The sequence below is a fragment of the Chrysemys picta genome, chromosome 12 (genome assembly GCF_011386835.1).
Source record: "Chrysemys picta bellii isolate R12L10 chromosome 12, ASM1138683v2, whole genome shotgun sequence".
In the NCBI taxonomy this organism is placed as follows: domain Eukaryota; kingdom Metazoa; phylum Chordata; order Testudines; family Emydidae; genus Chrysemys; species Chrysemys picta.
In genome coordinates this window covers 7,958,260-8,083,548 of record NC_088802.1, presented here as the reverse complement: position 1 = coordinate 8,083,548, position 125,289 = coordinate 7,958,260, and the positions used below count along the sequence as shown (strand labels likewise).

Here is a 125,289-nt window from a genome sequence, read left to right as displayed (position 1 = left end):
ATCCTAAGGAATAACTCGACTGCCAAACATGATGTGCTGGTGAGACATGTCACCATATTCCTCAGCAGTTCAGGCTCCATTCCCGCAGCCCGAAAGGGAAGACAGAGTGTGCAGTACGAAAAATGTTGAAAGATGGCGCCAAATGTGGACGGAAGCACAGGGATTGCTGGGATGCGAACCGATGCATCACAGGGCGTTTGGGACAGGACCAGAATGCCCCGCACCCCCCGTCCCCTTCCCACAAGCCACAGCGCCAGAATGGGCAGAGGTACTCTGTGAGATCACTGCTCATAATGGACCGCTCCCAATGCTGCTGCAAGTGCCACAAATGTGGCCACGCCAGTGCGCTTGCAGCTGTCAGTGTGAACACACTGCAGCGCTTTCCTTACTGTGCTCACCGAAGGCTGGTTTAACTCACAGCGCTCTACGTCTGCAAGTGTAGCCATGCCCCCAATGGCTGGAAGTTGAAGCTAGACTAGGGTTACCATATTTCCACAATCAAAAAAGAGGACCCTGGGGGGAGGGGGGAGCCCCGCTCTAGCCCTGCCCCCATCCACTCCCTCCGACTTCCCGCCCCCTGACTGCCCCCCTCAGAACCCTTCTGGGACCCCTGCCACTAACTGCCCCCTACCTGTCCCCTGACTGCCCTGACCCTTATCCACATCCCCTCCCCTAGACAGACCAGGGGATTCCAACACCCTATCCAACTGCTCCCCACCCCCTGACAGGACCCCCAGAACTCCCGACTCATCCAACCCCCTCTGCTCCCTGCCTGCCTCGACCCCTCTCCACACCCCCGCCCCATATCCACACCCCCTCCCCCAGACAGATCCCGGGGACTCCCACGCCCTATCCAACCACTCCCCGCCCCCTCTGCTCCCTGTCCCTGACTGTCCCAATCCCTCTCCACACCCCTGCCCCCCTGACAGGCCCCCCCAGAACCCCCGACTCATCCACACACCCCCTACTCTCTGTCCCTTGACTGCCCCCTCCAGAAACCCCCTACCCCTTCTCCAGCTCCCTGGCCCCCTTACCCTGCCACTCAGAACAGGATGTTGGGCTCCGCGTGGAGGTGCTCCCCAGCGCACCACACAACCCGGTCCCTGCCCCCACACAGTGCTGCCGGAGCGGGGCGCTGGGCTGCAGGGGAGGAGGAGAAGGGGAGGAGGAGGAGGAGCTGCCGAGGCCCCATGCGAATGGCCCGGCCCGGCGGCGATCTGAGAATGCAGGGGGGGGCGGGGAGGAGGAGCTCTACAGCAGCTGCCCGGACAATGATCTGAAGCTGCGGGGAATGGGCTCTGGCTGCCAGAGCCCCATGTGAGCAGATGAATTTCCTGCAGCCCTCCCAGCCGTGCCTCGCTCTGCGTGGGGGGGAAATCCCGGACATTTTTACCTATTTACAAATTCCCCCCGGACGCTATTTTTAACACAAAAAGCTGGACATGTCCGGAAAAATCCGGACGAATGGTAACCCTAAGCTAGACAAACTCACCCTGGAAATAAGGTGTAATTTTTCACAGTGAGAGTGATTAACCATTGTAACAATTTAGCAAGGGTCGTGGTGGATTCTCCATTGCTGGAAATTTATAAATCCAGATTGGATGTTTGTCTAAGAGATCTGCTCTAGGAATTACTTTGTGGAAGTTCTCTGGCCTCTGTTATCCAGGAGGTCAGACAAGACGGTCACAATGGTCCCTTCTGGCCTGGGAATCTGTGAATCTATGAATCTCAAATGGACTCAGAGGTCACCAAGAACAAGCTGAATGTGGGGCGAAAGGAATGGCTCCCTTCTTCCGAGAATTCAGTGAAGAGGAACCAAGATATAGCTCACTCCTTCCTTCCACAGAATTAGTCATGGCTACCATCTGTGAATGTGACCCGTACCCTTCCTGCATGGGGAAAGCAGAGAACATCTGGGACCTCTAATTTTAGAGCAGCCTGTGATCTTGAGCTGGTCTAAGCAGGCCCTGCGCTCCCAGCGTCCCCTGCGACACCAACCCCCTTATGCCCAGAAACCGCAATACCCAGGGCCCCCCACCCTAGATTCCCCCCACTGTCCAGTGCCCCTCTCACAGCCCCCCACCACCACAACTGCCCAGCACCCAATATTCCTGAGGGAATTTAGTCCCAAAAAATTAAAAATTCTGCACACAATATTTTAAAATTCTGCAAATTTTATTTGTCAATAAATAAATGTGGAAGCTCCAACATGGCAGTGAGGAGACAGGCCACTGGCTGCATGGAGGTGGAACATCACCCTGCAGCTTCCCCCGCCCCTCCCAGGACAAGGACCCAGCAGTGAGGCTGCACCTGACCCCGACACAGCGCAAGGGCCAGGCCTGTCCCAGAAACACCCCGGGGCCCTGCTCCTCTGCGCCAGGTGCACCGGCTGTAGGCAGTCAGGCTCAGCCCGGCAGAGGGTCCAAGTGTGGAGGGGCTCAGTGTGGGCGGATCCAGGTGGGGGTAAGAGGGTTCTGTGCAGGGTAGTCAGGGTGCGGGCGGCTCAGTGGGAGATCTGGATACACAGGGGCCCGGTGGTGGGTTCTGGGTGCAGGGGCAATGAGGCTCTGTGGGGAGGGTGTCCGGGGGGCTCAATGGGGTGGTCCAGGTGCAGGGGAGGTGGGGCTTGTCAGCGTGGGGGTTCGATGGGCCTGCTTAATGGGAGTCCCAGCTGCTGCCAATGGGATGCCGTATGTTGGGCTCCTGCTTCCCCCTTGCCCCCGCTTCCTCTATCCCCTTCTCTTCTCCATCCCATGTTCCTTCCCCACTGCCCCATCCCCCAGCCCGCCCCTGCCCTGCCCTGCCCTGCCCTGCCCCATCACATGCACTCACTGTTGTGCAGAACTGAGTGGCCCCCGCTTTCAGCCGGGCAGTTCTGTGGGGACTCCAGAAAGCCCTCCTGCAGCCAATCACTAATCAGCACTGAACAAATATTGCAAGACCTTACAGGGCAGATTTTAGCAGAGAGCCTCTAAGCCTCACTGTGGGAAGCTTCCCCCACCAGCCCTGAAAAGAATATCGCTGTCAGTCTCCAGCTCAGGGCTGATCCTTCGGCACCCTGAAGGGGAAAATCCACAAACAGAGCTTCACTTTGCTTCACACCGGTAGGGTCCCAGGCCAGCCAGGTGTCAATCCCAGCCCATGTAGGGTTAGACGTTCCTGCTGCTGCCTGTTGAGAAACATTGACCTTGTGCTGCACCGGGTCGGCTGTGGTATCGATCCCTGTCATAACTATAAAGGGAAGGGTAATAGCTGTCCTGTGTACAGTACTATAAATCCCTCCTGGCCAGAGACTCCAAAATCCTTTTCCCTGTAAAGGGTTAAGAAGCTCAGGTAACCTGGCTGGCATCTGACCTAAAGGACCAATAAGGGGACAAGATACTTTCAAATCTTGGGGGGGGGAAGGCTTTTGTTTGTGTTCTTTGTTTGGGAGAGTGTTCGTTCTCGGGGACTGAGAGGGACCAGACATCAATCCAGGTTCTCCACATCTTTCTAAGCAAGTCTCTCCTATTTCAAACTTGTAAGTAAATAGCCAGGCAAGGCGTGTTAGTTTTCCTTTGTTTTCTCAACTTGTAAATGTACCTTTTACTAGAGTGTTTCTCTTTGTTTGCTGTACTTTGAACCTGAGACTAGAGGGGAGTCCTCTGAGCTCTTTAAGTTTGATTACCCTGTAAGGTTGATTTCCATACTGATTTTACAGAGATGATTTTTACCTTTTTCTTTAATTAAAAACCTTCTTTTTAAGAACCTGATTGATTTTTTCCTTGTTTTAGATCCAAAGGGGTTTTGGATCTTGATTCACCAGGAGTTGGTGGGAGGAAGGAGGGGAATGGTTAATTTCCCCTTGTTTTAAATCCAAGGGGTTGGATTTGTTTTCACCAGGGATTTGGTGAAGGTTTTTCAAGGTTTCCCAGGGAGGGAATCCATTGAAAATGGTGGCAGCCGAACCAGAGCTAAGCTGGTAATTAAGCTTAGAAGTTTTTATGCAGGCCCCTACATTTGTACCCTAAAGTTCAAAGTGGGGATCTCAGTCCTGACATGGTGGCAGCGGTGGGATCATTTTAAACCCAAAAGCCAGTGAGATTTTTTTTTCCTTCTAGCTGCTTGGAAAGCCGAGCTGGAAGTAGATAGATGCATATCTTATCTCTCCTTGCCTGAAGGCAGAGGTGTTAAGTTTTTTTTTACAGGTCCTTTGTTAAGAGAAGGGTTCAATTAGCAAATGACTGGTAAAAGGTATTTACAAGCTGAATTGTTTTTTTTTCTTTTTACATCCTCGGGAGTAGCTAGTTAGAAAGTTACTGTTAACTCTGCAGCAGCCAGAGCTGAGAGCTTCCCAGTTTGTCAACTGCAAAGGGGGTGACCCAGCACAAGAAAACAGGAAAATGACTACCAAAGAAGAAAAAGCCAAAGAGGAGGCCCACAAGAGAGAGATAGAGCTGAGAGACAGAGAGGAGAAAGCCAAAGAGGGGGCCCACAAGAGAGAGATAGAGCTGAGAGACAGAGAGGAGAAAGCCAAAGAGGAGGCCCACAGGAGAGAGATGGAGCTAAAAGAAAGAGAAGAAAAAGCCAAAAAGGAGGCCCATGAAAGAGAGATGGAGCTGGAAAAAGCCAAAGAGGAGGCTCACAAGAGAACTATGGAGCTGAAAGAAAAAGAGATGGAGGAGAGAGAAAAAGAAAGGAAGCATGAACTGGAAGTGGCAAAAGCTAAGCAGGATGCACCAGCCAATGCTAACAACCCCCCTCCAGGTACCACTTCCCATCCCAGAAAATTCCCCATCTACAAGGCAGGCGATGATACTGAGGCCTTCTTAGAAAATTTTGAAAGGGCCTGCCTTGGATACAGCATCGCTACAGACCAGTACATGGTAGAGCTGAGGCCGCAGCTCAGTGGACCCTTAGCAGAGGTGGCGGCTGAAATGCCTAAGGAACACATGAACAGTTATGAACTTTTTAAAAACAAGGCCAGACTCAGAATGGGGCTAACACCCGAGCATGCCCGTCGGCGGTTCAGAGCCCTAAAGTGGAAACCCGATGTGTCATTTACCCGTCATGCCTACCACATTGACAAAAATTGTGATGCCTGGGTATCAGGAGCAAATGTTCAATCTCTGGAAGATCTACTTTCCCTAGTAAAAATGGAGCAGTTTTTAGAGGGTGTTCCTGAGGAAATAGAAAGGTACATCCTAGATAGGAAGCCCAAAACTGTAACTGAGGCGGGGGAGATTGGAGCCCAATGGGTGGAGGTGAAAGAAAAGAAAAAAACTAGTAGCAGTTGGAGCGAATATCAGAAGGGGCAAGCCGAAACAAAACCTTACCACCGGGGACAACCCAAGGCCCCACCCACATCCCAAGGAAAACACCAGACGCCTTCTCACCCCACCACAGCAGTATCCACCAACCAACATCGTCCCAGTGATACCTTAGCAGGGCGATGTTTTAAATGTAATGAACTGGGACATATAAAGGCTCACTGCCCCAAGAACCCCAACCGATTACAGTTCATTACACCCCAATCACACCAAAGATCCCCAAACCCAGATGCCTCTCTCATACCCTCGGAGCGAAGGGAAACCTTGAGAGTGGGCGGAAAGAAGGTTACCGCTTGGAGGGACACTGGGGCTCAAGTGTCAACTATCCACCAATCCCTAGTGGACCCCAAACTCATCAACCCAGAGGCTACAGTGACAATTCAACCCTTCGTGTCACAATCTGTAACCTTGCCTACAGCCACGTTGCATGTCCAGTACAAGGGCTGGTCAGGAATGTGGACTTTTGCAGTCTATGACAATTATCCCATTCCCATGCTGCTGGGAGAAGACTTGGCCAACCATGTGAAGGTAGCCAAGAGGGTGGGAATAGTCACCCGCAGCCAGGCTAAGCAAGCTTTCACCCCCATCCCTGTTCCTGAGCCGTCCACCAGGGCCCCGTCTGTGTTACCGGAGACCCAGACAAAGGTGGTGGAACTGGATCCCCTGCCAACGACTGCAACAGCCGTAGTGGATCCAATCCCAGAGACCCAGCCAAAGCCAGTCCCAGAACCGGAACTGGCAACGCAACCAGCACCAGAACCATTGCCAGCCCTGAGTCCAGCGCTTGCAAACCCGTCTACAACTCCAACGCCAGAGGGCACCAGCGAGCCTGAATTGGCAGAAGCAGCAGATAACCCTACCCAAGAGGCTCAGCCAGAGCCTGAGTTACCACATAGTGCTCCAGCGGACAGCGGTTCACAGTCAATGGAAACAGCCCCAGCACCTGCATCGCTTCCAGAGGGACCAAGCCCCAGTCCACAGTCCAAGGAGGAACTGATGTCTCCAGCATCAAGGGAACAGTTCCAGGCCGAGCAGGAAGCAGATGACAGCCTTCAGAAAGCTTGGGCGGCGGCGCGGAGCACCCCACCGCCTCTCAGCTCTTCTAACCGATCCCGGTTTGTTGTAGAACAAGGACTTTTATACAAGGAGACTCTTTCTGGTGGGCACCAGGAAGACTGGCATCCTCAAAGGCAGTTGGTAGTTCCCACTAAGTATCGGGTAAAGCTCTTGAGCTTAGCCCATGATCATCCCAGTGGCCATTCTGGGGTGAACAGAACCAAAGACCGGTTGGGGAAGTCCTTCCACTGGGAGGGAATGGGCAAGGACGTTGCTAATTATGTCCGGTCTTGTGAGGTGTGCCAACGAGTGGGAAAACCCCAAGACCAGGTTAAAGCCCCTCTCCAGCCACTACCCATAATTGAGGTCCCATTTCAGCGCATAGCTGTGGATATTCTGGGTCCTTTCCCAAAGAAGACACCCAGAGGAAAGCAGTACGTACTGACTTTCATGGATTTTGCTACCCGATGGCCGGAAGCAGTACCCTTAAGCAACACCAGGGCTAAAAGTGTGTGCCAGGCATTAACAGACATTTTTGCCAGGGTAGGTTGGCCCTCCGACATCCTTACAGATTCGGGAACTAACTTCCTGGCAGGAACCATGGAAAGCCTGTGGGAAGCTCATGGGGTGAATCACTTGGTTGCCACCCCTTACCACCATGAAACCAATGGCCTGGTGGAGAGGTTTAATGGAACTTTGGGGGCCATGATACGTAAATTTGTAAATGAACACTCCAATGATTGGGACCTCGTGTTGCAGCAGTTGCTTTTTGCCTACAGGGCTGTACCACATCCCAGTTTAGGGTTTTCACCATTTGAACTTGTGTATGGCCGTGAGGTTAAGGGGCCATTACAGTTGGTGAAGCAGCAATGGGAGGGGTTTACGCCTTCTCCAGGAACAAACATTCTAGACTTTGTAAGCAACCTACAAAGCACCCTCCGACACTCTTTAGCCCTTGCTAAAGAAAACCTAAAGGATGCTCAGGAAGAGCAAAAGGCCTGGTATGATAAACATTCCAGAGAACGGTCCTTCAAGGTAGGAGACCAAGTCATGGTCTTAAAGGCGCTCCAGGCCCATAAAATGGAAGCGTCGTGGGAAGGACCATTCACGGTCCAGGAGCGCCTAGGAGCTGTTAACTATCTCATAGCCTCCCCCACCTCCAACATAAAGCCTAAGGTATACCATGTTAATTCTCTTAAGCCCTTTTATTCCAGAGAATTAAACGTTTGCCAGTTTACAGCCCAGGAAACAGATGATGCGGAGTGGCCTGAAGGTGTCTACTATGAAGGAAAAAAGGATGGTGGCGTGGAAGAGGTGAACCTCTCCACAACCCTTGGATGTCTGCAGCGACAGCAGATCAAGGAGCTGTGCACAAGCTTTGCACCAATTTTCTCAGCCACTCCAGGATGGACCGAACGGGCATACCACTCCATTGACACAGGTAATGCTCACCCTATTAGAACCCCACCCTACCGGGAGTCACCTCATGCCAAAACGGCTATACAAAGGGAGATCCAGGACATGCTACAGATGGGTATAATCCGCCCCTCTAAGAGTGCATGGGCATCTCCAGTGGTTCTAGTTCCCAAACCAGATGGGGAAATACGCTTTTGCGTGGACTACCGTAAGCTAAATGCTGTAACTCGTCCTGACAACTATCCAATGCCACGCACAGATGAGCTATTGGAGAAATTGGGACATGCCCAATTCATCTCTACTTTGGACTTAACCAAGGGGTACTGGCAAGTACCACTAGATGAACCCGCTAAGGAAAGGTCAGCCTTCGTCACCCAGGCAGGGGTGTATGAATTCAATGTACTCCCTTTCGGGTTGCGAAATGCACCCGCCACCTTCCAAAGACTTGTAGATGGTCTCCTAGCGGGATTGGGAGAATCTGCAGTTGCCTACCTCGATGATGTGGCCATTTTTTCTGATTCATGGGCAGAGCACATGGAGCACCTGGAAAAAGTTTTCGAGCGCATCCAGCAGGCAGGACTAACTGTTAAGGCTAAAAAGTGTCAAATAGGCCAAAACAGAGTGACTTACCTGGGGCACCAGGTGGGTCAAGGAACTATAAATCCCCTACAGGCCAAAGTGGATGCTATCCAAAAGTGGCCGGTTCCAAAGTCTAAGAAACAGGTCCAATCCTTCTTAGGGTTGGCTGGATATTATAGGCGATTTGTACCCCACTACAGCCAAATTGCCGCCCCGCTGACAGACCTAACCAGAAAGAAACAGCCAAATGCAGTTCAGTGGACTGATAAGTGTCAAAAGGCCTTTAACCAGCTTAAGGCAACACTCATGTCTGACCCTGTGCTAAGGGCCCCAGACTTTGACAAACCGTTCCTAGTAACCACAGATGCGTCCGAGCGAGGCGTGGGAGCAGTTTTAATGCAGGAAGGACCGGATCAAGAATTCCATCCTGTCGTGTTTCTCAGTAAGAAACTGTCTGAGAGGGAAAGCCATTGGTCAATCAGTGAAAAGGAATGCTACGCCATTGTGTACGCGCTGGAAAAGCTACGCCCATATGTTTGGGGATGGCGTTTCCAACTACAAACAGACCATGCTGCGCTACAGTGGCTTCATACCGCCAAGGGAAATAACAAAAAACTTCTTCGGTGGAGTTTAGCTCTCCAAGATTTTGATTTTGAAATACAACACATTTCGGGAGCTTCTAACAAAGTGGCTGATGCACTTTCCCGGGAAAGTTTCCCAGAGTTAACTGGTTAACAATTGTTCTTGGAATGAAACATATTGTTAGTTTTTATATAATCAGTAGTATGTCTAAAGGTACATGTGTCTTATTAACTCTGTTTTCTCCTAGAACTCCAGGAAGAAATCACAGCCAGTGTGGAACCGAACATCCAACACTATCTGTGATTTGGGGGGCGTGTCATAACTATAAAGGGAAGGGTAATAGCTGTCCTGTGTACAGTACTATAAATCCCTCCTGGCCAGAGACTCCAAAATCCTTTTCCCTGTAAAGGGTTAAGAAGCTCAGGTAACCTGGCTGGCATCTGACCTAAAGGACCAATAAGGGGACAAGATACTTTCAAATCTTGGGGGGGGGAAGGCTTTTGTTTGTGTTCTTTGTTTGGGAGAGTGTTCGTTCTCGGGGACTGAGAGGGACCAGACATCAATCCAGGTTCTCCACATCTTTCTAAGCAAGTCTCTCCTATTTCAAACTTGTAAGTAAATAGCCAGGCAAGGCGTGTTAGTTTTCCTTTGTTTTCTCAACTTGTAAATGTACCTTTTACTAGAGTGTTTCTCTTTGTTTGCTGTACTTTGAACCTGAGACTAGAGGGGAGTCCTCTGAGCTCTTTAAGTTTGATTACCCTGTAAGGTTGATTTCCATACTGATTTTACAGAGATGATTTTTACCTTTTTCTTTAATTAAAAACCTTCTTTTTAAGAACCTGATTGATTTTTTCCTTGTTTTAGATCCAAAGGGGTTTTGGATCTTGATTCACCAGGAGTTGGTGGGAGGAAGGAGGGGAATGGTTAATTTCCCCTTGTTTTAAATCCACGGGGTTGGATTTGTTTTCACCAGGGATTTGGTGAAGGTTTTTCAAGGTTTCCCAGGGAGGGAATCCATTGAAAATGGTGGCAGCCGAACCAGAGCTAAGCTGGTAATTAAGCTTAGAAGTTTTTATGCAGGCCCCTACATTTGTACCCTAAAGTTCAAAGTGGGGATCTCAGTCCTGACAATCCCGTTATGCAAGTATGTTCTTCCTGTTTCTGGGAAGGAAGAAGAACTGCCCTCGTGTTAACTCCCTGCTGCACTGTGCTTGCAGCATCACAATGCCAGAGCCTCAGCAGGCTACAGCCTCAAGGGAGCCTCCTTAGTCAGCCACCCTGGCGACAGGAGCAGTCTCATTTCCACAAGACATAGCTGGGCAGAGAGGAAGTCTAGGGATACTTGGAGCCCCATGTCCTGAGCTAGGAGACCTAGTGTCTGATAAAGGAGACTTATGGCTCTCACCACCCGCGGCGGAGAGGACGCCTCAGCCAGCCGGCTGAGAGGAGCAAGCAGTGGGAGGGAAGAGGAGCCACCGGGCAGGCGAGGCCTCGGGGCACATTGCAAGTGGAATGGGCTGGGCCGGGGCCCCTTCGGAGCCTGGGCCCGGTGCCATGGCGCCATTGGAAACCTGGTACTGTGCGGGGGTGGGCTTTTTATGCCGATGGGAGAGCAAAGAGCATCTTCACCACGCGCTGCAGCGGTGCAGCTACACCGGTACAATGCTGTAAGTGTGGACATGCTCTTAGTGTAGATGCTGCATATGCCAGCAAAAGGAGTTTTTCTGTTGGCATAGTAACACCACCTCTCCGAACAACGTTAGCGACACCAGCAGAAGCACTCCTCTGTCGCCAGAGCTGCATCTACACTGGGGGTTTAGTCAGCACAGCTGTGTCAGCGAGGGGATGTTGGTTTTTCACACCCTGACCAACTCAGCTATGCTGATAAAACGTAGTGTAGACCTGTAGAGCCCTGCAAATCTGCGGGTATCTGCTTTATAGACGTGGATCATTTTTGCAGATAGCAGCGCGGATGCGGATACAAATTTTGTATCCGTGCAGGGGTCTGACAGTAAGAGCCGGGCAGGCAGCTGTGAGGAACCGCGACGCGGACGCTCCTCCTGCCCTGGGCGAGAGGTATGGGGGGCAGGGACACTGGGCGAAGGGCCGGGGAGGCAGGGACACGGACTGGGGGCTGCTTGGGCCTAGGGTGACCAGACAGCAAGTGTGAAAAATCAGGACAGGGTGGGGGGTAATAGGAGCCTATATATGAAAAAGCCCCAAATATCGGGACTGTCCCTATAAAATCGGGACATCTGGTCACCCTACTTGGGCCCCTCACCCAGGGCAGGTGGAGGGTCCGCCGCAGCTCCGTACAGCTGCCCGCCTGGCTCTTACCGTGGCCCACCCCGCCATCCTGGCCAGAGCCAGGGAGCTGCGCTGGCAGCTGTGGGGAGCCTGGGTCTCTCTACCTGCCCTGGGCAGGGGGCCCAAGCAACCCCCAGCCATGTCCCTGCCCCCAGGCTCCCCGCCTGGCCAAGGATAGTTGGAGGGTCTGTGACTCCGTGCGGGCTCCCCACAGCTGCCTGCGCGGCTCTCCCCAATGGGTGTCTGGTGTGAGGGTGCCTCGGAGCCTCTGCCTGGCCATGGTAAGTAGAGCCCTGCAAATCCACAGATATCTGCAGACAATTTTTGCTGATTGGATGCGGATACACATTTTTGTATCCGCACAGGGCTCTACAGACCAGGCCTTTATCTTTGCTTTGTTTATAGTTTTGCCATCCCCAAGTATTTCAGAATCATGAATCAGACCTCACATCACAAGGTTGTCTTAAAAGTCATGCGTAGAACTGTGCACATTTTTTTCAGAAAAAAAAAAAACATTTTCAGGTCGAAGAAAACTTTTTGCAAATTCATGTCAAATTCAGCAAATTGTTTCAACCGAAAAAAGAAAAAGAAATCCCAAAAGTCTAAATGTTTCTGTGACCGGGGTCCCGGTAGGAAGCCAGTTGTGGTCACTCAATTAGGGTGAACTGCAAAGAATGGGGGCAGACAAACCCCCAAAAGCTGGTGGATATTCAAATACTTAGATTAACCAAGCCAGCATAAAACAGCTTCTTTATTACCTTACTGGTTACGCAGAAGTCCAAACAACACGGTTCTCTTAAAGTGATCCAGCCTCAGGCCTCCATCCAGGTACCCACGTCAAATATGATGAAAATTTCTCTAGATCTTATTTCATCATATAAAAGAAAAGGTTCTTCCAATCCCAAAGGATCGGACACGTTACCTCCCAGGTTAATGAATGTTTCAGATCTTACCCAAATACATGCTACAGTCAATTCTTATTAACTAAACTAAAATTTATTAAGTATTTATTAAGAGAGAGAGTATGGTTAAAAGATCAATATACATACGGACATGAGTTCAATCCATTGACGTTCAGAATCACAGCAGAGATGGTGAGCTTTGAGGGTGCAAAGAGTTCCATTAGAGTTCAGTTCATAGGTCATAGTCCGATGTCCAAATCTCATATTCAGGGTGTACCAGCATAACTGGGACCTCAGTCTTGCGACTCAAACTTCCCCTGATGAAGTCTAAGCAGATCTGAGATGACAGAATCAGGACCCAAGGACCTTTTCTACAGTTTCATGTCTTTTGACAAGTTGGAATTCCTCGGGGAACAAAAGGTCATTAGATGACTTTGAAGGAGGTCCATCACCGGTACATAGCTGTATGAATTAACATAAGGCCATTTGCTTGTTCCTCCACTACTCACAGTACATTTCAAAGAGAGATGAATGCTGAAATATCCTGTGTTTACAATTAATTTGAATGATAGGATGTTCTTTGACCTCTGAATTATCAGAATACAGCATAGACAGAGACTGTTGATTACATTGTCCACCCTACTCATACATACGTAAATACACAAAAACACAAACATTATCTCCCCACATGTCTTTTGAGGGTTATTTATTTTGAAGGATGTTTAACCCTTTCTAGCCATAGGTCACAGTTTCATTTCAACATTTTCTAAATGAAATGTTTTGATTTTTTGATGACACTACTATTTTGAATTTCATTTCCATTTTATGTTTTAAAAATGATTTTTCCAACTTTTTCATTTCACTGAAAAATAAAAAAAGAAATTCATTTTGGGTCACCCTGATTTTTTTTTCCAATTTTTCTGTTCAGCAACTGAACCAAGACATTACTCATTTGCTCAGCTCTAGTTGTGAGGATTTAAAAATAAATCAAACAATATATTTTGGGGTCTTTTGCCTTCTGGATTTTGAACCCTTAATGGTCATGTTTCAAACCATTTTTCTCCGCAAGGTTAGAAACCTGTAGGTTATAAAGGTTAGAAGGTTAGAAACTTACATTTTTAAAGAATGAAAACTGAGATTTTCATGTAATTGCTTGAGCCCAGGAGCGTTTACTTTTAGACAACCACCAAAATTTGTGAGATTGGCAACATTGTGTTTGTTTCTTTTTAATTTCCTGGGTGGTGCACAGATGTTACAGTGATAAGGAGCACACAAACATTGATACCTAGTTTTGATAGGCTGGGATGAGTATGAGATAAACAGATGATATAAACAGCTAAAGGCCAACCAAGAATGGGATCCCCTTGTGCTATGCATTGTAGAAACTCAGAGTAGTAGGCAGTTCCTGCACATTGTGATGGGTTCCCCCCAGGGTGCCACCTGGAACTGGGGTACCACTGAGCCTGCCTGACCCGCCAGCTGGCTCCCTCAAGGCCCCACCAGCACACACACAGGTAGGGACACACCCAGCTGCAGCTACCCACACGGATGCTGAGATCAGCTCTGCATGGGAAGGCTCAGCTAAGGCACCGCCCAGTTCCTAAGGCACGCACCCCTCTGGAGTGTAAATCCCAAATTACACCATTCTGCGCTGCACAGGGAACCGTTCAGAGTAAGCTCATGAAATTCATCCCCTCCCTCAATGTGGAGGAAGATATGCAACAGCTTTTTGCCCCTGAGTTATGATTTCCACACATATGATTTTCCCTGGTTTCAGACAAAAACAAACAAACAAAAAAACAAGTTTATTAACTACAAAATGTAGATTTTAAGTGATTATAAGTGATAGCAAATAGATCAAAGCAGATTACCTAGTAAATAAACAAAACCACAAACTGAGTTTAACACCCTAGATAGGAAGGATAAGAATTAGCAGATTCTCACCCTGAGTGATAAACAGGCTGGCAGACTCTTAAGGCACAAGCTGCCTTTGCTTTTCAGTTTGGGTTTTCGTACACAGGTTGGAAATCCCTCTAGCCTGGGACCATCACTTCCCACAGTTCAGTCTTTGTTCCTCAGATGTTTCCAGGTGTGTTGTTGTAGGGAGAGTGAGGTCCCCCCCATGATGTCATTCCCCCCCGTTTATCTCTTCCCACTTGCTGCAAAGCTCTTTTGTTGTGACCTGGGACAAACAGTTCCCATTGTGTAGTGCTATCTCTTAGAGGTTTCTATTGTCCACGGTTCCTGGGGTAATCCTCGTGCTTGTGTGCATTTCCTCAATAAGCCATTGACATTGTTTGGCCTTTTTACTTTTTAAAAACTTTTGTATTTCACTGAAAAATAAAAAAAGAAATTTATTTTGGGTCACTCTGAATTTTTTTCTTCCAATTTTTTGGGTTCACCAACTGAACCAAAACATTACTCATTTGCCCAGCTCTAGTTGCAGGGCTGGTTCCAGGCACCAGCTAAAGAAGCAGGTGCTTGGGGTGGGCAATACCAAGGGGCGGCACTCTGGCCGCTATTGGGGTGGCATGTCTGGGTCTTCGGCGGCAATTTGGCAGTGGGTCCCTCAGTCCCTCTCGGAGCGAAGGACCTGCCGCCGAATTGCCACCAAAGAGTGGAGCGGCGCGATTGCGCTGCCGCGGGGGTTTTTTGTTTGTTTTTTGCTGCTTGGGGCGGCAGAAAACCTGGAGCCGGCCCTGTCTAGTTGTGAGATTTTTTTTTTTAAATCAAACAATACATTTTGGGGCCTTTTGCCTTCTGGATTTTGAACCCTTAATGGTCATGTTTTAAACCTTTTTTCTCTGCAAGGTTAGAAACTTGAAGTTTATAAAGGTTAGGTTAGAAACTTACATTTTTCTTTTTAATTTCCTGGGTGGTGCACAGATACTACAGTGATAAGGAGCACACAAACACTGATACCCAGTTTTGATAGGGCTGGGATGAGTATGAGATAAACAGATGATATAAACAGCGAAAGGCCAACTAGGAATGGGATCCTCTTGTGCTATGCATTGTAGAAACTCAGAGTAGTAGACAGTCCCTGCACACAAGTACCTGCTAAAACATCTGTTCCCCTCCATCAGGTGGAGGCTGCAATGGATACACAGTAAGTAAAGGATATGCTGTAGTCCCGTCATAGAGATATGGGCTCAGCAGTGTTACTGTACTTTACATAGCAGGGAAGAATAACTCTCCACTGCCGGAATCACTGGGTAAGTTTCTCAGGCTTGTGTTACATCAGAGGTCAGACTGGATGATCACAATGGTCCTTCCGGTCTTAAACGCTATGAATGCGTGAACAGCTTCAGTCCTGTTGGGGGATCCCTTATCATTCTTATAGACCACACAGTACTCTGTTCTGCTCCAACCGTGGGAACCATCCCCGGGCATCTCTACTGCCCAGTCTTACCCATCCCTGGCACCTGGTCTCAGATACTCACCAGAAAGGCAAGGCAAGTAGTGTTGGTTATCCTGAGAGTGCTGATTCCTCTTGCAAAACAAAAGCAACGGTTGAGGCCATCTCAAAACCAGCCACTACGGGATCACTATCAACGTGAGATACAATCAGGTTCGTTCATAATCATTTCAAGTCTTATTTCAGTCCCTAAGTCCCCGTCCCAGTTACGGTGCATCTACACGGCAGCTGGGAGGTGTATTTTCCAGCTGGGGCAGATACACACATGCTAGCTTTGACTGAGTGAGTGCTAGGCCAGGGTTCTCAAACTGCGTTGCACCGCAACCCCCTTCTGACAACAAGAATTACTACACGACCCCAGGAGGGGGGACCGAAACCTGGGGCTTCGGCTTTGGCTCACCACCCTGGGTGCAGGGGGGAGGGAGGCAAAGCCCAAGAGCTTCAGTCCCAGCACGGGGCCAGTACCCTCAGCCCCGCTACCCAGTGCGTTGGGGCTCGGGCTTCGGCTCTGGCCCCTGGCCCCAGCAAGTCTAAGCCAGCCCTGGCGACCCCATTAAAATGGGGTCATGACCCACTTTGGGGACCTGACTCACAGTTTGAGAACCGCTGGGCTAGACAATACTTAGTTCTGCCTCAGAGCAGGGGACAGGAGTAGATGACCTGTTGAGATCCCTTCCTGGCCTACATTTCTGTGATCTGATTCTATGATTAGATTATTACCCCAGGCACAGACCAGACCCCACTGTTCTGGGCGCTGTACAAACACAGAACAAGGAGAACGTCTCTGCCCCAAAGAGCTGACAATTGGAGTAGAAGACAAGAGATGGACACAGACAGACGGGGGAGAACTAGGAAACAATGAGGTCATACTGGCCTAAGAGGTTTGCACATCAAGACTCATAGACGTTGCATTCTGGGAACAAAGCACCACGTGCAACAGTGAACAACTGCAAAAATAAAATGCAGCAAAGGAGACATCGGTTTGTGCAGCTGCGTGTCTGTTCCCATTGGGACTGATGCTCTGCAGACAGACAGCAGCTATTAAATAAGGGGCTTTGGCAATGCCAGACTTGGCCTCTGGTAACCCAGCCTCAGTGCAGGGAGCAGGGCCGGCTCCAGGGTTTTGGCCGCCCCAAGCAGCCAAACAAACAAAAAAGCTGTGATCGCAATCTGTGGCGGCAATTCGGCGGGAGGTCCTTCACTCTGAGCAGGAGTGAGGGACTGTCTGCCGAATTGCTGCCGAACATCTGAACGTGCCGCCCCTCTCCGGAGTGGCCGCCCCAAGCACCTGCTTGGTAAGCTGGTGCCTGGAGCCGGCCCTGGCAGGGAGAGTAGCATGGACAGACTGGTCCTTCCCTGGGTGATCACGTATCCGGACGTCTGCCAGTCCCCACAGAGCCAGATCTAGCTCATCCCCTGCCTGCCCCTCTAGAGAGCCCAACGCCCCATGGCTCTGGGCAGCTGCTGGGTGATGGGAGAGTTGCGCAGCTAGAGCTCGAGCGTGGCTGTATCTCCGTGCACTGAGCCTGCTTATGGGGTTTGATTTGCATCTGTTTTCAGGAGCAATGTGCCTGAAAGCGTAAATGTGTCTGTCAATGCGGATCTATTTTATGACAAACGGTAGAGGATTCTGATCTACATCCCAAACACATCCTCTCTGTCTATATTTTAAACTGTTAGATTCACTTTCAATATTTAACTCCACTACACCTTGTCAATCTTTAACACAAGTTTTTCTGCTTCTTCATTCACCTTCCTTTGCTAAAAGCCTTGTGGGTAAATCCTTTCATTAATTCCATGCAAATGCCTTTATTCCCCTTTTTTCCAGAGTAATTTTTATCGTACTTTCCCCCTATTGTCCTTGCTCCTAAAAACAGTTCAATAGTTTTTAGCTCAAACTTTCCAGAATAACGTCCCCAGGCAGGAACCAGATGTGGAAGAATTTAGACCAAAAGACTCAGCATCAGAAACTTAGAATCAAGTGGGTTTAAGATAGAAATACATAGGCAGCTTTTATAATGGTGTTAAATATATAAAAATGTGTTTCTAATTTATAACGGGGGGGGGGGGGTCGCTCTCATAGACTTGCTATGTGAAAGGGGCCACCAGTACAAAAGTTTGAGAACCACTGCCTTAGAGACTAAAATTTATTTGGGCATAAGCTTTCGTGGGCTAAAACCCACTTCATCAGATGCATGGAGTGGAAAATACAGTAGGCAGATATATATATATATATATAGTACATGAAAAGATGGGGGTTGCCTTACCAATTCTAACATCTTTTCATGTACTATGTATATATATCTTCCTACTGTATTTTCCACTCCATGCATCTGATGAAGTGGGTTTTAGCCCACGAAAGCTTATGCCCAAATAAATTTTAGTCTCTAAGGCAGTGGTTCTCAAACTTTTGTACTGGTGACACATAGCAAGCCTATGAGTGCGACCCCCCCCCCCCCCCCCGTTATAAATTAGAAACACATTTTTATATATTTAACACCATTATAAATGCTGGAGGAAAAGCGGGGCTTGGGGTGGAGGCTGACAGCTCGCGACCCCCCATGTAATAACCTTGAGACCCCGTGAAAGGTCCCGACCCCCAGGTTGAGAACCCCTGCTCTAAAGTGCCACGATTACTCCTCGTTGTTTTATGTAGCTGTACTGGAGGAGGTGCCCGGGCATAATTCACATGGAGTCTTTCCCTGGGAAAGAGAGTGACCCTCATGCAGTTGACAACACGATTCACCTGACATGAAGGCTCAGACGCTCAGCTAGAATGAATTAGATTCCACCGGAGCGACGGCTGATTCACACTAGCTGGGGATCGGGACCCATTGACTCAGCTGGAGCTACGGATGATTTGACTCTTACACCTCGGTCTCCAGAGCCCCCAGAACAGAAGTCAGGGAGGGGAAGTGACCGGAGCTGTTCTCTGCTAGAAACCACTGGGGGAAACCACTCGGGGTGTGTGTGATGAAGAATGTTGGAAATACAAACGAGCAGCTTCTGAATGTAACACCTCTGCAACTCCTGGAAACCACCCACCTCCCTCACTGCAACGGCTTCACTTCCGGCTCAGTGAAATATCACAGCTTCTCCCCCTGAATCCACCGCCTGCAGCCCCATCACCTCTTCTGCCCTTTTCATCCCCTCTTCAAGCCCTCGCCTCCTCCCTGCCCAGGATCTGGCCAACTTCTGCAAAGAGAACATGGGCTTAATCCCACTTTACTTCTCATCTTGGTCCAAAAGCACCAGGAGGCACCACTGTGTTAAATGCTGTATAGACCCCAGCTGAGATCAGGGCCCTGTTGTGCCGGGTGCTGCACAGACACACAGGGAGTGACAGTCCCTGTCCCAGCTGAGATCAGGGCCCTTTGCTTTAACCTAAAGAAATACATCTACAAACTTTAACTGAATTTTAGGTTTAATATGACCCCGCTCTCCAAGCTATGCACATCTAGAGAGCTCCACCACCTGGCAGTTCATTGCACTGACATGGCCAAATACAGATCCCCATAAAGAAGTTACAAAGGGAAAAATCCTACAAGTTCATGCAGCCATTGGCCCGAGGGAGGGGGGGCAATGCAGGGTTATCCCACTTGTGTAGCTTTGCTAGTGATTCATCTCGACCTGATCCTGCAAAGACTTAAGCACCTGCTGAACTATAAACATGAGCAGACCCAATGACTTCAATGGCATGAATCATGAGCCTAAAGTTAGACATGGGCATCTCTGCCCAGGATCAGCACCATAGTTTTCAACATCAGTGCGGCTTCCCCTCCTTCCTTTGGGCAGACGACTCCCCACTCTGATCTGTTTCACTGTCAGGAAGGTTTTCCTCCCAAATAGCTTAATTTCCTTCTTCTCTCATTTCACCCCCATCACCTCTTAGTGGATCCCCCAGACTAATCAAGGCCCAGATTTTCTAGAACTATTAGTGACTTCGGGGGCTGATTTTCCAAGGGTGGGGTACTCAGCACTTTCTGACAATCAGGCCCATTTGTGGGGTCTCAAATGGGGTTCCCAAAATCATCAATCTAGGAGCTACAACTATGTGTGATAATGACCGAGGCTTTATCGTTTTTGGCAGTGATCAAACAAACCTCTGTGATAGTGATGGATACAGTAGCAAACAGTCCTGATTTTTCCCACAGTGTTGCTGTTGGGGCAGAGGTATATTGACTTAGCTTCCTGACCTGTGAATTACCAGATTTTTCTATGGTTTGAAGAGCTGCTAGCGCTCATCATATCTGGTGATTCTCCACAAGTCCCAGCTCCCAGAGTCAGGGGATCATGGGAGAATCAGCTTTCATTTTAAAGAGAAGAGTACGTTTCTAGCCCTTCCACCTGTACTTACACTCGGACACAACCGATTGGAGGCTGGACTGTGACCAGGGTGCTGAGCACAGTATAAATACCTAGACAGGTGAGCAGGGACACCCAACATAGCCTGCAGCTAGAATAACTTCTTTGTGCGTCAGGCACTGCAGGGCTCGAGCCCTCATCCCCAGCCCTGCAGAGCCAGCACCTTCCAACCTGCCACCCAGTGACCTGCTAACAGTTGTCAGAATAGGAGCTGAACTCTGACAGAGGACTCCAGTCCTGGCCTCTGATTGGTGGGACGCTGGAGGTCCTGATTGGTTCATAGCTTCTATTTAAACCCAGCATGCAGGAAGGAAATCATCTGTACAACTGGGTTCTTCCTGCTTAGGACTGGTTCCCCTGCAATACCTGCTCCTACTGCCTGCAACTGATCTCCTGGTAACCTGCTCTGGGTGTCCCTAGTGTTATGCTCATACAAAGCACACGGGATCTTTATAGAGGAAGGTAAATACACACAGCGTTTATTGAGAATACCACAGTTAGCATATGCTTTATAGACACACACACACACACACACACACAGTCCTGCAGTGATGTTTATAGTTACCAGTCCAGAGTCTGGCTCAATCTAGTGGCCAGCCAGATTGGTCGCAGAGGGGAGCGGGGTTCTATCGGTCGCGATCCGATGCTCCTGGAGTGTGGCAAGACGAACCCAAAGTCCTATGGCAAAGCACCCTGTTCTTATAGGATTTCTTCTCTGTTGAAGCCTATGGATTCTGCTGTGTCACTTTGTGACCGGTTGCTTCTTAATTGGTGTAAACATTCCAATACACCTCCAAGAGGGTCATCCTGTTCTTTGTTCCGATTTAATCAATTGTCTTTAGAGGTGCCAGCCTTTACCTCAGGGTCATCAATCTGCCCTTCCTTATGGATGCGTGTTGATGATTCTTTGATGTCCTTTAAGTTTCTTCACTCCTTCTTCCTTGACTCTGGCTGTAACAATGGCCTTCACACCTTATCTTTTTCTGATGCATACATTCCTCATTCACACAAACAGACTGAGAATACAAACAGTAGTATTTTATATTGAGCAAAAGGACATTGCAACTTAAACCTTGCTAAGTTTTACAATCAATGACCAAGACAATTTACATTGAGACCCAGGCCTTCAATGTTCCTCTAAGCTACTTAACATAGACACACTAGAGAATCCTGTCTCTTACTTCCTAATTTGTAATACACATAGAAAACCATAGTAGCTTTATAACTTATTCTAAAACAAAAGGATGACCATAATTAGTCATAAGGATGGTTCTGGTCTGTCATTCCTTTCTGCTATTCAAAAAGGGTGGCTGACAGGATGAAATCAAATCATACATTAATTCTCATAGTACATTATAAAATCCAGCTCCTACACTAGCCTCTGCTAGAAGCTGGGAATGGGCAACAGGGGATGGATCACTCAGTGATTGCCTATTCTGTTCATTCCCTCTGGGCACCTGGCATTGGCCACTGTCGGAAGACAGGATACTGGGCTAGATGGATCTTTGGTCTCATCCAGGATGGTCGTTCTTATGTTCTTATGACCTTGCCTGCCTCCTGGTTTGCCCTTTGGCCTGCCTTGAAATCTGATCTCCTGGTATTTGACCCGGCTTGATGGGTATCCCCTGCTCTGACCACTAGGTCAGACTGCCCAAATCCCAGTTGTGATAGTGAGATCCATGGGGCTGGAAGAGGTGTGATGTGACTACCTCTGCTGGAGGGAATCACACCCTGTGTGTGTGTGTTCCAGCCCCATCCGCCCCCCATTCCAACTCAGCACCCCCATCATAGACTCTACCTGCGTGGAGAGGGTTCTGCATGGTCTATCATATGGTGGGCACCGTGGAGCCCCCCTCCTGCACAAAAGCGGGGAAATCCACGCTGAGACGACCCCTCGACATGCAGAGCAGAGGGAGCTAAGTACTTGGTGGAACTCTTGGAAGATGGACCCAGGGCTGCTGCCCCCTCCCAGCCAGTCTCTGGTGCAATGGCAGCAGCTGTTTTGGTGCAAGCTCCCCAGGCAAACTCCACAGACAATGCCCAGCTGCTACAGCCAGGGGAACTTTGGGAATGATCCCAACACAGCCGCAGTAATCCCCAGCCCTTCTCTGACCCTTTCCGCAGGAGGATCTCCAAGCGCTTTGTGCCCAGTAACAGGCTGAACCTCACACGCCCCCTTGTGAGAAATGGGAGCATGGACGGTCCAGGCAGCAAAGTCAGCCAGGGACAGGGCCCAGTTCACCTCCAGGTAGGGTGACCAGATGTCCTGATTTTATAGAGACAGTCCCGATTTGGGGGGCTTTTTCTTATATAGGCTCCTATTACCCCCCACCCCGTCCCGATTTTTAACTCTTGCCATCTGGTCACCCTACCTTAAGGAGTCTTTGCTGGCAGGATGTGCTAGACGGTGTGAGAAGAAACCAGACCCCTCTGGTGTCTGGCACGGGTGGGTTCACATCCTGCATTTGGGGCTTGCTCACCTGGGTCCGTTTCTCGTTACTGTCCATTCCTGAGTCAGCAGCGGGTCGCTGCGCTGCACGAGGCTGCCTTTGTCTCAGGGCCAGGCACCATTTCTCTCCTCATCGTTCAACCTGGCGTCTTAACTCCCCACCCCCATCCCCACCCTATTCACTAGACACCGCTCCCCTCCGAGATCTGGGACTGGGACCCAGGAATTGTGACTCACTGCTCTGCCTCACTGTCTCTACAAAACCCCATCCTCCCTCCAAAAACCGGAATCCAGCCCAGCACTAGCTCTAGCCTGCTCTAGCCACTAGGCCTCACTTCCCTTTCCAAGCTGAGACCAGAACCCAGAGATCCTGGCCCTCTATTTCCTCCTGCTCTAAGCACTTGTCCCCCCTCACTTAGCAGAGACAGAAATAGAACCCAGGGGTCCTGACTCCCAAAGCCCTCCCTCACCATAGCTACAAAAGCGTATTCTTCCAAAAACAAGATAGTAACCCAGACACTTCCTAGTCCCCTCTATTGGCACCGAGACCACTTAGAGATTAATGAGTCTTCTACCACCTTAGTTAAGTTCACGTGGCTTTTAGCTCATGCAGGCGAGGCTCATGCATTTAGCTCCAGAGGTCCCCGGTTTGATCCTACCCACCACCAACCAGGGTCTGTCGGTGTTACACCTGCTCTAATCACCAGAACTCGCTCCCCTCCCAAAGCAGGAATAAATACCAAATGGCCTTCTCCCTCCTCTAACCATTAGATCCCCCACCCGATCAGAACTGGCAATAGAACTCGGGAAGTCTGAGCCTTGCTACTGTGTGCTAACCACTAGACTATCCAGCCACCATCCCTAAAATGTGCCATTCAACTCTCTAACCCACTCCAGAGGCAATGAAGCTCTTCCAGAAACAACCTGGGGTTTAGCCCTGCAATCTTTCTATCAGTTTTTCATGCAATGCCTGGTCTATTGCAATTAATCCGCATTTCCCCTTACCTGCGCTCCCTTCTCTCCATCCCACTCACGCACCATGTGCAGGGGGACAGATGCTCTGGCTGCAGATCCAGCTTCCTTCCTTTCTTCAGTATCATTTCCCTTGGCACTCAGGTCCTGTCCTAGGGTCAGGGAATCCACCCAGATCAGCCAGTGAAATCCACACAGCCACTCAGCCAGCGGTAGGAGATTGTCCCCTCCCACTCTCTGCATCCCAGAGGCGCAGGGATAAATGTAGTCCTCCTGACACTGCCGGTGTAGACTCTCACCTTCCCCTCTCTGTACACAAGACAAACACATCCAGGATGCACTTCCTATGAATGCTCAGCTGCTCACACAAGGCAGAGCTAGAGGCGTGGCTAAGGGTTAGTATGTGCACCTGCAGCGCCAGCTAGTGGTTAGTTATACAAATAGCAGTGCATTGAGATGCTATGGCCTGCTAGACATGTGTTGCGAAAGCATGAACACAAGACAGGCCCCTGGGTGCTGTCAGAGATAAGATCCGCCCCTGACTGGCTGACACACTGCTTGGGGTTTGATCCAGAGGCAGCAGAAACTGTTAGAGGGAGCTGTTGTGTTAGTTAATTCCAGTAGCTGAAAGCCTGTCCTGCGGCAGAGATGTCCACCCTCTGTACAGTCTGCCCATAGGTGCTGGAACTAGGGGTGCTGTTGGAGCTGCCGCACCCTCTGGCTTGAAGTGGTTTCCATCATATGCGGGGTTTACAGTTTGGTTCAATGGCTTTCAGCCCCCCCACTATACAAATTGTCCCAACACCCCTGAGTCCGTCTCATACCAGCAAGGAAATTTTTGTGTGCAAATTCTCTGCAGAGTGAGGGTGGAGACTGATTGAGTTACCTCTGATAGTACAACAGTCCAGGACTCTTGGCGTGGCATAGACCGTAGCTGTACCCCACAAGGGTATCCTTCGTAAACCCCAAATGGCTGAGAACGTGAAAACTGGACAGTAACAGAATGTGAATCCCAGGGATGATCCAACCTGCTGATATTCAGAACAAAAGCAGCTCTCAGCCAGGCTAGTCGCTGTTTCAATTGCTTCTCACTGACTCAACAGATGTTCCAGGCTTCAAAGTGACATCTTATCCTAGAGATTGTGGTAGTACCTGGAGACCCCTGTCATGGATTAGGAGGTGCTGGGCGCTGTACAGACACATTGTTATTGTTCATTATTTGTGCTGTGGTATCACCTAAGAGTCCAAGTCACAAACCAGGGCCACATTTCTCTAGGGGCTGAATACTCACGGTTGCCTGTGCATTCTCTCGCTCCTTTGCATTGGCAGTTCAGATTTCCTCTTTAAAACCGGGAGATGGCTTTTGGTTTGAGATCGCTTCAAAAAGCCTTCAAAAAGCACAAGCTAGGCCTCCCCCAAATCATGAGACTGGGTTAAAAATCAGGAGATTTAAAAAAAAAAACAAAAGTTGGTGGTTTCTTTTTTATTTTTAATTTCTGGTTTTGGAGCCTTTTCTGGGTCACACTTTTTGGAATTTCTCCACAGCCATGAGGCCTTCTCTGTCTCACATTCTTTGCCGCTCAGAGACTATGAGAAGTAGCTTTGTTCGGTGCAATGAATTAGGGCTGGATCCTGATCTTGGTGACCCTGATGTAAATCCAGAGTGACCCCACTGCAGTGTAAAACTGATGTGGGATCAGAATCAGGTTCTAACTCTTTAATGTACACCACCTACTTAGCTGCGTCCCGGCTATGCCCCCTTCCCTTCTCCCACAGCTGGTGTGTGGATAAATTACACTGTTCAGCAAACCCTTGGAAAGTGCCATCATCAGCCAGTGCCATGAAATGGCCAGATGGTGGCGCCAGCACTGTTATCATCACTCATTATATGGTGTGTTGTTGTAGCCATGTTGGTCCCAGGATATTAGAGAGACAAGGTGGGGGAGGGGATAGTTTTGGTCCAATAAAAGCTATCTTTTACTGGTTTGCAGAAAATACTAAATTACTCCAGAGAGTTAAATGCAAATCTGACTGCGAAGAGTTACAAAGGGAACTCACCGAACTGGGCAATAAAATGGCAGATGAAAGTCAGGACCCCTGGGTTCTATTTCTGTCTCTCCTAAGTGAGGGGGGACAAGTGCTTAGAGCAGGGAAAATAGAGAGCCAGGATCTCTGGGTTCTGGTCTCAGCTTGGAAAGGGAAGTGAGGCCTAGTGACTAGAGCAGGCTAGAGCTAGTGCTGGGCTGGATTCTGGTTTTTGGAGGGAGGATGGGGTTTTGTAGCGACAGTGAGGCAGAGCAGTGAGTCACAATTCCTGGGTCCCAGTCCCAGATCTCGGAGGGGAGCGGTGTCTAGTGAATAGGGTGGGGATGGGGGTGGGGAGTTAAGACCCCAGGTTGAACGATGAGGAGAGAAATGGTGCCTGGCCCTGAGAGAAAGGCAGCCTCGTGCTGCGCAGCGACCTGCTGCTGACTCAGGAATGGACAGTAACGAGAAACGGACCCAGGTGAGCAAGCCCCAAATGCAGGATGTGAACCCACCCGTGCCAGACACCAGAGGGGTCTGGTTTCTTCTCACACCGTCTAGCGCATCCTGCCAGCAAAGACTCCTTAAGGTAGGGTGACCAGATGGCAAGAGTTAAAAATTGGGACGGGGTGGGGGTAATAGGAGCCTATATAAGAAAAAGCCCCCCAAATCGGGACTGTCTCTATAAAATCAGGACATCTGGTCACCCTACCTGGAGGTGAACTGGGCCCTGTCCCTGGCTGACTTTGCTGCCTGGACCGTCCATGCTCCCATTTCTCACAAGGGGGCGTGTGAGGTTCAGCCTGTTACTGGGCACAAAGCGCTTGGAGATCCTCCTGCGGAAAGGGTCAGAGAAGGGCTGGGGATTACTGCGGCTGTGTTGGGATCACTCCCAAAGTTCCCCTGGCTGCAGCACCTGGGCATTGTCTGCGGAGTTTGCCTGGGGAGCTTGCACCAAAACAGCCTCTGCCATTGCACCAGAGACTGGCTGGGAGGGGGCAGCAGCCCTGGGTCCATCTTCCAAGAGTTCCACCAAGTACTTAGCTCCCTCTGCTCTGCATGCCGAGGGGTCGTCTCAGTGTGGATTTCCCCGCGTTTGTGCAGGAGGGGGGCTCCATGGTGCCCACCATACGATAGACTGGGGGAGAGGGGGCAACCTGAGTCTGAGAAGGAGCCAGCATTTACCAATGTACATTGCCAAAGAGCCAGAGTAATACATCAGCAGCCCCCCCATCATCACCCCCAGCGTCTCCCGCCTGCCGGCAGCCCCGCCAATCAACACCTCCGCCTCCCTCCCACCACAATCAGCTGTTTCATGGTGTGGAGGAGGCTCTGAGGGGAGGGAGGAGGAGCGAGGGCACGGCAGGCTCAGGGGAAGGAGCAGGGGCCTTGGGGGAAGAGATGGAGTGGAGGCAGGGCCTTGGGCAGAGCAGGAGGTTGAGCAGTGAGCACCCCCGGCACATCGGAAAGTTTGCACCTGTAGCTCCAGCCTCTGAGTCGGCACCTTAGCAAGGAGCCGCATATTAACTTCTGAAGCACCTCCGGAGCCATAGGTTGGCCACTCCTGTGATAGACCATGCAGAATCCTCTCCATGCAGGGTAGTCTATGCATGGGGGGGGCTGAGTTGGAATGGAGAGGGGGCGGATGGGGCTGGAACACACACACGCAGGGTCTGATTCCCTCCAGCAGGGGTAGTCACATCACACATCTTCCAGCTCCATGGATCTCACTATCACAATTGGGACATGGGCAGTCTGACCTAGTGGTCAGAGCAGGGGATAGCCATCAAGCCGGGTCAGATACCAGGAGATCAGAGTCCAAGGCAGGCCACAAGGCAAAACCGAGACTCAGGATACCAGGAGATCAGAGTCCAAGACAAGCCACAGGACAAACCAGGAGGCAGGCAAGATCATAAAAACATAAAAATGGTCATACTGGGTCAGACCAAAGGTCCATCTAGCCCAGTATCCTATCTTCCAACAGTGGCCAATGCCAGGTGCCCAGAGGGAATGAACAGAATAGGCAATCACTGAGTGATCCATCCCCTGTCGCCCATTCCCAGCTTCTGGGAGAGGCTAGGGACACCCAGAACAGGTTACCAGGAGATCAGTTGCAGGCAGTAGGAGCAGGTATTGCAGGGGAACCAGTCCTAAGCAGGAAGAACCCAGTTGTACAGACGATTTCCTTTTTGCATGCTGGGTTTAAATAGAAGCTATGAACCAATCAGGACCTCCAGCGTCCCACCAATCAGAGGCCAGGACTGGCGTCCTCTGTCAGAGTTAATCTCCTATTCTGACAACTGTTAGCAGGTCACTGGGTGGCAGGCTGGAAGGTGCTGGCTCTGCAGGGTTGGGGATGAGGGCTTGAGCCCTGCAGTGCCTGACGCACAGAGAAGTTATTCCAGCTATGTTCGGTGTCCCTGCTCACCTGTCTAGGTATTTATACTGTGCTCAGCACCCTGGTCACAGTCCAGCCTCCAATCGGTTGTGTCCGAGTGTAAGTACAGGTGGAAGGGCTAGAAACGTACTCTTCTCTTTAAAATGAAAGCTGATTCTCCCATGATCCCCTGACTCTGGGAGCTGGGACTTGTGGAGAATCACCAGATATCATGAGCGCTAGCAGCTCTTCAAACCATAGAAAAATCTGGTAATTCAGAGGTCAGGAAGCTAAGTCAGTATACCTCTGCCCCAACAGCAACACTGTGGGAAAAATCAGGGCTGTTTGCTACTGTATCCATCACTATCACAGAGTTTTGTTTGATCACTGCCAAAAACGATAAGGCCTCGGTAATTATCACACATAGTTGTAGCTCCTAGATTGATGATTTTGGGAACCCCATTTGAGACCCCACAAATGGGCCTGGTTGTCAGAAAGTGCTGAGTACCCCACCCTTGGAAAATCAGCCCCCGAAGTCACTAATAGTTCTAGAAAATCTGGGCCTTGATTAGATTGATTGCAGTGAGGTGGTAAAATTTGCATATGATACAAAATTACTCAAAATAGTTAATCCCAAACCAGACTGTGAAGAGCTACAAAGGGATCTCCCCAAACTGGGTGACTGGGCAACAAAAATGGCAGAAGAAATTCAATGTTGATAAATGGAAAGTAATGCACTTTGCAAAATATAATCCCAACTATACATATAAAATGATAGAGGGTCCTGTGGCACCTTTGAGACTAACAGAAGTACTGGGAGCATAAGCTTTCATGGGTAAGAACCTCACTTCTTCAGATGCAAGCAGCCTTGCATCTGAAGAAGTGAGGTTCTTACCCACGAAAGCTTATGCTCCCAGTACTTCTGTTAGTCTCAAAGGTGCCACAGGACCCTCTATTGCTTTTTACAGATTCAGACTAACACGGCTACCCCTCTGATATAAAATGATGGGGTCTAAATTAGCTGAAGCCGTCAATAAAGAGATCTTGGAGTCATTGTGGATTGTTCTCTGAAAACATCTGCTCAATGTGCAGCGGCAGTCAAAAAAGCAAACAATGTTGGGAATCATTAAGAAAGGGATAGATAACAGGACAGAAAATATCATGTTGCCTCTATATAAATCCATGGTACACCAACATATTGAATACTGCGTGCAGATTTGGACACCCCATCTCAACAAAGATGTATTGGATTTGGAAAAGGTGTAGAGAAGGGCAACAAAAATGATCACGGGTATAGAACAGCTTCCATATGAGGAGAGATTATTAAGACTGGGACTTTTCAGCTTGGAAGAGAGGTGACTAAGGAGGGATATGATAGAGGTCTAGAAAACCATGAATGGTATGGAAAAATTGAATAAGGAAATGTTATTTACTCCTTCACATAATACAAGAACTAGGGGTCACCAAATGAAATTAATAGGCAGCAGATTTAAAACAAACAAAAGTATTTCTTCACAGTCAACCTGTGGAACTCCTTGCCAGAGGATGTTGTGAAGGCCAAAACTATCACAGGGTTCCAATAAGAATTAGATAAGTTCATGGAGGATAGGTCCAGCAATGGCTATTAGCCAGGGAGGGCAGGGATCCAACATCATGTTCTGCATGTCACTCGCCTCTGTTTGCCAGAAGCTGGGAGTGGGCAACAGGCAACTTGATGATTACTTGTTCTGTTCATTCCCCCTGGGGCACCTGGCATTGGCCACTGCTGGAAGACAGAATACTGGGCTAGATGGACCATTGGTCTGACCCAATATGGCCATTCTGATGTTCTTACGTAGAACTCAGATGTATCTGCTCCCTGCTGTAACCCACTAGACCCCGCTATCCTCCCAGAGCTAGGATAGAACCCAGGAGTCCTGACAGGGTCTCTCTCTCCACAAAGTTAGTAATAAAGTAAGAATATACATTAAAATTTTAAACCTAACCAGTGTCCCTTAAGTCAATGGTTTTCAAACTGTGGGTCGTGTTGGAGAATAACAGAGTTCTCACTTTTTGTTTGGGTACAGCAAGTCAGATACTTTATTTTCTGTCTATCAATTGCATAGAGGGAGAGAGCTAAACAGGTCTCTCAACAGGTAAACAATTACAGCAAGCATTTATACCTTTTGTTACAGACAATAATGAGCAACAGCTGCATTTTGTTTATACATAGGTCATTCTGATATCTTGTTTTGCTCACTAATGTAGACTCTTAGTCTACATTCCATATTATCTACACGTTAGCTACACAAGGTCGCAACAACTTCTCACATAGTTCTTTCCCACTCGCCTCACACAATCCTCGCTTCTACAAATCTCACGTTATTAGGGTTACAGTTAGCCTGACTCTTGCTAACAAACTGTCATGCATTGCAATCCCCTTCCTGTCAGTTCTTTCTCTGCTTCCACAACCCACCCCCCTTTTGTACTACTAGTACAACAAACATTTTCAAATCTCTATTTGCCTTAAGTCTTGGAATTCAGATTTTACTTCAGATGCTTCAAACTTAGGGGTTTTGATTGGATGTAATGACAATGCATAATGAGCATGGACATGAAAGGTATTACTATTATTACATCCTCAACAACAATAACATAATCCTAAACTAACTAATAGCAATACAAGCAATAACATTCCCATAGCAATAATATGATGGGTTTTTTGTACAGTTTTAGTCATAAAGCACAATACATCATACTTAGTACATAAAATAGACACTCTATAAGCTGTATGAAAGGCATACTTTTCAACTTGATATATATTTTGAAGCATGTGAATTTGCCCTTGTATTTCAGAGATTTTCTGAACCTCTGGTAACAGTGAAAGCAAATTTTGAAATCGATCAGGTACTAAACTAGTCCAATTAAAGGGTATCTGGAACCTAAGGGCTACTTGCAAAATTCTATCTGCAGGCCAGTAACTAATATGATTGCCTGCAGTGGTAATGAGATTAAAATGTATGTCTTGCAATGTGGTGGCTTTAACATACACACAGCTATCATTAGCTTATAGAGTGTCTGAAAAGAAGCAGGGGCGGGCCGGTGTATCAGCACACAAGGTAAGCTGGGATGGCGGGGGCGCGAGAAGGGCTCGGGGAGGCGCGGCCCCTTCCCGCAGGCCCCACCTTACCTTGTGTGCTGATACACCGGCCCGGCTTGGCTCCAGCCCAGCCCCCGCGGCGCGGTCCGGCTCCGGCTCAGCTCGGCCCCCACGGCGCGGCCCGGGTCTGGCCCGGCCCGGTCCCCACGGCGCGGCCCGGGTCGGCTCCGGCCCGGTCCCCGCGGCTCGGGTCGGGTCAGGTGCGGCCCGGCCCAGTCCCCGCGGCCCCTGCGGCACGGCTCATGCCCCCCACCCGGTGCGGCCCCCGCGGCGCGGCTTGTGTCCCCCCCCCGGCGCGGCCCCTGCGGCGCGACTCGGGTCGTGTTTCGGCCCCCACGGCGCGGCTCGTGTTCCCCCCCCAGCGTGGCTCCTGCAGCGCGGCTCTGGTCGTGTCCCCCGTCCGCCCCCCGGCGCGGCTCGGGTCGTCCCTCCGGCGCGGCCCCCGCGGCGCGGCTCGGGTCGTGTGTCCCCCCCCGGCGCGGCTCGGGTCGTCCCTCCAGCGCGGCCCCTGTGGCGTGGCTCGTGTCCCGTCCCCCCCCCAGCGCGGTCCCCGCGGCGCGGCTCTGGGTCGGACCCAAGCCCGGCAACCCCGGCTCGATTCCTGGGGGCGGGGCTTGCTGCAAGCCCTGCCCCCATGAATCGGGCCCCGCTCTTGCTAAAGCCAGCCCTGAGCAGCAGGTCCGGCTCCTAGGTAGGGGGGCCACAGGGCTCCATGCGCTGCCCCCACCCTGAGCACCAGCTCTGCACTCCCATTGGCTCTCATCCCGCCCTCTGACTGCCCCCCTCTGCTCCTTGTCCCATGACTGCCCCCTCCCGGGACCTCCTTCCCCTAACTGCCCCTGGGAACCCCATCACTCCCTGTCCCCTGACTGCCCCAACCCCTATCCACACCCCCACCCCCTGACAGGTCCCCCAAGACTCCCACACCCAATCCAACTGCCCCTGTTCCGTGACTGTCCCCCAGAACCCCCTACCCCTTATCTAACCCCCTGCTCCCATGTCACTCAGAGCACCAGAACTGGAAGCTGCCCGGCTGGAGCCAGCCACGCCACAGCCCAGTCTAGGGCACGGGGCGCTGTGGCTGTGGGAGAGTTGGAACAGTTGGGGAGGGGCCGGGGACAAGCCTCCCCAGTCGGGAGCTCAGGGGCCGGGCAGGAGGGTCGCACAGGCCACAGTTTACCCACCTCTGAGCTAAGCAGGAGCGACAGAGGTAATCCTGGTCCGAAGAGATCGCTTGAGCCGGCACCAGCTGAGCGGAACACGTGACTCTGCCTTTGGGGCAGGAACTTAGCGTCCCAAGGAGCGCGCAGAGCTCGTTTTAGGCTGGATCGGCTCCGCTCGGCTCCCGTTAACCCTGCACCTCCTGAGAGCAAATCCAAACCACGTGTTTTAGCCGCTTAATTGGAACTGGCCAATCAGAGCAGGAGCCAGCTGCACTGCCCGCCCCGGGGGTGGGATCAGCACTTAGCGAAGGTTTATAGCTGGGTGTCCCGCTCGCTTGTTACTCGCTGTCGCTTCACCGGTTCCCCCCAGGTACGGTCCTTTCCTGCTCCTCCGTGTTTGCTGCCGGGCGTGTGACCGCCGCAGCCCGGTCCGGGGGGAAGGAGGCGGCCGGGGCCGGGCCGGGCACTGGGGAGCGGGCGCGTTGCTGGCGCGATTCGGTGCATCGGCTGCAGCCGCCTGCGGGGACCTTGTCCCGCCGCCCGTGCGGCGCTGCCGGGCCGGGGGAAGGTGCGGACCCCGCTGCAGCTGCCGCCGCCTCTCCCCGCCCCGGGCCGGACACGCCCCGGGCAGGTCCCAGGGACATTTGCTGGGCCCGGAGTTCAGCTGCTGCCCCCGCGCTTGTCTCTGCACCACGGGGCTGGCAAATGACATTAGACCTGGAGGCGTCGCTGCCTGATCTGGAGCCACGGACCGTGCTGGGGTAACAGCCCCACTGGGGGCCCGGGGGGGGGGGGGAGAGGAGGTGCTGGGGTAACGGCCCCGCTGGGGGCCGGGGGGGGGGGGAGCTTCAGGCAGAAGTTCCCCGGTGAGTCCGAGACTCCGCTTGTGCCGCTGACCGGCTCCTGGCCGAGCACCGCTGCAGGCGGCTCGCAAGTGTGTGGTGCCGGATTGACCGAAATGATGTTTCGCGGCATTTCCGCTCCCGGGTTGGGTTTGCGGTGGCTCTGTCCTTCCTCCCCCAGAGCCCAGTGGGAGCCGCTTGCGGTGCTTTGAAAGGCAGCACAGCAGGGCCGGTGCAGTCATTTAGGTAAACTAGGTGGCCGCCTAGGGCGCCTAGTGGTTGGGGGCACCTAGAAGCCGGCTCAGGCGAGGCGCATAGGCAGAGTTCCATATCCCCGTGGTGCTCCGTGCTCGGGCACCAGCAATATTCAGAGCCAGGGGCCCAGCTCCAGCAAGACTTGGGCCGTTTGTCCCCCACTCCCCCCCCCCCACGCCTTCCCTGAGTGTCCCCTGGCCCCGACTTGCTGCCCCTGCTCGCCTTTCACACTCCCGGAGTCTCCATCAGGGAGCAGAGCCTGTCTGTCTTTGTCTCCTCCATGCTGCTTCCCTGCAACAACTGCTGCCGCAGGGTCCTAGTGCCCCCCTCTCCACTGTCAGGGCAGACTGACTGTGAGCCTGCCTTTCCCCCTCAGATCCTTTCATTTTCCAATGGGACCCTCCAGCAGCACAGAGAACCCCCCTGCCTACAGTCACTGCTCCTGCCCCATGCTGGGCAAGGAGGCAGCCCCATCCTCACCCCCAGTGAGGCTACAGTCAGGGGCAACAGCAGAGGAGGAGGCACACGCAGCGCCCCACCATGGGGGAGGCGAGGGAGATTCCAGGACTTGAAAGGGACCTTAGGAGCACATGCAGTGACCGTGGTGGGGGTGAGTGTGCTGCTGGGGGAGTGGGAAAGGGGGGCTCATACCCCAGAGCTTGCTGTGCCCAGCAGGGAAAGAGCTGGGGGGAGTCATCCTCTCTGGCCCCTGTCCCAGAGCAGCCTGCCAGTACCCCAAACTCATCCCCAGCTCTGCCCACACCCCCAGCCAGAGCTTTCACCCCCCCACTGCACCCTCTGCCTGAGCCCCTCCAGCACCCCAAACACCTTATCCCCAGTCCCAGCCAGAGCCCTCATCCCCCCCCACATCCTGACCCTCTGCCTGAGCCCTGAGTACCTCCAGCACCCCAAACCCCCCATTCCTAGCCCCAGACAGAGCCCTGAGCCCCTCCCACACTCCAAACCCCTCATCTGCAGCCTCACCCCTGTACCCCATCCCTCTGCACCCCTCCCATCCCCAAACTCCCTCCCAGAGCCTGCACCATCCTAGGTCTTGCACCCCAGACCTCCTCCCTCACCCAAACTTTCTCCCAGAGCCTTGGGCGGGGGGGGGCGGAGTTTGGGGGGGGACGGGTTCTGGGCACCACCAAACTTTCTACAAACATGTCACCCCTGTGAGGAGGTGGAGTGAAGGTGAGCTGGGGCGGGGGGGGGGGGGGGCGCGCGCGCGGGAAGGACCGCCTGCAGTAATGGGGGGGATGCACAGGGTAGGGTTACCATTCGTCCGGATTTACCCGGACATGTCCTCCTTTTTGTGCTAAAAATAGCGTCCGGGGGGAATTTGTAAATCACTCAAAATGTCCGGGATTTCCCCCCTCCCCGGCAGAGCAGAGCGAGCGGCTGGGAGGGATGCAGGAAAGTCCTGGGCTGGACTCCGGAGCAGCTGTAGAGGAGCCGGATCCGCCCTGCATTCTGAACCGGCAGCTCTCCCCTGCAGCCCGGCTCCGGCAGCACTGTGCAGGGCCAGGGACCGGGTTTTGTTGTGCTGGGGAGCGCAGCCACGTGTCCGGCTCGCACAGAGCCCAACACCCTGTTCTGAGCAGCAGGGTAAGGGGGCCAGGGGGCAGGAGAAGGGGCAGGGAGGTTCTGGAGGGGGCAGTCAAGAAATGGGGGAGTTCAGGGGGGGGCTTTTTGGGGGGAGTGGAGAAAGTTTTGGGCAGTCAGGGTACAGGTAGGGGGTAGGGTCCTGGGGGGCAGTTGGGGGGGGTCTCAGGAGGGAGCAGTTAGGGGACAAGGAACAGGGAGTCTTAGGTAGGGGGTGGTGTTCTGGAGGGCAGTTAGGAGCAGGGGTCCCAGGAGGGGGCAGTCAGGGGACAAGGAGCGGGGGGGGGCTGGGAGTTCTGGGGGGGAGCTGTCAGGGGGTGGGGAGTGGTTGGATGGCGCGTGGGAGTCCCAGGGGTCTGTCTGGGGGTGGGGGTGGATAAGGGTTGGGGCAGTCAGGGGACAAGAGGCAGGGAGGCTTAGATAGGGAGTGGAGTCCTGGGGGGCAGTTAGGGGCAGGGGTCCCAGCAGGGGGCAGTCAGGGGACAAGGAACGGGGGGAGGGTTGGGAGTTCTGGGGGGGCGGGAAGTGGGAGGGGCTAGGGCGGGGCTCCTCCCGTACTCTTTGTTGCTTGCTGAAATATGGTAACCCTAGCACAGGGGAACCGCTCCCTGCCCCAGATCACCTCCACTCTGCCTCCTCCGCTGAGCACACAGTCCCCGCTCTAAGTCTCCTCCAAACAGTGCCACAAGCCTGGGAGAGGAGGGGAATTAGAGCGGTGCCGGTGTGCTCTGTTTAAAGTTATGCAATGTCCCCTTATAATGTCATTTGGCAGCCGCCTGCTTTGTCCAGTGCTTGCAGGATTCTCTGGAAGAGCAGCTCCTCCTTGTGGGGATTAAAACTGGGGGCAGGGCAGCAGCCCCCCCATCAGCTCCCCTAAATTCCCTGTAAGATATGTGGCCCAGCAGCAGTTCAGGTGGCCCTCCCCCACTGCTGTGCTCCCTCTGCCATGGAGCTGCTCCTGGGAGCCTCCTGGTTGCTGGGGGAGGCAGGGAGAGGGGTGCTGATGTCAGGCTGGCCCCATGTTCCAGACTCCCTCTCCACAAAGCGAAGGATGGGGACAGGGCTCGGGGACAGAAAGGAGGGAGCTTGCTGGAAGCTGTTGTGTCCTGTGTGAATTGGCTGGTTGGCTTAAAAGGGCAACGTACTTAAAGGGGCAGTGCATGTCTGTCTCTCTCACTCATGCATCTCCCCCCTTCTCCCCCCCAGCACTTTGGAAAGTCAGCAGCTGTGCATGTGCTGTCAGGAGGAGGGAGCGGTGCGCTCCAGCTGGATGGCTTGAGCTCATCATGCTCAGTTTTTGCAGGGAAGTGTTTGCAGTCACTGCCCTGCATCTATTGCGTTTCCTCCCTCCTGCCTCAGTCCATGCTGCCTTGTAGAGTGTGAGGCCACATTAACAACAGTGTATTAACCCTTGAGGGCTCACCCCAGTGCTAGTTCATCATTTAGCAGCAAGGCATCCCTGGGAAATATCCCACCTTCTGACTCCACCACCTCAGCCAAGCTTCACACTTATCATTGCTGCGTACAATATTAAACTGTTTAAAATTGTTTAAACTTTATACTGTATATGTATATAATGTCTCTTGTCTGGTGAAAACAGATTCCCTGGAGCCTAACACCCCCCTATTTACATTAATTCTTATGGGGAAATTGGATTCACTTAACATTTTTTCCACAAAGTCATTTTTCAGGAACAGAACTACAGTATTAAGCGAGGAGTTACTGTAACAGGGACAAAAATGGTGTAAAGGTAAAAGTAGGTAAATTAACCTAACCAAAACTCCATATTCCCCAAATGAGAAGTGGAAAAACTTTACCTTCAACTACACTACTGGGTGCCCAGAGACCCATCCCATAAGCAATTATGTAAGGAGGGAAATACATCTCTTCTCCCCCTCCCCCCCCCCGCCCAATACCTGTACAAACAGGCATTGCAAATAAAGACCCAGTCGTGTTCTGGAGTGTTTGAAGTGGGTAACAGCCAGAGAAGAGCCAAGATCCTGTGAATTCCCCACCCTCACAGTAGAGCTGTTCATGAGAACTCTGCAAAAGTAGGAAGAAACAATTTAAAAATGCATTGCACCTTTGTCTGCTGTTTGCTTTAATGTAGGTTTCCCCCCCGATGAAGCTTCACAAAAACTGAAACGTTTTCTTGCAGTGAAGCATGCAAGACTCTTTCCTCTGCCCCCCCCCTCCCCAAAGCAATTTTTTAACCATAATGGGGATGCAGGCATGTGTCTCCTGGAGGCAAAGTGGAATGTTTCGCTCATCACCCATAGTATCTTAACATCTCACAAGCATTAATGAATATATCCTCATGACTCCCCTGTGAGGCAGGGAAGATTGTATTCCATTGCACAGATGGGTAAACCAAGGCCCAGTTTGGGGGAAGTTCCATACCCCAGAAAACAGGATTAGAACCCAGGTCTTGGATTAAGTAAAACAGCTGGTACAAGGCAGAGATCAGACCCACCGAGAGAACCATACAGGACTACAGGAGGCTGCTGGAACCTTAACCATCCTTCCCCTCTGCAAGAATGACCAGGGCCTTGTTTATATGGGGAAATTTAACCAGCATAGCTGTTGCGGAATAGTTCATTATGCGGACACTTTATTGCACAGTAGCTGTACCAGTCAGCTTCTCCATGTAAAAAGGCCAGAGGTGTGGTGACCAGGAAATCTTGACTTGTCTTGCCACATCTGCCACTGATTGGCCTTAAGTATACTTTGCACTTTCCTGGAAATTTACTTACTCACTGAAGGAATGTAGATAAGATGAAATTGTGCACGACCTAAGAATAACAAGGGGATTAGTTGTTAGGCAAATTGCTTATACAGTTGATCCTCAGAGTGATGGACACGGTGGGAGTGGGTTGTTCGTAACTCTGAAATGGTCATAACTCCGAACAAAACGTTACAATTGTTCTTTCAAAAGTTTACAACTGAATATTGACTTAATACAGCTTTGAATCTTAACTATGCAGAAGAAAAATGCTGCTGTCCCTTTTTTAGTAGTTTGTGTTTAACACAGCACTGTACTAGACTTGCTTTTTTAATCTCCACGGCTGCCTGACTGCATGCTTCTGGTTCCAAATGCGGGGTGTGGTTGACTGGTCAGTTTGTAACTCTCAAAACTCTGAGGTTCTACTGTAATTAGCTTTCCGGTTATTTAGATTAAACTTGTTGTTCTTGAGGTTTGCTTCTGCGAGTTAAAACTGCAGACCCCATTTGCGCTCGCTGCAGCCACTATAAGAAATGTCTGCAAGGCCTGATACAGGATTTAAAAAGGGAGAAAAAGCTGCAAGGCCCTGGGACACCTGGACAACGTGGAGGGTCCTCCCTTCTACTGTTAATAACTGGCCATTACTTGTCTGATTGTATGACAATACTAAGCAGGGATAAATAGCTCTGCTTGCTAGAGCATCTGTGAGGTATTTCCTTGGGTAGCACCGATCATCCCTCAGACAAATAAAGGCACTTTCAGCTGAAGTGTTGACTCTGCCCCTTATGAACAGACAGGGATAAAAATTTCCAACTCGCAGGACAAGGTCCTCAAGGGAGTTTTGGCTCCTAACTTCCATTGACAGTGTCTGAACCAGTCCAAAGGAGAGCCCAGGAGACCTGATGCCCAGTTGGCTCTGCTCTAACCACTAGACATCACTTCTCTCCCACAGCTGGGAACAGCACCTGGGAATCCTAACTCTCAGCTTCCCTGCTGTAACCCCCTCCCCTCCGAAAGTGTCTGTGGGGGAGGGGGGAGACAGGAAAAATGCTGTCTACAAATATGAAAATCCTATTTTCCCAAAAACCTGCACATAGAGCCCAGCTGCAGCACTGTGTGTAGCTGAACCAATGTTTTCAATTTGCATTTTTCTGTTAAAAATAACCTAATTTGTCTGTCACGGTGTGATGATTTTTTTTTTTTTTGACTAGTGAGGCTAGACCAGTAACTCTACCTGGGCTCTGGGTAAGACGCAGGGTAGGAAAATCAAACTTGTCTTAAAAGACGCAGGAACTAAAATAACAGCTTAGTTGTTTAGGCAATGCTCTCTACTCCTACTGTTTTTTCCCACCTAGAATCACAGAAATGAAGGGCTGGAAGGGACCTCAAGAAAACATCAAGTCCCACCTCCTGTGTCCAGCTTTGCTGTGTCAAAGCTTTACTGAAACAGATCTAATCTTAGTGGAAGGATACGATGCATAACCTGTTCCCTCCTCTTCATCTGAGCTACTGGATCTAAACACCCTAGGGATTCCACAGGGCAGCAGTTGGGGTGGCAGCAGCTACCGAGCAGGCATGGGCGGGTGAAATGCCCAAGGCCGGCTGAGGGGGAGAAGGGATGATGACCAGGTGTTCAGAGAAGTGGGACTGAGCCTGGCTCCTTGGAAAGTCCCTGTCCACAGGGGCTGACCCTGTCCTTTCCGTTCTGAATCTCTAGTGTGCAAGGCGGTGGCTGGGCAGATGGAACAACATAACCCATAAAATTCTCTCCACAGCTAAATCCTCCGACGCAGACAAAACAGAGGACTCTGGTGAAAGGAGACAGAACAAGGATGCCACACACACTGGAATCAACGTGGTTCGAGCTTGCTGTGGGCTTGTTGACCAGGGGAATAGAAGAGTGCCAAGAATAATTTTGAAACGGCTCATTCGAACACCGCTCAGACGCAGCCTGGCTGGTTGAGGGTCCAGAAAAAAAACTCGGGCTCAAATTGTAATTGCAACATCTTTTCTCGAGTGACCCTGCATAGCCAATCTGTGGCTGAGTTGCAATTGAGTGAGCTGCTTTGAAATTCTTTATGAATGGCACTGCCAGCACTCCTCGTCCCACTGTGAACAGGACCATAGGTACAGCGAATTCCCGAAACACGTATTTAAAGCAACATGCCCCTTTTGGAGACCACAAGTCTTGCAGAGCGAGAGAAGATGGGCGCTGGATCGTGTCCTGTTGAGAAGATGGCGGCAGAGCCACTCCTGAATTCCCAGGAAGCCCAAGTGAAACGCAATGGAGAGACTCTTGTAGATGTCACTACACATGGCGGAGAGAGAAGCAAAAGTTCTCCTATAGGTATAGTTCCATCTTTAGGTGGTTTTTTCCCCTTTCCAAGTGTGATTCACATTAACACAGTGAGTGCCTTTAGTGGCTGGGGAAGGGTGGGTTCAGATTCCAGTTCTGCCACCATGTAGTGTGAGACCATAACAGAGACAAGCTTTAAGGAGTAACTAGTGAACACCCTAACTGGGAAGTTCCAACACTTATTAAGCTCCCTGCTGCAATACATCCTGGTCCTTTCTGGTAACTGTGGAGGACCAGGAACTCTATAACTAGGGCCCTACCAAATTCACAGCCCAGACCATGAAATCTGGTCTTGTGTGCTTTTATCCTCTACTATACAGATTTCACAGGGGAGGCTGGTGTTTCTGAAATTGGGGGTCCTGACCCAAAAGGGAGTTGCAGGGGGGGTCACAAGGTTATTTTAGGGGCGTCACAGTATTGCCACCCTTACTTCTGTGCAGTCTTCAGAGCTGGGTGGCTGTAGAGCAACAGCTGTTGGCTGGGTGCCCGGCTCTGAAGGCAGCACCCCGCCAGCAGCAGTGCAGAAGTAAGGGTGGCAATACCACAACCCCCCCCTTTACAATAACCTTGTGACCTCCCCCACAACTCCTTTTTGGGTCAGGACCCCTACAATTACAACACTGTGAAATTTCAGATTTAAATAGCTGAAATCATGACATCGACCATTTTTAAAATCCCATGACTCAAATTGGTAGGGTCCTACCCATGAAGAACATCACTTTCCTTTCCATATTCTGTTCAAAAGTCTACGCAGGTGCTAAACGTGCTCCAGACACAACTTGCAAAGGGATATATCTTGGTCCCATCTCTGACTTCTATTCCTCCTGTGTTCCTGCTCAACGATCTCATGGTAGTGGCTGTTGTTTTCTGAGGTGCTCTGATATTTCTCAGAGGTTCCCTTCTCTTTCGGCCATTTATTTCAGCTGATTCTTTCCTTGATGATTCATTCACGTCCTCGACCGTTGTTTCCAAACTTTTCCAGGACTTCATGGTGGGAATGCGTTTGCCAGAGCCCTGTAAGCCAGAGAGTTCCTCTGGAAATATCCCAGGTCACAATGCTTAGTCTACTTATGCCTAGTGCTTGCTCTGCTCTGCACACTTGGGTTTTTTATAAGCTTTAGCTGATCTTGTTAATAGAAGTTTGATCCCTCGTAGTCTCAGATACAGCAGCCCTAGGAATATTACTATGCTAATGGGAGGAGGGGAGAGGGCCATATAAATACCAGGTAGTATAGATGGCTTTTTCTTTTCCAGGCTGTCTGTCAAGGATCAAGTCATGGGCACGTCCTTTCACAATTCTGAGTGTGGTTCTCAGTATCGTTCTCATCAGTCTCCTTATTGCGTGGTCAGGTGAGAAAATTGATTTACTTTCAGTGCTGAAAACTTCACAATCTCGTATTCCCCTGTAGTGCACAACCTTGGACAGTGCATCTACTCTACCGAGCGTTTGACTTTTCAGCAAGGCCTTTCCCCATCTCCATCGTTCCCACAGCTCAGCTCAGCTCCCCTTGGTTATTTACCCGCTGCTATGTGGCAGTGTGAGATTTGTTGCAAAACACCCACTCTGATGCTGCAGATGTGAGAAAATTCCAGAGGTGAACTACTCTAAGTGAGATTGGCATTTGCAGTGCAAATGTGGGTTATGGTTAATGTTCCAAAAGCAATGCTAATTAGTCCCCATTGCACATGACTAATAGCACAGCACTCGTGGATAGTAAATATTTGATACTGAAAATGCTTTCGAGTGTGGGTGTTAAGGCTGGTGCAGGAGACGCACACAGCCCAGTGTTGACAGGGTGGCTCCATTGAACCCCACAGCTATAATCCCTGGATGGGTGTTTGGGTCTGTGCACTTTGTAAAGGAACGTTTCTGCCCAGGGTTCCCTAACGTAAGGAGAAAATGTCACCTACAGCTTGTCCATTTGATTTCTCTCTCCTACAGCAGAGGGGAAGGGAAAAATCTCTGATCCTGTTATTTCCTCATCTCCAGTGAGAAAATCTGAACTGTGTCTGGCTGATCCTAAATCCCCAGAGGCCTCCTGCCCGGATGGCTGGGTCGGTTACCGAGGGAAATGCTACTATTTCTCAGAGACGGAAGGGAACTGGACCTACAGCCAGAGCCAGTGCTCTGCACTTAATGCCTCCCTGGCTGGGATCGACAGTGAGCAGGAAAAGGTGAGAGACTCAGACTCTGGGCAGTGTAGTTCAGAAGCAGGTGACAAAGGCGGCTTTGTGCCTGTTGTCCCCCCACCCCAAAATTCAAGGCTGCTCCAGTTGCTGACTTGGCCCCATGGGCTGCTCTGACTTATGGCAAACGTTTGCTTTAAAAGGTTTTCATGATACGCTACAAAGGGCTCCCTGACCACTGGATCAGCTTCTGGAGGGAACCTTACGGGATCTGGAAATGGGCCAATGGCACCGACCTCAACAATGGGTGAGTCCTTTCTAGCTGCTGGGGGCCGGGAGGAGGGCACAAAGCTAAAGGACAGATTTATAGTGCCCGCTTACAAAAAGGCCAGTTGTTGTTTTTCCATGTATGAAAAGAAGTCTGGCAAACTTTTGTCATTCTTTAGAGTTTGCCAAAAAAGGGCAAAGATTTGTTTGGGGAGGGGAAAAATTAAAGTCCCATGAAACTGTGGCATGAAAAGGCTTTGTGTGTGTGTGTGTGTGTGTGTGTTCGAAACAATTTGTGCAGAACATTCAGGGTTTCCTTTTTCTTTTCCATTTCAGCACTGAAGAAATGGAGAGTCATTTTCCAAATTTATTAAAACACAAACTTTTTAAACAGTCATCTTGGAGATTTCCAGTGTCAAGAAAGTATTTTTGAGGAGTTTAAACAAAAATTTAACTATCTCTAACTGTACTTTTGTATAAAGCTGTACAGAAAACTGACTTTTTTTAATTGTCGGCAAACCTGAAACGTTGGGGGGAGAGAAACTTGTTTTGGGTTGGCCCAAAAATAAAATGTATTAATCTTTGACAAATCAAAGTCAAAGGGGAAAAAAAAATTTCACGTTGGGTTGAGTGAAACATTTTTTGACAAACAGTACATTTTGATTTTTCTGCATTTTTAAACTTTTTAAAATAAAATTGAAGGAAACTTCAGGGTAATTTCAAATAAAATTGAAGCATATAACTATCGCTTCAAAAATGTTGAAACAAAACAATGACTTTCCTGGGTTGTGTTTTTCTTCAACTCAGAGTTTAGTGAAACAGACACTGAAACATTTTGTGTATTTGTGTTGCCGAATCTGCTTTTTTCTTCCCCTGAAAAAATTCCAAGTTGGAAACACTTGGGCCAGCTCTAAATGCCCTAATCAAGATTAGTTTAATTGATCTGAATATAGACACATTTTAAAAAAAAATCCCTTCTTATAGATCACACCCTCTTGGGTGGGTGGGGGGGAATTGTTCTGGAAATAGATTTGCTATTCTCCTATTCAGAATATTTTTTGTTCAATCTGGGAGCTCAGGTGATTTAGGTGCCAGTTGCATTGCATGAATTAACAATAACACTGAAATCCAAACTCTTTGGGGCCAGACTGTGAACTTCTTACCGTTATTGGTGAGCAGTAAATCACAGAAGTAGCCTCACAATTGTGGGTGAGCATTTCCCCATCTGCTTGCCCCAGGGAACTAGCTAGATATACATGAAGGAGGTGAGATTACATGATCAGTGGGTCCTTTCTTCAAAATCAAGTGGTCTATTCCCAGAAATCGCTACTTGGTAACCTTAGCCTTGTTTTGTTTTATCTTATTATGAACTGAGTGGCTCGAATCTTTTTTTTTTTTAAGGTTTGAAATACGAGGCGGAGGGGAATGTGCTTATCTGAACGAAGTTGGAATTGGTAGTTCCAGGTGTTCCACAAGGAGGAATTGGATTTGCAGCAGACCTTCAGTCAATTGTCACTGGTGCTAAGTAACACCCCAAGCAGATTGATTCTCAGTCACTGCTTGGCCTGAGAAATCAATTTATTTTGTTTCAGTCACGAGAGGAACATAGGGCACTGGTGCAACCACATTTTTAAAAAAAGGAATTGGACATAAATGGGTGTCAGATGCTTGTAGGCAGTCAGAGGAGAGCAGCAAAAAGTTGGATGGCCTATCTCCCCTCCAGTCACTTTAGGTCTGTCAGTGTCCATGCCTCTCCCTGCCATGCTAATGGTGCAGAGTTCTCCCCCCTGCTGTGCCGCAGTGGCTGCGTTAGCCTGTCTAGTCACCTCTGGTCTTCACTGTACAGCATTCAACTTGTGTGCGGATGCCACTCTCACCTCCCAAAACAAGTCCTCTACTCTCAGCTCTCCCATGGTCTGAGATCCCGTGGTCAGAGGAAACGCTACAAAGACACATTGAAAGCATATCTCAAGAAAACTGATGTGGACATCACAAGCTGGGAGGAGGAAGCCACCAACCAATCCCAATGGTGCCATATGCTCCATCAGGCAGTGGCCCGCTTTGAGGAGAAGCGCCGTGCCCTTCGAAGCTGAAAAGAGAGAGAAGGAAGGAAAAAGAGAACTTTCTCCCAGCAGCCAGCTGACCTGCCAGGAAATGTCTGTATCTACTGCGGGCAGCTCTGTAGTTCCAGGATCGGACCCCTGAGTCATCTCGGGACCTATATGGAAATCCATGGTAGAGCTCATCCTCGAATCGAGAGATTGCCGATCAATCAGTTGTGGAGCAAACTGGGCCTCCAAAAAGAGCTTGAGATGAAACCTGAAGATGTACAACTATCTGCCGGAAAGATTGACACTGCTTGGTATAACAGACCAGGAGTTAACACTAGCAGTGAACTAAAAGGACTTTAAAGTTAGGCAAAGGATGCTTACAAACCTGATCAGAACTCCTGGTCTGTATGAGGTGCATCCATTATAAGACTTTGGAAGAGTTAGTGGGTTTTTTCTATTCCAGAAGCTGGCTGGCCCAGCTTGAATGAAGGTTACAGTGAGGCTTTTTATGAACCCTTGTTTTACAATCACTCCCTGACATGCCTTTTTCCCTCCAAACCCATGACTTCCAACCACAGCTATAATCCACCAAAAAAATGGAATCTGTGACCAATAAGCTTGATGTGGGAGCAAACTCTTACATGAGCTAGATATGACTTATGGAACTCTCTTCTACAAGAGTCAAAAGAACCCATGCCTCAGTTACTCCTGGGGGAATTCTATGCAAAGGCAGAATTAATGTCCCTCCAGATTTTACTCTTTCCCTGCAGAAGAATTGATTCATAGGCCCCTCCCAGGCAGTGGTGCCCAACAGGCACATCTGGTTCAGGCATCGGGAGCAGCCAGGGGAGATGTAAATCACAGCCTTAGGGCAGGACTGGGCTCTCTGTCCTTCTCGCTCACTATTGTGGTGTGCCTGGAGCCAGGAAGGGGCAGCCCTGGAGAAGCTCCAGGTGCTAGTCCCAGCCAGCCTGGGGTGGGAAAATGGGACTTCCTCTTCCCCTGCACCAGGTGCTCCTGGGGTTGGGGCCAGGTCAAATCTGTCTCCAGGAAGCTCTGCACCCAGGCTCCATCGCTGTGTGTGTACACAGGGAGTTGCCCTGTGCATCTGGACCCTCCTGCCCTCAAACCTCAACTCTGCTGAGCTCTCCACACCCAGACCCTTCTGTCACCAAGCTGCACTCCCCTACACCTAGATCCCCTCCAGACTAAGCCCCTCCCCACTTTGATCCTGCTGGGTTGAGCCTGTCCCTCTAGCTTGCTGTGGAGCCAGATAGGTAAGCTAATATGCCCAGTAAGGAATCCCTGTCGGTTTTTTTTTAAACTGCCTGTAGTGTTTCAGCCATAGCTGCTGATGGCTATTTGGAAACAATTGTAAACTGGATGTGTGAGGGGATCCCTTGGGTGTGGCTTGGGACCATGGGACCGCTGTGCCCCCCTGAACACTCTCTAGCCCAGGCTGTCTCTCACAATGCCTTGCTAGTGACCCACAGCAAACCCGTCCAGGTGCTATCACTCAGCACAACCAAGTGTAGAGGGCCCCACACCCAGCTAGCTTGCATGAATGTTCCCAGAGCCACGTGTGAATCTCACAGAGAGGCACCAGAGTCAAATCCTGCCCCCCTCCCCAGCTCCCAGCACAGTACCCCAGGAATATACAGTCTAATTTATGAATTGGTTCACCACTTTCTCAATGGAAAGTGGATCTACACTAGCCTTTGCAAACCTGAGCAATTTACATTCACTTCAAGCAAACTCACTGGTAAAGTTAAACAGTAAAACAAGTTTGACTATAAAAGATGGATTTTAAATCATAGGCAAAAAGTCAGTTACCCAAAGAAATCAAATATAAGCATGGGGTCTAAACTTTTGACCCTATTAGACTGGGCAACATCTAGAGCAGTGATCTCCAACCTTTTTTAAGCACAAGTTCACCTTCTACATTTCAGTACAACCCAGCATCTACCTCAAAGAAAATGTAGAAATAAGTTTTCTTATATAAAGGTGAGATCAATTGCTTAATGTACATTTTCCCTGCTTGCTGAGTCTGTGAGATACTTGTGACTGCACGTTATCTACCAGTGTCTTGAAATTAGGGTTTGGGTTTGAGCAAATCCAAACCACATGTTTTAGCCGCTTAATTGGAAATGGCCAATCAGAGCAGGAGCCGCGCTTCGCTTCCCGCCCCGTGGGTGGGATCAGCACTTAGTGGAGCCATTATAGCTGGGTGTCCCGCTAGCTTATTACTTGCTCTCGCTACACCGGATCTTCCCCCCTCCCCTCCCCCAGAATGGCCCTTTCCTGCTCCTCCCATGTTTGCTGCTGGGCGTGTGACAGCCGCAGCCCGGTCCAGGTGGGAAGGAGGTGGTGTAACAACATGAAACACAACCCTCCTGTTTTGCTACTGGGTGCGGTTTCTGCCACGCAACGTGACAGTTTGTGAAACAGTTTGTTAACTTGCTACCGCCTGTCCATGGGGTTGCGAATCAGGAGGGATGGGGTATGTGGTCAAAAACAATCTCGATCTGCTTCCTGACCAGAGTGGCCCCTTTCATTGAATTTGTGAAAAGGGAGGTAAGGTTTGGGGTACAGAGAATGCCCCTGAGCCCAAGTTGAGACCAGAGTGGCCCCTTTCATTTTTTCCACTGGCTTCCTTCCTCCTTGCTTATTTCCAATGACTTGGCTGCACATGCACCTGTCACTGGCCCAGGGATGGTTGCAAAACGGGAGGGATGGGGTTTGTGGTGGAAAACACTCACGGTCTGCTTCCTCTGGGGGATGGTTGCAAAACGGGAGGGATGTGGTTTGTGGTTGAAAACACTCAGTCTGCTTCCTCCTGGCTAATGTGCCAAATTGATCTATTGCATGATTGAGGCATGCTGTTTCACTTTTTTTTGTGTGAATCCATGAAAAGGGAGGTAAGGTTTGGGAGTACGGAGCATGCCCCTGAGCCCAAGGTGAGACCACTTTCTTTTTTTACTTTACTCTTCCAATTTGCATCATATACATGGACACAAATACAGAGAACAAGTTTTTTAAAGTAAAGAACATTTATTATTATAACCTGGTATATACATGAAAAATGTCTTTTAGTTGCATTATGTTTTGAACAAGAAGCATTTAAACAATTTGGGGGCGGGGTAAAGAAGTGAACTATGCACATTTTTTGCAGTTGTACTCTTTCTTGTCATCAGTCAGGTAGTCTTGATTGGTTCCTTCTGTAATGCAGGGCATATGTGCCCACCTCTTGCAAGAATCACACTGTACCTTTGATAAGTAACAATTAAGAAATGAAATCACAGAAGTTATAATATTACACATACTTTTCATTCACTCATGCTATTCCTTCCACATGTCAGCATTACCTAACGTATGTATGCCTATCAGCATGAAGAAAATGTTTACTGATGTGGATTTTTTACAAGAATCATGATCCTTAGGCAGTTTATGGCATTTATTTCTCATATAATTCTATGTTTCTTACCATCGTGCAATCCTCGCTTTCCTTTTCACAGTTGACGAGGTTGCAGTATATGCAGTAGTCTTCCACGTTTTCTTAAAAATATATATATTGTTATGAAATGATGAATACATTATGACCAAAATGGAAAATGCAAATCTTCATTTATTAATTAATGTCAAAATTTTAATCCAGTCAATGGTTTGAACGTATCTTTTCCTTTTTTGGGACTCATTTTTTCTCAAATTTTTAGTTTACTGCCCCTGTATCTAAAAATGCCAATTTCATTTAGCTGGCCGATCAATAGCAATCATCATTCACCTGATTCAAATTTTTGTGTACTTAAGGATATTATTGATTCATAGTCACCATTACAGAACCAAACCTGTGAGATATCCCACTTTAGGGGTATTAAGATAACTGTCTGCTATGTGACATAATTCCACTCTTCATGTTATCTTCACATGTGCCTAATGAGACAACAGTACATGGTAGAAAGTAATTACCTGACTCCTTCATTAGAAGAATTGCTATATGTCTTCTAAACGCAATATTAGCCTCTTGTGTTGTTTCTACCATACTGATGTCTTTGTGCTGCAAATACGCTTCTGCAAACTAACAACACTGATATTTAGAATAAACATAATTACCAGAGGTGAAAGTGGGCCGGTTCAGCATACCGGTAAGACCCAGCCACTTGTACCGGCCCTTACACGGCTGACATTACACTTCCGCTGTGGTAGTGCTTTATGCTTTAATGTCGCTGCCCCCTTTAGCACCCTCCCCCACCCCCCCGCATCAGTGGCCCTGCCATAGGGTCCGGCAATGCTGTTGGATGCTCCTGGCAGGGCAAAATGTGCCCTGGGTTCCGGCGATTTACAAGGGCCTGGTTCTCCTGGCCACTGCAGCAGCAGCTGTGAGGAAGGGCTGGCTGGTGGAATCTGGCCTCCCAGCACCGCACCTTCTGCTGGAGACCTCATCCCTTCTGGGGGCCACAAGCCCACCCCCCACACCTTGGCAAGGATGCTGGTGCAGTGCCCACTGGTAATCTCCGGCATTTACTTTCACCCTGGATAATTACACAAACATAACAAATAATAATGGCAATTTGGTATTCAATACCTTTAAGATGAGTGGTCCGCAGTTGTGGCCATCACTTTGTCTGGGATGATGAACAATTTTAGTGTTCCAATGAGATGAGGATTTTCTAGTTAATCGTTGGATGAAGTTTCTGAAATTTTTAGAGAGTACATTAGCAGACTGCATAAATGAGCTTTGCTTTCCCTTTTTTCCCCCTCCGGTTTATTGACATAGATAAAAATCCATTCTCTCTCTTTTTAATTAATTATGGAAATTACTTATTGCTCACATATACACACTTGCTTTCATATTATTGTCTCACTCTTACACAATGTATCACCTGATTTGCTGTGACCCATGTTAATAATAACACATTCTCAATCATGCAACATGCTACTGTTTCGTGTCCACATTCTATTAAGTCGTTCCCCAGAGTCAAATCACACAAGTTCACTCAAAGTCCATTACTAGGCATATTCAGTACAAGTACATGCTGTTTCAATTTTTATTTGTAGCTAATTAGTCTCACAATTGTTACATTCCCTTCAAAAAAAATTTCAATGGAACAGTTAATGTCCACTGTAAAAGTAAGTATCTAATAAATCACCTCCAATTCCTCAGGCATGTTCTTTCATATCTCATCTCCTCACACAAGGGGTCAATTATTAACAATTCTTGTTTTTTCATCGAGGCTATCTGTGAGTTTAAAAATATTCACAAATTATATTGGTAATGTGATTATTTCAAACATTTTATAATGATTTATCAAAAATCATTATGCAATGAACATATTTTCGTTTGTAATGTCTCAGTAACACAGAAGAGAAAAGCATATTGTGAAATCATTGATCAATTCATTACAGAATGTATTCTTCCAAGTTACACTCACAACATAACTTGACAGTAGCATTTTATTTTTAACATTCACATTCCACTTTCATTTGCATGCACTGAACTCACTGAAAACCCGCAACACAGGAAATTATATCACTGCTACCATAGTTGTGTTACAAATCTCTTATTTATTATAACATTTATTGACCATAATCCACAACTGCAATACAAAACATCTTACCGCAAGAACTCAAAGACCTGGTGGGTGGTAAGGAAGCAATAATATATCATTTTGAAGTAATTCACTCTGTATTTATTAAAAAAAAAAATTAGAAATGCAATTATAGTTTCCAGTGAAGCAAACAATGAAATGTACATTATACTGTATTTCCCAGTTTCATTACATGTATTATTAGACTACTCCTCCACATCAAACACACCACTGTATTTGCTGTTTCACACTGTGTTTAACTCACTGAATGAAATTGTGCTTTGATCATTCTATGTATGACAGTGTGTTAGCATTTACCTTCACTTTCATTTGTGGAGCTCTGCCCGAGAGAATGACAGTAGAAACTACTGATGAGATGGCTTGTACCTGTTGACATTCAACAAAGTTATTAATGCATTAATAATTGTGGCACGTTAAGAACATAATGAAGTTAATATAGACAGACATGCAAGGGATCCTTAGTGTTACAAATCAGATATGTATATATAAGAGAGTTCTATTAAAAAAAAAAAGATTTGTAATCAATGTGCTCTGTCTTACTTAATGTAAAAACCGACTAAGCTGTTCGCATACTTGTGTTCAATTAATGGACCCACTGAACCGTACAGCAAAACGAATGTGGCCCTGGATTGTATGTCCGATATGCACCTCCAAATACATTTCAGTAAATGTTTGGCAGCAGTAAATACACAGAAATGTTGCAATTTCAGGTTTATTTTGATATTTCAAGGATATTTGGTCTTCAATATGTTGTGCCACATATTCACGTGACTGTTTACTTACTGAATCTATGTATACTTTCATGTACCATCACAGTAAGTAGCCTACCTTTCCATCTGCTTTCTCGACTCACACAGCTCAAATATGCATCAATAACCTACAACACATGATGAAAGAAAAGGCACAATTTCAATAATATTTGATGAGTTAATCCCATTAACAAATACATGTTTAGTGTTACTTAAATGTACCTCATCACTTATCCCGCTTCTCGGTTTCAGGCAATGAAATGAGGAGCCATACAATTTTATGTTTCTCACTTTGGCCTCCAGTCTCTGTGTGTTTGTCGGTCATTACAAATTTGACTAGGAAAAACATATTAACACATATTACATGCATGGTAATACACTTTCCTTTTTCTGTTTTACTACTGTGACTGAAGCCACTTTGTACATGAAAACCTTTAACATAGTTCCATTTATGAAGTATGTTAATCTGTTTAAGAAAGGTGCAGTAACCAATTACCTTTCAGAATCCATTGCTTGTTTTCCACCTCCTCCATAAGCACGTCATCAAAAATGTCATCCGCATCACTTGTATCATTCTTTGAAACATTTTGCCCTATATACTCCTCTTCTTCCATTGCTGTGACCTCTATGTTTTTTAATGTGCTGTCATGAGATACAGTACCAACCACTTTTCTAATTTCTTCTGTGGGTGTTTCTGGTTCAGTGTCACCAACTGCAATTTCAGTTCTGATTTTTCCCTCTGATGTGCTTTCAGCAGCTAATGTTGGTGGCTCTTTGAATGGTTTTAAGTGTGCGATACTGTACATGGTTCCTAACTGTTTCCCTGAGATGGTTTCTAATTTCACTCTCTTACCCTCAATGGTCGTAATTTTGTATGGTCCCTGATACTTAGATTCCAGTACTGCTCCTTTTCTTGTTCTCTTTCTAGCGTTCAGTAACAGAACAGAGTCACCAACAGCAAAGGTTATTTCCCCATATTTAGAATTCTTTCTTTTAGCATAATGTCTTTGTTGCTTTTCTTGTGCTTTAGAAATGTTACTTAGGGCCAGTGCAATGTCAGCGTCATGTCTCGATTTCATATTGATGCTGTAGTCTTTGCAGAAATCTTCCCCAAGTGTATCCAGATCTGGGATCTTTGTAAAATAATGGAGAAAGGGTTGTATTTGTAAAATGAAGACACAGTTAATGCCATGTGTACATGAAAGGTGCTGGTAATAACATACACTTACCATGTAATTCTCTGAGAGTTCTTCTGGAAAACGTGGGTCTTCACAAAACATTAGTCGAAAAGGTGAAATTTTTGTTGTTGCGTGTACTTTAGTCCGCAAAGAAAACAAAATGGGGTCAAGTAATTTATCCCAATTACTCCCGTCATCATCAACCATCTTCCGCAATCCCCTGTAACAAATGCAAATTGATTTGATTATACTTGTTCCTTTTTTTTTTTAGTCTTGGTTGAAACATATCATACATAATCCAAAAGGTGTAATACATAATTAAAAAGACGTTCAAGGCAACACATTGATTTTGAAGATTTTTTTTGTGAATTGCATTTTCTAGCATTGGACACTCCACTTGCCATTAGTTCTGTAATATTCCCACCCATTCACTTACCTTTTTATGGATTTATTAGTGTTTTCAACCAATCCATTGGTTTGTGGGTGGTACGGGCTGGTGAAGCTACGTTCTATTCCCAATCTTTCACAAACATACTTGTTAAACTGAAAGAAAATAAGTTACACCATAAACTTACATATAGACTTGTGTTAAGGAATGTTCCTTTTCGTATTTGCCACTACTTTTATGTGTAATTAGCAACCGGAATAGCCCATGTTTTCATATTTGTTTTGGAAACAAGCAGTTGTGTGTTTCTTTGTTAGATATGAAGACACCAAAAAATAATGTTATAGCAACACTGATGGTGACCAACAGCAGTTTATAAAAAAAAAAAAAAAAGGTTGGTGATTGTTTGAGATTAATGAGTGACCTGATAGTGAGTTTGACTACATAGTACAAATAACCAGAAAAAAAACAGTCATTACCTTATTATTGAATTCCGAACCCTGATCTGTCAGTATCCGCTCTGGGCATCCACGTCGAACAATCAATTTGTACATGTTCTCTACCACCTCGTATGCTGATTTACTTCTAAGTGGAAAGGCTTCCACCCATCTTGACAGATAATCTATGGCTGTCAGTATATACTGGTATCCATCCTTTGTTACTGGTAATGGTCCTATTAAATCCATTCCCACCAATTCCCAGATCCGAGTGACCTACATACAAGGGTACCAGTTACAGTCCTACTACACATGTTTATTACTAAATGTTCTCAATAAACCCATATGTCATAAGCAGAGTACACAGTGTAATATGGTTACAACAGTCAGAGAATCAGAATGAAAGCCCACTCTTAAATACAGAAGAGAAAGAAAGAAAACAAACAAACAGAAGTACAGGAATGGGTTATGGAAAACAATACAAGAGTAAAGCTGAAGACATATCCCCAGCCAGTGCAAAGGCGCATTAGAGGTCATTGCTGCACTATGCTGTGCCACTTGTACGCATTGGACTCGTTTCAAAATCAAAGCCTCATTGTATTGCAGAGATAACAATGGATAATGATAAACAATAATGTGTCTGATTACAAAATTCACCTTCATGCTTTTCAAGGTGGTATCCATATTTAATTCCTTTCCCTGTTTCTGGCAAGTAAGACATCGTGCAACCTGTTTTTGATGGAAAAATATGATGACATGAACATTTCGTTATGGAAATAGTATCGCAAGGGAACTGAGTTCACATTTGCACACCAAATATACTTTTATATTTCTTTTATACATTTTGAACTTCTATTTCAATTGTAAATAGCATTCTTCAGGATTTAGTTTCATTACTTTACATACCCAATTGGCAATGTCTCTTATCATCCCTGGCCAATAGTATTTTGATGTCAGCACATTCCTCGTTTTGAATATTCCTAGATGTCCACCCAATGGACTGTCATGGTACCTTTCAAAGAGTTGTAGGGCTTCTTTCACGGTATGCACAACGACAACCTTTCTTCCTTTTGCTGAATGGAACAATGTCCCCTCTGTTGATCATAGAAGATGCAGCACGGAGGATGATTAAGGTTTATGGGGGCCCTGGGCCAGAGCAATTGTTGGGCCCCTACCCACCCTGTCCACTGGCTGCACCACATATGGCCCTATCCCTTTAGCCCTCTTCCCCAGGATCTCTGCCATGTTCCACGTCGGCTCCCCAACATTTTGCCTGCCCCACAACTCCTTTGCTCATTTCCCACCCACCCCGCTCTTCCACCCAGCCCCAGGACTGGAGAAGCTCTGTCCCTGTGTCACGGCCCCAGGGCTGTACCAGGGAGTGAGAGCACCTCCAGTCCCAGGGCTGTGGCAGGGGTTTGGATGCTGCGGTTCTTTAGGGGACCAGTAGCGGGGTGCTGTGGATTCTCCTGCCCCACCAGGCACTTCTGCTGGGGTTCGGGCATAGGGGCTTCCCATGCTGCCACGTGGCTTCTGCCAGGGCTGGGGTGGGGGCAACGTGTTGCACTTAAGATATAACCGGTTATTTGCAAAGCCATTCATTAATTATAAGGCACATGCCTATCAAAGACATCTATATAAAGTATGGTTCATAATCCCTTGAGTACAAGGATTACATTTCAGTGTATAGTGAGAAATTTTTGCTCATTGAACATACAGTGATTGTTGGTGGTGCTTGCAGCAGACGATAACATACTTGAGAAATGAAGCAAAGTCATGTGTTTTTTTTGGTAAAATTTATACTCATTTCTCATATAACTGCAAAGCACACTGCATTTCTTGCACCACTGGCATAGATAGCAAGGGAGATTTTCTGGAAAATTTCATTAAAACTAGAGATCTCAATTCCGGTCCCATTGAAGATAAGGTTATAACTCCAAATAATCCCAGTGTTGGGACATCAGGACCATCATTTACAGGCTGAAGTTTCCTGTGTAATGTGTCAGTATTATCTTAAGTAAAGTATTTCTTGCCTTCCAAAGAAAAGTTGACAGCATATCGACGCAGGTTCAGTCTGCCTGCTTTATTCATTCCTTCAGGATATGTGCTACTCTTTAGGTATGCCAAAACATTTGCAATTTTCTCGTTAAAAGATTTCCCTGAGAATTGTTTACAAGAGAAAACAGTTACTTAAGTGCAATGTCAATCAAAAAAGAAAACACAAGCACATTTGCTTGAAGATAATGGGTTCTGAAAACAAATGAATAATTAATAATATATGGGGATATACCTATCTCATAGAACTGGAAGGGACCTTGAGTCCAGTCCCCTGCCTTCACTAGCAGCACCAAGTACTGTACCTGACAGTTCCCCCCCTTGCTTTTTTTTTTTTTTTTTCTTCTCTGGTTCCTAAATGGCCCCCTTAAGGATTGGGCTCACAACCCTGGGTTTAGCAGACCAATGCTCAAACTACTGAGCTATCCCTCTCCCCCATGGGAACACATGGAAACATTCTACTTACTTTCCATTATGTGTGTTGTAGAGTTAATGTTTTGGCTGGTGCAAGTTTTTGGGAGAAAATAGTTTTCTGAAACTCTGAAGAATCTGAAATAGAGAAACACCTATAACATACACATATCAGTATCACCTCATTCTCAGCTATGCCTTTAATCAATCATTTTACTGTAATTTAACTAATGCATCCTAACATAATGTTAGTCCATTATCTAACAAATTAGATCCCACCACCTGAATTGTTTTTCACCAGCAAAATTACTTATACATCAGCCAAAGAAAATAAAAAAACCAGAAACAGACCACACAGATAAACAATAGAGAAATGGGGAGCAATCAATAAATAAATCACCATGATTAAAGGCATGCAAACCATTTAAGAAATGACTATACAGTTATTTTAAAGATTCTTGATTAAACATGCAGTTAGCCAGGAAGACCATTAGTATTTGTGTACTTTTACCAGATTTGACCATTACTTGGGGTATGCTCAGTTATAGGGGTTACTTGTTTGGGTGTTAAAATTTTTGACAAATCAAAAAGACAAAGGGGGGGGGGAAATTTCATGTTGGGTTGAGTGAAACATTGTTTGACCCAAAACAAATCAGCCCACTTTGATTTTTTCTGCATTTTTAATCTTTTCAAAATAAAATTGAAAGATCTCACTTCAAAAATGTTGAAACTTTCCTGTGTTTTTTTTTCCTTCAACCCAGAGTTTAGTGAAACAGACACTGAAACATTTTGTGTATTTGTGTTGCCAAATCTGCCTTTTTTTCCCCCCCTTCCCTTGAAAAAATTTGAAGTTGGAAAAGTTTAGGCCAGCTCTAAATGCCCTAATCAAGATGAGGGTTTCATTGAGCTGAATACAGACCTTTAAAAAAAAAAAAAAATCCCTTCTTCTAGATCACACCCTTTTGGGCGGAAATTGTTCTGGAAGTAGATTTGCTATTCTCCTATTTAGAATGTTTGTCCAATCTAGGAGCTCAGGTGATTTAGGTGCCCAGTCGCATTACATGAATTAACAATAACACTGAAATCCAAACTCTTTGGGGCCAGACTGTACCTCTTACAGTTATTGGTGAGCAGTTAATCACAGAAGTAGCCCCACACACCTGTGGGTGAGCGTTTCACTGCCTACTTGCCCCAGGGAACTAGCTAGAGATACTTGGTAACCTTAGTCTTGTTTTGTGTTTATCTTATTATCGTTATCTTATTATGAACTGAGTGGCTCAATTTTTTTTTTTAAGGTTTGAAGTACGAGGCAGAGGGGAATGTGCTTATCTGAACGAAGTTGGAATTGGTATCTCCAGGTGTTCCACACAGAGAGGAATTGGATTTGCAGCAGACCTTCAGTCAATTGTCACTGGTGCTAAGTAACACTCCAAGCAGATTGATTCTCAGTCACTGCTTGGCCTGAGAAATCAATTTATTTTGTTTCAGTCACGAGAGGAACACAGGGCACTGGTGCAACCACATTTTTAAAAAAAGGAATTGGACATAAATGGGTGTCAGATGCTTGTAGCCAGTCAGAGGAGAGCAGCAAAAAGTTGGATGGCCTATCTCCCCTCCAGTCACTTTAGGTCTGTCAGTGTCCATGCCTCTCCCTGCCATGCTAATGGTGCAGACTTCTCCCCCTGCTGTGCCGCAGTGGCTGAGTTAGCCTGTCTAGTCACCTCTGCTCTTCACTGTACAAGGTTCAACTTGCCCAGAAGCCACTGAGCTGTACAGAGAGCACTGCTCACAGCATGGAGCTCCGCTGGCACCAGCTTCAGAGCTGGTGACCAAGTTGTCACCTTTTGGAGAACTCTCGTGACAACCTGCAATATCCTGGACAAAGAGCACCTCACAATGAGTGTGCTACAAGCTGTATAGCCAGGCCCTGACTGTTGTGGAGCATTTTCACGGACCGTGACCTACAGCAGGACACACAGATCCAGATCTATAGGAATAACAATTGTCTTACACTCCTCTATGGATGCGAAACCTGGGTGACCTATCGACAGCACCCCTCAAGAGTCTGGAGAGGTACCACCAAGAATGCCGCCAGAAGATCCTTCGCATCAAGTGGGAAGATCGCTGCCCTAATGCCAGCATCCTCACTGAAGCCAATATCATCAGCATGGAAGCAATGATCCTCATGCACCAACTCTGCTGGGCTGGACATTGTGTGCAGATGCCAGATTCTCGCCTCTCAAAATATGTCCTCTACTCTCAGATGACCCATGGTCTGAGATCCCGTGGTGGTCATAGGAAACACTACAAAGACACACTGAAAGCGTATCTCAAGAAAACTGATGTGGACATCACAAGCTGGGAGAAGTAAGCCACCAACCGATCCCCATGGCACCAATTCCTCCAATGGCCTGTATACTATGGACTGCAATATCCAGAGGGGTGAGAAAAACTGCTTGGCCTTGGCTATACTTGGGAGTTACAGTGCAATAAAGCCACCCCCAGCGCTGTACCTCACTCCCCGTCCACACTGGCAAGGCACGTACAGAGCTGTATCTCCATGGCTACAGCGCTGCAGGTACTCCACCTCCCCCAGAGGATTAACAGCTGGTGCGGAGTGGCTGAGACGCTGGTGCTCCAGTGTAAATGGGAAGTAACCTTATTACGCAGTGATTGACCTCCAGAAACTCCCCATAATCCTTTTAAGTGACGCTTCCTCTCTTGTTCCTCTCCTTGTTTTGTTGTGATGCCTCTCTTTGGCCTTGGCTACACTGGCAATTCACAGCGCTGCACTTGCTGTGCTCAGGGGTGTGAAAAAACACCCCCCCTGAGCGCAGCGAGTGCAGCGCTGTAAAGTGCCAGTGTAATCAGCGCCTGCAGCGCTGCACAGCTCCCTCGCAGCGCTGCAAGCTATTCCCCTCAGAGAGGTGAAGCGCGAGTGTAGTCGCGCCGCGGCAGCGCTGTGAATCCCTGAGTGTAGCCAAGGCCTTGGTTTTGTTGTAGAGCCGCTTAACAAAAAACCAAACACAGCTACTGTTTGCTGTGAATGAGCAGAGGCAGGCGGCTTTGGAACACCCACAGCTAATGTTGGCTTGAAGAGAGGGGTGGGTGGGTGGGAGGGGGGGCTGGGGTCCGTTTCGGCCAGCTGCTTATCTGGTCTGTGAGGAAAAAAACAAACAGCTGCTGTTTGCTTTCAGTGAGTGAGAGAGGGGTGGAGGAGGGGGGTCGGAACTTACAAGGCAGGGTGCTGTCAGTGTCGGCACTCCAAAAACCCACTCTCTTTCCCCGCCACGCTCCCTGTCACACCCCACCACCCCCTTTTGAAAAGCACGTTGCAGCCACTTGAACGCTGGGATAGCTGCCCAGAATGCACCGCTCCCAATGCCGCTGCAAATGTGGCCACGACAGTGCGCTGGCAGTGTGGACAGACTGCAGCGCTTTCCCTACTCAGCTGTACGAATACAGGTTTACCTCACAGCGCTGTACAGTGAGGTAAACCTGTGTAGTGTAGCCATACCCTTAGTCTAGTTGTTGCCCAGTCTAATAGGATGGAGAGTTTAGACTGCGTGCTTATATTTTATTTCTTTTGGTAACAGGCACAAAGTCAGAGTTAATCACTTAAAATCCATTTTTTAGAGTCAACTTGTTTAACTTTACCAGTGAGTTTGCCTGAAGTGAATAGTAAATTGCTCACGTATCAAAGGCTGGTGTAGATCCACGTTAATAAATTGGACAGTGTATTCCTGAGGTACTGTGCTGGGTGCTGGGAGCATTTGGCTGGTGCCTTTCTCTGTGTGATTCATGAGTGGCTCTGGGAGCATTCATGTGATCTAGCTGGGTGTGGGGCTCCACATATGGTTGTGCTGAGTGATAACAGCACCTGGAGGGGTTTGCTGCAGGTCACTAGCAAGGCATTGTGAGAGAGAGCCCAGGCTGGAGAGTTCAGGGGGGCACTGGTCCCACAGTCCCAGGTTGCACCCCAGGGATCCCATCACACATACCATTTCCAAATAGCATCAGCAACTACGGCTGTAACAATACGGACAATGAAAAAGATGAAGAAAATTTTTTGACAAAGGGATTCCTTACTAGGCATATTAGCGTATCTAGCTGGCTTCACAGCAAGCTAGAGGAATGGGCTCAACCCAGCAGGATCAGAGTGTGGAGGGGCTTAGTCTGGGGGGGGGGGATCTAGGTGTGGGAGTGTGGTTTGGTGGCATAGGGGTCCAGGTGGGGGGAACTCAGTGGGGTGGGGCTTGGCAGGGTGGAGGTTCAAGTGCAGGGGACTGTTTGGGTGCAGGGGGGTCTAGATGCACAGGGGTTGGACACATGGGGCAGCTCCCTGTACAGTGACTCCACCCCTCTGCAGCTGAGAAGCAATGGGGCCTGGGTGCAGAACTTCCTGCAGCTGGGGGAGATTCCCAGAGATAAATCTGACCTGGTCCCAACCCAAAGAGCAACTGGGTTGAGGAAGAGGAAGTCCCATTTTCACACCTGCAGCCTGGCAGAAGCATCTCATGGGTTGCCCCTCCCCAGCTCCAGGCACACCACGTTAGTGAGCGAGCGGGACAGAGAGCCCAGTCCTGCCCCGAGGCAGTAATTTACATCTCCCCTGGCTGCTCCTGATACCCAAACCAGAGGTGCCCGTTGGGGACCACTGCCTGGGAGGATCCCATGAATCACTTGTTCACCAGGGAAAGAGTAAAATCTGCAGGGAATATTAATTCCGCATTTGCGTAGACTTTCCCCAGGAGTAACTGAGGCACGGGTTCTTTTGACTCTTGTAGAAGAGAGGTCTATAATTCACGTCTAGCTCATGTAAGAGTTCACTCCCACATCAAGCAGATTGGTCACAGATTCCATTTTCTTGGTGGATTATAGCTGTGGTTGGAAGTCCTGGGTTCAGAGGAAAAGGCATGTCAGGGAGTAATTCCACAACAAGGGTTCATAAAAAGCTCACTGTAACCTTTATTGAAGCTGGGCCTCTTCTAAAGTCTCATAATGGGTGCTCTTCATAAGGACCAGGAGTTTTGATCATGCTTGTCTGATGGAGTGGGGGGTTTTCTTGGTTTTTTTTCCGTGTTTTCCAGTGGGTTGCATGCAGAGGGAGTGTGACTAAGTGTCCCCAGGTGTTACTGGTTTAAGGAGGTGAGGGGAGAGGGAGTTTATTGTTACAGAGGACCGGAGAGGGAACTTGGGACCCCAGCCGATGGCCTGGAGGAGGGATGCCGCAGCGACTGGTGACCTGATGACCCAGAGACCCAGCTCAGGAGTTGCAGCTGGTTCTGGCCAGTGGGAGGACAATGGGCTGCGAAGAGAGGACCCCAGTGACCTAACCAGCTGGTTCCAAACAGAGGAGGGCTGAGAGGAGAGGAGGCCCAGGCCACCCTGTTTACCTGGAGAGAAGACAATGGACAGAGGCGGGGCTTGGGGTCAGTGATATCAGATGCCCAGCTGGGAAGGAGGGGGGCTCTGGGCTGGAGGGGGGAGCAGGCAGGGCCCGCCTGGGTGCAGGGAGACTGGGATGTGCTGGGCTGAGGGACGCCAGGCCTGAGGCCGGAGAGTTTCCGGTGCTGTGTTCACCTCTCAATAAACCCTCCTGTTTTACACTGGCTGAGAGTCACTCCGGTCTAGGTAACAGGGTTGCATCAACCCCTTTGGGGGTGGAGGCCCTGGGGGTCCACAGCAAGTGGACTCCCTGAGGGGCCCACAGCGAGAAACAGGTGTGCTAAGGCTCAGATAGGTGCGGCTCCAGGAGGTGGAGGGGCCTAATCCCAAGAGAGAGTGGACCCCCAAGGAGGGCTGTCTTGGGGCCAAGAGTGGGCACGACTTGTGAGTCTGTGACAGTTTGTAAGCATCCTTTGCCTAACTTCAAAGTCCTTTTAGTTCACTGCTAGTGTTAACTCCTCATCTGTTAGGCCAAGCAGTCACTCACTCTGGTAGATGGTTGTACACCTTCGTGTTTCATCTCAAGCTCTCCACCTCCTTTGGGAGGCCCTGTTTACCATCAGTCATTTGTGGAACAATCAATCTCTCGATTCGAGGATGAGCTCTACCACAGATTTCTATATAGGTCCTCAGATGACTTGCCCCCGCAGCCGGGCTCAGCTCCGGGGATGACGCTCCGGCTCTCCAGCGGCCGGGCAGCCTGAACTGCCGTCCAGCCTGTGCGACTCCGGCTGCCATGAGCGCCATCTAGCGACTGCAGCCAGAACTGCAGCGTCAGTCCCAGCGCAGCCTGACAGCCTCAGCTGACAGGGAACATCTTGGTTCAGGGCCGGCTCCGGCTTTTTGTGCCCCAAGAAAAAAAAGGGGGGGGGGCTGGAGTGCCCCCCCCCCTTGGAAAGTGCTGCCCCAAGCACATGCTTGGAGCGCTGGTGCCTAGAGCCGGCCCTGGGTACAATAGAAGGAAGATCAAAGCCAGGTCCGAGGCTGAAAGTCACGTCTGCAATTGACAGGTGATTAATCACCAAACCCAGAGGCAGCGTGACACAGCAAGACCCATAGACTCTGAATTCAAACTAAAGCCTACAAAAAGGATGGGTGAGATGGAAGATTTTTGGGTAACGTTCTGCTGCCAACATGGGAGGGCATCAGTGCGCGCCCAACAGAGACCCAGCTCGTCCTTGTGCCCGGCTTTCCTGGCCAGTTAGCCGCCACAAGCTACGAACCCAAGTTGCGAAATCAAGCCATGAATTCAAGCTACGTTTAGGACTGGTAACTATCCAGCAGCTGCAGAACATTTGGTGTGTGGGGGGTGTGTGTGTGTGTGGGTATTAGTTATTGGTCATAAATCAAATTGTGTTATCATAACAAACGTGCCATCTTTGCCTTGTCCCCTGAAATGATCCTGTGTAGTTTTGTCCACATAACACCTCCCATATCTAATGTACAACACTCCTGTTAATACACCCCAGAATATTAGTCTGTTGATACACCCCAGAATATTGTTGACTCTAACCCCCAGATCCTATTCAGCCGTTCGACCACTTAGCCAGTTATTCCCCATTTTGTAGCTGTGCATTTGATTTTTCTGTTGTAAGTGAAGTACTTCACACTTATCTTTATTGAATTTCACCTTATTGAATTCAAACCAAACCTCCAATCTGTCAATAATCTTCTCCTCCTACTCCTGAGTGCCACAGCTAGGTCAACCTAACTTTCTAATGTAGACTGGCCCATAATTATTCAGTGAGGTGCCCAAGCCCCTGATGCAAAATGGCTGCTCTAATCCAGTTGCAGGTTACAGTCCCCAAAACGGAGGTTGAAATACAAAATTGCATTCACAAATTGAAGCAGACATTGCCTCAGTTTCGCACACTCATGATAAAAAGTTTCCATCATCCAGTTACGTGCGTGTACACCATCCCACGTGACTTAAGTGGCCCCCTCAAGTAGAGAACTCTCAATGCTGGGTATAGTAGGATAATGCTCGTACCACTGAGCTATCCCTCCCCTTGAAGTTTCATTTACTAAGTTCATTTACATCATAAAAATGCCACTAGTTCCCCTAGTCATATCAGAACAGTCTCCCTCTGACAAATCCATTCATCTTCAGTGGTACAGGTGTCAGATTAAATCTGATTCCCCTTCACTGCCCCACAGCTATTTCCGTTGTCTTGAACCGGTACTGGGAACCTGCACAACAAAGGAGAAAAAGCACTTTCAGTGTATGTGGATTTACTTATTAGACAGAATAAGGAAGAGCTGCTATAAATCCCAAGGTCAAGGTGACACTGGGCTGTGATTTCTTCCTTTTACTCAAATAATGCCTCCCATCTGAAATTCACCTTGTGCAGAGGGTCCTTGTAGGACCCGCCTAGCATAGGAGTGAAATTCACCCTAGAATAGTAGGATGAGAAGGGAGGAGATGGGGTCTTAGATAGTATGGAATGGTTGAGACCTTCCAGTCTAGTGAAAACTGATTTTTCAGGGGTGGGAGGATTTCACAATTTCTGACATGACAGCAAGTTACAGGCCTTGGCTTTGTCTCAAGCCATAAGGGTTACCTTTTAATGTAAGAGCAAAAGAAGGCCACAGGGGTAAAGGACGGTTGTAGTTGCCACAGGGGTGTTACATGGGCACAAGAAGGAAGGGAGGCAGGGGCTGGGTGAGGGGGAACCAGAGAGGAGCAGGGTCAAGTAAGGGAGAGGAAACAAGATAGTAGGGCCTAGTGCCTCTCTCTGTTCAGGTGTGGCCTCCACTCTGGAAATGGTTGGGTACCCCATACTGCATTACTTTAATACCTGCTTGAATGGCACACGTGTGAGCAGTACTGTGAGCAGCCACTAGATGTCACTACCCCACATCATATCAGCTGAGGAAACACAGTATCAGCTGAGTTGTAGCCCTGTTAGTCCCAGGACATTAGAGAGACCAGGTGGGGGAGATACAATCTTTCATTGGACCAACTTCTGTTGGAGAGAGACAAGCCTGAAGAAGAGCTGTGTGTGAGCTGGAAGGCTTGTCTCTCTCACCAACAGAAGTTGGTCCAATGAAAGCTATCACCTCCCCCACCTGGTCTCTCTAATATCAGCTGAAGCAGGTATATTTATTGACTGGCCCTGAGTGTGGGTGATGACTGAGTTGGTGTAGACAGCAAGGGGCCGCGTGTCCCTGCGTCGCATGATGCCCACAGGCTGGGACAGCAACTGGGTTTCCACCGGCAGTGACCGCGCCAGGCAAAGGGCAGCTCAGAGACACAATGAACTGAGGTTACTTGCTGAGCTGTGCTGGTTTGGATGACAGAAACTTCCTTTCAGACGAGATCGGAATTCCTCTAGACCAGTGGTTCCCAAACTTTAATGACCCGCGAACCGCTTTGACTAAATTGTGAAATCTCGTGAACCCCCTCCTAAAAATGAATATTTCCAGGCATTTAAGTTTAAATTTCCTCAGTTTTAGTGCACTGATCCAATGAGACCAATCTATTTCCTTTTCTTGAAAATATGCATTAGTCAGATTGAAGATATCTTCTCCAGTTGTACGTTCTTCCAGTGCTCGGCAAAACAAGTCTGCTTCAACCAGACCTTCATTCACATAACGTACATCATTAGCAAAATAGCTAGATTAGCTACATCAGTTGATTCATCCAACTGTATAGCATAATATGGACTATTTTTCACTCTATGTACAATTGTGGTCTCTACATTATTTGACATGTCATTAATTCTTCGTGACAACGTATTATTGGAGAAAGGTACCATGTCAATCCTTTTTGCAGCCTTTTCTCCGAGCATGCAATGAACTACATCTTTTATACATGGACCAATCAACCTCTCTGCTATGTTAGGGGCTTCTGATGCTTTTGCTACTTGGTAGTTCACACGGTATTATGCATTAAGTGCATTTTCATTATCAGTACTTGCTTTGGATAGAAAACTGGTAATGTCACTTTTCCTCTCAGCTAATTTTCACTTGAAAAAATCAACAGGCTTGTCGAGTTGTGCAGGATGCCTAGTTTCTAAATGGTGCCGAAGTAGAGAAGGTTTGAGGCTGCTGTTTGCTAGAACATCACCACAAATCACACACAGTGGTTTTGGATGTTCTTGATCACCAATGCATGTAAAGCCATATGTTATATAAGCATTGTCATATCTTCTTTTCTTTGTAAGGACCATCGTGATCATTAGACGTAGATGTTCCACAGTGTGGACTTGAGGAAACACTAGCTGATTCTTGCGTCTTTACACTTGCCTTTTTCAGCCACTTATCCATTGAACTTGTGTACAAAAGTTCTCATAAAAACAACCCAGAGAGACTGCTAACAACCAACAAACTAGAAAATGAGATGATTCACTCAAGTCTCACTGAAGCAAAACAGCACTCCAGAGAGAATGACAATTACTGAGGCACCTTAACACTGCTACAAGGGCTACAACGTGCTTCCGGCTGGTTTGGCTTGTAAACAGTTTTACTTCCGCCACGAGGTCCATCCGTACGAGGGTGCCCTGCGAGGAACAAATTAGCTTGGACCACCTCCCACATACAGCGTGGCCCCTGCTCATTCTGCCCTCGATGCCAACTTCCCCTGTCTGACAAGGATGGGGGTCCGAGCTGCCACCTGCACGCTGGGGTCTCAGCTGCCGCCCTGCCCACCACAGGGCGCAGGCTACTGGCCCCGCGCCAAGGTCTGGGCTGCCAGGTCCGCACTCTGTGGGGCTCCTGCTGCTGAACCCCGTTGACAGCCCTGGTCAACTGAGTTCCACTGAGCTCAGGCTGCAGGTGCCACTGACTGCCGGGGCTCGCTTGGGCTGCCGGCCCCAACTGCCCGGCCCCGCTTTCCCTGGGGCTCGGGCTGTCTGCCCTGCAACCGGGTCCCACCTGCTGCCTCCAATGCCCGGGGTCCTCTGGCCGCCATTAGTAACATTTTTCTGGCGACCCCCCTGTAACGTTCTGCAAACCCCCATTCAGTATCGAAGGTGGATAATGAACTCATTTTGCAGATTTTTACAGGGAGCTCTTCCAGAGCTTCATTTATTAATTGAAGAGGGTGCTGAAGCAGCTAATGATGGTGCCCTGTGCAAAGCGTGAGCTCACACGTACTGGATGTGCGAGGTCACGCCTTGAACGCCACGGGCAGAGGAGGTGCCAGGGCTAAGCACTGAGCTCCTCCCAAGGGTGGGATAAAGCCCCAAGGGGTTTGTTTGAAAATGCAACAAGCGGGCGACGGAGGATCAGAGGCGGAAGTTTTGCAACATCCCAAACAGGATGCAGGGGTGGAGAAACACGAGGGTCTGTGAGGCCCCCAGTGCCCAAAGCTAAGGGGCGGCAGGAAAGCAAGTCGTCCTTTCAAACCGAGCCAGCCAGCGAGCTCCTGGAACCTTTCCTTCTGAACTGGGCTGCCGATGGCAGGGAACTAACTGTTGGCTGCAGACAAACACCCCAGCGCTGCGCCATCGGTAAAGAAGGGGAAGGCTGCAGCAGCCATGGGAGAGCAGGAGCTTTGTCCCCACTTGCACTGCGGGTGGTGGCCCAGGGATGCAAGTGAGAAGTGATTTAATGTGGGTGTGGATGCAAGTGTGTCTATTTGGGGTTGGAGATCAGGTGTGTGTGTGAGAAGCTAGGGAGCGGATTGTGATAAGAACACAATCCACTCCCACTGTATTCTTCTGCTCATGTGGAGTTGTCATGTTCCTCCCCACCCCCACCCCATTTCACTGCCCTCCTCCCCTGTGTCCCTGTAATAGTCTGGGTATGGGAACCTCATTTCCCTCCCCTCCAAGGGATGCAGGCAGCAAAAAGGGTTAAACTTTCCCCAAATTGAAACCCTGGGAAAAGGGGCTATGGGAAGCCATCCTGCCTGGTTCTCTAGCCCAGAGGTTCTCAAACTGGAGCTGGGGTGCCGAATGTATTGGGGGAGGGGGCATGAGAAGCTTTAGGTGGAAAAAAACCCTTATTGTGCACGTTACCCACATCAGGAAATAACTAGCAGAGGTGAGTCCTCCAGACATGTCAGGTCCTCTGGTGGCGCTGCGCGTTTGGCTCTAGGGGGCGCGGTGCCTGGAGGGTTTGCTGTTCCGTTTGCAGAGCCTTATACACGGTCCCGGCCATCTGGACATTAATCCCTTTGCTGCGATGCAGCCGCGCGCCCGTTTAACTGTAGGCATGGACCCCAGTCACGGGTTTGCTTTTGCTCTTATTACAGTGAATCGCTGGCTCTGTTTGAATCAATGCCTTGCTGGGTTGAATATTTAGTGAGCGTTGTATGTTGAATTTTTTATTGGTATATGTACTTGTGTGGCGGGAGGAGGGGGGAAGAGGCATAAACTACTACAGACACAAACAAGGGGGTGCGATCAAATAAGTTTGAGAACCACTGCTCTCGATGGGGTCCTGGGCGTGGGTCCCCACTAACTCCATACAGTCCTTGCTGCTGTCTGACACTTGCTACAAGTCGGGGAATGGTACCATCAGGATGAACCGAGCTGCTGAGCTGGGCATGTGAATGAAGTCACCACCCTCCTTTTAGGGGTATCGACAGAGCTGGGAGAGCAGGGGACAGCGGGTTAGGATTGAAGGCCACCGGCAGAGCTGTGGGGCAGGGAGAGTCCAAGGCTGGGATAGGGGTGGGTGGGAGGAGGGTTGTATGGGTCAGGAGTTCTGGGGGTCCTGTCAGAGGGTTGGGAGCAGTTGGATAGGTGTGGGAGTCCCGGGGGTCTGTCTGGGGGCGGGGGTGTGGATAAGGGTCGGGACAGGTAGGGGGTAGAGTCCTGGGGGGGCAGTCAGGGGACAAGGAGCAGGGAGGCTTAGGTAGGGGGTAGAGTCCTGGGGGGGCAGGGGTCCCAGGAGGTGGTTGTCAGTGGACAAGGAGCAGGGGGAGTTGGGGGGGTTTGAGGGGGGAAGTCAGGGGGTGGGAAGTAGGAGGGAGTGGATGGGGGCGGGGCTAGGGCAGGGGCGGGGCTAGGGCGGGGCTCCCTGGTTGCACACTCTAATGAAATGGGCTGCACACGCCTATGGTTCTTAGTCCTACTGATTCTTTAGAGGCTATTTCTTCTTTCTCACCAGGCTCAGCTCAGAGACCGGCTCCCTGTTGGTCCCAGCAGAAGATAACCTGGTGAGTGAGCTGCCTTCTGCAGCATCCCTGGGGGTTGGGGGTTGTAGCAGGAGCAGCTGCTGTAGCTAAACTAACAAACCGGCTGCCATTAGAATCTCCTGCTTCCAGATGCCCGGAGCTGTGTAACTTTCCAAGAGCAGGGAGGGGGCCATGCCGGATCGGGATGCTTCGTTCCAGAGATTGGTTGAGTTTGATATTGAGCTTGTTGCTGGGATCGTGTCTAATTGACGGAGAGGGAGTCTCCGGTCTGTAGGAGATGGATCGGTCATTCTGCTCTCTCACTATGAGTAGGTGAGAGACATGATCTGCGCTGGTCTCATGGCCAATAGAGAAGAGAGTCTCTGTGAGCGGCGCTGCTGGCTGAGAGGGTAGAATGTAGAGCCTGTCTCTTGGTGGGTTGTGACACCACCAGGTGTGTGTTGAGTGGGGAGGATTTGAACCAGCTTTATCCCCAGTGTCATTGTCAGGTTGAAGGGGGAACATAAAGCAGTCACACTTCTTATAGTTCTGTCTATTAATGGTTAATAAATGATGAGTAAATGCTATAAGGATCGGAGGGGTAGCCCTGTTAGTCTGGATCTGTAAAAAGCAACAGAGGGTCCTGTGGCACCTTTAAGACTAACAGAAGTATTGGGAGCATAAGCTTTCGTGGGTGAATGCGCATGCGTCTGACGAAGTGGGCATTCACCCACGAAAGCTTATGCTCCAATACATCTGTTAGTCTGTAAGGTGCCACAGGACTCTTTGTTGCTTGCTATAAGCATGTTACAGAGAGGAATAATACATGCTACAGAGCTGACTAACATTGTCTCACTATTGCCTCGTGGGCCCCCACTCACCCATTGTCTCATGTCTCATACTTAGATTAGAAGCATGGATCATCTTTCCTCTGTGTTTGTCCAGCACCTAGCACAAGGGGGTCCGCATAGGCGCCAAATCCAGGAGTGCTCAGCACCCAGCCGTGACAGCTGTTCAGCAGCTCTTGGACGAGGGCAGAGGCAATGAGCAGCGGGCAGGTGGGGTCTTGGGGCAGGTGGTGGAGCGGGGCAGGAAGTAGAGATGTAAAATGTTAACATTAACCATTAACTCCCAGACCCCAGTGGCCAGATCCCAGCCCCCAGTGTGTGTCCGGACCCAAATCCCACTGTTTGGCCCCTGGACTTCGACCCCCGCTGTGCCTGGCCGGCCAGAGTGACCCCAGCCCCTCTCCCTTTAATTTTATCATTTAAACGGGAAGAGGTGGAGTGGGGGTGGTTCCTCAGGGGAAAAGAGTCTTGGGGTGGAGCGAGGGTGGAGCACCCACCGGGAAAAACAAAGTCAACATACGGACTACGGATGACTATACGCCCAGCAGCTGATCACACATATTGTCTCACTGTTCCCTTGTACTCCCCCGTCCGTCTGCCTGCACCCGCCCATTGTCTCTTGTCTCAAAGCATGGATCATCCTTGTTCTGTGTTTGTCCAGCAAGGGGGTTCTGGTCCATGACTACGACTCCTAGTTGCTTTTGCAATTCACATAATAATAAAGATGCCGTGGGGCTTATCTACATGAGAGAGTTGAATGAAATCAGATTAAAAATTACTGCATTTTAGCTAAATTGAAACGTGTTTGCTCTTATTAGAGCTTAAGAGTGGCTTATTTCACTTTAGCTCAGATCAGTTAGGAACAGGTTTAAGCTAAACCAGAATGAACTGGCCATAAATTCAAAATAAGAGTGTCTATGTGGGGTGGGATTGTGGGTGTGCGTTAACCAAACCAGGTTAGAAACCAGTTTAAATTAGATGCAACTTTGGGTTGGTCTACACTAGAGAGTTAGGTCGATGGTGCACCTATGTTGCTCAGAGGTGTGAAAAATTCACACCCCAGAGATACATAGTTAAGACAACCTTACTTCCGGTGTAGACAGTCCGCTGCGCCGCTGTAGTGTTTCTAGTGTAGACGTACCCTTTCTCATGTAGACCAGGGCTTAGTTAGTGTCTAACCTGAATCTTCCTTGCCACAGTTTAAACCAATTACTTCTTGAGGCCCCACTGGAATTGGTTAGCGGTCCCAATTAAAATGCATCCGAAGAAGTGGGCTGTAGTCCACGAAAGCTTATGCTCTAATAAATTTGTTAGTCTCTAAGGTGCCACAAGTACTCCTGTTCTTTTTGCTGATACAGACTAACACGGCTGCTACTCTGAAACCAATGAAAATGGTCTTCCAAAGTCTAAGCAAGGTTAAAAAATGTCCCTCTCCATTGCTTACATGCTCTTAGTTGATTCTTGAGCAATAGGAAACACGTTGCAGGTGTGCCAGCCAGCTGCAAAGAGAAGGGACTGTTATATATTTAGTGCTAAATGGGGGGGGGACTTTTTTTTGTGGCTGAACAGAAATAACCATATCGAACCCAGACGACACCAGCTGTGAGCCTGAGGTGACGAGACGGAGACGGGGATGGGATGGGGGTTGGAGCGAACAGTGCGTCAGCACAGGGGTGAGATGTGGCATTTTTACAGTTTCGCTGACCTTGGCAATGTTTTTTTTTCTCCACGAGTGACGGGATTTCAGAGGATGCTGGACCTGGTCTGGCAAAGCTCAGAGCCTTCTTACAGGAGGGGAGTGCGGAGCAGAGACAGTCCCCCCCAGCTCAGGGCAGCTCTGCTCCCCCCCCTTCCCCTTCTGTGAGAAAGACAGACACAGTTTCCTCTGTGTCTCCCCCCTTCCCTTCTGCAACACCCAGCCTGGGGCCAGGGGTGGGACTCTGCTGTAGCCCCCCGAGCAGCTGGGTGTGTGTGTGAAGAACTCCAGGCGGTGTAGGAGAAGCAGAGGTTAGGATGGGTGAGGCAGGGCATATGTGAGGGGCAGCACTAATCTAGGGGCTGTGAGGGCAGCGCATATGTGGGGGCAGGGCAGATCTTGGAGGGCAAGGCAGATGAGGGGGCAGCACTGATTTGGGGGCAGGGCAAATGTTGGGGGCTAGGGAACTGGACTGATCTGGGGGCTGGGAGGGGAGGGTTGATTTGTAGGTTAGTGGGTAGAATTAATAGCTGGGCAGATATGATTACATATCAACAAAGTAAGAATCTGAAAGAATCAAAGGAGGCTGGATTTTTCTGGGCAGGGCATTTATGTTGAAAAGAGCTATAGAAGAGTGAGGAATTGATTATGGCATCTCGTTAGGGGTTGGCATCGACGCTCTAGTTTCCTCCCAAACTAGTCACTACCATATGAATGCTATTCACGTAGCTGAATTTGCGTATCTTAAATCGACTCCCCGCTGTAGTGTAGATGTACCCACAGTTTCTTGAACCCATGATCCACACCACCTGAGGGTGATAGAATTTTTCTGCTTGTCATGTGGACACCAGTTGTTCTTATTCCTAACCCATCTTGGAGCTGGGCCACATGATTTGCTGCCACATGATTTGTTGAAAATCAATCAGAGTACGCATTACTGTCTGCACACAGAGGCAATTGCAAAGGGATTATAAAGCCAGTTTGGGTTAAATTCCTTTAACTTGTGCCAAACTGTTGCCCGCCCTAAAGGGCTCGAGGGGACAACAATGGTCCGTCGCCCGGTGTGCTTGGCACCAATAAAGACACCGAGGGGAGAAAGCAAGCCAAGTTTATTTCAGAGCTCTGAAATGGCACTAGGAGACCAGCATGTCTCAAATCCAGTGCAACAAATACAAACAACTTTTACCTTTTATACTCCAAACTGTTTGCATACATCTCTTTGTCTGGCTGTTCCCCCTTACCCCTCCCTTCCAGACAACTGTTACAATAAGCTCTACATAAGCTTGTGAGAAAACTTTCTCAGTCTTTGTGAAAGACTTCTGCTAGTGTAAGTGAAACTGCAGCCACCTGCTAGAAACGCTGACCAATACATTTCTGCTTCAACCTACTTCAGAGCATGTAAGCAGTTAGCATAGAAGTAGGTGAGAGTTCCCAAGATGGGGTTTGGGGGTTCAGATAGGCTAGGGTTACCATACGTCCGGATTTCCCCGGACATGTCCTCCTTTTGTGTGCTAAAAATAGCGTCCGGGGGGAATTTGTAAAGCACTCACAATGTCCGGGATTAGCAGAGCGAGTGGCTGGGAGGGCTGCAGGGAAGTCCCGGGCTGGACTCAGGAGCAGCTGTAGAGGAGCCGGATCCGCCCTGCATTCTGAGCCAGCAGCTCCCTTGCAGCCCAGTCCAGTAGCACTGTGTAGGGCCAGACCGGGTTTTGTTGTGCAGGGCCAGACCGGGTTTTGTTGTGCAGGGGAGCTCAGCCACGTGTCCGGCTCGGCTGCACAGAGCCCAACACTCTGTTCTGAGCAGCAGGGTAAGGAGGTCAGGGGGCAGGAAGGTTCTGGAGGTGGAGGTCAAGAAACGGGGGGGGGGCTTTTTGGGGGGAGTGGAGAAAGTTTTGGGCAGTCAGGGTACAGGTAGGGGGTAGGGTCCTGGGGGGCAGTTGGGGGGGGTCTTAGGAGGGGGCAGTTAGGGGACAAGGAACAGGGAGTCTTAGGTAGGGGGTGGGGTTCTGGAGGGCAGTTAGGAGCAGGGGTCCCAGGAGGGGGCAGTCAGGGGACAAGGAGCAGGGGGGGAGTGTTTGGGAGTTCTGGGGGGGGCTGTCAGGTGGCAGGGGTGGGGAGATGGATCGGAGCAGTCAGGGGACAGGGAGCAGAGGGGTTTAGATGGGTTGGGAGTTCTGGGGGGGGCTGTCAGGGGGTGGGGAGTGGTTGGATGGGGCTTGGGAGTCCCAGGGGTCTGTCTGGGGGTGGGGGTGTGGATAAGGGTTGGGGCAGTCAGGGGACAAGAGGCAGGGAGGCTTAGATAGGGAGTGGAGTCCTGGGGGGCAGTTAGGGGCAGGGGTCCCAGGAGGGGGCAGTCAGGGGACAAGGAACGGGGGGAGGGTTGGGGGTTCTGGGGGGGCGGGAAGTGGGAGGGGCAGGGGCGGGGCTAGGGCGGGGCTCCTCCCGTCCTCTTTTTTTCTTGCTGAAATATGGTAACCCTAAGATAGGCCCAGAGCAAAAGAGCTTCATCGGCACTTGTGGCCTTCCACTCTCCCGAGTTACCTGGTAGCTATGCCTAGTGGACCCCAACAATACTGTGAAGGAAACCAAGCGGGTGTGTTAACCCTCATCTTCCGATGTTATTTGTGTCCTAATAGAATTCCCAAATGTGATCAGGGCTTCTCCGCAGTGCTTGTACAGTGCCTGGCACACTGAATGAGACAGTTTCTGCCATGATGAGTTTGCAGTCTGAATAAACTTGGAAGGAGTAGTTTTATGTTGGTAAATGTCGATTTCACTGTACACGCAGAAACTGGGAAAAAATTCCATTGATGATTGAAATGTGCAGATAGGCAAAGTAAGAAAAATGTTGTGTGAGAACTTCTTAGAGTTTGATTTAAGGTATCTACTTGGTATATTTTGTTTGCAGCGTTGTTTGTAGTCATTTTGGACCGAGGATATTAGAGAGACAAGGTGGGGGAGGTGATAGCTTTTATTGGGCCAACTTCTGTTGGTGAAAGAGACAAGCTTTCAAGAAGCAGAGCTCTGTGTAAGCTCGAAAGCGTGTCTCTTTCACCACCAGAAGTTGGTCCAATAAAAGCTATCACCTCCCCCACTTTGTGTCTGTATTTTGACATGTGATGTTGACAATTTGTGTTTTAATGGTAATAAAGCTTTAACTTTCTGGAATCTCAGCATCCACTATCATTAATTATTGCCTGACCAACAGCCCCGCCTATAATTTCACACAACTGTACAAATCTAAATAGATGATGATAGAATAAATACTTAAAACTAGGGCTGTCAAACAATAAAAAAAATATTTGCGATTAATCACATGATTTAAAAATATTCACGATTAATTGCAGTTTTAATTGCACTGTTAAACAATAAATGCCATTTATTTAAATATTTTGGGTGTTTTCAACGTTTTCAAATATATTAATTTCAGTGGCAACACCAGAATACAAAGTGTACAGTGCTCCCTTTAGATTATTTTTATTACAAATATGTAAAAGGGATAAAAGTATTTTTCAGTTCCCCTCATACATGTACTGTAGCACAGTCATACTGATATAGAATTGTTATTATTTTTACATAACTCTGCACTCAATAAGACAATGTAGAACTTTAGAGCCTAGAAGGGACCACTCAGGTCTGTCATGAGGGGCGCACACATGCCCATGCAGGGAGCCAGCGGTGCTGCAGGACTGATTGCTAAAGTTTGAGCATCTGTCTCAGGAATCGCAGGGCTACCAGCCCACATTGCAGGCGTCTGGTTCCAGTCAGGAAAGTGCAGGGGTACCTAATCTCTGGGGAACAGAGGGGTCTTTGGGACTGAAGTGAACAGGCATTTGAGCGGCATAGTGTGGTGACCAGTCACACCAAGGAATAAACTGGGGACTTCCCGAGGCCCGAGCTAAAGGCAGGAGCTGCTGCCGCTTCACTGAAAGTTATGGGGGGACTTTAGCAATTCCCAGCAGCCGGGCCCAACCGCGCTCACTCCCCAGGGGTTTACACAGACTTTGGGGGAACTGGAGGAGCAGAGCTAATTTGCAAGTGTTTCCCCGCCCCTCCTTAACTCAGCCCCTGATTAGGGTTACCATTCGTCCGGATTCCCCCGGACATGTCCGGCTTTTTTGAGTTAAAAATAGCGTCCGGGGGGAATTTGTAAATGTCCAGATTTCCTCCCCCTGCAGAGCGCACGCGGCTGACAGGGCAGCCGGCTGGATCGTGCCACTCGCACGGGGCTCTGACAGCCAGAGAGAGCCCCTCCTCCGCTTCCCTCTCCTCTCCCCTGCAACTTGAGACCACTCCCCTCCTCTCCCTCCCTCCCCCCCACCTGCATTCGCAGATCCCCGGCCGTTCGCCTCGGCCTCCGGCAGTCTGGAGCTCCGACCCTGCTCCCCTCCTCCGCTGCCGAGCGCGCTGCTCTGCAGCACAGTAAGGGGGCCGGGGCTCAGAGAAGCGGCAGGGAGGTTCTGGGGGGGGTAGTCAAGAGACAGGGAGCAGGGGGAGAGTTGGATGGGTCAGGAGTTCGGGGGGGGGCTGTCTGGGGGTTGGGGGGGTAAGGTTTTGGGCAGTCAGAGTACAGGTGGGGGGGTCTCAGGAGGGGGCAGTTAGGGGACAAGGCACAGGGAGGCTTAGGTAGGGGGTGGGGTTCTGGAGGGCAGTTAGGAGCAGGGGTCCCAGGAGGGGGCAGTCAGGGGACAGGGAGCAGAGGGGTTTAGATGGGTCAGGAGTTCTGGGGGGGGGCTGTCAGGGGGTGGGGGTGTGAATAAGGGTTGGGGCAGTCAGGGGACAGGTAGGGGGTAGGGTCCTAGGGGGCCAGTTAGGATGTGGGGAAAGTCTCAGGAGGGGGCAGTCAGGGGACAAGGAGCAGGGAGGCTTAGGTAGGGGGTGGAGTCCTGGGGGGCAGTTAGGGGCAGGGGTCCCAGGAGGGGGCAGTCAGGGGACAAGGCGTGGGGGGGAGGGTTGGAGGTTCTGAGGGGGCAGGAAGTGGGAGGGAGTGGAAGGGGCAGGGGTGGGGCTCCTCCCATCTTCTTTTTTGATTGTTGAAATATGGTAACCCTACCCCTGATTGATGGAGAGCTAGCTCCACCCCCACTATGCTTTCCCTTTGTGTTGACAAGGGAGGGCTGAGACTGGCTCCCCAGGCACAAGAGTGTCTCCTCGTCCAGCCGCGTTGTAAGAGCCAGGTCCCAGGTGAGAGGGCTGGGGCTGGGGGAGGGAGCCCAGGTTGGGGGGTGTCACTGAGCCATAACCTGGGCTGCTCAGGCTGGGGGGAGGCAGCTGGGGCCAGGACCTCACTGTGGCTGTAGCAGGGGCTCCTGCAGACAAGCAGAGCTCCCTGGGACACAGTGGGGACTCCTTCCTTTCTTCTGCTGCTGCACCTGGCAGTGGGGTGGGCAGGGGTGGGGCTGGTGTGTGTGTTTTGGGGTGTGTGTGATTTGGCTGAGATGCTGCTAGGGACCCCAGTAGTGATCCAGACTGGAGAGCGGGTGGCCGGATTGGTTCTGGAACTACGGGGGCTGCCCCTGGCTTGAAGCGGTTCCCATCATATGTAGAGTTTACAGTTGGGTTCAATGGCTCTGAGCACCGCACTCTACACATTGTTCCAGCCCCCCCGAGTGGGTGGGGTGGGGAGATCACGGGGCGCTCTCAGCACTGAGGCCGGGTCCCTGTGCAGCGGGGTGGGCTGCAGGGGTGCCGGGAAAGGCTAGTGTGGGGGATGGGAGAGCATCGAGTTGGGAAGGGGCTCCCCTTAGGAGAGCTCAGGAGGTGGTGGAGACCCACTGAATCCTAGTGTGGATGCTTCGGGGGATCCCCGGGTGAATCGGGTGTTTGGTGGGGTGTGAGTTGGTGAGACTGAGTGTCATGGCTTGGGGTCTGCGTCTACGGGGAAACCACAAAGTGGTTTCAACAAAAAGTGACCCAGACAAGCTTTGGCCCCCAAATCTATTGTTGAAATAGACAACAAGGGAAACTTCTCCTCGTCCCGCAGGCAAAGTCTGCCCCTGGGCATAAAAATGCTGTAGAAACCCTCATCCAGCACATGGACACTGCCGGACACACACCCCACTCCCATCCCCGACCCTATCGTTGTAATAGAGAACACGGGTTGTGCTGCTCTGAGACCATCAGAAAGGGGGTGGGTGAGGGGGAAGGGCGCAGTATAAAAAATAGTTGTGTGGATTTTTTAATCCAAAACTAAAATTTACACTTGGAAATTTCCTGCTGAAAATTTTTGTAAAAATGACACTTTCCTCCCTCCCCCCTCTGCCCCCCCCCCCCCGTTACTTTTGGACCATTTGGATCATTTTTTGGCTGGAAAACACAGTGATCAAAAATATTTCAAGCCGTTCTACTGGAGTGGGTGTTTGGGCCAGTGGGCTGTGCATTGAGGGAAGTCAGTGGTGCAGCTGGAATCTCTGGGTTGTGTTTTCCTGGGGGAGCGCTCCTCGCCGTAAGGGAAGGGCTGTCTCTGGGGGGTTGGGGGGGGGGTTTGTGCATTTTGAAAGTAGCTTTTGAGAAAGCCAGTAAGGAGTTAAGACAAGTCACTGCACATCTGGCCTCTTTCCTGTTTATTTCCTCTCTTTTGTTTTCTTCTAATGCCCAGCACATTATCAAGGAACAAAAGAGAGAAGTGGCTGGGTTGTTACTGCCCACAGAAAGTTCTGGTTTTAGAATCTGGCCACATATTTTCTTTTTGGTCCTGGGAATTGCAGCTGTGTAGAAGAATTTGATAGCTAAGAGGAGGGCGGGCATGAGATGGGAAGACTCAGTAGCATTGTTGAAGGCAGTGTGTGTGTGGGGGGAGGATAGGCTGGGAATGCATGGCGGGGGGCGGGGCGTGTGCAGGGGGCTCCTGTGTTGAAGAGAATAGGGCTGTGCACAGGGCAAGGGTCCGAAGTGAGGAGCTTAGTCCCACTACGTGGAGGCATCAGCGCTTAAAGACTCCATTGTACACTGAGGCAGCACTGATGGGGAAACTGAGGCAGGAGCGCCAGGCGAGCCTGCTGCTTTGGGGCTGGTGTCCTTCCATGCTGCACCCCTTTTTGAGCACCAGGTCTCCCCAAAACAATCCTCCTTGCCCCAAAGCTCCTCCCACAGCCTTGCTTCCCTCTCCCACCAGAAAGTGTGTGTGCGGGGGGGAGAAATGGCTGTGTTTGAGAGCATAAGGGGAGGGAATATGAGGGGGCTAGGATGGGCCTGATGGGGAGAAGGGCAGTGCTTGGGGAAGGTGCTGGGATACTATAAAAAGGGAAAACCTGCGTCTGGGGAGCCTAATCAGAGCTCTGCTGTGCTCCTGCCTCGGTTTCCCCTGCCAGTGCATCTGAGGCAGCAGTGTCTGGGGGAGCAGTTTCAACCAAGCATGTAGCCTCAGAACCTTTTAAAGAGTGGGGAAAGTCAGGTCTAGTAATCTACCAATGGGAACTTTCCATGCCCCGTGTCCCAGCTCTATAGCAGCGATGACTTCGTGACCCACCTAGTGACGGTCCACAGAAACTGCCCTTTACATGTTCTGGCTGTTCCCTCTTGCGTTGCAGAACAGCCAAGAGCTGGAGAACGTCGGGAGCCAGGAATCTCACCAGCCGACTGGGACTGAATCCCCGCGCCGGGTATAGCGAGAAAGCGAGGCACCCAGCGCGTGCCCGCATGTCCCACCGAGACGAGAGAAAAGAATGGATCCCGCAGGGAAGAAACTGTGGCCAGAGTTTAATCCTGATATCCGTGGAAACCCCGAGAGCGGAGCGGAGCCAGGTAACTTAAGTCTGGTTCTGAGCCTTTAAATGGGGTCTCTAGCTTGGTGGATTGTAAAGCCAGGAGGGACCACTGTGATCATCTGTTCTGACATCTCCCTCTGCCCACACACCTGCCGCTGTATAGCACAGGCCCTTGAATCCCACCCACTGCTCCCTGCTTCCAGCCCATGCCTGCTGGGGGAGCTAGAACTTGCAAAAAATGGGTAAACCTCTGGTTTTGTACAGACGGGGCTCTGCAAATGCCAAAGAGCAGGTGTAGGAGGAATCTGACGTGCCTGTGATTGTAACATCTATGGGAGTGGGGGGAGTTGCTGGGGTATTTGTTGTGCCTTAAATATGACTGTGGAAAATACTTGCAGAGGCTGAAACTGAACAGTTCTCTCAGCCCCAGACGGCCCTTGGTTTAATCCCCCAGGGTAAGCAGTTTGCCCAGATGCCCGGCTATCCAGCTCTCCCAGAATCAGGGGGAGCAGGGCTCCTTCCCTACCGAGTTTGTCCAGGAGTGTGTGTGTGCATGTAGGGGTTAGGGGCATGGGGAGAGCTGGGGCCCTGGTATCAGATGTGAGACCTCGCACACACGCATCCACCCGCCCCATTGCAAGCCTTAAGAAGCTGGTCTGCCTCCAGCAAGCTACAGCTACATGGTCAGATGCTCATCAAACCCTCTCTTATCCCTTTTGACCTGAGCGACTCACCAAAAATGTGGCATCTTGCAGCTTGCTCCAGTTACGGGGAGAAACTGACAGCGGGGTCTGGTACCTTTGATGCAGTCTGGCTTATTTACAAAGAAAGTACAAATTCCTGTAACCCCAAACATGGGAAGGGTCAAACCATGGGAGACAGTTTCCTTGCTCACAGTTTCTAGCCTCTTTCAGTCAGTACTGTGCCCAAAAGCGCTCTCAAGGTTTCTTCTCAGGATCCCACTGCCAGCGCTTCTGTGTCTGGCTTTCTGGCTGCCTGCTCCCTCAGCTTCTCCATTGTTTTTTCTTCTCTGTCTTGTGCACACGTACACACACACACACACACACACACACACATCTACTCACAAGCAATACCTGGCCACATCCCTCTCCTACATAACTGAAACTCCCGAGTAGCCCGCGTGTGCCTCTGTGTTGGGATAGGGGTGCTGTGATTTCATAAAAGAGTTAGTTGTAAAAAAAAAAAAAAGTTATTGTAAAGGAAGGGTGGTGGTTACACCCAGCAGCTTCAACAACAACAACACCACCTACAATGTGATAAAGTCTCTTTGGGGGTCTGCTGAGCCTACCAAGGCTGCTTGTTAGTGATGTTTGCCACCAGACAAGCCCAGTATTGCCAAGGTGTTAGAAGAATCCAGACCATAGGTGTCTGTCAGAGACGGGTATGATGCACCCAGGATGGGGTCACTTGCAGCGTTTGGGGGTTGCTTCTCAGTACCCTGTTATCCTTGCTGTTACTCCTGATCTGGTAGCAGGTCACTCTCTAGTACAATGTCTCCCAGGGTCAGCCTTGGTTTTTCCTTGATGCTTTTCAAGGAGACATATTACAGTTGGAGACAACATCTGTCACTCCCTGATATATGGGACATTGCAGTGGAAAATGCCTCTGTTACATCTAGTCCACAGTCTCCCCTCTCTATACAGCACTCCAGGGAACCCACTCAGGTTTGTGGAAGGGTGTGTGCTGTCAGGATAGGTTTGTTTTTTTGTTAGTTTGTTTTTCTTTTGGGGATTTTGTACCGCCCCCAGAGCCATGGTCCCTGGTTTTTAGGATCTAAGGCAGGGGTCTCAAACTCAAATGACCACGAGGGCCACATGAGGACTAGTATATTGGCCTGAGAGCCGCATTACTGACACCTCCCCCACTGCCGCCCTCAGCCCCACCCCCACTCCACCCCTTCCGTGAGGCCCTGCCCCTGCCCTGCCTCTTCCCACCCCTTCCCTGCCCCCATTCCAACCCCTTCCCCGAAATCCCCACCAAAACTCCGCCCCTCCCTGCTCCCAGGGGGTACAGGAGAGGTGTGGGGTGTGGCGGGGGCTCAGGGCAGGGAGTTGGTGTGTGGGGTGCAGGAGGGGTGAGGGGTGCAGCAGGGGTGCAGGGTGCAGCAGGGGGCTCAGGGCAGGGGGTTGGGGTGTGGCATGGGGCTCAAGGCAGTGGGTTGGGATGCAGGAGGGGTGCAGGGTGAGGCAGGGGGCTCAGGGCAGGGGGTCGGGTGCAGGAGAGGTTCAGGGGGCGGGCTCTGGCCCGGCATGCACCGGGGAAGGACAGGCTCCCTGCCTGCCCTGCCCTGCCCCCACGCCGCTCCAGGAAGCATCCGGAACCTGGGGGAGGAGGGGCACAAGGGTCTGTGTGTTGCTGTTCCTGTGTGGAGATTCTTATTCTGCACTAAGTGTTTCTTTTTTTGATTTAGCTTTAACCCCTTCCAAAGCAATATTAAATAAACTGGAAAAAGGCCACTCTTGTACTAGAATAAGAGTCTCCCCATGGGAGGCTGAACTGGTATGACTATTGGTTTAAATTCCCACCTTGGCTTATACTGGGATCACTTTAATAGAATCATAGAAGATTAGGGTTGGAAGAGACCTCAGGAAGTCGTCTAGTCCAACCCCCTGCTCAGAGCAGGACCAACACCAACTAAATCGTCCCAGCCAGGGCTTTGTCAAGCCTGACCTTAAAAACCTCTAAGGATAGAGATTCCACCACCTCCATTCCAGTGCTTCACCACCCTCCTAGTGTTTCCTAATATCCAACCTAGACCACCCCCACTGCAATTTGAGACCATTGCTCCTTGTTCTGTCATCTGCCGCCACTGAGAACAACCAGGCTCCATCCTCTTTGGAACCCCCCTTCAGGTAGTTGAAAGCTGCTATCAAATCCCCCCTCACTCTTCTCTTCCACAGACTAAATAAGCCCAGTTCCCTCAGCCTCTCCTCGTAAGTCATATGCTCCAGCCCCCTAATCATTTTTGTTGCCCTCCGCTGGACTCTCTCCAATTTGTCCACATCCTTTCTGTAGTGGGGGGCCCAAAACTGGACACAATACTCCGGATGTGGCCTCACCAGTGCCGAATAGAGGGGAATAATCACTTCCCTTGATCTTCTGGCAATGCTCCTACTAATACAGCCCAATATGCCGTTAGTCTTCTTGGCAACAAGGGCACACTGTTGATTCATATCCAGCTTCTCATCCACTGTAATCCCCAGGTCCTTTTCTGCAGAACTGCTGCTTAGCCAGTCGGCTATATAGACAAGCCTTTATACTCCACTGGTGGTCTGCAGTTTGTGGCTGTCTCCTTGGGTAGGAAGAGCTGGGAAAAGCTGGACTGAAGGAGACTGTGTAGGACAGTCTGCCCCCACTCTCCTAGTTAGCTTTAGATGAGATGGCTTGAGATGAGTAGGCAAGGACCAGAGCCACCTAAGGTATGAGCTGAAGCCCCATGAAGGGGCCTGATGTTCATTAGAACTGGAATTTGGGAAGTAAATAAAAGGAACCTAAGACAATTGCCTAGGGAGGTTGTGGAATCTCCGTCATTTGAGGTTTTTAAAAGGTTAGACAAACACCTGTCAGGGATGGTCTAGATGGTGCTTGGTCCTGCCTCAGCGCAGGGGGCTGGACTAGATGATCTCTCGTGGTCCCTTTGCCAAACACAGCAAACCACCACAAGGCAAAGCCCCGCACCACTCCTGTAAGTCCTATGTGACTTGTACTCACAGCCCACGCCAAGTTATTGGACTTTGCAGAGTTTTCTAGGCTCTTTTAGCCCAATCGTCTTAACTCGAAAACTCAACCATCTTGGGCAGCCTGAAATATGTCAACAGCCTTTCAGTTTTCCCAGCATGCTTAGGGGGACTTGGGCTAAGTGACTTCCAACCCCTCCCCAAAATTCCAAGTGTAGCCCATAGGATTATTTTGCTAGCTATTATATCCTACTAATCCAGCCAGATGTATCAAATACTATGTTTCTCTTTCTGAATTAATCCATTTGATTCTTATATTTTATCAGTATTAATTCCTTTGAATTTAGGATGTGTTGAGGCATATGATATGTGTTTCCTCATAATTATACATAGAATAAGTTTTGCTGAAATGATGAAATGCAAGAAGTCTACCGGCCTGTAAGATCCGGTAAGATCTGCTATAGAGCAAAAAGTATAATCAGTTAAGGGTACGTCTTCACTACCCGCCGTATCGGCGGGTAGCAATTGATTTATCCGGGATCGATATATCGCGTCTCGTTAAGACGTGATATATCGATCCCCGAATGCGCTCACCGTCAACTCCAGAACTCCCCCAGAGCGGAGCCGCGGCCGTCGATCCCGTGCCATCTGGACCCCAGGTAATTCGATCCAAGATACTTCGACTTCAGCTACGCTATTCGCGTAGGTGAAGTTGCGTATCTTGGATCGATCCCCCCTCCAGTGTAGACCAGCCCTAAGAGTATGTCAGCATAAAAGCTGGTAACCTGTGGCACAGATAAGAATGATCCCTGAACTTTGGGGAACCAAAGGGAGGAACGGTACACATCACTGAACAGGTTGATCTGGCACCTACAATTGGTTGGTTTCTGCAGGGTACACCACGACTTGGAGGTCACCAAGAGAGCCTAGGTTGGCAGTTCTGGAGTGAGATAATCCTTATTAATATATAGAGAGTAAGTGTCATAATCCACTAACCTATAGGAGAAGGGTACCCATTCATTTCTTAGGGTATGCAAATAAGATTTGGGTATAGTAGGTTGGGCCTGAATTACATAGTGTCAGGATCCTATAAAATACCTTGTTTGGAAAAAGTCTGGAGTGCTTTTTCCTGTAGTTCTTTCTTTCCTTTGTTCTCCTATATTCTATAGACTATCTTTTTATCTACCTATCATTCACGCTATCAGCACATCTTGTGCAGTATAGTAGAACTACTCAACATTCTTAACTACTGGGGAAGCCAGCACCATCGTGTTATCGGGCATGCCAGGAGTCCTCAAGGAAGGGTGTGAGTATGTTCAGTTAAGGTATTTATAATAGAAATGTTACCACCAGGAGTTTTGGAATTCTTTTACTGTTTTGCAGTGATACATTTCATAGCATTTATTAGTCTTTTGTTAATCTCAATAAAGTTTTTATCAATTTGGTATTGTCCTCAGGGTAAGCGTTTTTGCCAAGCACCCTGAGAGTCCTCTCCCGATACAGAACTCTCCAAGTTCTTGAACCCTGTACTCTGAATTGGACAAGAACCTATAAATCTTCTAGTCGGATGCGATCAGTGGCGAGCCATAACAACCAACCCATCAAATTCAGGTCAACACAAGCTAATAGCCCATGCTCCAAAGGCCTCAAATGCAGTAGGGTCTTTTGCGCTCTCTTAGAGGCAGGACCCACTGAAACGGAGGACGTCCATGGTGATAATCCCAAGCTCTTACAGCACTTTGTGACAAAGTGGGAATGTTCTTAATGTTTTCTTTGAATACTGTGTGGGTGCCTCAGTTTCCCCTATGCATTTCTTAAGTATTTAGGTGGTGGGATACAGGTGTGTGATTGTTGCAGAGCCCTAGAGGGCCAGTGTGATGCTATCTGCACAGAGAATGGCCAACACCCTGTCTCCTGGCAACTGATGGCCTGGGCCCCTCCCCAGCAAGGTGCCAACTGAAGGTGTTGGAGAACAAAGAGATCAGGTGGCCTCCTGGCCCGGGAAAGAGACAAAGGCCAGAGGAGGGGCTGGAGGGAGTTTCAGTTGGGAGCTGGCTGGGGAGACGAGGGGAGGCCCAGAACCTGGGTCTGGGCTCCCCACCCCCAAGATGGACCTGACTGGGGGGTCCTGTTTTCCGTACCTACAAGGTCTGGTTTAGACTGTGTTCCTGTTGTCTAATAAACCTTCTGTTTTACTGGCTGGCTGAGAGTCACGTCTGACTGCGGAGTTGGGGTGCAGGGCCCTCTGGCTTCCCTAGGAGCCCCACCTGGGTGGATTTGCTGTGGGAAGCGCACGGTGGGGCAGGGGATGCTGAATGCTCCGAGGTCAGACCCAGGAGGGTCGAAGCGGTGTAAGCTTCTTGCCCTGGAGACAGTATGCTCAGAGAGAGGAGACTCCCCCAGAGTCCTGACTGGCTTCATAGGGAGTAGGTTCCAGAGCATCGCCCGGTGACTCTGTGACACACTTGTCAACAGGAGACCTCCACGCACTTTACCAAGGGAAGCCAGTATCGCTCTCCCTGTGCTAGAGGGGGAAACTGAGTCCCAGAGCAGTGACGTGACTTGCCCAAAGTCAGGCAGAGGCGGAGTTGAGAACAGAACCCAGGCCCCCAGCATCCGGTGAGCTGACTTAAGCGGATTGCCCCTAGTGGAGCACTGGGGATGGGCGGATGTTGGTCCGCCACTTTTAAAGGCCCCTCCCCCTCCGCCTAAGGGGAGGAGCCACTGAACCCAGGGGAGTGAGGATCACCGGTTCAAAATCAGGGATTCAGAGGGGGACACAGAGGAAAAGAAGTCAGGACAGTGCCCACCACTCCTCAAAGGTGTCCAGGAAGCCAGTGGACATGGCCCAGAGGAACTCTGCCCAGAGACGTGATGTCAGGAGGGAGCAGGTTGCAGATGGGGCAGAGAGCTAGATTTCCTCCATTGTGCCCCACCCTATAATCCCTTCTCCATTTCCCTCCCTCTCTCTGACCGTTTTTTTCCTGCTTCACTCCCCGCCTCCCCCTCCAATTCCATGCTGTCCTCTGCTGACCCCTCCAGCAGCGCAAACATCCGGGTGCACCTTAGCAGGGCTGGGGAAGCAGGGTGCAGGGGCTGGAAAGGGAATCTACAGGGGGTAGCCAAGCAGAGCGGTGCCCTGAACGTGACCGTCTAGTAGATGAAGCCAAAACTGTCAAGTTGGGATCTGGGGTTTTTAAATTTTTTTTAAAAGTTTCTAACTTGTGACAGTTGCCAACTAAAATTAACTTGAATGATTTGAATAGTAATTTTGGCGAGAGGAGGGGAATTTATTACCGGCCCACTGATTGCAAATGTACTGAAAGTGCCCTATTTTGATTGACCTTAATCAGGGTTTGGTTTTTTTTTTTTTTTAAGTGATTCACTTGCTAGATCAAAACAGATCACTGCTCTTAACATGTAAACTAGGATGGTCACCACCCAGACTTGGCAGGGAGCCAACACAACGCGAGGGGGGAACTGAAAGCCACGTGGGTGCAAGTTTGTGTGTCGACTAGTCCTGACTCTGCAAATGCCCCAGCTTCTGTTTAAGGGACTGTCTGTACTGCAGCCGGGGGCGTGTGTTTGCAGACCTGAGCTAGCTTTCATTTAGTGAGTGGCACTAAAATTAGCAGCGGTGTGAGCCCCTCCGACCCCCCACGTATGTACCTGCCTTCCTAGCTCGCACCAAACCCTGCACTGACACTGCTTCGCTGCTAGATCTTAGCAGCGCTCGCTAGATCCAGGCTAGCTTGGGCACGTCCACCCCAGCTGCAGTCACACCTGCCGACTGCAGTGTAGACGTCACCTGGCCCGTTCCACGCCAAGTTCCGGCTGAGGCTGGAGGAGGGTGAATCAGCAGCAGGAGGTGGGGGAAGGGGTCAGCAGCCAGGGGATGAGGAGTGGTTAGGAAGGGAAGGGGTCAGCTGTGGGTGGGAGAGATGGGGGGGAGGGCAGAAAGCAGCAGCAGTGGGGAAGGGAGGGGAGGTAGTAGCGGGGTGGACAGGAAGCCCATAGCTAGAGAGGTGTATGGGAAGGAAGGGGCCAGCGATGGGGGCGGGGGGTGGGAGGAAGCAGCAGTGGTGGGGAGTGGGCTGTGACTATGAGGGAAGCAGGGGGCCTGCAGTGCTCAATGGAGGGGGATTTAGACCGTGAGCCATCAGGAAGGGGATGTGATAAGAATAGTAGCATCATAGTGTATAGTAAACCCTCTGTCGTGCATGGAAAATGGGGGCAGTCAGCATTCACCTTACGGAGACTCTGAACAGCGTGGATGCCAGCTGCTTCCTTTTGGGGTTAAGTCTTCCCCTGCCAGACGGCTGGGTGGCCTTTGAACCTGTGAGCAATGCAGACTGCAAACTGCTGAGCAGCGTGACTGGGGCGCAAAGCGTGAAGCCAGTAGCGCTCGGGCAGCCCTTTTCGTGTGGCTGGGAGTGGGAGGGAGGAGGGGGCGGAGTTAGGGCGGGAAGGGGCGGGGCTGGGGTGGGAAATGGGCGTGGCCAGGACCCCGTGGAGGGTCCTCTTTTTTTATTTGTTAAGTATGGTAACCCTATGTAGGCGGCTGTAGCACAGTCTGAGGGCTGGGACACTTGGACAGCCTGGGAAAGCGGGGAAGGGCTTTGAAGGCAGCGAAGGGGAACCAGCTCCTTGGAGCATCCCTGGCTGGAGACAGAGAGGCTGCGGCTTGCACAGGTGGGGCTGAATTTTCAGCGTTGGCTGTAAATGGCCAGGCCCTGTGGGGGAGCAGCAGGGAGCTGATCACGGTTAGGAGCAGGGCAGCCGGTTTGCACTCGCAGCTGCTGTATCCGGTGCCTGCATCCGGGATCAAGCCCGTGTCCGGGGGGAGGGGGCTTGGCAATAGCCCCTTGTCTCCTTTTGTTCTCCTGCCTTCCCTGTCCCCTTCCTTCTATTGTTGAGGGTTCACATGTGCACCCACCCCAATGGGCTTCTCCAGGCCGGAACAACCAGCTGGGATCCTGACTGGGGGTGTGCATAGTGGTGGGGCAGATGTATCCTGGGGGAGGGCCTCATATTACACCCCCATTTGAAGATCTGCCCCGTCTCTCTCCCTTCTCCACCTCATGTTCCTTTTCCCGGCTGTTGTTTGGGGCCAGTTTTTCCCTGCATGTGTGTGTGTGGAAACAGACGTTCCTGCCGCGTGTTTCTCTCTCCCACGGTGTGTTACGAACCCGCCCCGTGTGAACCCCCAGCATCCTGCACAGCTGCTGGGCCGGGACTGCAGCTCCCCCAGCTCAGTGCACGCACCTGACTGTTTGTGGTTGTGATTCACATTGATTGGGGGCAGGAGTTTTCCCATTCACCCCGGCGCTGACTGCTGAGGGAAGGGTGGCCTAGTGGTTTGGGGGCTAGGCCAGGCATTGGAAGACCTGGGATTGATTCCCTGTGTAACCTTGGGCAAGTGTTAGCCTCTCTCTGCCTCAGTTTCCCATCTGTACCATGCTCAGAACAGTAATTCCCTCTCTCACAAGGCTGCTGTGCCGGTAAATTCATTAACAGGCTGTGACGTGTTCACATATTGTAGCGATGGGGGCAGATAAGACCTTACCTAGATAGGGCAGGAGATTTCTTTATGTTGGGGGCTGAAACAGAGACTCCTCTCCCACAGAGGTTGCCTGGGTTCATTCTCTCCATATCTGATAAATCAATTAGCAAAGATTCAAAAAATCCTTCAGAGGAAATCAGTAAAGCGGGTAGGAACATTTTCTATCAAAATATGCAGCTTCATTTTGGCTAAAACGTTTTGCAGAGATGCGTCAATTTTGATGGAAAGGTTTCTGAGGTCCACAGCCAGAGGCGACACGTGAGGGGGAGGGGGGCGCAAACCCCCCTCCCCCATTTGAACCAGTCGCCCCTGTCCACAGCTCTCTGGTTGCTTCTGCAGAGAGAGAGAGGAGCATATTTCTACACTGCAGGAAAAGGTGCATTCTTAACTCAGGTGGGTAACATGCATTGGCTAACCTGGGTGAAAATAGCAGCAAAGATACAGCAACTCGGGCTAGCATTAAAGCCTGAAATGGAGCCTGGGCTTGAATTTGAGGGGCTAACCCCAGTTGCTTTAAAGGACTTTGCTGCTGTTTTAACCCAAGTGAGCTAATCCCGAGTTAAGAACACAACTTTTCCAGTGTGAACGTACTCAGAGAGAGGTACTTCCAAAAGATTTTGGTTTGGTTCAAACCACAGTGAGAACTAATTTCTAAACCTCAGAAGCTATCCCGCAATGGAATTGACATCAGTTGGTCAGCTCAAAATGGGTTCTTGTGTGAAGAAAGAAATGCATTACTATCCCTGGCACAATCCAGCCTCTTATAAGGAGCTGGGCACAACTAGGCAAGCAGGCTAAATGTCTATGGGAGGGCACAGGCTGGGCAGGGCGCACAGATTGCCAAGTGAGGGTGAGTCCCAAGTTCCCATCCCTTCTAACCAAGAGCCAGCCGCCCTTGGGATGTTCTGCATGCCAGCTCTGGGAGAGTCCGGGAAGGAGCAATGAGTGGAATTAAACAGCCCCTTTCATCTTGTAAGTAAGCCACAGATGTGAGTAAGCCACCATCTGTGCAGTCATCCCTCATGCGACCAATGAAATCATTGCATGCAAATTGGGTATAAAGTAAGGCTGGTTATTGGTTGAGTTACCTCTGATATCACAATGGTCTAGGCTCTTGGCATGGCATAGACATATCCCTTATTGTAGCTGTACATCACCCGCATGCAAGCTGTAAAGTCTAAATGGCTGAGAACGTAAAAATTAGGTGGTAACAGGCTGTGGAACTTAATGATGAATGAACCTGGTGATATTGCGAACAAAAAGAGCTCTCAGCCATGCTTAAGAATATAAGAACGGTCATACTGGGTCAGACCAAAGGTCCATCTAGCCCAGTGTCCTGTCTTCTGACAGTGGCCAATGCCAGGTGCCCCAGAGGGAATGAACAGAACAGGGAATCATCAAGTGATCCATCACCTGTCGCCCATTCCCAGCTTCTGGCAAACAGGCTAGGGACATTGATGGACCTATCCTCCATGAATTTATCTCGTTCCTTTTTGAACCCTGTTATAATCTTGGCCTTCACAACTTCCTCTGGCAAGGAGTTCCACAGGTTGATTATGCATTGTGTGAAGAAATACTTCTTTTGTTTGCTTTAAACCTGCAGCTTATTAATTTCATTGGGTGACCCCTGGTTCTTGTGTTGTGAGAAGGTGTAAATAACACTTCCTTATTTACTTTCTCCGCACCAGTCATGGTTTTATAGACCTCTATCATATCCCCCCTTAGTCATCTCTTTTCCAAGCTGAAAAGTCTCAGTCTTATTAATCTCTAGTAGCTTGTAGCTGCTTCCATTGCTTCCCATGGTAGGCTCCAGAGTGACATGGAGTGACAATCCTGGAATCTTAGGACATAGATAACAACAGCCATTCAGTAAAATGCTCCATGGTAGCTAAGATCCTGATGTAGCTACTGACTCTGGGTACCCCCGTCTCAGGAGAATTAAGGGTTTTTTCTCTTTCAGATAATGGCCGTAGCTGCAAGCTCAGGAAACGTGCTGCATGTACAGTCGCAGTGATCATTGGACTTGTCATTCTGATTGCTGCTGTTTTTCCTCTGACAGGTGAGTGGCTAATTCCAGCGTCTATGTCGCTCAGGGCGGTGAATAATTTCATGCCCGGAGCACCACAGTTAGGTCAACCCAACCCCCGGTGGTGTAGACCCAACTGGATCGACAGAAGGATCCTTCCTTCCGTTGACCTAGCTGCCGCCTCTCGGAGAGGTGGATTAACGACCGTGAGAAAACCCTTCTGTTGATGTAGGAAGCTTCTACACTCTGGCACTACAGTGGCCCGGCGGCAGCAGCACCATCGCAGTGCTACTGTAATGTAGACATACTCACTGGCTCTCTCTTCTCGGGCATCAGCCGTGGGGGCCGGGAACACCTCTTCAGACTCACTCTCCTGCTGCCTTCTGTAGCCTTGTTTGTGATGACAAAACTGGCCCTTTAAATTGTCTCCCTGGGGAAGTATGTGTCATTGTAACAAACCAGATCATCTTCTGTAACTGAGATAATACAAACATGAAAAGAATTTCTCCTCTTAAGAGCTCACAGTCTCGGGGTTGTCCACTCTACAGAGTCTATACTGGCCTGGCTAAGTCGCTGTAGCTACGTTGGCATAACATCAAAGCATAGACCAGTGGTTCTCAACCTATTTACCACAGGGTTGCATATGCAGCTCTCTATGTGTTATATGGGCTGCATCCACACAATATCTATATTACCCTATGGCCCTGAGGATGTCACATGGGCTGCAGCTGTGTGCTGATTGGGCCGCAAGCAGCCCATGGTTGAGAACCGCTGGTATAGACCCAGCCTACACTGACCGAAAGATTATTTTTCCCATTGGTGTTTGAACACCAGCTCCCCGTGCAATAGTACCTATGTCAACACCAGCCTTTTCCGTCAGCATAGCTGCGTCTACACTGGAGGTTATGTCGGTGTGGCTGTGTCACTCAGGGGTGTGGGTTTTTTGTCAACCTATCTCTTAAGCATAGACCAACGCTCAACAGTCTAAACCAGGGGTAGGCAACCTATGGCACGCGTGCCAAAGGCGGCACGTGAGCTGATTTTCAGTGGCATTCACACTGCCCCGGTCCTGGCCACCGGTCCGGGGGGCTCTGCATTTTAATTTAATTTTAAATGAAGTTTCTTAAACATTTTAAAAACCTTATTTACTTTACATACAACCATAGTTTAGTTCTATATTATAGACTTATAGAAAGAGACCTTCTAACATAACCTAACAGGTGACCACATAAAGATATCATAACTAGGCCCTGACAAATTCACCGTTGTGAAAAACGTGTCACGGACTGTGAAATCTGGTCTTTTGTGTACTTTTACCCTATGCTATAAAAGTACCCTATACTATATGGTAAAAGTATACAGAAGTACACAGCGTTTCTCAAACTGGGGGTCCCGACGCAAAAGGGGGTTGCAAGGCTATTGTAGAGGAGTCACAGTATTGCCACCCTTACTTCTGTGCTGCTGCTGACAGCAGCGCTGCCTTCAGAGCTAGGCACCTGGCCAGCAGCCGCTGCTTTCCAGCCACCCAGCTCCGAAAGCAGCGCAGAAGTGAGGGTGGCAATACCATAACCTCCCTGCAATAGCCTTGCGGCCCCTTTTTGGGTCAAGACCCCCAGTTTGTGAAATGCTGAGTCTTAAGTTCTTTACATGTTTATATTTTGCCATTTTTAAACACACATTTTCATGTTTTGTTACAATGCTGTGAAATTTAAGATTTAAATACCTGAAAACATGAAAGTCAAGACATTTAGGAAATTGGACTGTGAATTTGATAGGGCTCTAATCATAACTGATACACATAAAAAGGAAGGAGCAGGGAAACCAGGGTTAAGGTCGCACTTTGGAGCCTTTCCTCATTTCCATCTGGTGGGTATTTGCCTGCGGGGGAGGGAAAAGATGGGCTCTTACCCTTATGTCACGCTCTCAATTTCAGTGCAGGTACTTAAAACACAGCCCCAATTCATGGCCTGGTGCCCAGACGGCTGGATCGGATACCAAGGGAAATGCTACTATTTCTCTGAGGCTGAAGAGAACTGGAACAACAGCCAGAGACACTGCTCTGTACTCGGCACTTCCTTGGCTGTGATTGACAGCGAGCAGGACCTGGTGAGAAACAAAACAGACCCATTCTGGGGGCGATGGGCTATGCTGGATTTATGGTCGAGGGCTTCCAGGCGCTCCGTGGCCTAGGCCCAAGGTGTCTAAAAGAGCCTAATGCTCTAGGATGAGGACTATGGTTGGCATCACCTCTCCTCTGGCACAATTTAAGGGCAAAGCTTCTCAGTGAGGGAGCTGGAACTTCCTTGGTGGCTGGTCCTAGCTTGTAGAATGGTCTCCCCCAGGAACTAAGGACTGTCCAGAACCTCACCACCTTCTGCTCCAAGAGCGACGTGCACTTCTTTGAGCTGTCTTCTCGGGTATCAATGTAACCCACTGGTGAGGGTGTCACAGATTCCATGTATCGGGGGTAGCCGTGTTAGTCTGTATCTACAAAAACAACAAGGAGTCTGGTGGCACCTTAAAGACTAACAGATTTATTTGGGCATAAGCTTTCGTTGGTAAAAACCTCACTTCTTCTTGAGGCTCTGAGCCTTTACAGCCCTTGACAGGAGAGGGTTGCATCTTTACATAGGAACATAAGAGCAGCCATACTGGGTCAGACCAATGGTCCATCTAGCCCAGTATCCTGTCTTCCGACAGTGGCCAATGCCAGGTGCCCCAGAGGGAATGAACAGAACAGGGAATCATCAGTGATCCATCTTTAGCTCCCGCTGGTGTGACTTGTGCCTTTTCGTTACGGAGGTTCCTGGTTGAAGTCCCCAGTACGTCAGCCAAGATGGCCGCCTTCACATAAACACATAGTGTGTGCGTTTCAAATGACAAAACCCTACCAAAACAAACCGCTCTTCTACACACATGATTCTCCCCCTTGGGAGAGAGAGAGAGAGAAAGAATCACATGTAATGTGTTAATCACATCACTTAACTCATGAGTGGAAGTTGCTCTGCTATAAGGGGGGAATGGGATAAGACCTTGTGTGGAATAGTGTAGGCACACGGGATGATGCATATTGTTAAAATTGCCTAAGCCAGTGGTCCCCAAACTGTGGGGTGTTCCACCCCCAGGGAGGTGTGGAGGAATGTGCAGGGGGCATATGGCCAGCCCAGGCCAGCTACCATGCAGGGGAGGAAGCCCCAGCCCCAGCTCCCCACCGCCCCCTAACCCCACCCCCAGCCCAGTTCTGGCCCCGACCACAGCCCCACCCCCTGGACCACCCCCAGCCTAGCTCCATCCTGCCTCCAGCCCCAGACGCAGCTCCACCCTGCCCTCAGCCCAGTTCTGCCCTCATTCCCTCTCTGCCCCCAGGCCAGTTTCAGCCCCAACCGCAGCTCCAATCCTCCCCCAGCCCACCTCTGCCTCTAGCCCTGGCTCCTCCTCCAGCTCCGTCTTCAGCTCAAGCTCCACTTCTGAGCCAATTGTGCAGTAATGTGGGGAGGGAATGGGGGGAATGCAGACAGATTTCACTACTGGTAAGTGGGGGCATGACAGGAAAAATTTGGGCACCCCTGATCTAAGTATTTCCATATTTCAGTTGCTTATAACTATCCCCCAGGTTTTCCTTTTGTGGGTTTTTTTTTTGGTGGGGGGTGCGGGGTTGTCTGAACTTTACTCTCTCAAGGGGAGGTTTTCCCCTGACAGTTTCAGCAAATCCACTTTTATTATTTCTCTCGTGGTAGCACCTAGGAAGGAACTTCAGCCCAGACTTTTTCAGTGAATTTATAAGTCACCAAACATTGGCCCAGCTCTAACTGGAAATAAGGCAAGGCTCCAAAGTGCTGCTTTAACTCTGGTTTTCCTTCTCCTTCCTTTTGGTGCGGATCAGTGATGATCCGATCTTTAGTTCTGTGGCCCCCTGCTGCGTTTTCCCACAGGACCCCTGCCTCATTCAGAGCCCAAAGAATGGGGCAGGGTTGTGTGATGAATTCCTCTGGGGTCCCCAGCTTCTTGCCACGTTCGCTGCGCCAGTTATACGAGGCAGGGGCGCCCAGAGGATTCAGGGGGCCTGGGGTCTTCGGCGGCGGGGGGCCCCCGCCATGGAATTGCCGCTGAAGACCCGGAGCAGAAGAAGCTCCGGGGGCCCGGGCCCCGCGAGAGTTTTCCGGGGCCCCCAGAGCAGGGCTCCAGGGGCCCCGAAAAACTCTTGTGGGGGCCCCTGCGGGGCCTGGGGCAAATTGCCCCACTTGTCCCCCCCGGGCGGCCCTGGTACGGGGCGCCGTGACTGAAGCGGGGCTGAAGAGATGGTCTTGAGGTTAAGCCACTAAAGTGGAACCCAGGAGCTGTAGTTTAAATTACAACCTCTGCTTTAACTAACTCAGGAACATGTCTGTATAACGTGACTCTGTGCTGCCCGGAGCCCAGTGAGCAGCGCACGTGGAATCAAACTCTTTCCTTTTTCTGTGTTACAGGCTTTCATGCTGCGATACAAAGGCGTCTCCGAGCACTGGATCGGCCTCAGGAGAGAGCAGGAGGAACAGCCCTGGAAATGGGTGAATGGCTCTGATTTCAACAGCTCGTGAGTACCTTTTCTGTCTGTTTAGGTTCTGAACACTAGGCTGTGGGGCTGAATCCAGACGGAGCCAACGTTCACCAGGTGAACCCCAAAATACTGGCGGGGAGTGAGGGAAATCTGTATCCGCTCTGGGATTTGGGGTTGACTCCCACTGCTGACACCTGGAGCCACAGCGGAGCAGGGGGTGCTGCGCTGTTAGGGGGATGGTAACGCTAGGGTTGTCAAGAACTAACTTTTCATTGAAACTGTTTTATGGTGGAAAATTGGGGTTTTGACCATTTCTTTTGACAAAATGTCTTTTCATGGAAAAAAATGATTTTTTTTTAATTAAAAAAAAAAAACGCCCCCCAAAGCAAGAAACTACTGAACTATTTCAGCTCAAAATGCTGCTCTGGTACCTCCTGGGAGTTGTAGTTTGGTTTCCTCATATCCTCAATCTCCCCTTTATGAGCGGGGCTCCCCAACTGGACAACATCTCCCCTGGTGCAGCATGGCCAAGGAACTACCTCCTCTTTGCCAAGAGAGATCGGGGGCACCATGGGAGATGTAGTTTGGACATGGAGCTCGGCCTATAGAGAAGAATGAGAGTATGAGGCACCTGCACTACATCTCCCATAATGCACTGCTTCCCCTTGACCCGTGGTGAGACCATGGTGCATCCTGGGAGATGTAGTCTGACCAGTGAACTTGGCTTATAGAAGAGAAGGGGAGCATGAGGCACCTGAACTACAGCTCCCATGAGGCACCACAGAAGCTTTTCCAAATTAACATATTTTAAGTTGTGATTTTTTTGGGTCAAACTTGTCTGGGCCAACTCCATTATAAGCTCCCACCTCAGCTACTCCCACTCAAGCTCTAGTCCCTGGAGAGCTGCAGGCCCAATGCCTTTGGCGATTTGGAGGCTGGAGGGAAGGGGTGAGATCTGGCCTCAGGGATCATATGTTTGACGTCTGTGTCTTAGACGGAGACAATGTCAAAAAGAGGTCGCAGACAGCAGCTCCTCTGAGATTCAAGGGAAAGGAAAAGGCATCACAGTTAGTTACACCACAGCTAGCAGACATCACGGTTTGTGTTATTTACATGGTAGCAACCGTCAGTACAAAAGGGGCAGCAGTTTTCTGGGTGAACAAAGAGCTAAGGGGTTTTTTTTTAGTTTCAGGTCAAATGAATTTTTTTTTTTTGTTCAGGCATTTTTAAACCACTTTTATTAAAACCAAAGGAAATTTACAAACATCATGCACAAACCCATACTCCATAGCCCCTGGTTAGGGCACTCAACCTGGGTCTCCTTTATCCGAAATCATATCCTCTCCCTGCCTGATTCGGAGTAGGGACTTGAAACGGAGTCTTCCTCATCCTAGAGGAATGCTCTAATGACTGGGCTATCAGATATACCACCACTGCCTTCTCCAGTTTTGTGACGGGTGCCCAAGTGCCCTTGTCAATCTAGCCTGAAGAAAAAAATTAGTTTGGGTTGAAAAGTTTCAGTCAACCCAAAATTGCATTTTTTGGTGAATAAACTCTTCATCTAAACAACTTCACTAGCTCTAGCTAGAACCTCCTTCCCCGCCCACACACCTGCAATAGGAGATGTGGGCTCATTTTGCCCCCCTCACACATTAGGGAGAGATACAGTGATCCAGGCTGGAGATGTTAGATCAGCAGTTCCCAAACTGTGGGTGGCAACGCCAAATGAGGTCGCACCATCGGCAGACGAGGTGGTGGTGGTCCCTAGCGTGAAGAAGGTGCCATTTTGCTCTACATGGCATTACCTTGCCTGTACTGTTCCTGTGAGGTCACAATGCATGGAGGACGCTATTTTTCTCTACAAAATGGCATTCTCCACACTGCCTGGGGTACTGGGAGGAAATAATTAATTAACATGGGGTCATGCTGGCAAAGAGTTTGGGGGCCCCTGCGTCAGACGCATTCTCCCACTGGCAGTAACGTCAGCTGGCTGACGATGGCTTCGTTATCTCTCGTTTCAGGTTTCCAATAAGAGGAGGAGGGGACTGCGCATACCTGAACGACGGGAGCGTCAGCGCTTCAAGGTGCATCACCCAGAGAAACTGGGTCTGCAGCAAAGCCGATGCGTATACAGACCAGAAAAGTGCAACGCAGGGGAGTCAGGAGCTGAAAAGCTTTTGACAAAGGCTCACCAGGGGCTACTAGAGAAATTGCCTCTCGCACAACTTGTCTACAGTCAACTTTATGCACCAGGACTGAAGAGTAAAGGAGTCAAATTTCCAATGATTTAGGTTAATCCATCTTCAGCGGGATCTAGCCACCAGAGAGGAACGAGTCACCCAATGGCAAATGCAGTGTGACAAATGCAAACAGGGTCCAGAGGAGGAACATTTGGGGATTACTCATCCATCTTCCTAGGTGCTAATATAACAGCAACCGCTCAGGAGAAGAAGCAGGGGTGAACTGCTGACCCCACTGAAATCTATGCACATTTTCCCATTCAATTCAATGAGGCCAGCATCTCACTCATGAGTGTCATTGTAGATGGCCCAACGCAGACCTCTGCTGAGCATGTAGCACCTGACAACAAAGCAAACAAGATGTTGGCATCCATAAAGAACGGGGTAGATGATAATACAAAAAATTATAAATATAAATCAAAGGGACACCCTGATGTGGAATACCGTATGCAGTACGGGCCACCCATCTCCAAAAGGATGCTGCAGAACTAGAAGTGGTTCAGAGACTGGTGACATGAATGATGAGAGATCAGGAGGGACTTTTGTGTGCTGAGATTGGAGCTGTTCTCATCAGAGAATAAGGGGACATGAACAAGGGGAGAAAAAACAAAGATTGGGACAGGGAAGGTAGATTGGGGTGCTGCTATTCAACCTGTCTCTTGATACAAGAACACCACGGGCACTTGACAAAACTGAAAGTCAGCAAATTTGAAACTGATCAGAGGACCTGTGCTTTCTCACAATGCACAATTAGCTGCGGAACTCACTGCTACAAGATGTCATTGAAGCCAAGAGCTTGGCAGGATTTTTTTAAAAAAGGACTGGGACATTAGATACTGTTGTTCATACAAGAGAGGAAATGGACTGGAGTTTGGGAAGGGATCCAAACCTTCTTACTTCAGGGCATGAACCACCATCTAAGGGTGTGTCTACACTACAAAATTAGGTCGATTTTATAGAAGTCGATTTTTAGAAACCAATTTTATACAGTCGATTGCGTATGTCCACACTAAGCGCATTAAGTCGGCAGAGTGCATCCTCACTACCGTGGCTAGCATTGACTTACAGAGCGGTGCACTGTGGGTAGCTATCCCACAGTTCCCGCAGTCTCCGCTGCCCATTGGAATTCTGGGTTAAGATTCCAATGCCTGATGGGGCAAAAACATTGGGTGGTTTTGGGTACATGTCGTCAGGCCCCCCTCTCCCTCCCTCCGTGAAAGCAATGGCAGACAATCGTTTCGCACCTTTTTTCCTGGGTTACCCGTGCAGACGCCATCCCAAGTGCGGAGTTCGTCCTCAAGTGCAGAATGGTGGTAGAATGTGCCTTTGGACTTTTAAAAGCTCATTGGCACTGTTTGCTGACTAGGTTAGACCTCAGCGAAACCAGCATTCCCTTTGTTATTGCTGCTTGCTGTGTGCTCCACAATATCTGTGAGAGTAAGGGGGAGACATTTATGGCGGGGTGGGAGGTTGAGGTAAATCACCTGGCAGACGATTTTGAGCAGCCAGACACCAGGGATTAGAAGAGCACAGCAAGGCGTACTGCACATCAGAGAGGCTTTGAAAACCATGACAGTTTTGTGTGTTTCTCCTTGATGCAAACCTGCCCCCTTTGTTGATTTTAATTCCCTGTAAGCCAACCACCCTCCCCCCTTCGAAATAAAGTAACTATTGTTTTGAAACCCTGCATTCTTTCTTTATTAATTAAAAAAAAATTAGATAACTGACAAGGTATCCCAGGTGGGGTGGGGTGGTGGAGGAGGGAAGGACAAGGCCACATTGCTTATTGTAGCCACACTACAAATCAAAACTGTTTGAATGACAGCCTTCTGTTGCTTGGGCAATCCTCTGGAGTGCAGTGGCTGGGTGTCCGGAGCCTTCCCCCCGCGTTCTTGGGCGTCTGGGTGAGGAGGATATGGAACTTGGGGAGGAGGGCAGGCAGTTATACAATGGATGCAGCGGGGGGTCTGTGCTGTTGTTGGCTTTCCTGCAGTTCCAACAGACGCTTCATCATGTCCGTTTGCTCCCCCATTAGCCTCAGCATCACCTCCTGCCTCTGCTCTTCACGCTCACTTAATGCTTTCCTGGCCTCTACCACTGAATGCCTCCATGCATTAAGCTGTGCCCTATCAGTGTGGGAGGACTGCATGAGCTCAGAAATCATGTCATCGCGAATGCGTTTTTTTCGCCTTTTAATCTGCGATAACCTCAGGGACGGAGATGATGGGGGAGCATAGAAACATTTGCACCTGGGGGCAGTGATGAGCTGCCAAAAATCTTAACAACCGGTTCCCTATAAAAAGTTCTGATTTAAGGGATGTGCCACAGTATGTATTTTTTGTACCTTTAATAGAGTTACCATACGTCCGTATTTTCCCATATTTTTAAATTTTAAAAATTCCTCTCGGACGGTGATTTAAGAACCAAAAAGCCTGACATGTCCGGGATAATACAGATGTATGTTAACCTTACCTAAAAGAAGAACAGGAGGACTTGTGGCACCTTAGAGACTAACAAATTTATTAGAGCATAAGCTTTCGTGGACTACAGCCCACTTCTTCGGATGCATATAGAATGGAACATATCTCCTCAATATATGTTCCATTCTATATGCATCCGAAGAAGTGGGCTGTAGTCCACGAAAGCTTATGCTCTAATAAATTTGTTAGTCTCTAAGGTGCCACAAGTCCTCCTGTTCTTCTTTTTGCGGATACAGACTAACACGGCTGCTACTCTGAAACTTACCTAAAAGTTCTTTTTTAAAAAGCTGGGCCTGAACTAGAAATGAGCTTCATTTCACATGTGTGGGTCCCTGCCACTCCCTGGGGGAGTGCTAAGGGGACCAGATGTCCCGATTTTATAGAGACAGTCCCGATTTTTGGGCCTTTTTCTTATATAGGCTCCTATTATCCCCCCACCCTGTCCCGATTTTTCACACTTCCTCTCTGGTCACCCTAGGGTGTGCACATGTGTGGGTCCCAGCTGCTCCCTGCCCCCCTCATTGAAGCAGGTGTGCAGGGTTACTGCCCTGGGAACTGCAGGGCACCAGTAGACGTGAGGCCGGCTGCAGACAGGGACGTGGGGAAGGGCTAGCTGGAGACGGGGGTGCGGGGCTGGCTGCAGGCAGGGCAGGGGGTGTGGAACTGGCTGGAGACAGGAGGGTGCGGGGTTGGCTGGAGGCAAGGGGGTGCAGGGTTGACTGGAGGTAGGGGCTGGGTGCAGGCAGGGCAGGGGGGTGCGGGGCTGGCTGGGCTTCGGGCAAGGGGGTGCGGCAGGGGTTGGCTGGAGACAGGACAGGGGGTGCGGCAGGGGCTGGCTGCGGGCAGGGGGTGCGGGGCTGGCTGCAGGCAGGGCAGGGGGTGCGGGGCTGGCGAGACAGGAGGGTGCAGGGTTGGCTGGAAGCAAGGGGGTGCGGGGTTATGCAGACACCCAAAGACACAACCACAGTCCCATCCTCCTGCAGATAGCACCCACATATGAGCTGTCCATGGGTCATGGCTGAACCCCTGGCTTGGGGAGGCAGGCTACGGCTAACCCCCCAGTCCCCTGCGCCTTCTGCCCCTTCCATGCCCAATGGCCCCAGTCCCCCCCATTGTCACGCTGGCTCTTGCGCCCCTATCCCCTCCCCCCCCTTATGGCCACTGGCCCCTGCTTCCCGGCCCCGGAGCCCAGGGATGCCAGGCAGCATGGCCTGAGCCCCCTGGCCCTGGAGAGCCGGGCGTGTGGCGTAGCCCCAGCCATCCCTGGTCCTGGAGTGCCCGAGAGCTGGGTGTGCAGCGTGGCCCCAGCTCCCCACTGAAGCTCCCCCCAGCCGAGCCTCCAGCCCAGCCTGAGTCCAGCCCCAGTGCTGGGCGGCCGGAACAGCCCCAGGGGTGCACCACAGCCCCCAGCCTGCCTGCCCCAGCCTCCAGGAGCAGGCGGGGGGGGGGCGGGGCCTCATCAGGCACTCCCACCACCCATGGAGCTAATTCCCAAAAGGTGAGCATGCTTTGAGCTGTGGACAACACGGAACTGTTGCAACTTGAATTTATTTTCCCATCTAATGCTACTTTATGGCATTACATTTTCCCATTTATGAGAGAAAGGCGCATTCTGTTGTGTTTGTGAGAGCAGTGACATCTGGTGGCTATGCAAGCTACTGCAGTGTATACAATGCAGTAAAAGAAGTGGGCTGTAGTCCACGAAAGCTTATGCTCTAATAAATTTGTTAGTCTCTAAGGTGCCACAAGTCCTCCTGTTCTTCTTTTTGTAAAATAAATCTGTTTGCTAATTTGCTGTTTTGTGGTGTAAAGGGTGTGGCAGTTTTAACTGTTATTTTTTCTTGCTTTGTCTTAGATCAGTCTTGTCAATTTTTGTAATTTTTAAAAAAGTTTTATTGGGTCAATATTTTTGAAACATAAGTTGGTTTGTTTGGGGGATTTTGGGGGGGTCAAAAATGACCTTTTCTCAACATCAGTATTCTTCATTTAAAAATCATTTCTTTTTAAAATGTTACCACAATTTTAAACAAATTTTCCCTTGGACCTTTGTTGTTTATTGCTTTCCTTTGTAAAATAATTTTTAAAAATATGAAATAATTCAATAATCCGTCATGTGACGAAGCTGCCAAAAACCATTAAAATATACTTATTCTGAAAAAGGAAAGATTATAAATGATACAAAATGCTGATAACAATTTATTAAAAATGAGAAATGATGAGAAATTACAAATGATGCAAAATTCATAAAAATATAAGAAACTCAGTCATGGTTAGGAATTTTCTTTTTTTTTTCCAGGGGTAGAGGGTGTCAGAAAATGCCAATTCATCAAAACCAAAATGGTTCAAGAACCATTGTCCACTTTCATGAAACACCTGATTTGAAAAACATTGGGTTAAAAAAGTTCCAAGGTTGTCATGGAGACGCTGAAGGAGGGCTAGGCAGAAAAGCAGGAGAAGACCCCGGAGAGGAGAGGAAAGCAACAGATGGAGGTGGAGTTGGCAGGGAGATCAGATCAAGGTGAACAAGGATGTGGAAATGCCCCTCCCACTGAGCTAGGTGGACACCTGGGGGAAGCACAAGGGAACTGAAGTATTGGGCGTGAGAGGCAGAAGGCTGAAGAGGCACCAGAGGTGAAGAGAAGGGAGTGAAGGAGGAAGGGGTGGAGCCAGGGTATCAGTGATGGCGCAAGGGGATACAGGGGGAGGTACAAGTGTGTTCTTACTGGACCCGAGTCAGTCGTGCAGTGTTTACGTCCATGAGATGCGCCTTTGCCCTAGGGTCTGATTTGCAAATGCATTTACCCAAGTTGCCCATACAAATAGCTGGTTTGAGGATGCACGGGACATACATGTCTCCGCTGGCACATCTGCTCCTGGAAGTGTGGCCCAGACGCTGAAACACAAGGGAGTGTACTGGTCTGTCACTGTTCATAGCGGCACGGCTTCCTTCTGACAAATCCATTTTAATTCAGCACTGCAAATTTCAGATTTAATCTGATTCCCTTTTATCATTCCGCAGCTGTTTAGATCAGTAGGACTTGATTCTGGGAACCTGTAAAGCAGAGGAAAAAGGAAGTCAGTGAGCCAATTTCAGACTCTCTGTAACTCTGCCAAAATCAATGGAGTTGTTTACATCAGGGACAAATTTGTCCTAATGGGTTTAAATTAAATTAAAGCAACCTAGAGTAACTAGTTCTTCTAATCCAATGGGCAGCTTGACTGAATTCTTTCATGAGCTCTGTGTAACACATGCTAGCACAGCGTAGCTCTTTGTCCCCATCTAGTGGCTACACCATGGATAGAGGCCTACGAGGCTGCTACTAGAATTAAGCAAATAATTGATTTTTTTCAGTTCAGGAGCTGAACCGGAAAAAAAAAAAATTGGTTTGGTTCAAACCAAAACTGATTTTTCCCCACAGATTTTTCTTGCTGGAATGAAAAACTGAACAGGAAAAAAAATCACTATGAGTTGAAAAACATCCCTAAATTAAATGAAAAAAATATATATATTATTTTTTGTTTTGGGAAGTTTTAATCTTTTTTAAATACACATTGCTAAATTTTGAAACAAAGCATCATGTCAAAATGCAAAGTGGCAACATTGCATTTCAAACAGCCAAGCAAACCACTGTACATTTTTGGGGGAGAAAAATTCCCAGCCCAAACTATTTGTTAATTTGGGTTGACTTCACAAATACTTTCATTGCCCTGAAAAAAATGGTTTTATTTTTTTCCATGAGTTTACTAGTCACTGACAAAAGTTTACCCAGTTGTAGTTGCTGGGGTCTCTACACTCACAGAGTTGTCCCTGGAGCTCAAGCAATCTTACAACTTTGGTTTGTTTAGACACAGGGCTCCATGTGTTAAGTCCTATGAATAGCTCAACCAAGGGGTATGCATTTTTTAATGAAATAAAATAGCAACCACCAGGCAACACTCACAGAGTTTGGTCTAACTTGGAGCTGTCCACCCAGGTCCAGTTCTTCCCTGGTGACGTAACACTGAGCCCGAGCCAGACATGATATTTACCCTGTGTGACGTTCTGTATGAACTCCTGCGGGGTGAAGACAGAGGGTGAGTACAACCTGATCGCGTTCTAAGATTCTTTGCTTCAGCTAGAAAACTTGACAGACTGTTCTCCAAAAGGGGGCTTGAGCATTTAGGCCTTGGCTACACTAGATTTTGTTGTTGCTATTGTTACAATGTCCCAGCATTTCTACCATCGGTGTAGCAGCACCAGTGGGAACACTAGTGTAAACAGGGCTCAGGGCTAGATGACACAGGGTGGGAGTTTCAAGCATCTAGGGGAATTAGGAGCACAAGTCACAGTGACAGTCGCTTGTCACCCCATTGTGTTTTGCTCCTATCTTTCATGCTTTTGAAAATCCCACCCGGAGCGGTTAATATGCCTCTGTGCCTCCCGTCTTGCTGTTCCCCGTGTGTGGCTCCTGACAGGGAAGGAGCCTCCATCCGCACGAGGCAGGAGGAGGAATAAGTGGAGGCAGTGGGGAGGTTGGGGGAACAGTTTCCCGGTTCTGCTGCTATGCAGCTCTCCTGGCTCGCCCATCCCTGTGTTAATGGGGAGCAACGTGTGTGAGAGCGGCTCCTGCCCTTATATATAATGGAGATATCCTATCTCCTAGAACTGGAAGGGACCTTGAAAGGTCATCGAGTCCAGCCCCCTGCCTTCACTAGCAGGACCAAGTACTGATTTTGCCCCAGATCCCTAAGTGGCCCCCTCAAGGATTGAACTCACAACCCTGGGTATAGCAGGCCAATGCTCAAACCACTGAACTATCCCTCCCCCCATCCTGAGGATGCTGCATTAGCATCCTCAGGAAGAAGTCTCCTTCTCCTCTTGCACATCAGGTACCATGTAACTGGGGTTCCCCTCCAGAGGAAGTCTCGCCCCCTCTGTTTTACTTTACCATCTCCTCCTGGTCTTGGATCACTAGCATTCGAGAGCTCTTCACTGAGCAGTCAGCACGGCTCTTGTTCCAGATGGTGCTTTCTTTAGAAAACCAATAGCACTTTCCCCTGTGCGACAGCCAGTCCACGGGGCAGAGTTTGCAGCCAGAGCCGTCTGGAGAGAGATGTGGAGAGACACAGCAGTAATGATTCTGAGCCCTAATGAACGTGCCTGTAACAGCTCAGAGAGGGTACAAGTCCCCCTGAGTCAGGCACTTGCAATAATCCCATCCAGAGCCTTTAGACTCACTGTTTAACAATGAAAGCTGGTCAGAACATTTTCCTCAAAACCATTTTTCAGTAGAAAAGCTGGTTCAACCAACGATTTTCAAGAAACTGTATCAACTGTGACAAATATTCTCACAGAAAAAAATGTTTCAGAAGGACAAGGTTTTTTTTATTGTGGAAAATGTTCTGTTTGGAACATTTCAGAATTTCACTTTGAATTTTATTTTATGGATTCTTATTTTGATATGATTTGCATTATTTCCCCCTTATTTCATGATGTAGCATAACACATTGAAAGATTCTGTTATTTTAATTTACTTTTTAAAAATCATTAAGAGCAGCTTCTACTTTGTGCTGATCAAAAACACTGTTGATAAACTGCAGAGGGTTCAGAGACGATCTAAGGATTAGAAAACCTGTTGAACAGTGAGCGACTCAAAGCGCTAGGGCTATTTAGCTTAACAAAGAGAAGATTAAGGGATAACTTGATTACAGTTTATAGGTATCTATGTGAAAACAAATTATTAATAATGGGCTCTTGGTCTAGCAGAGAAGTATAACATGATCCAATGGCTGGAAGTTGAAGCTAGACAAATTCAGATTAGAAATAAGGTGTACATTTTTACCAGTGAGGGTAATTAACCATTGGAACAATTTACCAAGGGTCGTAATTTTGCTCCATCACTGGCAATGTTTAAATCAAGATCGGATGTTTTTCTGAAAGCTCTGCTCTAGGAAGTATTTTGGGGCAGGGTCTCTGCTTGAAACATTTGGTCGACTTTTCTTTTCTAGATCAACGTGTCTCTTGTCTGTGTTGTAATGAAACAGTTTGACACTTTGTGTCACACTTCTTTCACTGCGAGGCAAAGAGGAGACACCTTGGTCTCAGTGTCAAACCGTTTCATTATTTAATTAGCACACACAAAATGGAACGGTTTCAACAGGAGAGATTTTCCCCTATAAGACTCAACAGCCCAGGATTCGGGGCCCTCACCTGGGAGAGCTGGACTCAAGGAGCCCCAGTTCCAGATCAGGCAGAATTCAAACCTGGTTTCCCATGTCCCAGCGGAGGAATCTAACTATTGGGTATAACAGGGACGTGCTACCAGCCAAAATCCTGCTTAGTGCAGCCCCAGCTGTCCTTTACGTTAGGCACCTACAGGGTTAAGTGGCAGCTGGGAGTGGGTGTTGAAGCTCCCAGCAGTATCTAAATGTTGGACTTAGGCCCCGAAAGTGGCAGTTAATCATCTAAGTGCCTTTGTGGCTCTAGCCCCAGGGTCCTCACTCAGCATCACCCACTGTCGCTATCGCCGTCCCCCAAAACCACCTGGGCATTCTCAGCCGCAGGCATCACTCATGACTAGTTCTACGTGCTCAGCCTCGTTAGCCATCACTAGCCACCACGGCTACCTCTGCGCTGCCACCTGCTCTCCACCTCTCTTGCAGGCTGGTGCAAAACCTGACTGTCGCCCTCGGCCCTGACAAAGTGGAGTCACTTCCCAAACACACGGGCTGTGTAACGGGCATATGTGCTGCTGGTGTTACAAGAGAGCGTCTGAGGTCACTGCTCCGGTTTCTGTGTGAGAGTTGGGTGAAGTTGGATGCCTAGTGCTTTCTGGTATCCGTTGGAGGTGGGAGTGAAGGCCTTACAGATAATTGGAGTGTGTTACACTGACAGTGCTGTGGGCAACATGACTGTGCCTTTGGGGGGATGGCTCCGGGGTACCCGGTTGAAATCTGAACTATCACTAAATACAGGCTTTGTTAGAGTCTATTATACTCGTATTCTTAGAACAACCTGCCCTGCTCACTAGAGCTGGGCAAAAAAAATTATCAGTCAAAAATTTCAGCAAATAGTAAATTTGCCAAATAATTTATCTTCTGCGCTCAAACCAGTCACAATCTTGGGTTGGATTCCACAAATAGTTTTGGCCTCAACATTTATTTTTTTCTGGAAAAAGTCAAAACGGTTCATTTCAGCCATTGCAAAATGTGTCCCTTCGACCTCTTGTTTTGAAACAGTATTTCGGCTTCCAACGTGGACATTATAAAAACAAACAGATTTTAAAATGGCGGAACCCCCCCCCCTCCCCGAAAAATAAAAAAAAATAGGTTTAGGTTGACAAAAATATTTTCATCAAGCCAAAATGAAGCGTTTTCATTTTTTCCCCAATACATTGAAAATTTAAAAAAAAAAAACAGTTTTGGTTTGAACTGAACTGTTGTTTATTTTTCTCCCTTCTATGCCCCCCTCCATCCCCAGCCTGTTTTTTTTGCCCAAATCATTTATTTACTCAGCAATCCAGCTCACTCGGAGAATTACCCTGACTGGCCACTGGAGGTCACTGTGCCCCATCATCCCCACTGAGAGGTGTCTGCCATTGGTGCTACTTGGCCGGCAAATATTGTCCAAATTGGACCACAGAAGTATTTGCTTGTCTGTCCATAGCCAGCACTTCCCGCCTTCCTCTGATACTGCGGACTAGGAATTCAGGCACCCAATGTCTGCCCTACCTCCAGCCGCTGCTGGCATTGGGGAGGCTTGGAAAGAAATTTTCTTCCTCTGAAACTGCTCAGATGGGGGAGGTCGGAAATGGCCGGTCTCCTACCTAAGCTCTGGCCTCTGCTGGGATCTGGTGCCAGATGCTGATATCCACCTTTCTGCTCCACCTCCCTGATCCACCTCCGGCCTCCCTCTTGTTGCTGGGGCAGGGGAAAGATGCCCCAGGCTCATCTTCTCCTTGCCTGAGGTTAGAGGAAGGAGACTGTCTCTCAGCAGCACCACTTCTCACAGACTCATAGAACTGTCAAGCTGGATGGGACCTTGAGAGGTCATCAAGTCCAGCCCCCTGCACTGAGGCAGGACCAAGTAGACCTAGACCATCCCTAATATTCCAACCTGTTCTTTAAAACCTCCAACGACGGGGATTCCACAATCTCCCTTAGAAGCCTGTTCCAGTAATTAACTACACTGAGAGTTAGAAAATTCTTCCTAATATTTAACCTGAATCTCTCTTGCTGCAGACAAAGCTCATTACTTCTCATCCTGCCTTCAGTGGCCACAGAGACAAATTGATCCCCATCGTCTCTATAATAGCCCTTATGTATTTGTTATCCTTCGAGGAAGTATGGGAGCAGATCCCCTTCTTGCCTCCCCCATCCTCAGTGCCCCTCCTCTGGCCTCACTGAGAGAGAAGCTCCGGGGCCACCTGAGACATAGGATGAGAGGAGGACACAGGCTAGCAGGCTGGCCTGCCCATGGCCGGCCTCCTTCAGACAGGCCCTCCTCCACCTGCATGGTGTACAGAACATGCCGAGGGGCTCAGAGCCACAGCGAGTTGCGGTTACCTGCTGAGGGGCTCTGGGCTGAGTGACACAGACTCTGCTTCAGGCGAGACACCAAGTCCTCCAGACTCCTGTTGCATTCTCTGCCGGGGGAGCGTCTCTGGGGGACACCGCTGCTCTCAGGGACCGATGAGACTGCGCCAGTGTCCGTCTGCAGGGAGCGGCCCTGGAAAACTTCCAAGCAGCAGACAAGTGAGTGGTTGTTACTGTTGCTGTTATGCCAGCAGGGGCTCCTGTCATGTACTTTACAGGTCACTGGTGTATGAGCTCCCAGGGTGAAACTCACTGCAGCCAGACAGTCCTGAAGGGGCAGAGCTCTTGCCTGTGTCTGGGTAGTGACACCTTTCCCAGGGTCCCTTGTTCTGCACAGCAGCTGACCCTAGGGAGGGCTAATGTCCAGAGCATGCAGTCCTGGGTGAGCAGCTTGGACTATGGGGGTTTCCCCAGGGCTGAGGCAGGAACAAGGTGAGAGTCCAAGGGACACAGAGGCTCCAGAGAGCTGCTTCTTGCTGACCGGCTCTGGGGCTTTCGCAAGGGGGGATCGCCTGGGTGCAGTTTGTGACCAGGAAACAAGATATCTATCTATCTATCTATCTATCTATCTTGTAAATAAACAAATTGCACTAGGAAATACTTGGATCCGCATTACCAATTTCTCCTCCAGAGAGAAAACTGACCTGTCAGGCCCTAAAATCTGCTACTGCGAGGCAAAAGGGTAAGGAATTCGAATTATCATTAGTATTTAGGGATCGGAACAGTGAGAATGTGATGATGTGAAAAATCACCAAGGAGCCTCTGTTGACCTTGGTAGGGACAGAGATGATGGAACGAGGCAGGGAAGGAAGGGAGAGAGGGAGGGAGGGCCACATTCATTATGAATATTCTGATCCATTCCATGTTTTCCTTCATACTGTGATGTTGAAAGTTTCCATCAAGGGGATGTTTGGCCCCAGGACAATCACTGGCCTAATGAAAGCCAGTGGGAGCCAAGCACCCTCCTTTACTCTCAACAAAAGGAGCTTGTGACAGGTTGGATCACAGAGACCCCCTTGGGAACTGCCACCTGATGTGCTGAGACTACCTCTGAGCCCATTTTCCCTGGCAGCTTGGGACTTCAGTACCCTGCCTGGTTGAGCCAGACACGCTTGCCTGCTGCAAACACAGACCCAGGTCTGAACCACGTCCTCCACAAGCTGCAGACTTACCTGAAAATGGCTTAAGACGTGCTCCTGTCTCTAGCACCCAGACACCCAGTTCCCAATGGGATCCAAACCCCCAAATAAATCAGTTTTACTCTGTATAAAGCTGATACAGGGTAAACTCATAAATTGTCCACCCTCTATAACACTGATAGAGAGATATGCACAGCTGTTTGCTCTCCCAGGTATTAATTACTTGCTCTGGGTTAATTAATAAGTAAAAAGTGATTTTATTAAATATAAAAAGTAGGATTTAAGTGGTTTCAAGTAATAACAGACAGAACAAAGTGAATTACCAAGCAAAATAAAACAAAATCACGCAAGTCTAAGCCTAATACAGTAGGAAACTAAATGCGGGTAAATCTCACCCTCAGAGATGTTCCAATAAGCTTCTTCACACACTAGACTCCTTTCTAGTCTGGGTCCAGCAATCAGTCACACCCCCATCGTTACTGTCCTTGTCTGGCTGCTTCTGCCTCCATGGCAGTCTTTTCCAGGGCAAATTGCGCATCAATTTCCATTTGTCTCCCCTTGAGACCATCACTCAATGAGCTGGGATACCACTGAGAACCCCCTCCTGCCAGAACAGGCATCCCTCCACTCCTGTCTTGCTAAGTTAGACATGCCAGTCAGCTTCAGCACAGACACAGAGGTTGGGCCACGCCACTCTGCAGTTCACTGAAACTGAGATGCACTCAGCTCAGGGGCTTCTCAGTTAACAGAGACTTTCCCAGCGCCCAGTGTTCAGCCTTTCTGGACAATTTGCAACCTGTGCAGTTCTAGCTTCTTCTGATCTTCACTCTTACTTATTTTGATTCCTTTTCTGTCCCTATTTCCCTTACCCGAAATAAGCAAACAGAAAATAACAAACCAGTTACCCCTTTGTCTGTTCTCCAGCCAGAACACTTAAAACTCACTTAAAATCACTACCAGTATCTCAAAGCAGTCAGCTGTGCACAGATCCTGCCGACTACGCCACTGTGACGGGTTGGATCATAGAGACCCCTTCACACTATGTTGCCCAAATCTGCCTTGTGAGCTGCCTACAGCAAACACTTTAAATACAAGCATAGAGCCAACGCTCATAACTTCAGATATAAAAATGACACATGCATATGTAAGCAGAGTCAGGATAAGCTCTACCCTGACATCTGGTGGTGAATTATGGTGAGGGTTGAAAAGAACGTCAGGGGCTGACCTTGTTTGCATAGGCACACCCACCCGCCTGGCATGAAACAACAGCAACTGAAAGTGGTTACTTTGGCTGGTGTGGGATCCCCAGTTTCTCTGTTGTTGGGGCAGGAAGAATAAAGTGTTGTTACCCTGATTCGGTGAAGCAATGTCAGTGGAGTTACAAAACTCAGTGAATTGAGAGAGAGAGAGAGGGGATGGATGGATGGATGGATGGGCGGGCGCTCTTTGAGGGCTTGAAACACCAATTGCACCATCTCCTCTCTCCACTGTTGAATGTCAGAGCTAATTTTGATTCCATTAGGAGTCTAGTTACAGGCTGCTGAGCTGAATTCACTTTGGGCCAATGGTGCACTAGCACTGGGGCTCCCCTACTATGAGCTGAAATTGCTAAGAGCTGAAATCACAAAAGAGCTGAAGTTATTAAGAGCTGAGATCACTGAGGCTGTGTTAAATAGTTGGGGAGCCTGAAGCTATATTGCTAAGTGGCTGGCGGAGCAGTGAGTGGTGCGGAGCCTGGCGGGGATAGTTGGAGTGGCCCAAGGAACGGCGGGCGGAGCTGTTTGCGGGGACGGCTGGAGCGGCTTGTAGAGCGGAGCAGTTCGTGGGATGGCAGAAAGTGGACTGGCTTGTGGTGAAGGCTGCGGCGGAACCCTACGGAGAGACGGCCGGCCTCAGATCACGTAAGGTGCCCCTTAACACCCTGCGTGCCCCCCTTTTACTCTGGGGCTGCACTGACCAGGGACAGAGACTTTGGGGTCTGTTGGACTTTTGGGATTTTGGGGGGTTGCTGGACCCAAGAGACTTTGAGGTCTTGGACTTTGGGGACTCTGGGTGATTTTTGGGTTGCTGGATTCAAGAACTAAAGGGAAAGGACACAGCCCAATTTGCTGGGGTGGGTTTTTTGCTCCTGGTTTGTGTTATGAATCCTGTTTGTGGTGTTTTTCCAATTTAATGCTGATGTCGTTTACCTCATGTTATTAAACATTTTCTGTTACACTCAGACTCTGTGCTTGCGAGAGGGGAAGTATTGCCTCTTAGAGGCACCCAGGGGGTGGTATGTAATTGTCCCAGGTCACTGGGTGGGGGCTCGAGCCGGTTTTGCATTGCGTTATTGAAACGGAACCCCTAGATACAGAACCCGGCCCTTGTTGCTGCCAACTTAGATGGGCAGAAGGGTTACACATACAAATAGGATGAATATATTCAGTAGATCATAACCTTTGCAAAGATATGTTACATGGCATATTTAGCATAAAACATATTCCAGTTATGTCATATTTACTCTCATAAGCATATTTCTATAAAGCATTATGGGGTGCAACGTCTCAGAGCTATTAAGCCCCTTTCTGTGGCAGAGACAGCTGCAGGCAGGGGAGGTTATCACCCACTGCAACAGGCCATGTGGCAGATCAGAGCTAAGCCAGGTGGGCTGAGAGGTTTCCTAGTTGGAAACACAGTGGCTAGGTTATCAGTTGCAGCCTGTGTGTGTTGGGGGAGGAGGGCAAAGGGGGGAACCCAGGAGAAGCAGTTGTGAGAATGACCCCTGAGGAAACACAGGGACAGAACTTCTTGGGCACAGAGCCCAGTGAAGAGGCAGGCTTGGGGATTTCTGAGCAAGGAGACTTCCTGCGGCTGTTTGTTTCTCCTGTGATCAGAGAAATGGGATTTACTGCCCGTTTTTTGTAAATAAATAAGATGACACTGAGACTAGAGCTGACTAGAGCATTGATTTCTCCTAATGGCAACAGCCCTGCAAGGCAACACTATTTGACAACATGAAGTTTCTCCCCAACAGGATGCCCTGAGTTTCAGGTACCAAGTTCAGACTGGACCATGTTCTTGTAACACTTTGCCCTAGCTGGGATGAAGCGTCCAGTCGTCTACTGACAAGTGGAGCAAATTATTAAGGGAACAGAGCCGGGACAGGAGAATTGAGGCTACATCTCTGAAGAGTGAGTCGGAAAGCAGAATTTCCGTTTCCAACGTTTCAAAATTTGTTTTCACTAGGGACCTGTTCCAGTGAAGAGCAGGCCTTGAGCTACTCACCCTGAATGCCCAGTGCAATTACCGCTGTAGCCAGGATCACGTTGCCAGCCAAAGCAATCCACAGAACGGACCCGTGCCGACGTGCAAATCCCCGGAGATCTGTGAGATACAATATTCAGTGAAGCACTTTCTGTAGCTACTTAAGGACGTGTTAAACAAAGAGGCATATGTGCTTATCTGGATTTCTGTCTCTCTGGCCACTCGGGGGATGTGCTACCCTGCAAACGAAAAATCGCAGTGCCAGATCTCAGAGCACAGATCTACTGACTCCGGCTGTGGGATTAAAAATAGCAGTGTAGACACTCTGGCTGGATCCCAGGCTCTGAGACCCTCACAAGATTTCAGAGCCTGCCCAAACCGGGACGTCTGCAATTTTTAGCCCTGCAGCCCAAGTCAGTTGGTCCGGGCTCTGACAGTGCCACGGGTGTTTCTTTGCAGTGTAGACATAAAGGCAGTGTGATACTGGAGCCAGTTGTAAAGCTGTCAGACGGGGATACACTATTCTTAGGAGGCTCCCATTGACCGGCTAGCCAGAGTTTTTGACTGGTATTTCTGGAGCATTTTGAAACTATTGGAAATGTGGGTGAGATTTCAGCAGAGGTTTTAATCTTTTTGTCCCCTCTGCAGTCCTGTCCAGTTAGCCCATGAGAAAAGCGGTCAGCAGCAGGAGTGATTTGGGGCTATCTACCAAACAGACATATAATCCATTGCAGTTAAGGGGCCAGATTTCAATTGTATCTAAACATACACTGTTCCTGTCTTGCGCTCAGTGTCCTGCTTGTTAGCTTAGTTTCAGCACTGAGCCAAAGAAGCAGAACCCTTCAGCACCTGTTCAGACGCCTCATGTCCTTCTCTTTGCTATGTGGTGGCATGACTTGCGATCTTTTGTGATGTTGAACATCTGATAGCAGACACTGGGATAGAATCATGGAATGATAGGACTGGAAGGAACCTCGAGAGGTCATCAAATCCAGTCCCCTGCCCTCATAGAATCATAGAAGATTAGGGTTGGAAGAGACCTCAGGAAGTCGTCTAGTCCAACCCCCTGCTCAAAGCAGGACCAATCCCCAACTAAATACCAGCCAGGCCTTTGTCAAGCCTGACCTTAAAAACCTCTAAGGAAGGAGATTCCACCACCTCCCTAGTAACCCATTCCAGTGCTTCACCACCCTCCTAGTGAAATAACGTTTCCTAATATCCAACCTAGACCCCCCCATCCCCACCCCTGCAACTTGAGACCATTGCTCCTGGCACTCATAGCAGGACCAAGCACCATCTAGACCAGGGGTAGCCAACCTGAGCTTGAGAAGGAGCCAGAATTTACCAATGTACATTGCCAAAGAGCCACAGGAATACGTCAGCAGCCCCCATCAGCTCCCCTTCCGCCCACCAGCAGCCCTGCCGATCAGCGCCTCCCCCTCCCTTCCCGTACCTCCCGATCAGCTGTTTCGTGGCATGCAGGAGGCGGGGGGAGGAGGGGAGAGCGAGGGCATGGCAGGCTCAGGGGAGGGGGCGGGAAGGGGTGGAGTGGGGGCAGGGCCTGTGGCAGAGCCAGGGGTTGAGCAGTGAGCACCCCCCGGCACATTGGAAAGTTGGCGTCTGTAGCTCCAGCCCTGGAGTCGGTGCCAATACAAGGAGCCGCATATTAACTTCTGAAGCGCCGCACGTGGCTCCGGAGCCACAGATTGGCCACCCCTGATCTAGACCATCCCTGACAGGTGTTTGTCTAACCTGCCCTTAAAAATCTCCAATGATGGAGATTCCATAACCTCACTTTATCCTTCTGTTCCTTCCATCCTTCTACACCACTTCCATCCGTCCCAGCTCCCTAGCTAATTCCATTTGCAGCCTCAACGCCTGTCTCTGCTGCGCTCGCCCGGCATCCCCTTGTGCTGGCGCCTGATTCGGATCTCAGCTGCACTCACTGAATTCAGAATGAGAAGTGAGAGCAGAACCGGGCCTCAGTCCAAGGACTTCAGTGGGGTCACTCCAGATTTATGCCAAGGTCACTGAGATCAGAATTCAGCCTGGACTCCGCTGAACGCAGTGGGGTCACTGCCTTTACACTGGGCTCCCCAAGATTTGGATCTTGGCTCCTCCTTCCAAATCCAATAATCAAGTTCTACTCACGGAGTCTCCCAGATTTGCCACCCTGAACATGCCCGTTCCTTCTCTTCTCACTCGCAACTCACTCCATTTATTACAAAGACGCTTGGGGCCAAATCCCCAGCTAATGCGAATCAGCCAGAGCTGCATGGGAGTCAGTGGGCCAGATCTCCAGCTGGTGTATCAATCTAACTTACTGAAATCCCCCAGAAGATGGATAAAAGCTGCTATTACATTTTACTGCCCTGGCATGTGAGTGTAAAGGATGTTCCCAGCTGCAAAGATTCCAGTAATATTTATACATTCATGTGGCTGTAAAGAGAAACCAAATGTTCTGTGTTAAGCTAAAGACTGGCAGATACCAGGACAAGCTTTTCCTAGGGTGCTGAGCAGCGCCTGGTAGCTAGAAAATTGCTCTCTGAACTCCGCCAGCTAAACTTTAATAAACACCCATGCGGAAAGCAGAACCCTAAACTTAGGACAAATCAGGGAAAGAAAATCAAATTCACTTACCGTGGTGGTTAAGGGGAGAGGGTTGGCTGGTGGGGGATGAGTCTTCCAGGACATTTATATCAGCATAGATTATTTCCTCAGTCATGGTCCAGACAGCAAAAGAAGGCAGCACCCAGCAAGGGACGCTGTGTGGAAGGGCAGCCGCTGAGATGTACGTGCAATCCAAGGTGAGTGGTGCCTCCAAAATCAGGAAGTAGCACCTGTCAGGTGCTGGTGAATTTCCTTCCTATCTCAGCGCTGGGGGTTTCCTTCATTAACAGGTCTCATGTCCTTACACCAGAGGCAGGGACGGGGCGCTGACAGAAAGCTGTCCTGTTGGGCAGCGAGCCCCCAACACGAGAAATTCTGCCTTCAAAAAGGGCATGACAGTAAAGTGTTCCGCGGTTCCATGGCGGTTTCCCCCTGGGGTCGGCCATCTTGAATCCAGACACGTTGCCAACGGCTTTGGGATGACTAGTCCCAAGCTTTGATGCTCTGATGCTCCCTTGTCCCCACAGCTGGTGCGCTCGATGGACGCTGGGCGTGAACCCTCTTTCACAAGGGCCACTGCCCTGCTGCAGGGACTTGAACTTGAGCATGAGTCACAGCCGTGTAGCACCAGCCGTTAAGTCACCAGGTTCCCACCAGCAGCAGGGGCTGAGTTTTGAGGGGTCCTTCTCGCCTTTATACGCCCCCGAGGGCCCTGCAGCCGTCCCCGCTCATGTCAGCGTCATGACGGCCGACTCGATGGTCACCCAAAAATAGCAGCACTGGGCGTTAAAGGTCACTTTCCATGACACCCAACCCCACCCACTGCTCAGCTGCCGCTGGGGCAAAGTGTGGCTTGGAAGCGAAGAGAACGATGCCTGGGCCCACGTCCTGAGAGGAGAACGATTGTTATTTAATTTTTTCCCTCCAAGTTCCTGGCACTTGGTGCTCCCCAAAAATGAGCTGTGCCCCTGCCTCCCAGCACTGGCCACATACGCTCAGCTGTGAGACACCAAGTGAGGGTCGCCCACGGGCCCAGATGAGAGGAAGGATGAGGGTAACACTAACAGGTTTCCACAGTTGCTCAATGTATATGTGAAGGTCATTGCTTACAGCACAGTGAGGAGGGACTAAGTGTGTTCTTGCAGTATTTTTAGAATGGACTCACCTACTCAAGGCCTGTTTCTATGCAGGTATGTATGGACCAGCGAAAGCTGCAGCCTGACTGGAAATTACCTTACCAAACTTGCTTCAACAACAGTGATCGACCCCAGCTAAACCACGACTGAGCTTGTGGTTTTGTGTTTTTTTTTCCTCCTGTGTGGGCTCTGCGCACCATTCCTCTGCTTGTAGTAGGTGATGAAAACTGACAGCACTCAGATCTAGATTGTGAAGGCAGCCCCCTGACTGGCACCCTCTTGATAGATGTACCCGCCTCAGAATGTTGTCACTCTGTGTCCGCATTCAACAGCCATGCCTGGGGTGAAGACTGGTGATGGAAAATGGTTTTCTTTTTCTCCTGTGGAAACGTCAGGTTCGTGGGGAAAAAACCAAACTCCAAAATACTTGAGCCCCACATGTTGCTACAGTGCCTCGTGGGACCTGTAGTTCTCCATAATTCATAGATTGCAAAGCCAGAAGGGACCACAGTGACCTCAGGTATAGCAAACACCATAGAACTTCCCCAAAATCATTCTGATCTGAACTAGAGCAGGTTTCTTCACACAATGCATAGTCAACCTGTGGAACTCCTTGCCAGAGGATGTTGTGCAGGCCAAGATCATAGCAGGGTTCAAAAAAGACCTAGATAAATTCATGGAGGATAAGTCCATCAATGGTTATTAGCCAGGATGGGCAGGGATGGGTGTCCCTAGCCTCTGTTTGCCAGAAACTGGAAATGGGCTACAGGGGATGAATCATTTGATAATTACCTGTTCTGTTCATTCCCTCTGGGGCACCTGGCATTGGCCACTGTTGGAAGACAGGACATTGGACAAGATGGACCTTTGCTCTGACCTAGTATGGCCATTCTTATGTTTTCAATCTGTTGCACCTTGCATTTTGCTGTGATGCTGGGAGAACCTTCCCAGCCCCAAAGAAGAACTCTGGTGTCTCAAAAGCTTGCCTCTACCCCCAGCTGAAGTTGCGCCAATAAAAGATATCACCTTACCCACATTGTCTCTCTATCACTCTCAGGCAGGTTTTCTAATCCTTTAATCATTCTTGTGGCCCTCCTCTGACCCCTCTGCAATGTATCAACGCCCTTTGTGAATTGTGGATGCTAGTGTTGGATGCAGGATTCCAGCAGTGGCGGCACCAGTGCCAAATCCAGAGGTAAAACCATTTTCTACTTCTACTCGTGATTCCCCTATTACACATCCAAGTATCACAGCGTCACACTGGGAGCTTGCATTCAGCTGATTATCCACCAAGACCTGCCCGCCCCGGACTTTTTCAGAGTCCCAGGATAGAGCCCCCACCCTATCGGCAAGGCCTGATTTCTTTGCTCCTACATGGATGGCTTTACATTTTTGAAGCATTATTATTAAGGGACTGAGCGGCAGGTTGGAGTAGGAAATTCCCTTTGATCAGTAAGCTGTGTGGTAAGTGGGCAGTGTTAGTATTAGCACTACAGGCATCCTGTAGATTGTATCAGTATTTGAATATGGGTGTCTAAGCAGGAAGCTGTGGGTGTGTTGCTGCTGCTGTCGCCGCCTACCATACTAATATTGTCTCATTGTTTCGTAGTAACCTAACACACACACCCCCCTCTGTCTGTATCCACTGTTATCTCTTAGAATCATAGAATCAGAAGGCCTCACAAGGGTCATCTAGTCCAGCGGTTCTCAACCTTTCCAGACGACTGTCCCCCTTTCAGGAGTCTGATCTAGTTTGCGTACCCCCAAGTCACCTCACTTAAAAAATGCTTGCTTACAAAATCAGACAAAAAAACACAAAAAAGTGTCACAACCACTGTTACAGAAAAATGTCTTCGTTTCTCATTTTGCCATATAATTATGAACTAAATCAATTGGAATAAAAGTACTGTGCTGACATTGCAGTGTATAGTCTATAGAGCAGTATAAACAAGTCATTGTATGAAATTTTAGTTTGTACTGACTTTGCTGGTGCTTTTTATGTAGCCTGTTGTAAAAGGAGGCAAATATCCAGATGAGTTGACCTGCCCCTTGGAAGACCCCTGGGTACTCCCAGGGGTATGTGAACTCCTGGTTGGGAACCACTGGTCTAGTCTAACCCCCTTACGAGAAAAATGCAGGATTGTTGTGTCTACACCTTCCAAGACAGATAGCTTAGACTTGGAATGTCAGCTTTTTGGGGCAGGGAACTGTCTTTTCACCCTTTGTTTGTACAGAGCCTAGCACAACAGTGTCCTGGGACATGCCACTACGATGATGCAAAATAATCAATAATAATAATAATGTAATTCTCTGGCAGGGGAGCCTAGTGGCTCAAGCACAGGACTGGGACTCAGGAGACCTGGGTTCCATTCCCTGCTCTGCCACTGGCCTGCTGGGTGACCTCTGTGCCTCAGTTTCCTCATCTGTAAAATAAGGATACTGCCCTCTTTGGTAAAGTGCTTTGAGCTCTACTGCTGCAACGCACTAGAGAAGAGTGAGGTGTTGTTCTCCAGGAGGTCTGACTCAGTACTGCCAACTTCAAATGTCCAAAAATCAAGAGTCAGGCATTAAAATAATCTCAGGAGATTGGTTACGATTCATTAATAAAGTTGCCGCTTTCCTCTAGCCCAAAGCAAGAGTCCAAACTCTCAGCCTGGCAGCGTTTGCTTTGATTAAAGACAGGCAGCAGGGCTGGAAGATCAAGGAAAGTTGCTCTCAGGGCTTGTCTACACAGGGGGATAATGCACACATATGGGAGTATGATTTCTGAAGCCCATTAATGTGTTATTCACAACTAGTCCATGTAGGCCCTGCTGGTGCACATTGAAGTGCCCCAGTGTGTTTTAACATTATGTGTAATGAAAGAGGTGTCGGGACTCAAGCAATTTTTTTACATCCATAACTGATGCAGCAAGCCCAGAGGTGCCGGGGCTCTGAACTGCCAGGCCCAGAGACGCCAGGTTTATGAACTGCCAAGCCCAGAGACGCCAGGCCCAGAGGTGCCGGGGCTATGAACTGCCAGGCCCAGAGGTGCCGGGGCTACAAACTGCCAGGCCCAGAGATGCCAGGGACAAACAAGGAAATATCGGGACAGTCCCGATAAAATTGGGACGTCTGGTCACCCTACACCCACCACCCACCCGTCCTCCAGAGCTTCTCTGCACTGGGTACCATGAGTGCTGTTAACCACAGCATTTCAGATGGGGCTGAGGGGAGCAGCAGTGACATCTTGTGGCCAGTCAGGGTAGCTCTCAGTACATACAATACCACAGGGCACAAAAGCACAGGAGAGTGAGAGGGGAAGGGATGGGATAGAACAGAGTGAGGAAGAAGGCAGAGGCTGCTGGGACATGGCATGAAGGGACATCAGGAGTCTACCCATCATGCCACACACAGACACACATCAGGGCCCTGTTGTGCCGGGCGCTGCACAGACACACAGGGAGAGACAGTCCCATTGACTTTTCCTTGCTATTTGTTCCTGTGCATTGTGGGATGTGTCTTCTTCAGGATACATCATCCATTTGAATGGACCATATTTTCCTGTTATTATTTTAAAAAGACTCAACAAACAATATTTTATTAAAATATATTTATTTTAAATAAATAAAAAAGACTGAATGAAATCACTTTAGACAAATTCCTTTGTCATATAATAATAATAATTGATAATACCCAGTTCCTATATGGCTAATCTCAAAGCCAAGGGACCCAACAAGGACATCCATGAGTCATTCTTAAACTAACTAGGGCTCTGAGCCCGTGATCAGAACCTTACACTAGGGCCAAATCCCATTGAATTCATAGTGTGAGAGGGTCCTTTGGAGGAAAATATCATCCAATTTCCCTTCTTTACTGTCTCCAGTAGGTACTGAATGCTGACCTCCCCATAGGACATTACTGAGAGAGGGCTGGAGATGTTCACCTTCATGGGAGACATTAATCCCTCCCACATAGTCATTGCTGGATACCCACTATGGTTAGAGAAACTGTCCTTTGACAAAAACCTTAAACTGAGCTTCCTTCTGCCCCATGCGTGTTGTGTTGTGGTGAGGGATGCATTTAAGTGTTGGGTAACTATGTTGTGGGCCACTCCTTTGTGGGGTGAGGGGCAGAGCAGTACTTTAAAGTCATGTTTTAGGCCTCCTGAACTGTGATTTACAATATGGAATAATTAAGGAACGGCCTCAGATGAGTCCGTTGAGGAAGAAATCTCAGCAGGAAACTTTGGCCACAGATCCACTGTCAGCCCCTGTCAAGAAAGCAAAAACATCTGTTCAGTGAGTGGTGTGGTTTTTTATCCATACAGAAAGAACAATCTGAAACTTTGAGCCTGGATTACATTAAGAGAAATGATAAAAATAAGAACTAAATCAAGTCTCTAGAGAGAGCACAGTGTGTGTGTCTCTCTCTCTCTCTGTAACAGTCTGCAACACCTCTGAGAACCAAAATGGCAGCTTGCAGGGAAGAGGTGCATAGCCATTTAAAAGTTTCAGTGCACAGAAAATAAAACTATCCATAGGTTTATCACAATGAGTAAGTAGTTAAAGAGAAGCTGCAACTGAGAATTAAAAGGGAGCTATCAATTTGAAAAGCACATTTCCATATGACAATTTGGTGTTTATTATTATTACAAATAACCTCTAAGGCCATGTCTTCATTCAGATTTTCAGCTGTGAGTTAACAAGTTTGAACTAATTTTTTGTTAAGTGGAGCTAGTCAAATAATGGATTTTTCAGTTCTCTGGCAATTCCAAAAATCTTGGTGGGAAAACATTGGTCTCAGGTCAAATCAAAAATGAAATTTCAACAAAAAGTTTAAAACTTAATAATAATTTCAGGTTGAAGTAGATGTTTTGACAAAATCAATTCAATTTTGACCATTTCCCCCTTTTTTCAAATATAATTTTTTTTAAAGTCAATTCGCACAGGAAAATTAAAACATTTAATTTTGAAAATGCCAAAATGAAACATTGTTCTTTTTTTCTGAATTTGTTTCCTTTTGTTTTTGAGGCAAAAAATATTCACCCACGTCCAATATTAAGTAACATGATTGTAAATGCGCGTGTGGGCATGACACGTATGTTTATTCCTACTTGTATTTAAATGTGGGGTGAAGAAGAATTTACAACTATATTAAACACATTAGTTAACTCATTTTAATCATATTTTAACATAAGTGTAGACAAACCCTAAAATAATTAACAGAGATAAGAAGAAACCTTTTACTTTCCTCTATTTGTTCCTATCTCAGATGTCCAATGCCAATGATTTAAAAGTCCGTGTTAACTATTTCACTGCTCAAAGAATGTGAGAAAAGAGAGGGAGGAGAGTCATTATGAAGATCTCTATGAATGCCAACTCATTCTAATGCCACAGGAAGGAAATTTGGGAAATTATTGCCAATTTCCCCCACAATCAAGAAGGAGCAACATCCAAAAACCCATAAGAACCCAGAGACCTTCCCTGATCATATTTTTAACATCTGAACAATCTACTCTGAGAGACAATAGAACGGGTCAGACATTTTTCATTGAAACGTTTTTACATGTCAGACTGTTTCATTTACAAACACAAACAGGCGCTACAGCTTATGTTTTCTAGATCGAAGTATCCATCAGTACTGAGTAGCTGCCGTCTTTCATGATTTAAAAACAATAAAATAATGGACTATTTCAACTTTTATATTATGTCATATTATAACATCAGTAGCAGTAATGCATTTTATGCACTGATATTCACGTCATGGAATAATATCAAAAATGGAAATGAAAAAACTCATAACAAAATAAAAAATGCTAAACAAAAATGTTAACATGCCAATAATTTTTTTTTTCTAAAACCAAACGTTTTTCAGAATTTCCAAGCTGGAGGAAAATTTCAAATATATCTGCGCGTGTTCCGATTTGGAATGAAAATATTTCAAAATGTCAAAACTTCTGGGAAACAGAAATTCGGAGTTTTGACCAGCTCTAAGTGGCATCTAATTTTGGCATCTCAAATCAGTGGAACTTGGTTTGGAGGTAGGGTGACCAGATCACACAGGTGAAATATCGGGACAATTCGTGTCCCGACCGAAGGTAGGTCGGGACGTGGGACAAATAAGCAAATATTGGGACAGTCCCGATAAAATCGGGACATCTGGTCACCTTATTTGGAGGACAGTCGTGGGAGAGTACCACTACTATTTTCCTGTCTGTCCTCCACTCAAAGCCTGGTCATCAGTAGTGAGTGGTTGCTGCCCAAAACCACCCTGCCGGAGCCTCACTCTCATAAGCCACACCTCTTATTTTGTCCAACATCAGGCCTCTGATTCTACTCAGAATATTTCAGGCACAGCAACTGAGTGGTGGTGGTGGTGGTATAGACTCTGCCCAAGGATTATAAACACCATGTGACCCTTCCTCTCTCCTGCATTTAATGACAGAGCTGATTAGATTCACTTGAGAGTCTTTTGTTCTGGCTCACTAGAGCTCAGATCACTGATAACCAGGTAAGTGCTAAGTCTTAGATCTACTGTGTGACAGCGTCTCTGGTGAAACTGCCCAGCCTGCACTACCAGAGGTTCCCCCATTAAGAGCTGACTAAGGCCAACAACCATGAGTGGGATGCGGTAGAGGGAGAGGGGAGCGGCGTGTTAAAGGAACATTTGTTTGCTGGACTTTCACACCGCGAGGTGAGGAACTGAGGCGAAGGATACTGCCCAGCGAACTCGGGGGTGAGTGTTTTGCTCATGGTCATGTTTTCGAATCCTGCTTGTGGCGCTTTCCTGAATGAATGCCAGATTTCTTTCCCCTTTTTATTAGCTGTTTTCTTTGCTATACACAGACGCAGTGCTTGCGAGAGGGGAAGTACTGTGTCATCGAGGTGCCCAGATGTGCAATTTTCCCAGATTTCTGGGTGGGGGGCTCAAACTGGTTCTGTTGCATTGTCGAAAGGAACCCCTAGATATTGAACCCGGCCCTTGTTGCTGCCGACTCCACCTGGTAGAAAGGTTACATTTATAGGTGCAGGAACAAAGGATTCTGGGGGTGTGGCAGCACCCCCTGGCTTGAAGTGGTTTCCATTATATACAGGGTTTACTGTTTGGGTCAATGGTTCTCAGCACCCCCACTGTACAAATTGTTCCGGTGCCTCTGGTTACATTTACCTCCATGGGCATGGACATGCTGAATGTATCCCAGACAGAAAATAATACTGCCTAAAATGTAACTAAATCAGAATGGAAGCATTGCAAACACACCCTGCATTGGGGTAAATGCCAACACAAGGTGCAAGATATCAGAGTCCAGACTAGCAAGGGGAATGAGTCTCGCAAGCTTTTGATCTGTTTTTATAAAGCAGCAGACTCAGGGTTTATTTTTAGACTACCAGGTATGGAAGTATTCTCAATTCATGTCACTCTCCTTTGGACATATGCACAGATACATAGTGAGAGACAGGCCCTGCCCCAGCTGAGATCAGGGTCCTGTTGTGTCGGGTGCTGCAAAGACACACAGGGAGAGACAGTCCCTGCCCCAGCTGAGATCAGAGCCCTGTTGTGTCGGGTGCTGCACAGACACACAGGGAGAGACAGTCCCTGCTCCAGCTGGGATCAGGGCCCCGTTGTGTTGGGCGCTGCACAGACACACAGGGAGAGACAGTCCCTGCCCCAGCTGGGATCAGGGCCCCGTTGTGCCGGGCGCTGCACAGACACACAGGGAGAGACAGGCCCTGCCCCAGCTGAGATCAGGGCTCTGTTGTGTCGGGTGCTGCACAGACACACAGGGAGAGACAGTCCCTGCCCCAGCTGAGATCAGGGCCCCGTTGTGCCGGGCGCTGCACAGACACACAGCGAGAGACAGGCCCTGCCCCAGCTGAGATCAGGGCCCTGTTGTGCTGAGCTGAGGATCTGGCCCACTTGCCTCCAAACTCCTCCCCAAATGAGTTGTCAGTGTGTGTGTTGCTGTGGGGAGTTGATTTTTTTGTTTCTTGTTTCAGTGCCTCCCTTGTGAGTGTGGGGAGGGGCAGAAAAAAAAAACAATTCATGAAATGGAGTCTGACTGGTCTTTGAAAACGGTGTAAGAAACCCCACACCCTGTGATCTCCATGTCTGGGTGGGATCTGGGGGTCCCAGCTCAAGGCTGGGGGTGTAGGAGGGGGATGGGGATGTTGGTGCTGGTAGCAATGAAGAGTGTGACAGGGTGACAGAGAGTGAAGGGAAGGCTTCTGGCTGTAACAACCACATAGCACAAAATGTCCACTGGAAAGTGAAAATACCTCAGGAACCGAAGGACGACACACCACCACATTGCTCATCCCATAGAGCGGGGTTCCCACCTGAGCCTCCTACCCACCCACCCCCACCTGGGGGTCCTTGTCCCCACTCCCAGAGAATGGGCTTCAGGCAGAGCGGGCTCAGGAGAGGGAGTGGGGAGAACACAGAGGGGAAGAGACTGACGTGAGGAGTGCAAAGGAAGGAGGGAGGAGGGAGAACACCAGATGGCGGAAAAAGAGGAACAGCCGAACAGGAGAAATGCAGCAATGGGCAAGGGAAAGAGAGAGAGGATCAGGGTAGAAAGTGGAACTGAAGAAGGAAAAGGAAAGAGAAGAGAGGAGGGAGAAGAAGAAGAACAGAAAGAGAATTAGGGAGGGAAGGTGGGAGCAGCCCCCAGCAACTGCAACAAAGCAAACCCGGGGCTGGGAATTAACCCCTCAGTCACAGCCCCTGGAATCCATGCACCCCTGAGAGGTGAAACACTGATGAGAGGCGGGGGTGTGTGTGTCAGAGTTGCACCCCTCAATCTGACCCCCCTCCCTGCACCACGTAACCTAAACACCAGCTCCCCACATCAGCCTGGAATCAGGGAGGTATTTGCTACTATAGAGAGACACCCAGGTGGGATGTTAGCTGGCGGGGTGGGGGCTTGAAAAAATTCCACCGCCCTGTGGTGGAAGCATGGAGTCCCAGCTGCCGGGCAATCCCTTGCATCCCAACCCCGCTCCATGGCAGCAGGGCAGGGCTGGGGAACCCACCCAGTGACTCCCGTCCCCGACAGAAGCCACAGGACAGGGGAAGCCCCGCCCAGCCTGGCAGAAGCCACAGGATGGGGGAAGCTGCACCTGACCCAGCTCTTTGGCAGACGTGCCAGGCAGGGCAGGAGAAGCCCTAGAACCTGATCCTGAATTATACATATAAACTGATGGGGTCTAAATGCAGAAGCATGGTGGTTGGCGGGGGAAGAAAGACCCAGCACCCAGACATCCACTGCAGCTCTGGGACTGGAGGATCTCTGACTCCCCACTGGGCCCAGAGCTGTGGCATGGGGACAGAGCTTCTCCAATGTTGGGGCCAGAGGAGGGAGAAAGAAGCAAAAGGGGTTGCGGGGCTGCAGTGGGGGGACAGAATGGGGGAGGCCCTGGGTGGAACAGGGGCAGCCCCATCCCTGGGGAAGGGACAGAAAGGGGTGGAGCTGTGGGCAGGGCTGCAGGTCGAAGCGGCAGAACAGGGGCAGGGCTGTAGGCAGAAGGGGTGAGGAGGGGCCTCCCAGTTGCCCAATTCCAATATATCTTTTTTGAGATGGGGTGACCACATGTGCACACAGTATTCAAGATGTGGGCATACACGTGGATTTATATAGAGGCAATATGATCTTTTCTATCCTATTATCTATCCCTTTCTTAATGATTCCCAACATTCTGTTTGGTTTTTTGACTGCCGCTGCACATTGAGTGGAGGTTTTTAAGAGAACTATCCACAATGACTCCAAGATCTTTCTTGAGTGGGAACAGCAAATTTAGACCCCATCACTTTATATGTATAGTTGGGATTATGTTTTCCAATGTGCATTACTTTGCATTTATCAACATTAAATTTCATCTGCCATTTTGTTGCCCAGTCACCCAGTTCTGAGAGATCCTTTTGTAGCTCTTCGCAGTCTGCCTGGGACTTAACTATCTTGAGTAGTTTTGTATCATATGAAAATTTTACCACCTCACTGTTTAGATCATTTATGAATATGTTGAATAGGACTGGGCCCAGTACAGACCCCTGGGGGACACCACTATTTACCTCTCTCCATTCTGAAAACTGACCATTTATACCTACCCTTTGTTTCCTATCTTTTAACCAGTTACCAATCCACTTACGAGTTGGAGTGCATTAAAGCAGCCCCATGCGCTCTAACTCACGA

The 125,289-nt window shown here is 49.1% G+C and overlaps 3 protein-coding genes and 1 long non-coding RNA gene across 8 annotated transcripts; 2 read left to right on the top strand and 2 right to left on the bottom strand.

Moving 5' to 3' along the window:
* Positions 1–32,357: 32,357 nt before the first annotated feature.
* Positions 32,358–57,877, top strand: LOC101950109 (C-type lectin domain family 2 member D-like). 5 transcript variants are annotated; one of them, XM_065563199.1, is made up of 6 exons: positions 32,358–32,429; positions 39,259–39,830; positions 41,094–41,189; positions 41,830–42,014; positions 42,170–42,273; positions 56,401–57,868. In XM_065563199.1, the coding sequence occupies exons 2-6, from the start codon at positions 39,647–39,649 to the stop codon at positions 56,528–56,530; spliced, it is 699 nt and encodes a 232-aa protein (XP_065419271.1). In that variant the 5' UTR covers positions 32,358–32,429; positions 39,259–39,646; the 3' UTR covers positions 56,531–57,868. The 5 variants fall into 5 exon arrangements, with proteins under 5 accessions (XP_065419271.1, XP_065419273.1, XP_065419275.1 ...); XM_065563201.1 differs by lacking the exon at positions 56,401–57,868 and adding an exon at positions 43,635–46,303; XM_065563203.1 differs by lacking the exon at positions 56,401–57,868 and adding an exon at positions 42,570–44,797.
* LOC135974715 (uncharacterized) lies at positions 48,251–48,989 on the bottom strand. The gene is made up of 2 exons (XR_010591832.1): positions 48,867–48,989; positions 48,251–48,359 (listed from the first exon to the last, which is right to left on the bottom strand). It is a non-coding gene; the product is annotated as an uncharacterized LOC135974715 (long non-coding RNA).
* A 7,865-nt stretch (positions 57,878–65,742) lies between the features above and the next one.
* Positions 65,743–97,615, top strand: LOC101952478 (C-type lectin domain family 2 member D-like). Its single transcript, XM_005312564.5, has 7 exons — positions 65,743–66,006; positions 67,613–67,661; positions 77,693–77,906; positions 89,091–89,189; positions 91,090–91,262; positions 93,623–93,729; positions 95,715–97,615. Exons 3-7 carry the CDS (start codon positions 77,828–77,830, stop codon positions 95,872–95,874), a joined length of 618 nt encoding a protein of 205 aa, XP_005312621.2. The 5' UTR covers positions 65,743–66,006; positions 67,613–67,661; positions 77,693–77,827; the 3' UTR covers positions 95,875–97,615.
* Positions 97,616–100,596: 2,981 nt separating this feature from the next.
* LOC101952300 (killer cell lectin-like receptor subfamily F member 1) lies at positions 100,597–122,529 on the bottom strand. Its single transcript, XM_065563187.1, has 6 exons — positions 114,013–122,529; positions 111,394–111,492; positions 106,958–107,128; positions 103,342–103,496; positions 102,355–102,467; positions 100,597–101,465 (listed from the first exon to the last, which is right to left on the bottom strand). Exons 1-6 carry the CDS (start codon positions 114,095–114,097, stop codon positions 101,342–101,344), a joined length of 747 nt encoding a protein of 248 aa, XP_065419259.1. The 5' UTR covers positions 114,098–122,529; the 3' UTR covers positions 100,597–101,341.
* Between the last annotated feature and the right edge of the window lie 2,760 nt (positions 122,530–125,289).

What these genes read in the sequence shown, in the direction of transcription:
- LOC101952478 (XM_005312564.5), top strand. Translation starts at nt 77,828, where the DNA reads ATGGATCCCGCAGGGAAGAAACTGTGGCCAGAGTTTAATCCTGATATC. An exon ending in TGCTGTTTTTCCTCTGACAG is followed by an intron (nt 89,190 to 91,089) that starts GTGAGTGGCTAA and finishes TCTCAATTTCAG; the next exon opens with TGCAGGTACTTAAAACACAG. An exon ending in TTGACAGCGAGCAGGACCTG is followed by an intron (nt 91,263 to 93,622) that starts GTGAGAAACAAA and finishes TCTGTGTTACAG; the next exon opens with GCTTTCATGCTGCGATACAA.
- LOC101952300 (XM_065563187.1), bottom strand. Translation starts at nt 114,097, where the DNA reads ATGACTGAGGAAATAATCTATGCTGATATAAATGTCCTGGAAGACTCA. An exon ending in CTCTCCCCTTAACCACCACG is followed by an intron (nt 111,493 to 114,012) that starts GTAAGTGAATTT and finishes TGTATCTCACAG; the next exon opens with ATCTCCGGGGATTTGCACGT. An exon ending in AGCCCAGAGCCCCTCAGCAG is followed by an intron (nt 103,497 to 106,957) that starts GTAACCGCAACT and finishes ATCTCTCTCCAG; the next exon opens with ACGGCTCTGGCTGCAAACTC.
- LOC101950109 (XM_065563199.1), top strand. Translation starts at nt 39,647, where the DNA reads ATGCCCCTTTTGGAGACCACAAGTCTTGCAGAGCGAGAGAAGATGGGC. An exon ending in AAGCAAAAGTTCTCCTATAG is followed by an intron (nt 39,831 to 41,093) that starts GTATAGTTCCAT and finishes TTTCTTTTCCAG; the next exon opens with GCTGTCTGTCAAGGATCAAG. An exon ending in TCGACAGTGAGCAGGAAAAG is followed by an intron (nt 42,015 to 42,169) that starts GTGAGAGACTCA and finishes TTGCTTTAAAAG; the next exon opens with GTTTTCATGATACGCTACAA.